This window comes from Chelonia mydas, chromosome 14 (assembly GCF_015237465.2).
Source record: "Chelonia mydas isolate rCheMyd1 chromosome 14, rCheMyd1.pri.v2, whole genome shotgun sequence".
Lineage (NCBI taxonomy): Eukaryota > Metazoa > Chordata > Testudines > Cheloniidae > Chelonia > Chelonia mydas.
The window spans coordinates 43,539,714-43,674,016 of record NC_051254.2 but is presented as its reverse complement, the minus strand read 5'-3'; the positions used below and the strand labels follow the sequence as shown (position 1 = coordinate 43,674,016).

At 63.4% G+C, this 134,303-nt stretch overlaps 7 protein-coding genes and 1 long non-coding RNA gene across 21 annotated transcripts; 3 read left to right on the top strand and 5 right to left on the bottom strand.

Moving 5' to 3' along the window:
- Positions 1–17,579: 17,579 nt before the first annotated feature.
- On the top strand, positions 17,580–26,017 carry LOC122462846. Its single transcript, XR_006285685.1, has 3 exons — positions 17,580–17,623; positions 18,639–18,644; positions 25,978–26,017. It is a non-coding gene; the product is annotated as an uncharacterized LOC122462846 (long non-coding RNA).
- Positions 26,018–31,214: 5,197 nt separating this feature from the next.
- On the top strand, positions 31,215–67,289 carry LOC102930327 (H-2 class I histocompatibility antigen, Q9 alpha chain). Of its 6 annotated transcripts, none has more exons than XM_043527910.1 (10): positions 31,232–31,383; positions 37,818–37,823; positions 43,479–43,742; positions 61,903–62,178; positions 62,718–62,996; positions 63,336–63,425; positions 64,685–64,717; positions 65,068–65,091; positions 65,916–65,948; positions 66,403–67,289. In XM_043527910.1, exons 1-10 carry the CDS (start codon positions 31,320–31,322, stop codon positions 66,405–66,407), a joined length of 1,074 nt encoding a protein of 357 aa, XP_043383845.1. In that variant the 5' UTR covers positions 31,232–31,319; the 3' UTR covers positions 66,408–67,289. The 6 variants fall into 6 exon arrangements, with proteins under 6 accessions (XP_043383847.1, XP_043383849.1, XP_043383845.1 ...); XM_043527909.1 differs by lacking the exon at positions 37,818–37,823 and adding an exon at positions 31,852–31,861 and having other exon boundaries at positions 31,250–31,382; positions 43,476–43,742; XM_043527912.1 differs by lacking the exon at positions 37,818–37,823 and having other exon boundaries at positions 31,215–31,383.
- Positions 67,290–70,548: 3,259 nt separating this feature from the next.
- TAP2 (transporter 2, ATP binding cassette subfamily B member) lies at positions 70,549–78,563 on the bottom strand. Of its 5 annotated transcripts, XM_043527884.1 has the most exons (13): positions 78,339–78,436; positions 77,966–77,975; positions 77,414–77,926; positions 76,617–76,731; positions 76,005–76,135; positions 75,318–75,523; positions 73,883–74,080; positions 73,301–73,429; positions 72,797–72,985; positions 72,339–72,512; positions 72,084–72,243; positions 71,651–71,787; positions 70,549–71,541 (listed from the first exon to the last, which is right to left on the bottom strand). In XM_043527884.1, exons 3-13 carry the CDS (start codon positions 77,922–77,924, stop codon positions 71,350–71,352), a joined length of 2,142 nt encoding a protein of 713 aa, XP_043383819.1. In that variant the 5' UTR covers positions 77,925–77,926; positions 77,966–77,975; positions 78,339–78,436; the 3' UTR covers positions 70,549–71,349. The 5 variants fall into 5 exon arrangements, with proteins under 5 accessions (XP_043383819.1, XP_037769665.2, XP_037769666.1 ...); XM_037913737.2 differs by lacking the exon at positions 77,966–77,975 and having other exon boundaries at positions 77,414–77,937; positions 78,340–78,563; XM_037913738.2 differs by lacking the exon at positions 77,966–77,975 and having other exon boundaries at positions 77,414–77,943; positions 78,352–78,465.
- A 645-nt stretch (positions 78,564–79,208) lies between these two features.
- On the bottom strand, positions 79,209–84,439 carry PSMB8 (proteasome 20S subunit beta 8). Its single transcript, XM_037913757.2, has 6 exons — positions 83,766–84,439; positions 83,327–83,474; positions 82,869–82,980; positions 82,524–82,653; positions 81,999–82,203; positions 79,209–79,415 (listed from the first exon to the last, which is right to left on the bottom strand). Exons 1-6 carry the CDS (start codon positions 84,222–84,224, stop codon positions 79,327–79,329), a joined length of 1,143 nt encoding a protein of 380 aa, XP_037769685.2. The 5' UTR covers positions 84,225–84,439; the 3' UTR covers positions 79,209–79,326.
- A 651-nt stretch (positions 84,440–85,090) lies between these two features.
- On the bottom strand, positions 85,091–96,962 carry TAP1 (transporter 1, ATP binding cassette subfamily B member). Its single transcript, XM_037913735.2, is given in 12 exon segments — positions 85,091–85,458; positions 86,041–86,177; positions 87,398–87,480; positions 87,482–87,558; positions 89,731–89,904; positions 90,161–90,349; positions 90,535–90,663; positions 91,939–92,136; positions 93,310–93,515; positions 94,819–94,949; positions 95,359–95,473; positions 96,015–96,962. Coding segments are annotated over 12 exon segments (2,193 nt in total). The 5' UTR covers positions 96,526–96,962; the 3' UTR covers positions 85,091–85,215.
- Positions 96,963–97,997: 1,035 nt separating this feature from the next.
- Positions 97,998–107,439, top strand: PSMB9 (proteasome 20S subunit beta 9). Its single transcript, XM_037913777.2, has 6 exons — positions 97,998–98,154; positions 102,972–103,039; positions 103,750–103,881; positions 103,985–104,114; positions 104,772–104,913; positions 107,261–107,439. The coding sequence occupies exons 1-6, from the start codon at positions 98,104–98,106 to the stop codon at positions 107,386–107,388; spliced, it is 651 nt and encodes a 216-aa protein (XP_037769705.1). The 5' UTR covers positions 97,998–98,103; the 3' UTR covers positions 107,389–107,439.
- Positions 107,440–111,667: 4,228 nt separating this feature from the next.
- On the bottom strand, positions 111,668–121,119 carry LOC119563577 (class I histocompatibility antigen, F10 alpha chain). 4 transcript variants are annotated; one of them, XM_037913746.2, is made up of 9 exons: positions 120,949–121,115; positions 119,132–119,392; positions 118,249–118,524; positions 117,625–117,663; positions 114,571–114,807; positions 114,309–114,413; positions 113,999–114,031; positions 113,004–113,036; positions 111,668–112,721 (listed from the first exon to the last, which is right to left on the bottom strand). In XM_037913746.2, the coding sequence occupies exons 1-9, from the start codon at positions 121,007–121,009 to the stop codon at positions 112,711–112,713; spliced, it is 1,056 nt and encodes a 351-aa protein (XP_037769674.1). In that variant the 5' UTR covers positions 121,010–121,115; the 3' UTR covers positions 111,668–112,710. The 4 variants fall into 4 exon arrangements, with proteins under 4 accessions (XP_037769674.1, XP_043383852.1, XP_037769675.1 ...); XM_043527917.1 differs by lacking the exon at positions 120,949–121,115 and adding an exon at positions 120,712–120,730; XM_037913747.2 differs by lacking the exon at positions 120,949–121,115 and adding an exon at positions 120,302–120,446.
- Positions 121,120–123,395: 2,276 nt separating this feature from the next.
- On the bottom strand, positions 123,396–132,165 carry LOC102941992 (class I histocompatibility antigen, F10 alpha chain). 2 transcript variants are annotated; one of them, XM_037913739.2, is made up of 10 exons: positions 131,894–132,160; positions 130,352–130,612; positions 128,040–128,306; positions 127,410–127,685; positions 126,691–126,798; positions 126,313–126,345; positions 125,895–125,927; positions 125,402–125,437; positions 124,831–124,863; positions 123,396–124,282 (listed from the first exon to the last, which is right to left on the bottom strand). In XM_037913739.2, exons 1-10 carry the CDS (start codon positions 131,958–131,960, stop codon positions 123,972–123,974), a joined length of 1,425 nt encoding a protein of 474 aa, XP_037769667.1. In that variant the 5' UTR covers positions 131,961–132,160; the 3' UTR covers positions 123,396–123,971. The 2 variants fall into 2 exon arrangements, with proteins under 2 accessions (XP_037769667.1, XP_037769668.1); XM_037913740.2 differs by lacking the exon at positions 126,313–126,345 and having other exon boundaries at positions 131,894–132,165.
- Between the last annotated feature and the right edge of the window lie 2,138 nt (positions 132,166–134,303).

Below are 134,303 nucleotides of genomic sequence, written 5' to 3'. Positions count from 1 at the left end.
GGAGAGGGAGCGTCAGGAGAAGGAGAGGGAGCGTCAGGAGAAGGAGAAACAACGTCAACGTGAGCAGGAGGAGAAGGAGAAACAACGTCAACATGAGCAGGAGGAGAAGGAGAGGGAGCGTCAGGAGAAGGAGAGGGAACGTCAACATGAGCAGCAGGAGAAGGAGAAACAAAGACAGCATGAACTGGAGCTGGCCAGGCTGAGGAGCAGTGGGGCCCCGGCTGCGGTGAGTGAGGGGGGACCCCAGACTGCAAGGAGCTTTGATAAGTGCTTCCTGGCCCAGCGGAAGGAGGGGGAGGACATAGACAGCTTCCTGACGGCCTTTGAGAATGCCTGCGAGCTGCACAGGGTTGACCCTGCAGACAGGCTCCAGTTCCTCACCCCCTTACTGGACCCCAAAGCCGTAGAGGTGTACAGCCGGATGACAGGGGCAGAGGCAGGGGACTATGAACTGTTCAAACAGGCCCTGCTCCGTGAGTTTGGGCTGACCCCCGAGATGTACCGGAGAAGGTTCCGGGGTCAGCGTAAAACGCCTGAGGTCACCTACCTACAACTGGTCAACAGGATGCAGGGATATGCCCGCAAGTGGACTGCGGGGGCCCAAACTAAAGAGGACCTGCTTGACCTGTTCGTACTGGAGCACCTGTATGAACAGTGCCCTTCCGACCTGAGGCTGTGGCTGGTGGACAAAAAGCTCGCGAACCCCCAGCACGCAGGGCAGCTGGCCGACGAGTTTGTGAACAGTCGGTCAGGGGGTAGCCGGGAGGAGTCCCAAAAGAACAGGCCCCCCCCCGGTGCAGAGAGAGAGTCACCATGGGGCCTCCCAGCGGGGAAATAGGGAGAACCCCCTCCAAAGGGGAACGCCTGGTGTTGGGCCCCTCCGACCCGCTCGAGGGGACCAACGTGACCTGAGCTGCTATCACTGTGGCCAGAGAGGCCACGTACGGGCCCAGTGCCCCGGGCTCAGGGACAAACTGAGCAGACCCAACCTACCCAGGGTTAACTGGGTAGGGACTCAGCTGGACGAGGGGCAGGCGACCCAGGAAAGGGGGGCTACCAGTTTGCCACCTGCTCAGGAGGGAAGAGTACCCCCAGCCAGCCCCGCCAGAGGGCCGGATGCTCCGGACTCAGGATGCTCAGTTTACAGGGTGGGCGCGGGGCTGTCCCTCCGGAGAGAGTGCCTTGTTCCCCTGGAGGTGGATGGGAGGAAGGTCAATGGATACTGGGATACGGGCGCGGAGGTGACGCTGGCCCGGCCCGAGGTGGTGGCCCCAGATCGGGTGGTGCCCAACACCTACCTGACCCTGACGGGGGTGGGCGGGACCCCATTTAAGGTGCCCGTGGCAAGGGTACACCTGAAATGGGGGGCCAAGGAGGGCCCCAAGGATGTGGGGGTACACCACCATTTGCCCACTGAAGTTTTGATGGGGGGAGACCTAGAGGACTGGCCAAGCGACCCCCAGACCGCCCTGGTTGTGACCCGTAGCCAGAGCCGGCGAGGGGCACTGCGACCTGACCCTGGGGAGGGTACCACACTGGAGGCGCGAGACCCTACCCGGGTGGGGAGGGAGCGCCGAGGGGCACAGCTCAGAGAGGCTGCGGCCTCAGACCTGGCCACGGAGGGGGAACCGGGCCCCATCCCTTCCCCAGCCGCTGAGTTCCAGGCCGAGTTGAGGAAAGATCCCTCCTTGCGGAAGCTCAGGGACCTGGCCGACCTCAGTGTGGGACGGACCATGAGGAGAGGCTGCCAGGAGAGGTTCCTGTGGGAGAAGGGGTTCCTGTACCGAGAATGGGCTCCCCCAGGGGAAGGGGAGTCCTGTGGGATCAGGAGGCAGCTGGTGGTCCCCCAGAAGTATCGCTGCAAGCTCCTGTCCCTGGCCCATGACATCCCCCTCGCAGGGCACCAGGGAATCCGGCGCACCCGGCAGAGGTTGCTACAGAACTTTTACTGGCCCGGGGTCTTTACCACGGTCCGGCAGTATTGCCGATCCTGCGACCCCTGTCAGAGGGTGGGGAAGGCCCGGGACAAGGGGAAAGCGGCTTTGAGACCTTTGCCCATCATAGAGGAGCCTTTCCAGAAGGTGGCCATGGACATCGTGGGGCCTCTCAGCAAGACGACCCGGTCGGGGAAGAAATACATTCTGGTGGTGGTAGATTTTGCCACCCGCTACCCCGAGGCAGTGCCCTTAGCTTCCATTGAAGCCGACACCGTGGCAGATGCGCTCCTGACCATTTTCAGCCGAGTGGGGTTCCCCAGGGAAGTCTTGACAGACCAAGGCTCCAACTTCATGTCGGCCCTGCTCCGGTGCTTGTGGGAGAAATGTGGGGTCCGGCACGACTGGGCCTCAGCGTATCACCCCCAGTCCAATGGGCTGGTGGAGAGGTTTAACGGGACGCTAAAGATGATGCTGAAAACCTTTATGAACCAGCACCCGCAGGACTGGGACAAGTACTTACCTCACCTGCTGTTCGCGTACAGGGAGGTGCCCCAGGAGTCTACCGGATTTTCGCCTTTCGAACTGTTATATGGAAGGAGGGTGAGGGGCCCCCTGGACCTGATGAGAGACGAGTGGGAGGGGAAGGCCACTCCCGATGGAGAGTCAGTGGTGGAGTATGTCCTGATCTTCCGAGAGAGACTGGCTGAACTCATGGGCCTGGCCAGGGAGAATCTGGCCAGAGCCCAGAGGAAGCAGAAGGTCTGGTATGACCGCACGGCGCGGGCCCGTGCCTACGCCACCGGGGATCAGGTGATGGTTCTCATCCCCGTGAGAAAGAACAAACTACAGGCCGCCTGGGAGGGCCCGTTCAAGGTCGTCAAGCAGCTCAATGAGGTAAACTATGTGGTGGAGCTGTCGAACCGGGCCCACCACCGCCGGGTGTACCATGTGAATATGATGAAGCCATATTATGCCAGGGGGAATGTGGTGTTAGCTGTGTGTGGTCAGTGGGAGGAGCAGGGAGATGACCCTTTAGTAGATCTGTTCCCTGGGACCAGAGCTGGTTCCCCCCTGGAAACAATTCCCCTCTCGGATCAGCTCACCCCTGCCCAGCAAGCTGAGGTCAGGGGGGTGCTGTATCCGTACCGACAGCTGTTTTCCAACCAGCCTGGACACATTAATCTGACTGTCCACCGGGTGCAGACAGGGTCGCACCTGCCGATAAGATGCTCCCCCTTCCGAGTCACAGGGAAAACTGCTCAGGACCTGGAAAGAGAGGTCCGGGACATGCTGGCTTTGGGGGTGATCCAGCCATCGGCCAGCCCTTGGGCCTCGCCGGTGGTGCTGGTCCCCAAAAAGGATGGGTCCGTCCGGTTCTGTGTGGACTATCGGAAGCTCAATGCCATCACTGTATCGGATGCCTACCCCATGCCCAGGCCGGACGAGCTCCTAGACAAGCTGGGAGGAGCTCGGTACCTTACCACCATGGACCTTACAAAGGGCTACTGGCAAGTGCCGCTGGATGCAGATGCCCGGCTGAAATCGGCCTTTATCACCCCTCTGGGGCTCTATGAGTTCCTGACCCTGCCTTTCGGCCTCAAGGGAGCGCCGGCCACCTTCCAGCGCCTGGTGGACCAGCTCCTGAGGGGGATGGAGAGTTTTGCCGTGGCGTATATTGACGACATCTGTGTCTTTAGCCAGACCTGGGAGGACCACGTGTCCCAGGTTAGACAAGTGCTGGACCGACTCCAGGGGGCTGGGCTGACTGTCAAAGCGGAGAAGTGCAAGGTGGGGATGGCTGAAGTATCTTACCTGGGCCATCGGGTGGGGAGCGGCCGCCTAAAGCCGGAACCGGCCAAGGTGGAGGTGATCAGAGACTGGCCCGCTCCCCACACCAAAAAGCAGGTCCAAGCCTTTATTGGGATGGCAGGATACTACCGAAGATTTGTGCCCCACTTTAGCGCCATCGCCACCCCCATCACTGAGCTATGCAAGAAGGGGAAGCCAGACAAGGTGGTCTGGAGCGAGCAGTGCCAGGAGGCTTTCCGGGCGCTGAAGGAGGCTCTGGTCAGTGGCCCAGTTCTGGCAAACCCAGACTTTGACAAGCCCTTTGTGTTGTTCACCGACGCCTCCGACACGGGACTGGGGGCGTGTCACGGAGTCCCCGGGCGATGCTCTGGAACTGCTCCCCATGAAGCCAGTCAGGACTCTGGGGCAGTCGCCTTTCTGTGAGCAGCCTGTCTTCAGGACACACAGCTCCCCCGGCTCCACCTTCCTGGGTCTGACCTCGGAGCATTCAGCATCCTCTGCCCCTCCGTGCGCTTCCCCCAGCGAGTCCGCTCAGGCAGGGCTCCTGGGGAAGCCAGAGGGTCCTGCACCCCAACTTCGCAGTCAGACTTGACTCTCAGCCAGCCAGTAACACAGAAGGTTTATTAGATGACAGGAACATGGTCTAAAACAGAGCTTGCAGGTGCAGAGAACAGGACCCCTCAGCTGGGTCCATTTTGGGGGGCAGTGAGCCAGACAACCACGTCTGCCCTTCACTCCATGTCCCCGCCAGCCCCAAACTGAAAGTCCCTCCAGCCCCTCCTCCTCTGGGCTTTGTCCCTTTCCCGGGCCAGGAGGTCACCTGATTCCTTTGTTCTCCAACCCTTTAGCTCTCACCTTGCAGGGGGGAAGGGCCCAGGCCATCAGTGGCCAGGAAACAGGGTGTTGGCCATTCTGTGTGTCCAGACCCCTGCACACACCTGCCCTCTAGGGCTCTGCAATGATCATACACCCTTACCCCACCCCCTAGATACTTAAGAACTTCATAGGGGAACTGAGTCACCCCCACACTATTCAGAGGAAACATTAAGAACAGTCCCACTTCGTCACATCTCTCCCCCCTTCGAGATCGAACTGAGCGGGGTCACTTTAGCCAGTGACCTGGGGAAGTTCGAAGCCACCAACGTTCCCATGGATGCCCCAGCATCTCTCCCATTCCTTGGTAGGAGTTACACCAGGCCCTTCCAGTTTCACGCCCTCCCTTAGGTCGGGGGTGGTCGATAGCACCCACAGGCCGCATGTGGGAAGGTTTATGCGGCCCGTGCCCTTTGGCCACCCCAAAACCCCAGGGGGTCAAACTGGGATTGGGTCTTCTCCCCGACAAGCTGGCCATCACCTTCCGCTCCCACTGGGGGTCCGAGGGGCCTGGCCCCAGGAAACTCCACACAGACATATAGGTTGGGGTCGGGAGTGGGAGCCTGTCCACCTCCCCACCCATCTGGCTGACGGAGTCTACGGCCTTGGGACCCAGCAAGGGAGCTAGACACCAGGGCTTTTCCGCAGGATCCCCCTGGTTCAAATCTCCAGCCTGCTCAAAGGCAGTGAGGTGGCATCCACATCCCTCCCTCCTTAACCAGGGGCAGCAATTTAGTCTCGAGGTTCCCTGCGGAGCTGGGCCCCCGGGGTCTATCCCCACTCACCCCGGGGAGGTCCCCTAGGCCTCTCCGCTCCCCCACCGCCAGTTCATGCTGCTGCTGCTTCTGCAGCTCTTTCTCGGGCTCTCGCTGTCTCTCACAGTCCTCTTGCTCTCTCGGACTCAGCTCCAATCCCGTCCGTCTCCGATCCCCTGATGGGGAACCCGATCGTGAAGACCCTCGTCTAGTCAGGGACAGGAGTCTTGGCGATGCCTGGCTCCCACTCCAGCTGCTCCCAGATCCTGCTATAGCCCCATTTGGGTCAGGAATCTGTCCCTTAGAGCAGTCATCCTCCTCCAGCTGCACGGTTAACTCTGCTTTGGTGAACTATCCAATGCGCGACCCTCTCTTTCTGCACAGGGTTACAATGTCCTTCTCAAGGAGACGGTGAGAGGCCATCACTCCGCTCTTCCCAAGTTGCTGTGGACTCACAGGCCTGTGTGCTCTCAGCTCCCCACGGTTTCCAGGGAGAACCCCTAGTGTGCCAGCCCTTCTCGAGGTCACCACCTCTTTGCCAGGGTCGAGCTGCAGACTCCTCCGCCCCTGGGACCACTCGCTGCAATCCCCCGGGGGACCCTGTTACTGCAAAAGTCCTTCTCTCTGGTCACACACTTCCAGGAGTTAACCACCCCCTGAATCTTCAGCACGCCTGGTCCCCGTCAATCCCCGTTCGTTTTACTGCTCCCCAGTCACTTACTGCAGGAAGCGCCGTCCACAGGGTGCAGTACATCCCACCCCTGCCACCAGTTGTCACGGAGTCCCCGGGCGATGCTCTGGAACTGCTCCCCATGAAGCCAGTCAGGACTCTGGGGAAGTCTCCTCTCTGGGAGCAGCCTGTCTTCAGGACACACAGCTCACCCAGCTTCCACCTTCCTGGGTCTGACCTCGGAGCATTCAGCATCCTCTGCCACTCCGTGAGCTTCCCCCAGCGAGTCCGCTCAGACAGGGCTCCTGGGGAAGCCAGAGGGTCCTGCACCCCAACTTCGCAGTCAGTCTTGACTCTCAGCCAGCCAGTAAAACAGAGGTTTATTAGATGACAGGAACATGGTCTAAAACAGAGCTTGCAGGTGCAGAGAACAGGACCCCTCAGCTGGGTCCATTTTGGGGGGCAGTGAGCCAGACAACCACGTCTGCCCTTCACTCCATGTCCCCGCCAGCCCCAAACTGAAAGTCCCTCCAGCCCCTCCTCCTCTGGGCTTTGTCCCTTTCCCGGGCCAGGAGGTCACCTGATTCCTTTGTTCTCCAACCCTTTAGCTCTCACCTCGCAGGGGGGAAGGGCCCAGGCCATCAGTGGCCAGGAAACAGGGTGTCGGCCATTCTCTGTGTCCAGACCCCTGCACACACCTGCCCTCTAGGGCTCTGCAATGATCATACACCCTTACCCCACCCCCTAGATACTTAAGAACTTCATAGGGGAACTGAGTCACCCCCACACTATTCAGAGGAAACATTAAGAACAGTCCCACTTCGTCACAGGGCGGTGTTAATGCAGGAGGATGAAAAGGGGGAGAGACACCCCATCGTGTATCTGAGCAAGAAGTTGCTACCCCGGGAGCAACACTACGCGGCCATCGAGAAGGAGTGCCTGGCCATGGTGTGGGCCCTCAAGAAACTAGAGCCCTATCTCTTCGGGCGACACTTCACCGTGTACACCGACCACTCTCCCCTGACCTGGCTGCACCAGATGAAAGGAGCCAACGCCAAACTCCTGAGGTGGAGCCTGCTCCTGCAGGATTACGACATGGACGTGGTCCATGTGAAGGGAAGTGCCAACCTGATAGCGGATGCGCTGTCCCGGAGAGGGGGCCCCGAACTTCCCCAGGTCACTGGTCACAGTGACCCCGCTCAGTTCAGTCTCGAAGGGGGGAGAGATGTGACGGTGTGACGCAGCAGGGAGGGGGGAGTGTTGACCTGGGAATGTGCCCTGGGGACGGGAGACCTGAGAGCCTGTCACCTGAGCCAGGAGGGGGAGGGGAGGTAACACCTCTGCCCAGGAATGTGGACGGAGGCTGCAGCAGGGAACCTGCTGGGGGGGTTTAGTTTCAGGTTGGGGCTGGGAGGAGGAACACAGGGAACCCCAGGGCTGGGGTCTAAGCTCCCTGCTCCCCCAGAAGGACTTGACTGAGGGGTCCTGGGTGTACCCACAAGCTCTGTTTTGGACTGTGTTCCTGTTGTCCAATAAACCTTCTGTTTTACTGGCTGGCTGAGAGTCTCAGTGAATCCCAGGAAGAGGGGTGCAGGGCCTGGACTCCCCCACACTCCGTGACAGAGGTGTACAGCCGAATGACAGGGGCGGAGGCAGGGGACTACGAACTGTTCAAACAGGCCCTGCTCCGTGAGTTCGGGCTGCAGCGTAAAATGCCTGAGGTCACCTACCTACAACTGGTCAACAGGATGCAGGGATATGCCCGCAAGTGGACAGCGGGGGCCCAAGCTAAAGAGGACCTGCTTGACCTGTTCGTACTGGAGCACCTGTATGAGCAGTGCCCGTCCGACCTGAGGCTGTGGCTGGTGGACAAAAAGCTCGCGAACCCCCAGCACGCAGGGCAGCTGGCCGACGAGTTTGTGAACAGTCGGTCAGGGGGTAGCAGGGAGGAGTCCCAAAAGAACAGGCCCCCCCCGATGCAGAGAGAGAGTCACCATGGGGCCTCCCAGCGGGGAAATAGGGAGAACCCCCTCCCAAGGGGAACGCCTGGCGTCGGGCCCCTCCGACCCGCTCGAGGGGACCAACGTGACCTGAGCTGCTATCACTGTGGCCAGAGAGGCCACGTACGGACCCAGTGCCCCGGGCTCAGGGACAAACTGAGCAGACCCAACCTACCCAGGGTTAACTGGGTAGGGACTCAGCTGGACGAGGGGCAGACGACACAGGCAAGGGGGGCTGCCAGTTTACCACCTGCTCCAGAGGGAAGAGTACCCCCGGGCAGCTCTGCCAGAGGGCTGGAGGCTCTGGACTCAGGGTGCTCAGTTTACAGGGTGGGCGCGGGGCTGTCCCTCCGGAGAGAGTGCCTTGTTCCCCTGGAGGTGGATGGGAGGAAGGTCAATGGATACTGGGATACGGGCGCGGAGGAGACGCTGGCCCGGCCCGAGGTGGTGGCCCCAGATCGGGTGGTGCCCAACACCTACCTGACCCTGACGGGGGTGGGCGGGACCCCATTTAAGGTGCCCGTGGCAAGGGTACACCTGAAATGGGGGGCCAAGGAGGGCCCCAAGGATGTGGGGGTACACCACCATTTGCCCACTGAAGTTTTGATGGGGGGAGACCTAGAGGACTGGCCAAGCGACCCCCAGACCGCCCTGGTTGTGACCCGTAGCCAGAGCCGGCGAGGGGCACTGCGACCTGACCCTGGGGAGGGTACCACACTGGAGGCGCGAGACCCTACTCGGGTAGGGAGGGAGCACCGAGGGGCACGGCTCAGAGAGGCTGAGGCCTCAGACCTGGCCACGGAGGGGGAACCGGGCCCCATCCCTTCCCCAGCCGCTGAGTTCCAGGCCGAGTTGAGGAAAGATCCCTCCTTGCAGAAGCTCAGGGACCTGGCCGACCTCAGTGAGGGACGGACCATGAGGAGAGGCTGCCAGGAGAGGTTCCTGTGGGAGAAGGGGTTCCTGTACCGAGAATGGGCTCCCCCAGGGGAAGGGGAGTCCTGTGGGGTCAGGAGGCAGCTGGTGGTCCCCCAGGAGTATCGCCGCAAGCTCCTGTCCCTGGCCCATGACATCCCCCTCGCAGGGCACCAGGGAATCCGGCGCACCCGGCAGAGGTTGCTACAGAACTTTTACTGGCCCGGGGTCTTTACCACGGTCCGGCAGTATTGCCGATCCTGTGACCCCTGTCAGAGAGTGGGGAAGGCCCGGGACAAGGGGAAAGCGGCGTTGAGACCTTTGCCCATCATAGAGGAGCCTTTCCAGAAGGTGGCCATGGACATCGTGGGGCCTCTCAGCAAGACGACCCGGTCGGGGAAGAAATACATTCTGGTGGTGGTAGATTTTGCCACCCGCTACCCCGAGGCAGTGCCCTTAGCTTCCATTGAAGCAGACACCGTGGCAGATGCGCTCCTGACCATTTTCAGCCGAGTGGCGTTCCCCAGGGAAGTCTTGACAGACCAAGGCTCCAACTTCATGTCGGCCCTGCTCCGGTGCTTGTGGGAGAAATGTGGGGTCCGGCACGACTGGGCCTCAGCGTATCACCCCCAGTCCAATGGGCTGGTGGAGAGGTTTAACGGGACGCTAAAGATGATGCTGAAAACCTTTATGAACCAGCACCCGCAGGATTGGGACAAGTACTTACCTCACCTGCTGTTCGCGTCCAGGGAGGTGCCCCAGGAGTCTACCGGATTTTCGCCTTTCGAACTGTTATATGGAAGGAGGGTGAGGGGCCCCCTGGACCTGATGAGAGACGAGTGGGAGGGGAAGGCCACTCCCGATGGAGAGTCAGTGGTGGAGTATGTCCTGATCTTCCGAGAGAGACTGGCTGAACTCATGGGCCTGGCCAGGGAGAATCTGGCCAGAGCCCAGAGGAAGCAGAAGGTCTGGTATGACCGCACGGCGCGGGCCCGTGCCTACGCCACCGGGGATCAGGTGATGGTTCTCATCCCCGTGAGAAAGAACAAACTACAGGCCGCCTGGGAGGGCCCGTTCAAGGTCGTCAAGCAGCTCAATGAGGTAAACTATGTGGTGGAGCTGTCGAACCGGGCCCACCACCGCCGGGTGTACCATGTGAATATGATGAAGCCATATTATGCCAGGGGGAATGTGGTGTTAGCTGTGTGTGGACATTGGGAGGAGCAGGGAGATGACCCTTTAGTAGATCTGTTCCCTGGGACCAGAGCTGGTTCCCCCCTGGAAACAATCCCCCTCTCGGATCAGCTCACCCCTGCCCAGCAAGCTGAGGTCAGGGGGGTGCTGCATCCGTACCGACAGCTGTTTTCCAACCAGCCTGGACGCACTAATCTGACTGTCCACCGGGTGCAGACAGGGTCGCACCCGCCGATAAGATGCTCCCCCTTCCGAGTCACAGGGAAAACTGCTCAGGACCTGGAAAGAGAGGTCCGGGACATGCTGGCTTTGGGGGTGATCCAGCCATCGGCCAGCCCTTGGGCCTCGCCGGTGGTGCTGGTCCCCAAAAAAGATGGGTCAGTCCGGTTCTGTGTGGACTATCGGAAGCTCAATGCCATCACTGTATCGGATGCCTACCCCATGCCCAGGCCGGACGAGCTCCTAGACAAGCTGGGAGGAGCTCGGTACCTTACCACCATGGACCTTACAAAGGGCTACTGGCAAGTGCCGCTGGATGCAGATGCCCGGCTGAAATCGGCCTTTATCACCCCTCTGGGGCTCTATGAGTTTCTGACCCTGCCTTTCGGCCTCAAGGGAGCGCCGGCCACCTTCCAGCGCCTGGTGGACCAGCTCCTGAGGGGGATGGAGAGTTTTGCCGTGGCGTATATTGACAACATCTGTGTCTTTAGCCAGACCTGGGAGGACCACGTGTCCCAGGTTAGACAAGTGCTGGACCGACTCCAGGGGGCTGGGCTGACTGTCAAAGCGGAGAAGTGCAAGGTGGGGATGGCTGAAGTATCTTACCTGGGCCATCGGGTGGGGAGCGGCCGCCTAAAGCCGGAACCGGCCAAGGTGGAGGTGATCAGAGACTGGCCCGCTCCCCACACCAAAAAGCAGGTCCAAGCCTTTATTGGGATGGCAGGATACTACCGAAGATTTGTGCCCCACTTTAGCGCCATAGCCACCCCCATCACTGAGCTATGCAAGAAGGGGAAGCCAGACAAGGTGGTCTGGACCGAGCAGTGCCAGGAGGCTTTCCGGGCGCTGAAGGAGGCTCTGGTCAGTGGCCCAGTCCTAGCAAACCCAGACTTTGACAAGCCCTTTGTGGTGTTCACCGACGCCTCCGACACGGGACTGGGGGCGGTGTTAATGCAGGAGGATGAAAAGGGGGAGAGACACCCCATCGTGTACCTGAGCAAGAAGTTGCTACCCCGGGAGCAACACTACGCGGCCATCGAGAAGGAGTGCCTGGCCATGGTGTGGGCCCTCAAGAAACTAGAGCCCTATCTCTTCGGGCGACACTTCACCGTCTACACCGACCACTCTCCCCTGACCTGGCTGCACCAGATGAAAGGAGCCAACGCCAAGCTCCTGAGGTGGAGCCTGCTCCTGCAGGATTACGACATGGACGTGGTCCACGTGAAGGGAAGTGCCAACCTGATAGCAGATGCGCTGTCCCGGAGAGGGGGCCCCGAACTTCCCCAGGTCACTGATCACAGTGACCCCGCTCAGTTCAGTCTCGAAGGGGGGAGAGATGTGACGATGTGACGCAGCAGGGAGGGGGGAGTGTTGACCTGGGAATGTGCCCTGGGGACGGGAGACCTGAGAGCCTGTTACCTGAGCCAGGACGGGGAGGGGGAGGTAACACCTCTGCCCAGGAATGTGGACGGAGGCTGCAGCAGGGAACCTGCTGGGTGGGTTTAGTTTCAGGTTGGGGCTGGGTGGAGGAACACAGGGAACCCCAGGGCTGGGGTCTAAGCTCCCTGCTCCCCCAGAAGGACTTGACTGAGGGGTCCTGGGTGTACCCACAAGCTCTGTTTTGGACTGTGTTCCTGTTGTCCAATAAACCTTCTGTTTTACTGGCTGGCTGAGAGTCTCAGTGAATCCCAGGAAGAGGGGTGCAGGGCCTGGACTCCCCCACACTCCGTGACAGTGGTGTACCCCCACATCCTTGGGGCCCTCCTTGGCCCCCCATTTCAGGTGTACCCTTGCCACAGGCACCTTAAATGGGGTCCCGCCCACCCCATCAGGGTCAGGTAGGTGTTGGGCACCACCCGATCTGGGGCCACCACCTCAGGCCGGGCCAGGCCAGCGTCACCTCCGCACCCGTATCCCAGTATCCATTGACCTTCCTCCCATCCACCTCCAAGGGAACAAGGCACTCTCTCCGGAGGGACAGCCCCGCGCCCACCCTGTAAACTGAGCACCCTGAGTCCAGAGCCTCTAGCCCTCTGGCGGGGCTGTCCGGGGGTACTCTTCCCTCCTGAGCAGGTGGTAAACTGGCAGCCCCCCTTGCCTGTGTCGTCTGCCCCTCGTCCAGCTGAGTCCCTACCCAGTTAACCCTGGGTAGGTTGGGTCTGCTCAGTTTGTCCCTGAGCCCGGGGCACTGGGTCCGTACGTGGCCTCTCTGGCCACAGTGATAGCAGCTCAGGTCACGTTGGTCCCCTCGAGCGGGTCGGAGGGGCCCGACGCCAGGCGTTCCCCTTGGGAGGGGGTTCTCCCTAGTTCCCCGCTGGAAGGCCCGATGGTGACTCTCTCTCTGCATCGGGGGGGGCCTGTTCTTTTGGGACTCCTCCCTGCTACCCCCTGACCGACTGTTCACAAACTCGTCGGCCAGCTGCCCTGCGTGCTGGGGGTTCGCGAGCTTTTTGTCCACCAGCCACAGCCTCAGGTCGGAAGGGCACTGCTCATACAGGTGCTCCAGTACGATGAGGTCAAGCAGGTCCTCTTTAGCTTGGGCCCCCGCTGTCCACTTGCGGGCATATCCCTGCATCCGGTTGACCAGTTGTAGGTAGGTGACCTCAGGCATTTTACGCTGACTCCGGAACCTTCTCCGGTACATCTCGGGGGTCAGCCCAAACTCCCGGAGCAGGGCCTGTTTGAACAGTTCGTAGTCCCCTGCCTCCGCCCCTGTCATTCGGCTGTACACCTCCACGGCTTTGGGGTCCAGTAAGGGGGTGAGGAACTGGAGCCTGTCTGCAGGGTCAACCCTGTGCATCTCGCAGGCATTCTCAAAGGCCGTCAGGAAGCTGTCTATGTCCTCCCCCTCCTTCCGCTGGGCCAGGAGGCACTTATCAAAGCTCCTTGCAGTCTTGGGTCCCCCCGCACTCACCGCAGCCGGGGCCCCACTGCTCCTCAGCCTGGCCAGCTGCAGTTCATGCTGTCTTTGTTTCTCCTTCTCCTGACGCTCCCTCTCCTTCTCCTGCTCATGTTGACGTTTTTCATGGTCCTCCAGCTCCCTCATTTTCCTCTCCCTCTCCCATTCCAGCCGCCTCCGCTCCAGGGATGGGGAGCTCCGCCGGGAGGATCCCCTGCTGGCTGCCGGGGTCAGGGGTCCCTCGGTATTTGCCGGGCTTCCCCCAACCCCTCCCCCAGGCCTAGGTAGGAAGGGTCTCGGGATGTCCTCGGCGGCAGTCTGATCCCTCTCAGCCCGGTCAGGCCCCAGGGCCCACGCTGCGTCCCCCGGGCGGCTTCCCTCAGGGGCAGGGATTGGGTCATCCAAGCGATCCCTGCCCAGCTGGAGGAGAATCAGCTGTTCCTTGGTGGACCTCCCGATGCGCAGCCCCCTCTGCCTGCACAGCTCCACCAGGTCGCTCTTCAGGCGTTTAGCGTACATCTCCCGGCTGGCCACTCGCAGGCCGGGCAGCTTTCCACGGTTTCCAGGAAAAACTCTTCATGTGCCAGTCCTTCTCGAGGTCACCACCTCTTTGCCAGGGTCGAGCTGCAGACTCCTCCGCCCCTGGGACCGCTCGCTGCAGTCCCCCGGGGGACCCTGTTACTGCAAAAGTCCTTCTCTCTGGTCACACACTCCCAGGGGTTAACTGCCCCCTGGAACCGTCTCTCTCTGAATCTTCAGCACGCCTGGTCCCCGTCAATCCCTCTTCGTTTTACTGTTCCCCAGTCACTTACTGCAGGAAGCGCCGTTCACGGGGTGCAGTAGATCCCACCGCTCCCACCAGTTGTCACGGAGTGTGGGGAAGTCCAGGCCCTGCACCCCTCTTCCTGGGATTCACTGAGACTCTCAGCCAGCCAGTAAAACAGAAGGTTTATTGGACAACAGGAACACAGTCCAAAACAGAGCTTGTGGGTACACCCAGGACCCCTCAGTCAAGTCCTCCTGGGGGAGCAGGGAGCTTAGACCCCAGCCCTGGGGTTCCCTGTGTTCCTCCCCCCAGCCCCAACCTGAAACTAAACCCACGGAGCAGGTTTCCTGCTGCAGCCTCCATCCACATTCCTGGGCAGAGGTGTTACCTCCCCCTCCCCCTCCTGGCTCAGGTGACAGGCTCTCAGGTCTCCCGTCCCCAGGGCACATTCCCAGGTCAACACTCCCCCCCCCCCACCCCCACCCCCGGCTGCAGTCACATCCTCACATCATCACAGCGGGTAACGGACTGGGGGTCAGGCTGGGGTCTGTGCCATGGGGCTGAGGGCCTGAGATTGATGCATGGCCTGCGCCGGGCAGTGGGGGGCGCTCCGTCTCTCCGGCCCGGCTGCTCCTGGAGGAACACCCCACAGCGGGTTGTGTGGGTCGTTGGCCGGCAGGGGGCAGGGTGACCAGACAGCAAGTGTGAAAACTCAGGCTGGGGGGCGGACGGGGGTGATAGGGTCAGACAAAGCCCCGAATCGCGGGTCTGTCCCTATAAACTTGGGCTATTTGGTTCCCCACAGCGGGGGTCACGGGGTCACGCTCCTTCCGCCCTCGTGGCCGGCTCCAACCGCCCCTCCCGTGCCCAGGTGATTTCTCGGAAACCAGCTGAGATCCTGGCAGGGGGCGGCGTGCGGCCGGCAGGGGGCGGTGGAGCCTCGGGCAGCGAGCCGGGGCGCGGTGCCAGCTCCAGCCCGGGCACCGAGGGACTTTCCAGTGACTCAGCCCAGCCGGCGGAGCGCGGCCGTGTGACCGGGCACAGGGCCGCACGGTGTGTGCGGGGCAAAGGCCGCCCCGGGGCTCCGGGCACCGCCCACGGAGCTGGGTAGCTGGAGCCCTGCCAGCCTTCCTCGAGAGCCGGGGGCTGGGAGTCAGGACGCCTGGGTTCTCGCCCAGCTCTGGGAGGGAAGTGGGGGCTGGGAGCCAGGACGCCTGGGTTCTCTCCCAGCTCTGTACTTCCTTGATCTCCCCCGCCGTCCAGCCTGGGAATCTGTCTGTGTCCCTGCCCCGTTGTTCTCAGAGGTGCTATCAGGTTTTTGTTGTAATGTGGGGCACAGCTAATGTGTGGGGTGCCCCACACTCTGTAAGGAGGTGGCCTGGTCTGAGCTGAGCCCTGACGCTGCCGTGAGATGGGACTTTCCAGCCGGCTCCACCCAGCCTCACTCACGCCTGGATCTCACCCCACACACACCGGGGCACGTTCCCGGCTCTCCCCTGCGTATCAGCCCGTGGCTCGCTCAGACCTGCCAATGGGAGCTGCAGCATCTGCCCAGGGCCTTAAACTGCCAGGGGTGGGGGGGCTATGAATGCAGGCAAAGCCCCTCACCCCCACGGCCGTTCCCAGGGGACAGGCCTCCCTGGTTTGTGCCCCAGCCCAGGGCTGCTGTGCCCACGCCCCACAGGGAGCGGCTGAGCTGCGTTACCATGGGGCACACAGCCCGGGCTGGCGGGTGTATGGTTATGGCTCAGGAGACCTGGGTTCGGTTCCCGCCGGGGCCAATCATTGAATCTGTCTGGCTGAGAGAAACTCAGTGGGAAGGAGGTGCCTAAGTCCCTTGGGCTCCTCTGAAAATTCCAGCCTGTGGGCCTCAGGCCCCCCTCTGTAAAATGGGATAATAATCCTTTCTTCGCCTGGCTACCCCAGTTACACTCAGGGCAACTCCCCGCCCCTCCCCAGCATTGGATTCAGGCTCTCTGCAGACCCAGGCAGCTTCACTGCCTGAATCACACACAGGGCAGCTGCCCCTTCTCATAGCGCTTGGCTCCGGCTCTCTGCACACTCAGGCATCACTGCGCACACTCAGGGCAGCTTCTCCCTCTTGGAGCGATGGGTTCAGGCTCTCTGCAGACTCAGGCAGCGTCACTGAGTCCGTCACGCTCAGGGCAGCTCCTCCCCCCCCCCCCCCAGCGATGGGGTCAGGCTCTCTGCAGACTCAAGCAGTGTCACTGAGTCTGTCACGCTCAGGGCAGCTCCCCCCCCCCAGCGATGGGGTCAGGCTCTCAGCAGACTCAGGCAGCGTCACTGCGTCAGTTACACACGAGTCGTGTTCTCAGTGCGTCTGTGCCGCCGGCAAGGCTGGACGCTGCCGGCTTTACTCACTGCCAGGGCCCGAGGCACAGACCTTCGGCGCCGGCACCGCGATCCGGCCCTGGCAGGGTCACCGCTCGGCTGGAGCAGGGCCAGGGGCAGAGACAGGAATCTGCTCATGCCCTGGTAAACACAGGGCAGGGTTAGCGCAGCCAAGGTCCCGGGGCACACGCGATGGCTGGGATGGAAACGCCGACGGGGCTGGATGGGTGCTATGGGGGGCGGGTTCCCTGGCACTCCTCCCCCCACGCCCCCAATGCTGTGACACTGACGGCCGAATGATTCACAGCCCAGGGCGGGGATCTCCAGCCAACGGGCAATGCCAGCTGGGGGGTGTCAATGCCCGGGCTGGAGAGGTACCACGGGCAGTACAAGGTGCCAGGCGGGGGGAACCAGGCCTATGGGGATAGGGAGCAATTGGCCTGGGTCACCCTGGAACCCCTTGTCCGCAGCACCGGCCCCAGGGTGGGGCAACACGGGGGGAGGGGGGAACTGCCCCAGCGGCTCCTCAGTGCGAAGCAGGAACCTTCTCCCTTGGGCCCTCAGACTCAGCTGCTGGATGGGACCTGCCGTCGGGCTCGGACCCCAGCTCCCCTCAGCCCAGCCCAGCCACGCACGGCGCCCTGGAGGCTTCCAGTTCTACGGCGCCTCCCCCGCAAGGCGGCAGGAGCCTTTCTGGGAATGTGGCCCAGGAACAGGATGGTCTGTGGCGAAGCTACAGGCCTGGGTCTCAGGACTCCTGGGTTCACTGCCTGGCTCTGCCACAGACTCTGTGTGCAACCTTGGGCAGATCACTGAACCTCTCAGTGCCTCCGTTTCCCCATCTGTGCATATAGCACACAGCTCAACGGGGGGTTGGCGCAGCGCCCGGCACCACGGGGCCCTGATCTCAGTCGGGGTCTGTGCAGGCTGCCCAGACTACAGGGCCACAGTCTGGGGTTCCAGATAACATAACATAAGAACGGCCATAATGGGTCAGACCAAAGGTCCAGCCAGCCCAGTGTCCTGCCTTCCGACAGTGGCCAATGCCAGGTGCCCAGAGGGAATGGGCAGAACAGGGAATCACCAAGTGATCCGTCCCCTGTCGTCATTCCCAGCTTCTGGCAAACACAGGCCAGGGCCACCATCCCTGCCCAACCTGGTGAATAGCCACTGATGGAAGGATCCTCCATGAACGTGTGTGACGAAGTGGGACTGTTCTTAATGTTCCCTCTGAATAGTGTAGGGCTGCCTCAGTTTCCCCTAGGCAGTTCTTAAGTATCTAGGGGGTGGGGTAAGGGTGTATGATCATTGCAGAGCCCTAGAAGGCAGGTGTGTGCAGGGGTCTGGACGCAGAGAATGGCCACACCCTGTTTCCTGGCCACTGATGGCCTGGGCTCTTTTCCTTCTTGCTACAGGTTTCCACACCCTCAGTAGGTAACACAATCACATCACCTTCGTGCTCTCCTTGTGCCCTGGCTAGGATCTCACCCTGATTAGACAGAGTTGCTCCACCCTTTCCCAACAACACACTAGCACCAGGCAAAATACAAGCACCAGAATTGTCTGGGCTCTGGGATTTTACATAGACGCTAACTGGATGTGACGTAGTTACAGGACCATTCTCCTGAGCAGATACAAACTTAGGACCCTTCCCTTCCTGGGCGTTAGCTGAATCCAGAACCAGCTCTGAGACAATTGCACGACCCTCAACCGTCACAGGCTGAAAGGCCCCTTCTGTCTGCTCCACAGACAAAGAAGAGCCGGACACACTTTCTCCTTTCCCAGACACCCAGCTTGGGATCTCATTCCCCTGGTCCCAGCACACAAGGCTGGTCACAGACAACTGCTTGGAGACCAGGGTAGCTCCCTCCACAGGCAAGTCAATACCCCTGACAGACACAGGCACATTTCCTTCCCTGTCCCAATTCTCCACCCAGCTAACAGGTAAGGTCCAGGGACTCTCATCTTCCACTCTCCTCGCCTTCCCACCCTGCTGACGAGACACAGCCATCAGCTCACAAGGCTGCCTAGGCTCATCCAGACTTTCCTTACCAAGCACCTTGCCACTCCCCACAGATCCCCTGCCCTGCCTGTGTCTCCCGCTGCCAGCCAGGTCTTCTGCATTTTCACTGACCATTTCCCTCTCTGCCGATTGGTTCCCTGGATTCAAATTCAAACCTTCGGCCATTACCGGAGCCGGGCCTGGATCCTGTCCCAAAGAGACACAGTCGCCCCACAACAGGGTCTCACAGCTGTGGGTCTATCCCCACTCACCCCTGGGGGGTCCCCTAGGCCTCTCCGCTCCCCCACCGCCAGTTCATGCTGCTGCTGCTTCTGCAGCTCTTTCTCGGGCTCTCGCTGTCTCTCACAGTCCTCTGGCTCTCTTGGACTCAGCTCCAATCCCGTCCGTCTCCGATCCCCGGATGGGGAACCCGATCGTGAAGACCCTCGTCTGGTCGGGGATAGGAGTCTTGGGGATGCCTGGCTCCTACTCCAGCTGCTCACAGATCCTGCTATAGCCCCATTTGGGGTCAGGAATCTGCTCTTTAGAGTGGTCATCCTCCTCCAGCTGCACGATTAACTCTGCTTTGGTGAACTTTCCAATGCTCAACGCTTTCTTTCTGCACAGGGTTACAATGTCCTTCTTAAGGAGACGGTGACAGGCCGTCACTCCGCTCCTCCCAAGTTGTTGTGGACTCACAGGCCTGTGTGCTCTCAGCTCCCCACGGTTTCCAGGGAGAACCCCTCGTGTGCCAGCCCTTCTCGAGGTCACCACCTCTTTGCCAGGGTCGAGCTGCAGACTCCTCCCCCCCCGGGACCACTCGCTGCAATCCCCCGGGGACCCTGTTACTGCAAAAGTCCTTCTCTCTCCCAGGGCCAAGCCGCAGGCTCCTCCGCCCCTGAGACTGCTCCCCGCAGTCCCCAGGGGGACCCCATTACTGCACCGTCCTTCTCGCTGGTCACACACTCCCAGGGGTTAACCGCCCCCCGAAACCGCTCCTCTCTGAGCCTTCAGCACGTCTGGTCCTCGTCAATCCCCCTTCGTTTTACTGCTCCCCAGTCACTTACTGCAGGAAGCGCCATCCACGGGGTGCAGTACATCCCACCTCTGCCACCAGTTGTCACGGCGTCCCCGGGCAATGCTCTGGAACTGCTCCCCATGAAGCCAGGCAGGACTCTGGGGAAGTCTCCTCTCGGTTCAGGACACAAAGCTCACACAGCTTCCACCTTCCTGGGTCTGACCTCGGAGCATTCAGCCTCCTCTGCCCCTCCGTGCGCTTCCCACCGCGAGTCCGCCCAGGCAGGGTCCTGGGGAAGCCAGGGGGTCCTGCCCCCCAACTCCACACTCAGAGATGACTCTCAGCCAGCCAGTAAAACAGAAGGTTTATTAGACGACAGGAACATGGTCTAACACAGAGCTTGTAGGTGCAGAGAACCGGACCCCTCAGCTGGGTCCATTTTGGGGGGCAGTGAGCCAGACAACCATGTCTGCCCTTCACTCCATGTCCCAGCCAGACCCCAAAACTGAAACTCTCTCCCGCCCCCCAACCCCCTCCTCTGGGCTTTGTCCCTTTCCCGGGCCAGGAGGTCACCGGATTCCTTTGTTCTCCAACCCTTTAGCTCTCACCTTGCAGGGGGGAAGGGCCCAGGCCATCAGTTGCCAGGAAACAGGGTGTCGGCCATTCTCTGTGTCCAGACCCCTGCACACACCTGCCCCCTAGGGCTCTGCAACGATCATACACCCTTACCCCACCCCCTAGATACTTAAGAATTGCCTAGGGGAAACTGAGGCACCCCCACACTATTCAGAGGAAACATTAAGAACAGTCCCACTTTGTCACAGCTTTGTGTCCTGCAGACAGTCTGCTCACAGAGAGGAGACTTCCCCAGAGTCTGCCTGACTTCGTAGGGAGCAGTTCCAGAGCATCGCCCAGGGACTCCGTGACAACTTGTCTAGTTCTTTTTTGAACCCTGTTATAGTCTTGGCCTTCACAACATCCTCTGGCAAGGAGTTCCACAGGTTGACTGTGTGTTGTGTGAAAAAAATACTTCCTTTTGTTTGTTTTAAACCTGCTGCCGATTAATTTCATTGGGTGACCCCTAGTTCTTGTGTTATGAGAAGGAGTAAATAACACTTCCTTATCTACTTTCTCCACACCAGTCAGGATTTTATAGACCTTAGGTGTCTCTTTTCCAAGCTGAAAAGTCCCATTAATTAAAAAAGTCTTATTAACCGCTCCTCATACGGAAGCCGTTCCATCCCCCTAATCATTTTTGTTGCCCTTTTCTGCACCTTTTCCAATTCCAATAGATCTTTTGTGAGATGGGGTGACCAGATCTGAGCGCAGAGTTCAAGGATTTCTAGAGAGGCAACAGGATAGTTTCTGTTTTATTATCTGTCCCTTTCCCAGTGGTTCCCAACTTTCTGTTCGCCTCTTTTGCTTCCGCTGTGCATTGAGCAGATGTTTTCAGAGAACTCTCCACAGTGGCTCCAGGGTCTCTTTCCTGAGGGGTCACGGCCAGTTTAGACCCCACGGTTTGCTATGTATTGCTGGGCCGAGGTTTTCCAGCGTGCGTCACTTGGCACTTAGCAAAGTGCTGTTGTGGCAAGACCAATCATTACGCGACGGGCAGCGAGCAGCTCTGGGGAGACTGAAAAGGCACCTGGGGGCCCTGTGAAGCTCTGGGTTTGAGACCCAACATCCCAGCTCTCCCGTCCCTCGGGGCACGGGGATGCCCCATTCCAGGCCCTACGCGGGGCTCCTGTCGGGCGGGCTCAGGCGCTCCCAGCCTGCAGCGGTAGCTGGCGCTGCCCATGCCGGGGGCAGGAGGCCAGGGGGCCGCAGTGCCGGGTTGGGTATTTTCCGCACAGCAGCGGGACCAGCGGGGTGCTGTCCATAGCACGCGGACACCTCGGCCTAGGGAGGGAGACGGCTGGGGGCGTGGGGAAACAACGGCCTGTCCCAGCGGGAACCAGGTGAATCTTAAACATGGAACACGTCCCGTCAGTCGCCAACCGGCCCGTTGTCATTGCCGTGAAGGGGAAAGCTCTGCTCACCCCCGATGGGCGGCGTGTTACTGACGGCGACGGGGAAGGGATCTGACTCCGGTATCTGAGGGGAAAGGGGACAATTGACGGCTGCGGGGTTTGAACCGCCCCTGAGGTCCCCCCAGCTCAGGCAAAGACTCAGGGCAACAATTCTCCTTCCAAACCCAGGGAAAGGGGCTGGGGTTAAAACCTGCGGGAGGCCCCAGATCTGGGGGGATTGTCTGTCCGTAGTGGTGCATTGGAGGGAAAAGGGCAACACCGGAGGGGATTTTAGCTCAGAGCACGGCCAGCTCCAAGTCGTTCCCAGATCCCGGTCAGGCGCCTTTCGCGGGCTGGCTGCTCCGTTAAAGGGAGTCGGGCCTGGTCTATCTGTGATGGCTTCTCTGGGGGGAGCCAGCCCCACTTAGCCAGCTGTCAGTGACCCAGGCTCAGCTCCACAAAGGATTTCAGTGGAAGTGAGGAGCCTAAATCCCTTTGTGGAGCTGGGCCTGACTCTGGGTGGCTGGCTGGCAGGTAATTAGCTAACGAGCCCCTGGCCCTGAGAACAGGCTCCCAGAGGGGACTAGGAGCGAACAGGCCTAGGGAACAGCAGGAGAGCTGCTGGGGAAGGAGCTGAGGGTGTCTCCCAGCCGGCCGGGAGCTGTGTGCGGCTGGGAGGGGTGCTGAGGTTGGTAGCAAGGGCCTGGTTCCAGGGAGGGAGTGGAGAATGGCCAGGCCCTGGGGGCGAAGGGCCTGGCCGTGGGGCTGAGACACTCACATGGAGTCTGCCCTACACCAAGGGGCTGGGGGAAGGGGGACCTCGGGTCTGTTGCACTTTCCACTAACTATTCAAACCTTGGAAGTGGGGCTGCTCAATGCGTAAAAGCCTCGGTCACCGTACTGATGACCCAGCTGGGGCGGGGGCACTTGCAGAGCTGTGCCTGGCGGCCAGGGGCGTGTGCGGATGGCAGGTGCCCCTGACACCCTCCAAAAGCCAGAGCATTGGCTCAAAAATCATGAGACTTTGAATCACAGAAGTGGGGAGTTTATTTGCCTCCTGGGTTTGGAACCTCTGGCAGTCACATTTCCAAGCTGTTCCCCTCACCTGTGTGGGCCAGAAAGTTACATTGTTTTAAGCTGAAATTCTCACATCATCCCATGACTCCAGGAGCTGGGGCTCTTGGGAAAATGCCAAATACTGTGAGATTTGCAATAAAATGGCCAGCACTGGACCCATATTTGAGAATCAGAGCTGGTCTGAACCCAGTTTTTGCATCAGTTTAACTAGCCGGGTTTTTTTAACCTGATCTGGTTAAATCAATGCACTTCCCCTTAATGTGGACCCAGGGATGTCAGTGTGAAAGGGTTTCTGTTGGGTTAGCTTGTTCTGGCAAAGGTACCAACTCAGCTGTGTTAATATAACTGTGTCCACACTAGGGGAGACACCAATTTAACTTTACAGTTCAGAAAGCCGTAGCATTACATTGGTGCAAAATCTGTGCGTAGCGCAGCCCTGGGAGGGGGAAAGGACGGACTCTGGGGGGGTTAGATCACTGTTGGAGGAGGGCCGGAGGGGAGAGGAAGAGGGAGACAACCTGAGCGGATTTCCTACCCCTACTCACTAATCAGAGCGAGGCAGTGCGCTGGCCGGCCGGGCGAGGGGACGCAGGCTTCACAGTTCGGGTCAATGGCTCTCAGCACCCCCCTAGACACATGGGTCCAGCGCCCCTGCACACACGTGTGCCTCCTCTTGAACACACACACGCACACATGCACACGCACGCGCACACACACGCACACTCGCACACGCACGCACACACACACGGCCCCTCCATTATCGGCTGGGCCGTGCTCCAGCAGCCGCTGACTTCATAATAGGCATCCGCTCGCGCCCCAGAGCCTGCTCGTAGGGCCCTGGGGGTCTCAGGTAACAGCCATCGGGTGGATTTAATGGAGTCGTCATGCTGGGGGGGGCGGCAAATCCCTTTGTTTCCCAGTAGTCCGAGGTTCAGTAACATTGATGATAACAAAAAGAACAGGAGGACTTGTGGCACCTTCGAGACTAACCAATGTATTTGAGCATCAGCTTTCGTGGGCTACAGCTCACTGCATCGGATGCATCCCTTGTATCCTACACAGTCAACCAGCTGAATCCAGACCAGAGTAATAGAGACACGCTCGGCGATACACAGCAGAGCAGGATATGCTCAAACCCAGCCGGCCTGCCTCTGTGCAGGGCAAAGAGATCCCACCCCGGCTAACCCTACTCAGCTTGCACGCTGGGTGGCCAGTCCCAGGTCGACTCGGGACGCGGGACCCCGTTCTGGTTGCTGCGGCCCGACCATGCCATTCTCTGTGGCTAACCCCGGCTCTCACAGGGGCAGTAACCCCAGCAGGGAGACGGATGCTGCATGTCTCGGGTGCAGTGTGGAACCGATTAGGGCAGGGCTGGGTCACTTTGCAAATTCCCCTTGGGACCGGCCTGGCCGGCCGTTCAGCCCCAGCCCTGCGGCCTGCCTGTGCCCCGCTCCGGCCCGGTTGCCAGGTGAGCTCTTTGGCAGGCTGCAGGGAACGCCCCGCGCTGGCAGCCAACAAGGAAACGCTGCACCGTTTAATTCCAGCCCCAGTGAGTCGGACGCTGCCGCTTCTGGGAAACCATGTGAGGAGGCAGAACTGTCCCCGCCCTGGGCTGCGGGGGCCCCGCAAGCTCAGCACAACCTCAGCTGCCGCTGGGGGGTGCTGGGATCCGGGGGCGGCAGGGAGAGGAAATCCCCGGGCTGGGAACACGAGTGTGTGACCCAGCCTGGGAAGCTCTGTCCCCTGGGCGCGCGGGGACCTGGCCGTGGGACGGGGGCGGGATCGCTGATGTGTGCAGCGTTGCAGCCGTGCTGGTCCCGGGACATTTAACAGCACCCAGGGGAGAACCCCACCTGGCTGGGCATGGGGAGGCCAGGAGCAAAGAGAGCAGCTGAGCGGGGGCTGGGGGGGTTCAGTTTGGTGCCCAGGCTAAAGTTCCCCATAAACACAAAGTGATCCCCTGGAGAATGGGGGACGTGTTCTCCCCACTGCATTAAATGGGAAGGGGGACCTGAACCCAGACCGGCGGAGAAAAGGCCCGGCAGGGTGAGCCAGAGAGAGGACATAGAATGAAATCCCCCCAGCTCAGCCTGTATCTTTACTGCTGGACTCCCAGTATCAGCCCCGCAGAGACGGGGAGAGGCAGCCGGGCTGAAGAAAGGGCCATCTGTTTAAATGGGTGCTGGGCCTCTGCTGGGGTCAGGCAGTGCCGTGTATTCGCAGCAGCCAGGGGGACGATTTGGGGCTGTGAGTGTCAGGGTGACACACTGGAACTGCAGGGGAGAATCCCTGCTCCCTCCCCCTTGGACTGAGCTCCTGGCAGGTCATCACGTGCGGGTGGGGGGCTTGAGGGAGCCCTTAAACCCCAAGGCCTGTCCAATGGGTGTAGAATAAAGGCCTCATGGGGCACTTTCCATTAGAACAGGGGTTTGCCCCACAGACCTTGGCTGACATTTCCCCTGTGTGTCTGGCCGATGCGCTCTTCCCCAGAGCTGGCTGCATCTCCATGGGGCTGCAGGTGCTGTGCATTGTCTGTGAGGCCCTTGGGGGTGATGGGAACTACATAAATGGCAGGAAAGCAATGAACCCCACAATGGGGGGAGCTCACTCTGTGGACAGGGGGCCGGGAATACAGGACACCCCCTCCCTGGAGGGCTCTGGTGCTGTCTGCATTGCTCTGAGGGTCTCTCTGATCACAGCCCCACCCCAGCATGGCTCAGAGGCCGGCAGGAGCCCGCTTTCCCAGCTTGGTAACCGTAAATTACTGGCCTGGCTGGGGGAACCTGGGACTGTCCTGGATCCACCGCCCCCTCTAGCCTACGTCTCGGCCTCAGGGAGGGTTTTTTTTACTCCAGCTTCCCAAAGAAACCCACCCGGACACGTCCCGTCCCCTGAGCTCTGAGCCTCTGGAGCAGGGGGAGGGCGACGAGATGATAGAATCATAGACGATCCGGGTGGGAAGGGACCCCAGGAGGTCATCGAGTCCAACCCCCTGCTCAGAGCAGGACCCACCCCAAATAAAATCATCCCAGCCAGGGCTTTGTCAAGCCGGGCCTTAAAAACCTCATAGGAAGGAGATTCCCCCACCTCCCTAGGGAACCCATTCCAGTGCTTCAACCCCCTCTTAGGCCCCCAATGGCGGGGGGTGCACCCTGGAGAGCGGGGTGGGGGGCGCTGAGCCCCTTTCTGTGCCGGGAGGCCCCTGGGCTGAGGGGTTTAAGGCCACACTCTCAAAAGTGGCCCCTAATTCTGGGTGCCTCCTATTCTGGGTGCCCAATTTGAGGCTGATGTTGCGGGGTGCTGGGCACCCGCAATGCTGGGGGAAATCCCAGGGAGCCAGGGGTGCGCCGCACCTCGAGAGTCAGGGCCCGGGTGTCTCCAGCTGGGCACCTAAAAACGTAAACGTCCAGCTGTGGAGGCCATTGTGAAAAGGTGGGCCTGTGACGGAGCCGGACTGTTCTTAATGTCTCCTCTGAATACTGTAGGGGTGCCTCAGTTTCCCCTAGGCAGTTCTTACGTCTCTAGAGCAGGGGTCGGAAAGCTATGGCAGGTGGGCCAAACACGGCACGCGAGCCAATTCTGAATGGCACCCTGCTGCCCGTGGGACCCGGGCAGCCAGCACCGTGCCACTAAAAATCCTGCCCGGCCCGGCCCGCTCTTCTCCGCCCCCCGCCCCTCGCGCGCTCCTTGCAGGGCAGGCGAGCTCCCCCCTCCCCCGCCTCTTCCCCCAGCGTGCGGGGTTCCTGCCCCTCCGCCTCTCCCTCCCTGCGGCCCATCAGCTGGCGGCCCTTGCTACGGAGGGGGAGCTCTCTGCTCCGGGGCCCTTGGGGAAGGGGGTGGAAACAGGGCATATCCCCTCCAGCCCCCTGCCGTGAGCTGCTCTGAGCAGGGGGCTGGGAGCACCCCCATGACCCCAGCCCACACCCCCAGCCCTCTGCCCTGAGCCCTGCACCCCCTCACACACCCCCAGCCCTCTGCCCTGACACCTGAACCCCCCCAGCCCTCTGCCCTGACCCTTAACCTCCCACCCCCCCAGCCCTCTGCCCTGACCCTTACATCCCCCCACACGCCCCAGCCCTGTGCCCTGCAACCCCCCCACAACCCCAGCCCTGACTCCGGCACCCCCCCCACATCCCCAGCCCCCTGCCCTGACCCCTGCACCCTCCTCACACACCCCCAGCCCCCTGCCCTGACTCCTACACCTCCCACACACCCCAGCCCTGTGCCCTGACCCCTGCAACCCCCCCACAACCCCAGCCCTGACTCTGGCACCCCCCACATCCCCACCCCCACCCCGAGCACCAAACAGGAGCTCCTGCACCCCCCCACACACATTCCCACCTGCACCCCTCGCACCAAATGGGAGCTGCCCAGGTAAGCGCTCCACCCCCAAACCTCCTGCCCCAACCCTGAGCCCCCTCCCTCATTCAAGCGCCTGGCCAGACCCTGCACCCCAACCCCCAGCCTGCTCCTTCACCCCCAGCGCTGTGCTCAGCGCACCCCCACCCTCAGCTCAGTGCAGAGAGAGGAAGAGAATGGCTAGAACCAGGGAGAAGGTGGGTACCCGCTCTGTGTGGGCAGGGCTGGGACCCCAGACCGGCAGCGGGCTGAATGGCAGTGGGCTGAGCCGCTCATCCCACTGCTGGTCTGGGGTCCCGGTCGCTGGCCCCGCTCAGCCCACTGCCGGTCTGGGGTCCCGGCCGCCGGCCCCGCTCATCCCACTGCCGGTCTGGGGTCCTGGCCGCCGGCCCTGCTCATCCCACTGCCGATCTGGGGTCCCAGCCACTGGCCCCGCTCAGCCCACTGCCGGTCTGGGGTCCCGGCCACCGGCCCCGCTCAGCCCACTGCCGGTCTGGGGTCCCAGCCACCGGCCCCGCTCAGCCCACTGCCGGTCTGGGGTCCCGGCCGCCGGCCCCGCTCAGCCCGCTGCCGGCCTAGGTGAACGGAAGCCCAGGCTGGCAGCGGGCTGAGTGGGCCGGCGGCGTAAGATCAGCATTTTAATTTAATTTTAAATGAAGCTTAAACATTTTGAAAACCTTGTTTACATGCGACAATAGTTTAGTTCTATAATATATCGACTTATCGAGAGAGACCTTCTAAAAAACGTTAAAATGTACGACCGGCATGCGACACCTTCAATTACAGCGAATAAACGAAGACTTGGGTCACCGCTTCTGGACGGCTGCCGACCCCTGGTCTAGGGGGTGCGCTAAGGGGGTGGGATGGTGGCAGAGCCCTAGAGGGCCAGTAGGATGGTGTCCGCACAGAGACTGGGCGACACCCCGGCTCCTGGCCACTGATGGCCGGGCCCCTCCCCGGCAAGGTGCCAGCTAGAGGGGTTGGGGAACAGAAAGAACAGGTGCCCTCCTGGCCCGGGAAAGGGACAAAGCCCAGAGCAGGGCGGGGCTGGAGAGAGTTTCAGTTGGGGGCTGGCTGGGGACGTGGAGTGAAGGGCAGACGGGGTTGTCTGGCTCACTGCCCCCCAAAATGGACCCGGCTGAGGGGTCCTGTTCTCCGTACCTACAAGCTCCTACAAGACCATGTTTCTGTCGTCTAATAAACCTTCTGTTTTACTGGCTGGCTGAGAGTCACGTCTGACTGCGGAGTTGGGGGGCAGGACCCTCTGGCTTTCCCAGGACCCCGCCTGGGTGACTGGCTGTGGGAAGCGCACGAAGGGGCAGAGGAGGCTGAATGCTCCGAGGTCAGACCCGGGAAGGGGGAAGCTGGGGCAGCATCTTGCCCTGGGGACAGTCGGCGCCGAGAGCGGAGGCTCCCCCAGAGTCCTGCCCGGCTTTGTGGGGAGCAGTTCCCGAGCATCGCCCGGGGACCCCGTGACAGGGCCGTAGGGCAAGTCTCTGTAATGGCACTGGGGCGGCTGCCCCACAGCCCTGGGCCACTAATCCACAGCCCGGGACAGACGGATTGGCGCGATCGTCAGACGAAAGGGGGAGTCCCATCGGGGCAGCCATCTTGTGGTCACTCACGCACGTCGGATACATGAAATGGCTGCATGGCCCAGGAGGGGGCCAGAAATGTCCTGGGTGTAAAGTCAACACCAGCAACTCAGAGCCACCCCCGGGAGACAGATAGCGTGGGAGTCACTGGGCTTGTGAGAGACCATCACCCCAGCCAGTGTGGGGGAGGCTCTGAGCGGGACCGTGGGGAGCGACAGGCATGCATGGTGGGGGGGCGAGAGGCATGCATGGCAGGGGGGGGCGAGAGGCATGCATGGCGGGGGGGGGGGGGGGCAATGCTGGTCTCTATCCAAACTGTGATACAGCAGAAACTGAAAGCAAGTGGGGGATCCACCGACAGCACTGGGAGCCGGGAAACAGGAAGCTGCACTGGGGCTCGGTCTCTGTGAACGCCCCCCCCGACCCGCCCGAGTGGGGTGAGGTCCCAGCTGGGGGCGGCTCCCCTTAGCCTGGCTCCCCAGCCCAGGAGAGACCGGCCCAGGGCCAGATCCAATCCCCACCGCTCCCAATGCCCACAGTGACGATGCTGCAGCCCGGGGCAAACTTCACACGCCCAGAGCGCCCCCCCTCCTGCAAGGGGAGGAGACTGGCCCAGAATAGTTCCCAGAAATGATGTAAACAGCCCAGTGCTTGTAAAGACAAAGAAAACCCAGGGGTTAGGTCATTGTTATCCGCCCGTGCTGAGAGCGGGGGGGGGGGGGGGGGGGGGGGGGGGGGCTGGGAGCCAGGACTCCTGGGTTCTATTCCTGGCTCTGGGAAGGGCAGTGGGGTGGGCTCTGGTGGTTAGAGCAGGGGGGGCTAGAAGCCAGGACTCCTGGGTTCTCTCCCCGGCTCTGGGAAGGGCAGTGGGGTGGGGTCTGGTTGTTAGAGCAGGGGGGGCTAGAAGCCAGGACTCCTGGGTTCTCTCCCCGGCTCTGGGAAGGGCAGTGGGGTGGGCTCTGGTGGTTAGAGCAGGGGGGGCTAGAAGCCAGGACACCTGGGTTCTCTCCCCGGCTCTGAGAGGGGAGTGGGAGCTGATGGGTTAGAGCAGGGGAGGCTGGGAGCCAGGACACCTGGGTTCTCTCCCCGGCTCTGGGAAGGGCAATGGGGTGGAGTCTGGTGGTTAGAGCAGGGGGGGCTGGAAGCCAGGACTCCTGGGTTCTCTCCCCGGCTCTGGGAAGGGCAGTGGGGTGGGGTCGGGTGGTTAGAGCAGGGGGAGCTAGAAGCCAGGACTCCTGGGTTCTCTCCCCGGCTCTGGGAAGGGCAGTGGGGTGGGATCTGGTGGTTAGAGCAGGGGGGGCTGGAAGCCAGGACTCCTGGGTTCTCTCCCAGGCTCTGGGAAGGGCAGTGGGGTGGGGTCGGGTGGTTAGAGCAGGGGGGGCTAGAAGCCAGGACTCCTGGATTTTGTTCCCATCTTTGCTGTTGTCACACAGCAAATCCGTCACTTTCCTCTCTGTGCCTCTCCCGACCTATGAAGTGGGGCAGTAATGCTGTAGACGCGCTAGGGATTGTTGTGTTGTCACTCAGCGCAACGGGGCGGGGGGGGGGGCTGTGGTGTTTAATTCGTCCAGGTAATAAAGTGCCTGAAGTTCCCAGTGTGACAGGCACGTTCTCGGGCTCCCGACCGAGGTACCTGGAAGTTCTCCAGCCCGGGTGCTGAGGAGGTCGGATGAGATGAGCCAATGGTGCCGTCTGGCCGTAGAATAAACTGAAAGGAGAAATAAATCCCTAGAGGTGGCACTGGGCAGAGAATTAACTCCTTGTTAGTTAATTGCTGTTCTGGTAACTAAAGCCCGGGGGCCACGTTCTCAGCTGGGCCACACTCCCGCCCGGCGACCATAGCAAGGCTGAGGCCGGGCCCTGGCTGCTCCCAGGCGGGTGCCGGCGTCCCACTGCCAGAGCTGCCCCCTCTCGTGACTCTGGTGTGAGTGTTACCGAGTGTCTCCCCGGACCCTCAATAACAGATTGAAACGCAGCCATCCTTCCTTCCACGGAAAAACTTCAAAACCAGACTTCAAAGAGAAACTGCAGGGCTGCAATTCATCTGTAAACGTAACGCCATCAGTTGGGGCTGGAACAGGGCCTGGGCGTGGCTGGCTCACTGCAAAAGCAATTTCCCCTCTCTTGGTATTGACCCCTCCTCATCAGTTACTGGGAGTGGACCACGTCCACCCTGACCGAATTGGCCCTGTCAACACTGGTTCTCCACTCGCAGGGTAACTCCCCTCCCTTCATGTCCCAGTAGATATTTATGCCTGTATCTGTCATGTTCACTCCACGCATCTGAAGAAGTGGGGTTTTTACCCACGAAAGCTTCTGCCCAAATAAATCGGTTAGTCTTTAAGGTGCCACCAGACTCCTCGTTGTTTTTGTGGAGACAGACTGACACGGCTACCCCCTGATTTTGTGAGTCTCGCTATTTTGGTGTTTTCTTCAAGCCCCAGCTCCTGGAGTCACGTGAGCGGGGGAGACTCTCAGCCTTTGTTACTCAAAGGGACGTTTCCAGCCCTTGCCCTTGTGGAGAAAAGTTTGAAGTCGTGACCCAAGAGCGCCCTGATGGCTGGGAAAGGCAAAGAGGGGGTGGCCCCCAGTGGGCGGGGCCTCGGGGCGGGGGCGGGGCGCTGCCCGGGGTTCCCCGCTGCGCTCATCGCGGCTCAGACTTTCGCTTTCCCGACTCCAACCTGCCCGGGCCGGTTCTGCCCAGCGACCGGTGACGCCGACGGGCCTGCGCGTCGCTATTGGCGGGACGGTCCCCGCTCGGCCAATCCGGGCGGGCGGGCGGTGCGCGGTATAAGCCCGGGCTGCGGGCGGCGGGGCTCAGCTGGCGGCGGGACTCGGTGCGGGACGCGGTGCGGAGCTCGGTGCGGGACACGATGGCGACGGCGCTGCGCCTGCTGGCGCTGCTGGGGGCTGCGGCCATCCAGGGGGGCTACTCCAGTGAGTACGGGGGGGTCCGGCCGGACACGGGGGTGCCAGCCGTGCGGGGCTCTGCGTGCGGACCGGAGCGGACCGGAGCGGGGGGGTCCGGTCGGTGCCGGGCCGGGATACCCCCCGGCGGGGGCTGGCTCTTGGCATGTCGCGTGTTAGCGCCCAGCCAGGCTGGTGGCCCCGTTGTGCTCGGCGCTGCGCACCCCGATCAGCCCGGGGGCTCACGGGAGGGGGGGGGTCAGTTCTGTTTGGTCAAGGTCCGGACTCCAGAGCCCATCCCGGCCCGATGGTAACGCTCACGCCGATCAGTAACTAACAGGACTTCGGGGTGTGTTGAAAGGTGTCTGGGGTCTGGCAGGTCCCCGCTGCCCGCCCTGCCCCGGGGTGTGGGGGGTCCCCCGTGCCCGGCGCTGCCCAGGCTGCGTGTTCCCGGCAGCTCGGGAGAGGACGGGGCTTTCCCACGATCCCCGTCTGCAGAGCCCAGGCCCCTAGTCACAGGGAGTAACTTCACCCCCCCAACAAGAGTTACGGGGGGGCGGGGGAGAGAGGCTCCTTGGACTCCCCGACCTTTAATGGCGTTAATCGGGGCTCAGTTTGGGGGCGAGCCCCCGTTGCAAAGCACCGAACATTGGTGCTGTTGGGATCTCCCGGGACTGCTGGGTAGGAGCTTCGGGATCCCCATGGGGTGTGTGGGGAGAGGGGCAGGGGCAGGTCCTGCTTTTCCTGGCGTGGACGTGACTCTCCCGTGGCCCGAGCCTGGCCCCAGAGTTCCCCGGGCGGCAGCAGCTCAGACCCCGGGGAGCTCGGGAGCCCGTAGCCAGCTGGGTGAGGCTGCGGGGTGGGTTTGGGGGTTTGTTTGAAGTGGTTTCAGGCACATGGTTGCCCTCGCATCACTTCAGTGACAGGCTTGGTTTGAGGTAAACAGGGTTCGGCCCCAGTGCAGCCTGGCCCCACGGGGCTGAGTCACAGTAGGGTCCAGGAATGGAAGTGGGGGGTCTTTGCATTCGGTGCCCCTGGAGCCAAGAGACAGGAGGTCCCCTGGGTCGCCCCCAGGACTGGTGTAACTCCAGTTGCTCAGAGCGTTGGCCTGGGGCCGGTAGGGCTGGGTGTGTGTGCGGAGAAGGATGTGAATGAAGATCAGAGTGTGTCTGCCTTTCTTTAGTGACGTTGAATCCAGCGCCAACCCCCCTCCGTGCCTGGCCAGGCCCTGCTCACTGAGGCCGTGTCTACACGGCACACCTCACAGCGGCTCAGCCATGCTGCTGTGGGGCACGCGGGGTAGCCGCTCTGTGTTGCCAGGAGAGAGCTCTCCTGAGGACACAAGAAAACTACCCCCGACGAGGGGCAGTAGCTTGGTGGGCGGGAGAGCGTTATTTGACTGCACTGGGTCCACAGAACGGGCCTTTCTAATGGGGTGGGGGAAGCCAATTTAAAAGTAAAGCTCCCTGCCCTGCTCTCATCGTCCTCATTATTTGTGATTGTCCTGTGCCGGGAACCTCAGTCATGGTCCAGGCCCCTGTTGCGCCGGGTGCGGTACAGACACAGAATACAGAGACTGTCCCAGCTGCGTATGAGATAGAGATGACTATAGACCAGTGGGGAGCTACTAGGGAACGAGGAGACAGCACTGGCCGGCTGTGGGCTCGAGGCACCAGTGGCCTCACCGTTGTCTGGTTTTTAGGCACCTTGGCAGAGGGGAGCGCTGAGGAGGGTTTGGAGGGTAACGAGGTAGCTTTGTGGATGTTTATGGGAAGCTCCGCGCAGGCGTGAGGGGCAGCATGGGACACAGGACGAAGGGGCTTGTTTGCAGATTTAAGGAGTGGCTGATGGAGGCTGGGATCGTGGGCCGATCGGAGGTGAGGGTTGACATTTCGGTAGCAAACGAGAGAGCGGGTGGGGACAGGCCGCGAAGGGCCTCCCAGCTGAAGACAGGCCGCTGATGTCTGTTTGATGTGATGGAGGAGGAGCAGCCAGTGGTGGGATGCACAGAGAGAGCTGACATCGATCAACGAGCTAGAAAAACGATCTTTTCAGCATGATCTGAATGGACCTCAGCGGGGTGAGACTGCGTTTGTCAAGGCCAGAGAAAAGGCTCCAGCAGCAGGCGAGGTGCTGAGAGCCTGGACGAGAGTTTTGGCTGTGGGGGTGGATAGGAAGGGCCGTGTCTTCCAGATGCTCTGCAGAAGGAGTGAGCAAGACATAACCTGGATGCGAGGACCTGGAGACAGGTGTGAGTCCAAGATGACGCCCAGGTTATGGGCCTAAGGGACAGGCAGGATGCTGGCGTTGTCCAGTGATTGAGAATAGAGGTAGCAGGGAGGACGTGGGGGGAAGATTGGGAACTGTGTTTTAACCAGACTGAGCTTTATCTGATGACAAGACATCCACAAGGAGACGTCAGAGACAGGCCAAGAGTGTCGTTTGGACAGAAGGCGAGAGGTCTGGAGTAGAAAGGCGGATCTGTGAGTTGTTAGCATGGAGATGGTAGCTGAATTTGTGTTCGTGGATGACTTTGCCCGGAGAGAAGGTGTAGAGGGAGAAGAGGACAGAGCCCCACAGACAGCTGGAGGGGAGCTGAGGAAGATGCTCTGGCGGACACGGCGAAGGAGTGGTTAGAAGGGTTGGAGGAGACTCAGGAGAGGCCAGCGCTAAGGAAGCCAAGGAGGACAAGATTTGTAGAAGAGCCTGATGACTGGTGTCAGAGGCGGCTGGCAGGCCAGGGTGGGTGAGGATGGAGCACTGAATGTGAGAGTTAGCTAGGAAGAGTCATTACAGACTTTGGCAGGAGCGATTTCCGTGGAGCGCAGGGGGTGGAAGCTGGAGTGGGGAGGATCTAGGATGGAAGTGGAGGACAGGAACTCCAGACAGCGACTGCAGGGGCACATTCAATGAGCTGAGAGATGAAAGGGAGAAGGGGCAGTCGCTGGAGAGGCAAATGGAGTCAAGGGTCTGTATGATGGAAGACACTAAGGTGTGTTTGTGAAGGGGAAGAGCTGGAGGGGAGTGCGGTGAGGAGATCAGGAGATGGGATGGGGTCAGTGGAGGGGTTAGGAGGAGAGCAGATGAGAAACGTCTACACCTCTGCGAAGAGGGAGAGGGAGGCAGGAATTGTAGGGTGGGAAGGGAAGATGAGCTGAGGGGAGGGTTTAATTGTGTAAATTTGTCTGGGAAGAGATCCATCCTGTGCAGAGTGCAGTGGGGACAGGAGGTGGGGAGGGTTGAGGGGGGAGACGAAGGTGGAGAAGAGGCAGCTGGGACTGTGGGCGGGGGATCCAGCGAGGCTGGAGAAGTCGAGGTGTGTAGGAAAGAAAATGGCAGAAGTGAGGGAGGGGAGAACGACTCTGTAGTGGAGGACGTCAGCCTGTCTGTGAGATTTCTGCCAGAGACGCTCCGCAGTGCGAGATAGGAATGGAGGAAGCAGATGTTGGGGGTGAGCCGGGGTGGGGGCTGGCAGGGCCAACCTTGCACTGGGACAGAGGGTCAAGAGAATTAAGGATAGGGGAGAACGAATCTCAACAGCCTCCTTCCAGATGCTGCCGTGGTGTCCTCTCGCACTGAGGACACCTCTCCGGGGCAGACAACTCCAGTTATTAGGAAGTGACAGGTGACAGTTATGGGGGATTCGATCATTAGACACATAGATGGCTGGGTTTGCGATGACCGGGAGAACTGCAGGGGGACTTGCCTGCCTGGTGCAAAGGTTGCAGATCTCTCGAGGCGTCTAGAGAGACTTGTGTGCTGTGCTGGGGAGGAGCTGGTGGTCGTGGTATATGTAGGTACCAGTGACCTAGGGAAGGGTAGGAGAGAGGTCCTGGAGGCCAAATTTAGGCTGCTAGGTAACCGATGGAAGTCCAGGACCCCCGTTCTCTAAGACGCTCCCAGGTCCATGCGCACGGCCAGTTAGACAGGCAGAGCTGCAGGGTCTCAATGGATGGATGATGATGGTGTAGGGAGGAGGGGTTTAGATTTATTAGGAACGGGAAACTTTTGGGAAAGGGGGAGCCTATACAGGAGGGATGGGCTCCACTGAAACCAAAACGGAACCAGATTGCTGGCTCTTGACATTAAAAAGGTCGTAGAGTTTTTAAACTAGGGGCTGGGGGAAAGCCGACAGGTGCCGAGGAGCATGTGGTTCGGACAGAGACATCCCTTAGGGGAGGGTCTATTAATGGAGATTCTCTGTGTCCTAGTAAGGAGGGGAGGATGGAAGATGACAAAATACGGGTAGGATCTGATGAGAAACTGAAATGAAAATAGAGTCCCATTCAGTTACATCCTGTAATGGCAGACCGCTAAAAAGTGACAAGTTTTTAAAGTGCTTATATACCAATGCTAGAAGTCTAAATACTAAGATGGGTGAACGAGAGTGCCTCGTATTAAACGAGGATATGGATAGAATAGGCATCACAGAAACTTGGTGGAATGAGGATAGTCAATGGGACACAGTAATACCAGGGTACAAAATATATCGGAAGGACAGAACGGGTCGTGCTGGTGGGGCAGTGGCACTATGGGAAAGAGGGTTGAGTCAAATGAAGTAAAAATCTTAAATGAACCAAACTGTACCACAGAATTTCTATGGATAGCAATTCCATACTTGAATAATAAGAATCTAGCATTAGGGATATAATACCAACAGGGTGGATTTGATTTAAATCGTATTTTAAATCTCTAGTCAGGAAGACTCAATTTAATCATGGAGTTCTGCATAAAAGTGCATTCTTGTTGGTTGTTCTAACTTTAATACATATTCTTCACCACTCAGAGAGAGACGTAGGTTTCATTTTTAGAAGGTACACACGATACATTTTTAAACAGTGATTTATTTTGAAAACTTTTCAGATGAGTTTTACAGCTATATCAGAAAATGAATGATTGTTTGTTTGGTTATTTCATTTACCAAAGATAATTGAAGCAGATAGTTCACCTCTCAGTGACTTCATAAATATCTCCAGTTCAACAGGTTAATCATTAATATTTGGAGGATTTTCTTGCCATGCTGTATTAGGAGGAGAACATCACCAGACAGACATTTAAATTGTTTTATTTAACTAAAACAACAACGTTATGTAGTCTGGATTTTTTTCTCCAATGGCAAACATAATATTTTAACAAAACAAGCATATGAATTTTTGAATTTAGTTAAACATTCAAGTTTTTTTTAAAATCAGGTTTGTTTTTGTTAAAATTTGTTTTTAACTAAAATAGTTCAATGAAATATTTTTTTAAAAAAAACCCAAAATTAAATTGACGATGTCGGCCAGGTCAACATGAGACATTTAAAATGTTGACTTCTGCAGCTAACATAGTCATCTGCACCTTCATTTTCTTCTTTGCTCATCATCTGGATAAGAAAACCCAGCTTTCCTGCTTTGTCAGGCCACAAACGATTTCTGTTTGGAATGATTTAGTCCAAAGGAAGAAAATATTTTTTCTACACCGGCAGAAGAAGCTACTGCTGGTAAAAGTGAGATGATCACTTCTACCGTCTCTGAATCCAGGTGCTTCAGTGACTTCCACCAGTTCACTGCTGTGACTGTCTTTAAAACATCATCAGCGAACATCTATTTCTTGAACGGTTTACCCTTCGTTCTGAAGTTTATTATAGTTGGCATTATGGAGGGATGATTGCTGGATGTCCATGTCATCGCCAACTCCTCCTCTTCAGCAGTTCAGGTTTGAGAATATTTGCAAGAAGATGAGCTGGAGATGGTGCCTGTCCCATTTGGTTTTTTTAATGCTTGTAATTTAACTCTGTCATTGCAGATTTCTCTTCCAAATTTCAACAGCATCAGCAATAAAACAGCGATTTCCCTGCATTTTGTTCAAGGCTACGGAAATAGGCTTCAGGTTACTCCGCAGGTGTTTGGCATTTCTCTTAATCCCAGCGTTGAGACCTTTGCCTGTGACGGTGCCATCTATTTTTTCACAATTTTGTTCACAAACGGTCATCAGATTAGGCCAGTTCTTGATCTAGTGCTCAAAACAGTCCACTGCTGAGTTCCATCGGGCACGTCTTGTGGGAGAGTTGGCTTGGTTCCTCCCACTCTTCTCAGAGCAGCTGCTGCAAAGTGATTGTTATGGAAGTATTTTGCAATTTCAACAACATTAGCCTTTATTTCTGGAACACCAAAGTCTTTGGCTAGGAGGTGCATCAGATGAGCACTGCAACCGTATGTTATTAGCTTGGGACTCTCTTCACTCTCTTCTAAATTTCTTCTCATCTTGGATACATTTGCAGCATTGTCTGTGACCAAGCGGCATACTGGACATTTTAATATTTTTCAGTTTGTTATAGCTTTTACTCCTGCTTCTTGCCAGTATTCTGCTGTGTGCGCATTTCCTGGTGTATCAGTTGTTTCTGTAAGGAAGACATTCCCTTCTTCTGTTGTCACACAAGCACACACAACAGGATCATTGTGGACATTGCTCCACCCATCAAGACGCAGGTTAACAATTTCACGCTCTAGACCTTTTGCACACTGCTCAATTTCTCTTTCATACACTTTATCCAGCAATTTGCCTGTGACATCTGCTCTGCTGCGTGGACTGTCTCCTGGTCTTAATGACTGAACCATGTTAATGAAGTGTGGGTTCTCAGTCATAGGGAAAGGAGAGTTGTTTGCATAAACAAAGTGGGCAGTTTTTTCATCAGTTACCTCTTTTTGTAATCTGCTGGTTCTTATCACAAACTTATCCATGGTTGTTTCTGGAAGGAGATTTTTTTTCTTTTTGCTACAGGGGATATACTGTGGCTATGTGACCTGCATGATGTGACTGAAACACTGTCATTGGCAGATGACTCTGAAACTCTAGAAAAATGATGGTGATCTTGAAGGTGGATAGTCTTCAGAATCCTGTATGTTGAGGATGGATTCTCCTAAACAAAATAAGTCAATGCGGTTATTTCATTATTATTACCATATTGCTCATTTCGTGTTACTCATTGCTCACTCACTGACACTCAGCACTACTTTAAAGGTGAAATTGTAAAAGGAGGATCTGCCTATTTCAGCTGTTTATTTTTTATCACAACTGCATCTAAAATGATAGGACCATAGAGTATATGTGTTCAGCCATGAGAATTCAAGAATAGGCCTGAAGGAAGACAGGCAGTCCTTAAGAAGAAGCGTGAAATAAAAAAGTTTACCAACCTGAAGATCCTGCATGTTCAGACATGTTCCTTCTCAGGAGGAAGCTGCGTTGAAGATGGTGAAAGGAACACTTCTCATGATGTTTCATTCAGGCAGCCAGGCCGTGCATTTCTTTGTTGCACTGTTTGCATTTTGAACGCATGCCTGTCTTACCCACAGATAGAGGAACTTCATTAAAATTCCCAAACTGGGTCTCTTTTACGGCCTGCTGCCATTCCAGGTTTTCCCTTCTAGTGAGAGGATGGTGTGGTAGATCTCAGATCAATGAAGGCTACACTCAGAAAGACCTCAAGACTTCTGAAATATGCTGCTCAAACAGTTTCACTTTTGTTTCTACTGCCTGTCCCTCCCTTCTCACATTTATCTCCAGACTTCTTCTCCTTGTCCCGATCTATTCGGCCCCCAACAATCTTCCATTCATTGAACTTTTGAAACTTTGCACTTTTAGAGACAGGCAAGGGATTGACTCTGTGTACACAAAGTTGCAGAGGGACAATATAGGGTTGAGGTCTGTTATTTCTCACCTCTCTCTATATTATTTATTTATTTAAAACATTTTTGCTGTTAACAAGCATGTTATCTCTGGAGACACAAATCCACAGTTTGAGAACTGCAAAACTAAGCAGCTCTGATGGTATCTTCTAGACTGAGCACTGAGTCCCATTGGGTAGATAGAAAGATTAACCTAAATAATCTCTACAGAAGCCCCTGGAACCCCAAAAGATTGGGGTCCCTAATCCATGAACTATTGGAACTCATTTACAAAACTTTTCTTAAACATGACATGGATATATTGTCTCGTACTATAGAATTAGAATGGATAATCCCTATTCCGTGATGAGATATCTTTGAGGTATAATGTATATTTAGGTAGGTGTTTTCCTCAAAGCATTTTATCAAAAAAAATTGATTTAAATAAAAAAATCTGATTTTTTTTAAAATTATTTTTTAAAATCACGGATTTTTATCCACCCTGATTACCGACCACCTGACCAGGATGGTGATAGTGACTGTGAAATGTGCAGGGAGATTAGAGAAGCTATAAAAAATTTTAAAAACTCAATAATGGGGATTTCAGCTATCCACATACTGACCGGGTGCATGTCACCTCAGGACGGGATGCAGAGATAAAGTTTCTTGACACCTTAAATGACTGCTTCTTGGAGCAGCTAGTCCTGGAACCCACCAGAGGAGGGGCAGTTCTTGATTTAGTCCTAAGTGGAGCGCAGGATCTGGTCCGAGAGGTGAATATAGCTGGACGGCTTGGTAATGGTGACCATAATGTCATTAAACATCCCTGTGGCGGGAAAAACACCACAGTGGCATTCAATTTCAGAAAGGGGGACTACACAAAAATGAGGAATCTCATTAAACAGAAATTAAAAGGTATCGTCCCAAAAGTGAAATCCCTGCAAACTGCATGGAAACTTTTGAAAGATGCCGTAATAGAGGCTTAAATGTATACCCCAAATTAAAAACCATAGTAAGAGAACCGAAAAAGTGCCACCCTGGCTAAACAACAAAGTAAAAAGCCGTGAGAGACAAAAAGGCATCCTTTTAGAAAGTAGAATTTAAATCCTATTGAAGAAAATGGAAAGGAGCATAAACTCTGGTAAGTGAAGTGTGAAAATAGAATTAGGAAGGCCAAAAAAGAATTTGAAGAACAGCTAGCCAAAGAATCAAAAAGTAATAGCAAAAAACATTGAAGTTCATCGGAAGCAGGAAGGCTGCTAAACAACCAATGGGGCCCCTGGCCGATGGAGGTGCTAAAGGAGCACTCAAGGACGATAAGGCCGCTGAGGAGAAGTAAATGAATTTTTTGCATCGGTCTTCATGGCTGAGGATGGGAAGGACCTTCCCAAACCTGAGCCATACTTTTTAGGTGACACATCTGAGGAACTGTCCCAGATTGAGGTGTCATTAGAGGAGGTTTTGGAACAAATTGATTAAACAGTAATAAGTCACTGGGACCGGATGGTATCACCCCAGAGTTCTGTAGGAACTCCAATATTAAATTGCAGAACGACGAACTGTGCTATACGTAGCCTGTCATTTAAATCCGCTTTTGTACCAGATGGCTGGAGGATAGCTAATGTGATGCCAATTTTTAAAAAAGGCTCCAGAGATGATCCTGGCAATTACAGGCCTGTAAACCTGACTTCAGTACCAGGCAAATTGGTTGAAACGCTAGTAAAGAACAGAATTCTCAGACACAGAGATGAACACAGTTTGTTGGGGCAAGAGTCACCATGGTTTTTGTAAAACGAAATCATGCCTCACCAATCATCTAGAATTCTTTGAGGGGGTCAACAACCATGTGGACAAGGGGCAACCCCATGGATATATAGTACTTAGCCTTTCAGAAAGCCCTTGACAAGGTCCCTCCCCAAAGGCTCTTAAGCAAAGTAAGCTGTCATGGGATAAGGGGGAAGGTCCTCTCATGGATCGGTAACTGGTTGAAAGAGGAAACAAAGGGTAGGAATAAAGGGTCCGTTCTCAGAATGGAGAGAGGTAAATAGTGGTGTCCCCCAGGGGTCTGTAGTGGGATCAGTCCTATTCATCATATTCATAAATGATCTTGGAAAAAGGAGTAAACAGTGAGGTGGCAAAATTTGCAGATGATACAAAACTACCTAATATAGTTAAGTCCAAAGCAGACTGCGAAGAGTTACAAAGGGGTCTCACAAAACTGGTGGACTGGGCAACAAAATGGCAGATGAAATTCAGTGTTGATAAATGCAGAGTAATGCATGTTGGAAAACATAATCCCAACTATATATATAAAATGACGAGGTCTAAATTAGCTGTTACCACTCAAGAAAGAGATCTCGGAGTCATTGTGGAGAGTTCTCTGAAAACATCCACTCAATGTGCAGCGGCAGCCAAAAAGCGAACAATGTTGGGAATCCTTGAGAAAGGGATAGATAATAAAACAGAAAATACCATGTTGCCTCTCTATAAATCCATGGTACGCCCACATCTTGAATCCTGCGTGCAGATGTGGTTGCCCCATCTCAAAAAAGATGTATTGGAAGTTGAAAAAGTTCCACAAAAGGGCAACAAAAATGATATGGGGTATGCTGCCGTATGAGGAGAGGTTAATAAGACTGGCTCTTTTCAGCTTGGTGAAGAGACGACGAAGGGGGAATATGATAGAGGTCTATAAAATCATGATGATGGGTGTGGAGAAAACAAATCAAGTGTTATTTACTCCTTCTCATAACACAAGAACTAGGGGTCACCAAATGAAATGAATAGGCAGCAGGTTTAAAACAAATAAAAAAGTATTTCTTCACACAACGCACAGTCAGCCTGTGGAACTCCTTGCCAGAGGATATTGTGAAGGCCAAGACTATAAGAGGATTCAAAAAAGAACTAGATAAATTCATGGAGGACAGGTCCAACAATGGCTGTTAGCCAGGATGGGCAGGGATGGTGTCCTTAGCCTCTCTTTGCCAGAAGCTGGGAATGGGCGACAGGGGATGGATCACTCGATGATTCCTGTTCTGTTCATTCCCTCTGGGGCACCTGGCCCTGGCCACTGTCGGCAGACGGGATACTGGGCTAGATGGACCCTTGGTCTGACCCCGTGTGGCCGTTCTTACGGGGTTGGAGCCCTCACCGAGACGGTGGGTCCAGTCCCCCTGCTCCACTGATTCGATAACTAGTTGGCCAGAGAGGAGCAGCACCAGCAGCCCTGCTCGCCGGATCGGGCCCCTAGGCTCTGAACAAAGGGGAGCGAGAGGGCAAGTGGCTGGCGCTGAGGTGGGGACCCAGGGCGCTCAGCAGCCGGAGGAGCGGAGGGGAAGAAAAGGGGGAGCTCTGTCTCCGCTTAGCGCCGTCTGGTCTCTCCCAGCTCAGACACAGGGCAGGGCTGTCCCTGGCGTGTGTCCAGCGCCCAGCGCAGGGGGGCTCTGGTCTGTAACTGGTGACTAGAGAACAGGGCTCTGATCCTGCAGACACCGTGTGTATCGTTACTCGGGTGAGGGGGGCTCTGGTGGGGCTTAGGGAGGGAGGGTCCACATGGCAACTCTGCAGGGTCTGAGCCCCCAACACGCTGAGGACCTAGTGGGACCAAACAAGCCTGCATCAGCGTGACCCCCAGGCCCCGACCCCCAGCCGTGTAACTCCCCTGAGCAGTGTCTGATGTCGGGGGTGGGGGGACACGACACTGATAGGGGTGAAGGGACGTGGGGGTTCAGTCTCTGCAGCAGACCCTTTGTCTGGGAGTTGCAGCCCTTCCCCCCCCCCCCCCCCGACCCTGCCTGTGGGGTGAACCCGACGGCAGGGAGGGGACATCAGCCTGTGAGCTCCATGGGGCAGAGCTCGTGCAGTGCCTGGCACAACAGGGGCCCCAATCCCTATGGGGGACCTGGGGGGCAGCCGCAGTGTGAATCAGTGATCAATTGTGTGCACAGCTGGGGCCCTGCCCTGCCCCCCCCCCCCCCGCAGCTTGGGCACGTTCTCCCCCCCATAGCCCCCCCAAGCTTCAGCTCCTGCATCTCCTACCCCCCCCTTCTCCTCCTGCTCCACCCTCCCCTGGGGGCTCCTCCTGGCACAATGTGCTGAGCTCCCCCATAACCTCCTCATCCCGCCAGCCCTGTGCCCCATAACCACATCCTCCTCCTCACACCCCCTCCAGCCTGGTGCCCCCTGCCCCTCCCCCCTCTGCAGTCCTACCCCCCCCCACACCCCCTCCTCTCTCTGCTCCCCTCCTGCCCTGCCCTCGTGCAGGACCCCTTTCCTTCTTCCCGCTCCCCTGCTGCCCCCCCTCCTCCCCCCAGGGGAGTGTCCAGCCCTCCCCGCCCCTCTCCCACCCTCCTCCTCCTCCTCCTGCTGCTCCCGCAGCCCTGGGCCCCGCCTCCCTGGCCGCTCCCGAGCCCCGGCGCCCCCCCCCGCCGCGGTGCCCGGTGCCGGCGGCTCTGACCCCCCCCGTCTCCCCCCCCGCAGGCCCGCACTCCTACCGCTATTTCTACACGGGGGTGTCGCAGCCCGGCCCGGGGGTGCCCGCGTTCAGCATCGTCGGCTACGTGGACGGGGAGCTCATCAACCACTACGACAGCGAGACGGGGAGAATGGAGCCGCGCACGGAGTGGGTGAAGGGCGCCGTGGACGCGCAGTTCTGGGAGCGGAACACGCAGCTCGCACGGGGCGAGCAGCCCACGTTCCGAGCGGACCTGGACACCCTGCGCGGCCGCTACAACCAGAGCGCGGGTGAGTGCGGGGCCCGGCCCGCCCCAGGCCGGACACGGGGCTCAGCCGGCGGGGGGCTGGGGGGGAGCGGAGGAGGGGGACCCGTGGGGGGGGGGGGCAGAGGGACCCGGCAGGGCGGGGGCTGGGGGGTCGGGGTGGGGGGAGCGGAGGAGGGGGACCCGTGGGGGGGGACAGAGGGACCCGGCAGGGCAGGGGCTGGGGGGGTCGGGGTGAGGGGAGCGGAGGCCAGGCCCCCGGATCACGCTGCCGGGGTCCGTGAGGGGTCAGTGCCGGGCGCTGCTGACCCGTCCCGAGCCGGGGGGGGGGCGGGGGTGTCTCTGCTGTGCCCCCCCCCCCCCCGGTGCCCGCCCTGCCCTGAGCTGGGGTTGCCCCTGCCCGGCCCCCCGGCTCCCCAGGTCCGCGCCCCGGAGCGTCCCCAGCCCCCCCGGTACCCCCCCAACCCTGAGACCGCAGCCATGAGAGCTAATTCCCTGCCTGTCCCTGCCCCGGGGTGCCTTGGGGCCCTGCCCTCTGCCCCGCATCTGCCCCCTTAGCGCTCCCCCTCTGGTTCAACCCCCTCCTGACCCGTCTGGCCCCTTGGTCCCTGCTGTGAGGCCTGACCTGCCCCTAAGGACGCCACCCCCCCGCCCCCCCCCGTGCTGAGAGGGGGGCTCCGCTCGCCTGCCCCGAACCCTGCACTGGGGGGCTGCTCCCCTGCCCCTGCCGCCCCCCCCCCAGCCACTGCCCCCTCCCCCCCTATTGACCCCCTCCCGCCTCCCCGCTCATGGGGCACCGGCCTGAGTCCTGCCCCCGTTCCTGGTGGCTCAGGGCTGGAGCGGCCGCTGCTCGGGCTCTCCCCCCAGCAGGGGGTGCTGCTCTGCCCCGCGCCGCGCTGCCCCGGGGGGATTCTGCACCAAAACCGTCCCTGTTCTGCGCCCCGTGTTTTAAAATTCTGCACTTCATTTTGCCAAAATGACCCAATATAATTCCTCTAGTTTCAATTATTTGTTGTAATGTAGTTCAGAATACTTGTCACAAGCATGTCGGTGACAGAACAGACGACAAAGATTCAGGAAATTGGTCTTTTGACACCTAGATTCCTTACTAGGCCTGTCGATACAGACCCTGGAGTAATTCGTTTAAACTACAGTACGGAACCGGTTTCCCTGCCCCCCTCAGAAGCAGCAATGGCTGGGGGGAGTCGGGGTAACGGAGGAGTTGAGGGAGAGGGAGGTCATTGCTGGGCGTGAACCGGGAGGGTTGTTGGGGGTGCCTGGGAGAAGTATGGAACAGGATTTTTGGGGGCGTGGGGGATTGGTAGGGAGCTGGGGAGCCTCCCCCTTGCAGACCCCAGCTGACCCCCTAGCCTCTCCCATTCAGCGAGGCACATCTGCCCCTGTCCCCATGTGGCCCTGCACCCCCCCAACCCCCCACCTGTTCCCGTGTGGCCCTGCACCTCCATTCCCATTCAGCCTGTCCCCCCTCTAGCCCTGCTGAGCCCAGTCCGTGACCCCCGTGCGTCGCGCTCTGTCTGTCCCGCCCCCATATCCCGAGCCCCCAACCCGGCCCCGGGGGCGGGGTGCTGTGGGGGGCGCCGCTGTCTGGGCTGGCGCCATAGCAGCCCCTGGTGGGCCGAGGGTGTAACTGCAGCGCCTCGCCAGCTGAATGTGTCTTCTGCGTGTGTGTGGGGGGGACGTGAATTCTGCGTGTGCAGGGGCAGAGGATGCCCCCAGCAGCGGTGTCTGCAGAGGGGGCTGCGGCTGGTGGGACAGTGGTGGGGGGGGGGGCACCGGAGGCAGTTCCTGCCTGACCCTTGACCCCACTTACTGCCAGCCGGAGAGAGGGAGGGGACCCAAAGTGAGTGGTGGGGGGGAAGGGATCCCATGAGTGAGCCCCACCCCCCACCTGCCCCTCTGCTGCCGGCTCCGACAGGGGCTTGGCTGGGGCAGCGTCGGGGTGGGAGGTGCCTGGCGAGGGAGCTGGCGTAGGTCCCTAGGCAGGGACCGGGGCAGGTGTTGGGGCAGGGTCCCCCCCTCGGTCAGCAGTACCTGGCAGGGGCCCGTTAGTCTGTGCGTGGGTTTCGGTGGGTTTCAGCCTTTCCTGCAGTGCCCCCCCCCCGGCCGCTCTCCCTCCCCCGCCCCCCCCCCGGGCGCCCAGCTCAGAGCCGAGGGGAGCAGGAGTTGGGCCTGACACACAAACACTCCCGTGGGGTGCGGGTCTGTCCGGCCGTTTCGCCCTCGGGGATGGTGACGCTGCAGCCTCCTTACCTCTGTCCCCCCCCACAGCCCCCTTCTCCCCCCGCAAGTTCCCTCCTCCCCCCCCTTCAGGCCCCTCTTTCCCCCCCCCACAGCCTCCTCCTCCCCCCCCGGTTCCCACCTACCCCTCCCACAGCCTCCTGCTCCCCCCACAGCCCCCTGGTCCCCCCTCCCAAATTCTCTCCTACCCCTTCCCAAAGCCCCCCTGTTCCCCCCATTCCCTCCTATCCCCTCCAACAGCCCCCCCCACAGCCCCCTGCTCCCCCCACAAGTTCCCTCTTACCCCCCCACAGCCTCCTATTTCCCCCCCCCGGTTCCCTCCTACCCCCCCACAGCCCCCTGCTCCCCCCCCCAAGTTCCCTCCTACCCCCCCCCCACAGCCCCTGCTCACCCCCTGGTTCCCTCCTACCCCCCCCCACAGCCCCCTGATCCCCCCCCAGATTCTCTCCTACCCCCTCCCAAAGCCCCCCTGCTCCCCCCATTCCCTCCTACCCCCCCCACAGCCCCCTCCTACCCCCACAGCCCCCTGCTCCCCCCCACACATTCCCTCCTACCCCCCCCCACATCCCCCTGCTCCCCCCCCACACGTTCCCTCCTACCCCCCCCCACAGCCCCCTGCTCCCCCCACAAGTTCCCTCCTACCCTATCCCACAGCCCCCTCCTACCCCCCCACAGCCCCCTGGTCCCCCCCCAAATTCTCTGCTACCCCCTCCCAAAGCCCCCCTGCTCGCCCCCCGGTTCCCTCCTACCCCCTCCCACAGCCCCTGCTCGCCCCCCGGTTCCCTTCTACCCCCTCCCACAGCCCCTGCTCCCACACCAGTTCCCTCCTACCCCCCCACAGCTCCCTGCTCCCCCTCTCACAGCCTCCTGCTCCCACCCCAGGTTTCTTTCTACCCCCCCCCCACAGCCCCTGGTTCCCCCCCCACAACCCCCTGGTCCCCCCCTCAAGTTCCCTCCTAACCCCCCACAGCCCTGGGCTCCCCCACAGCCCCCTGCTTCCCCCCCCAGGTTCCCTCCTAACCCCCCCCACAGCCCCCTCCTATCCTCGCCCACAGCCCCCTGCTCCCCCCCCAAGTTCCCTCCTACCCCCTCCCACAGCCCCTTGCTCCCCCCCAGGTTCCCTCCTACCCTCTCCCACAGCCCCCTGCTCCCCCCCAGGTTCCCTCCTACCCCCCCATAGCTCCTTGCTCCCCCTCCCACAGCCCCCTGCTCCCCCCCAGGTTCCCTCCTACCCCCCCCCACAGCCCCCTAGTCCCCCCCCTCAAGTTCCCTCCTAACCCCCCACAGCCCTGGGCTCCCCCACAGCCCCCTGCTTCACCCCCCAGGTTCCCTCCTACCCTCTCCCACACCCCCTCCTTCCCCCCCAGGTTCCCTCCTACCCCCCCACAGCCCTGTGCTCCCCCCACAGCCCCCTGCCTCCCCCCTCTGGTTCCCTTCTACCCCCTCCCATAGTCCCCTGCTCCCCCCCTGGTTCCCTTCTACCCCCTCCCACAGCCCCCTGCACCCCCTCCCACAGCCCCCTGCTCCCCCCCCAGGTTCCCTCCTCCCCTCCCACCACAGCCCCGTTTCCCCCCCACACAGTCCCTGCTCCCCCCCAAGTTCCCTCCTACCCTCTCCCACAGCCCCCTGCTCCCTCTCCCACAGCCCCCTGCTCCCTCTCCCACAGCCCCCTGCTCCCCCCCAGGTTCCCTCCTACCCTCCCACAGCCCCCTGCTCCCCCCCAGGTTCCCTCCTACCCCCCCCACAGCCCCCTAGTCCCCCCCCTCAAGTTCCCTCCTAACCCCCCACAGCCCTGGGCTCCCCCACAGCCCCCTGCTTCACCCCCCAGGTTCCCTCCTACCCTCTCCCACAGCCCTCTGCTCCCCCCCCAAGTTCCCTCCTACCCTCTCCCACACCCCCTCCTTCCCCCCCAGGTTCCCTCCTACCCCCCCACAGCCCCCTGCCTCCCCCCTCTGGTTCCCTCCTACCCCCTCCCATAGTCCCCTGCTCCCCCCCGGTTCCCTTCTACCCCCTCCCACAGCCCCCTGCTCCCCCCCCAGGTTCCCTCCTCCCCTCCCCCCACAGCCCCCTGTTTCCCCCCCCCACAGTCCCTGCTCCCCCTCTGGTTCCCTCCTACCCCCCCCAGTTCCCTCCTACCCCCCGCAGGTTCCCTCCTACCCCCCACAGCTCCCTGCTCCCCCTGCCACAGTCCCCTTCTCCCCACCCCAGGTTGCTTCCTACCCCCTCCGACAGCCCCTGCTCACCCCACGCTTCCCTCCTACCCCCCCCACAGCCCCTGGTCCCCCCCCACAACCCCCTGATCTCCCCCCAAGTTCCCTCCTACCCCCTCCCACAGCCCCCTTCTCCCCCCGCAAGTTCCCTCCTACCCCCCCTTCAGCCCCCTCTTCCCCCCCCCCCACAGCCCCTGCTCTCCCTCTGGTTCCCTACTCCCCCCTCCCACAGCCCCTACTCCTACCCCCCCCCAGGTTCCCTCCTTCCCTCCCACATTCCCCTACGCCCCCCCACAAGTTCCTTCCTACCCCCTCCCACAGCCCCTGCTCCCCCTCTGGTTCCCTCCTACCCCCCCACATCCCCCTGCTCCCCCCCCAGGTTCCCTCCTACCCCCCCACAGCCCCCTGCACCCCCCCACAACCCCCTCCTACCGCCCCCTGCTCCACCCCCCGGTTCCCTCCTACCCCCTCCCACAGCCCCCTGCTCCACCCCCCCCCGGTTCTCTCCTACCCCTGGCAGCCCCCTGCTCCCCCCCCAGGTTCCCTCCTACCCCCTCCCACAGTCCCCTGCTCCCCCCCCCGTTCCCTCCTACCCCCTCCCACAGTCCCCTGCTCCCCCCCACAAGTTCCCTCCTACCCCCCACAGCCCCCTGCTCCCCCCCCAGTTCTCTCCTAACCCCTCCTTCAGCCCCCTGTTCCCCCCCACAGCCCCCTGCTCCCCCTCTCACATCCCCCTGCTTCCCCCCACAAGTTCCCTCCTACCCCCTCCCACAGCCCCCTGCTCCCCCCCCAGGTTCCCTCCTACCCCCTCCCACAGGCCCCTGCTCCCTCCCCCAGGTTCCCTCCTACCCCCTCCCACATTCCCCTGCTCCCCCCCCAGGTTCCTTCCTAGCCCCCCCCACAGCCCCTAGTCCCCCCCCCCCCCCGCAAGATCCCTCCTAACCCCCCCACAGCCCTGGGCTCCCCCACAGCCCCCTGCTTCCCCCCACAGGTTCCCTCCTAACCCCCACAACCCCCTGCTCCCCCCCCCGGTTCCCTCCTACCCCCCCCCTTCAGCCCCCTGTTCCCCCCCACAGCCCCCTGCTCCCCCTCTCACATCCCCCTGCTTCCCCCCACACGTTCCCTCCTACCCCCTCCCACAGCCCCCTGCTCCCCCCCCAGGTTCCCTCCTACCCCCTCCCACAGGCCCCTGCTCCCTCCCCCAGGTTCCCTCCTACCCCCTCCCACAGCCCCCTGCTCCCCCCCCAGGTTCCCTCCTACCCCCTCCCACAGGCCCCTGCTCCCTCCCCCAGGTTCCCTCCTACCCCCTCTCACAGCCTCCTGCTCCCCCCCCCAGGTTCCTTCCTAGCCCCCCCACAGCCCCTAGTCCCCCCCCCGCAAGATCCCTCCTAACCCCCCCACAGCCCTGGGCTCCCCCACAGCCCCCTGCTTCCCCCCACAGGTTCCCTCCTAACCCCCTCCCACAGCCCCCTCCTACCTCCTCCCACAGCCCCCTGCTCCCCCCCGGTTCCCTCCTACCCCCCGCCCACAGCCCCCTGCTCCCCCCACACCCCTCTGGTCCCCCCCCAAGTTCCCTCCTAACCTCTCCCACACCCTCTCCTTCCCCCCCCAGGTTCCCTCCTTCCCCCCCCAGGTTCCCTCCTACCCCCCCACAGCCCCCTGCCTCCCCCCTCTGGTTCCCTCCCTCCCCCTCCCACAGCCCTTGCTCCCCCCCCCAGGTTCCCTCCTACCCCTCCCACAGCCCCCTGCTTCTCCTCCGGCTCCTGGGTGGGGGGGCTCCCTCTGAGTCTCCCAAACTCCCACCCCTCGCCCTGGGGTGAGGGTCCCCCCAGCACTGGGGTGGCAGGTTCCCCGTTGGTGTCGCCCACACACAGATCTCCCCCACCGCGGTTAGCAGAGGGGCGGCCCCCCGGGGCCAGTGGGCGAGACTGAGCGTGAGGAGGAGGCGACAATCCCCGGTGCTGAACGGGGGGGCTGCAGCCCCAGCCGTGACGCACGGTGCAGGCGGCCCCCCCAGGCAGGCTCCGCTCGCGTGCACCCAGGCGGCCCCGGAGCTGGGGCTCTGGCCTGCTGTGCCCCTGCAGCACCTGCCCCACAGTGCCTGCCCGGGGGGGGGCAGGATGCAGCGGGGCGTCCCTGCCAGCTCGCTAGGCAGACAGGGCTCTGCAGGGGGAGAGGCCCCAGCGTGTGTCTGCCCACCCCCCTAGCAATGGGGGCTTGGGGGGAAGAGGGCAGCTCTCCTGTCTGCCCACCCCCCTAGCAATCGGGGCTGCAGGGGTAGGGGTGGCCTACACAGCCTGCTGCTGACATATGGGGGGGCTCTGTGCTCCCTCCTACCCCCCCATGCATCCCCCAGGCTCCCTCCGGCCCCCCATTCTCCAGTCCCATGCCTCTCGCTAAGGGGGTGCTGGGGGACACTGTCTCCCCACTCACAGCCCCCCATCCTGGGAACAGCTCCCAGCGCTGAGCTTTAAGATCCCCACCCCTGGGGGTCCTGGCCCTGCTGCCCCCCCCCGTCCCCGCACTGCCTCCTCTCCCCCACCCAGGGCAGAGCCCCGTGGGGCCTTGGGAGGGGCCTGGGCTAGACCTGGGGGGAAGGAGCGGGGCCGGTGGGGGGCAGAGGTGGGTATGTAATTGGGGCTGGGGCCCTGCAGGGAGGCGGTTCCCGAGGAGGGGTCTCCTGGGGGCTGGGAGGGGGGGCTGGAGATCAGCGTCCCGAGCGCTCAGACGTCCCGCGTCAGGCCCAGCACCCTCATGAGATCGGCTTCGGCAGCGCGGGATTTTACACCACGATTTCCTTCCGCCTGCGCGTTCCCCGGCTCCGTCCCAGGGGCTGCGCCGGCTGCAGCTCCCAGGCAGAGCCGGACCTGCCAGTTGCTGCCCGGAGGGGCCGCCAGGCTCCCGCTCTGCCCCCGGCGCTGCAGGAAGGTCCCCAGGGTGCTGTCGGTGCAGAGCAGGACGGTGTCTGCGCCCCACCTGCACGGGGGAGCCACAGGCTGGTCCCTCCGAGACCCCATCGGTGCCCTCACCCCCGTGGAGAGCAGTGTGGAGGAGGAGAGGGATGGGGGGCTGCCTGACCCATCCCCCCCGGGCACCTGGCTGGGGGTCTCTGGGATTCAGACCAGGAGCCACAGGAGAGGGGGAGCAGGGAAGACCCTCCAGCCGGGATTCTGGGAAGCCCGGGTAAGCGGGCGGTGTCCAGTTCAGAGCGACCGCCCGAGAGACGTCTCAGACAGACGAGGAGGAGCCAGGTCAGAGCAGCCGCGACACCGCTCGGCAGCGTTACCCCTGAGGCTGCCAAACCAGCCTCGTCTTCCTCTCGGCACGGCCTCGATAGACGGGATCCAGGGGGAACGGGTGCGCCCCTGAGAGACGGAGCAAGGGGGCTGAGAACCAGCCTGAGCCAGAGTTCGTTTCCTCTCCGGAGGTCGATGGAGCGCGGCCGCCCCTAGCTCAGGACGCGGGGGGGGGAGACTGAAATCCTCCGGCCCCTAACCAGGAGGAAGGACAGGGCGCTCTGGAGACACCGCGAGGCAGCCCCCGCGTCCCTCAGAGCTCCCGCTGCATCCCGCGCTCTGCCCCGCGGGACCGGCCGGCCTGTGTGAATCCGGCCCCCTCGCATACAGCGAAGGCTTTGGTCTGGGGGCCTCAGAACGACGCCCCTGGCAGCCGCCGTCCGTTCTGACCCCCCCCTGGACACCCTGCGGGCTCAGCAGCAGCCGGGGCTGCAGTGCAGTGACCTGTCGGCGTGTGCAGCGGGGTGCCGAAGGCAGCTGGCCAGGCCCTAGCGACCCCAGCTCCCCTCCCCACACTTGGACGAGGCCAGCTGGGGAATCGGTGGGAAGGCAACGGGCGACTCCTCAGACAAAGTGAAGATGCCCCTGGCTCCTGCCGAGGCCCGCAGAGGGGCTGTAAATCCTGCTCCAAATCCAGACCGTCTTTCCCAGCGTCCAGAGCAGCCGTTCAGCAGGTGAGACAATCCCGGCCGCTGCAGGGGAAGTGTCTGCACCCGGAGGTGGCTGATCCGGGGGGACACCCCCAAGGCAGCCTCTCGTCCCAGACACCGTGGGACTCGCAGCCAGAGCAGACAGGTCGGAGCAGTGCCCAGGGGATCGTTTCTCCAGTGTGCGGATCCTTGTTCTCTAATCCCCGCACCGGGTGAGTTTCTGCGCTTTCCAGGGAGCGTGGGCGCTGGTTCTGCCCAGATTTGCCCCTTCTCCCTCTCCCCCGATCCCTCAGGAGAGGGGGGGTGCAGGCGGCTGTCCCTCATCTCCTGCAGACAGGGGCCGTAGGACCAGTCCAGCCCCAGAGAGGGGACAAGGCCTGTACTCCATCCGGTCCCTGCTCAAGGAGAAATCGGGGCAGTAGGACCGTGCTGGGTCTGAAACGTCGCTGGGAGAGGCCCAGGAAGCCCCGATTCAAGACAGACGTTTGAGTCCCACCCTGGCGGTGGTCAGCAAAGGGCCTGTCTGTGCTCCGTGGACCTGAGAGATGCAGCCCCCTGCCCACCCCCCTTCGTCAGCGTCACCGCAGAGCTCGGGGTCCCCTCTGCCTCCCAGCGCGTCCGGTTCAGCTCCTCGCCCATCGGCCTCGCCGCAGCCCCAGGGTACCTGCCAAGGGTTCGTTGTCAGGGTCGCTGCCCTCAGACAGCAAGGGGTCAGCTCTGGCCATCCTCAGCGACGCTCCAGCCAGAGGGTGAGCGGCACAAACCACTTCCCAGGTGCTCTGGGACCGTGGGTTCATTCTGAGCCGGGAAGAGAGACACCTGGGCCCCACCCCGCGGAGAGCTCGCCTGGGGGTGGGAATGACCCACAGTCTCTCAGGGGTTATTGCTCAGGAGAGATGGGACAATTCCCTGCTTTGCTCAGGACGGCCAGCAGCCTGCGGGAGGTCTCCGCCTGCCCCGATGTCACTGCTGGGGGGGGTGTTGTGTGGACACACTGCAGTGACGGCGCTCACGAGAGCGCCCCAGTGGCTCCTGCTGTCCTGCCTGCTCACGCCTCGGGGCGTCCGACCAGGAGAGTCCGGCTTCCCCGGAGCCTCAGCACTTCTCGGATGGGGCTCAGCGCCCGTCGTTTCCCATAGCTGGGCCGGACAGGAGAGTGCTACGGGCAGTGCCAGGCGGGGGGCACTCGTGTGGAGATGAGCTCAGTACGGAGCAGGGGAGGGAGCCTGGCATGAACTGGCTGCCGCGCAGGGGGATTGGCTGCGGATCCGTCCCCGTCCCCGGGGCGAGCAGCTCCCGACTCCGAACCGACGCCAGCGCAGTGCCCTGTGTCCGCAGACAGGGCGGGACGAGGTCGTCACCCCAGCAGGAGGAAGCCGACCCCCTGATGTCCTGTGGGGAGCGAAGCCCCCAGCGCGGCCGAGCGCGGCGTGGTCGAGGAATGAGACCTGGCGGGCGACGGGCGACGCAGGGAAGAGCTGGCTCAGGAGCCTGCACCCGGACGTGGTCCTGTTCCTAGCCAGGGAATTTCCAGTCTCCCCGAGAGACCCGTTTGCCTCTCCCCAAGCTGCAGGGGCCCCTCCTTTCGCGGCTGAAAGAGGGGCCCAAGGGCTATAGGCACAGAGGGTGTCTCCCGGGGTGGGCAGTTGGCCCCCTGTATATCGGCCCCCAGAGCTAACGGTGATCGGTCTATGAATGGGATCATGGCGGGGCTGCCTGTGACGGCAGGGACAGGACTCGATGACCCCGCAGGGCCCCTCGTCCCATGTCCTGTCTCTCCAGGGGCTGAGGAGAGAGAGGGCGCCGGTGATGTCAGCAGCTCCCTGTTGGCCAAGGGGGCCCTGGCTCCCCGATCTCAGCCTGGCTCAGTCTGACCCCCTTGTCCTCCTTTAGGACAGGATGTGCCGTCCCAGGGCCCGCTCTGTCCCCCAGAGCCAGCGCACCCCAGACGGACAGCCTGGCCTTAGAGCGGCCCCGTGTGATGCTCACGTGGCGTCATCTCCTCTCCGCTGGCATCCAGGGCCCACGGGGTCCGCCTGATCCAGAACCGGGGGCCGCCCAAGCCGTGCTGCAGGAGACGTAGCTTCCCTGCTTCTTCCCCGGCTCTGATGCAGCTCTTGGAATTCGGACCCAGGGCTTGGCAGTCTCAGTGTCACGTCAGGGGGCTGATCTCCCCAGCAGGCAGGGTCTCTGTACACTGGGATGTTCAGCGTTTCCTCACAGCTGCATCCCTGCTTCATCCTCTCAGGCTCGTTGGGCGCCGGCGTGGGACCCTCCCACCCTGACTCGGGGCCCCTTTGAGCCCCTCAGGACGACGTCCCAGTATTTCCTCTCCATCAAGGAGGCCTTCCTCATAACCCTCCCCTCCCCCCGGGGGGTGTAAGAGTTCGGGGCCTTATCCCTTAAGGATCCGTCCTGCACGTTCTTCGTGGAGGTGTGTTGCACACGTCCATTCCCATGTCGGTGTGTGTGCGCCCGAGCACCGCGGCTGGAATTTCCCCCCTAGTGGTACCCAGCGGGTCGGTTCTGGCACCCCCTGGTGCCGTGCGCTCACAGCGCGGGTATAAGGGGCCCTGCCGAGCCCGCGCCCCACAGTTCCTTCTTACCTCCTGTGGCGGCTGCTGGAACTTCCCTCCTTGCTTCGGCTAGTTTTTCTAGTGGTTTTCTCTGGTTTCATCGTGTATGTCATTAGTTAGTTGGAAGTCGTTTTTAGTAATGCGAGTGCTTGCACACCTCTCCCCTCGCTGGAGAGGCTGCCCACTCCCCGGGGCCGGGGTACGCCTTGTTCACTGGGCTTCAAGCCCTGCTCTTCCTGCGGCAAATCCATGCCAACGAGTGACCCACCCCTGAGCTGTCTCAGGGCTTGGGGGCAGCTCAGAGGAAGGGTCGCTGTCAGATCTGCAGGGAATTCAACCCCCCACCCGACAGATCGGGCCGCGGGACCGAAAGTTCTCCTGACAGAGGCAGCTTGAAGGCCGGCATTGGACCCGAGATCGGACTTGGCACTGAGCAGCTCCGCTTCGGAGCAGAGCGTGGCTCCCGCCAGTCGGGGCTCGCGGCACCGCCCCTCTTTGCCGGTGCCCAAGGACAGGAACTGCGGGTACTGAGACAAGAGCTGCTCCCCGGCACCGAAAGGGGCCAGGCAAGGAGACCGGGACAGTGCGAGAGCTGCGCCGGGCTGCTCTCCCTCGCCGGCACTGCGGGTATCGAGACAAGAGCCGCTCCCCGGTACCGAAAGGGGCCAGGCAAGGAGACCGGGACAGTGCGAGAGCCGCGCCGGGCTGCTCTCCCTCGCCGGCACCGCTGCAGCCGCCGCTAAAGACACCCACGCCGGCCCCGTGTACCCCGCCAAGGGACGTGCCGCCCTCCTCCAGGCAGTGTATCAGACACTTCATGGTACCAGCCACCCCGGGGGCGTATGCGGCAGCTAGAGACCTGCTTACGCTGCCGGTACCAGGGTCCCTGGATGTCCTGGACTTGGCATCGCCAGCACCATCGGGTGGCAAAGAGCCCTCACCCGGCCGTAGAACGGCACCGAGACCACTCTCCAGGGGAAACCCCCTCAGGTCACTTCGCCCAGGGTGTCTGCACGGCACTGGGAGGGTCGGCACCGCCATGGTCTCCTCGCTCCTCCTCTTCCTCGGAGTTGGATGTGGGGTCCTGTTATTCACACCGTCAGGACCATCCAAGCTCTTCTCCGTGGCCATCTTTCACAACAGGGACATCTAGTGCGATGGTGCCCCGAGCACTGGGATCAGGGGGGCCGACACCCATGCAGGGGGCCTTTCTGGAACCCGGGGGGGTTTCCCCCGGGCCAGGGCACCGGCTCGCAGCGCTCTTACTCGGTGGCCTCAGAGAGCAGCGCCCCTCCGGTACCGCACCGTGAGACACCAGACCCGAATCCCGGTGCCGAGCAACTGAAGCAGGTTCCCCACTCAGAGGAGAGAGCAGAGGCCTTACCAGCTTTACCCACCTCCTCCTCTTCGCCGGATGAGGCGCTGGTGGCCCCGGAGGTATCCCCACCCCAGGATGAGCACAAAGCCCACCAGGACTTAATGAAGCGAGTGGCTGAAATCTGGGTGTCCAGGCGGAGGTGGTGAAAGAGTCACTCAGGCCTTCCCGGATATCTGGGCGGCAGCAGGCCCCTCGTCGCTCTTCCCCTTCAATCGGCGATCACGGAGCACATGGAGGCTCTGGCAGAACCCAGCCTCCCTCCCTCCTAAGCGAACGGAGCGGGAATATTTTGTACCTGCCAAGCGCTGAGAATTTTATTCTCACACCCCTGCCCCAGGGCCCAAACCAAAGGCAAAAGATGCCCCAAAGTTGGCCTTGTTCAGGAGGAAAGCCTCCTCGCCGGGGGATTGCAGCTCCGCATAGTGACCCAGCCAGCCTGGCTGGGTCGCTGTGATTTTAACGGGCGGGAAGCGATGCAGAAATGGGAGGACATGCTCCCCCAGGGCACCCGGCTGGAGGTCTCTGCCCTTGTGCAGGAAGGGAGAGCGGTGGCCTGGGCCTCCCTGCAGGCAGCCCTGGATGTCGCGGGTTCTGCGGCCAGGTCAGTGGCCACGGCTGTCACCATGCGCAGGAGCTCGTGGTTACAATCTTCGGGATTTCCACGGGAAGTGCAGCAGACGACCCGGGACCTTCCATTCGAAGGTTCCTCGCTCTGTTCAGAGCAGACAGACGCCAGGCCGCAGGGCCTTACAGGCTCTAAGGCAGCGCTGAAATCCCTGGGCCTACGCTTGCCCGCACAAGCTGGAAGGCGCTATGGGCCCCAACAATACGGGCGATGCTATTCTCCACCGCCCAGACACGACCAGCGGAGGAGAAAGAACAAGGGGTTTGGGTGCAGGCCCCCTCTGCCCTCCTCCTCCACGGGGCCATCCCAGTCGGCTCCTCGTCATTTCAGCACCTCGAAGCTCTCGTCCACACCAGTCCCTCCACACCGGGATCCAGTCACCCCTGTATCTTCCAGCCGTGCTATTTCCTCAGGGCCTGGAAACACATTTATCTCGGAGAACTGGGTCCTAAACACAGTGGAATCTGGGTATAGCCTCCAATTTTTGTCTACCTCACCTTCCCACCCACCCTCCCGTCCCTCTTCAGGGACCCTTCTCACAAGCATCGGTTGGAGCAGGAGGTAAAATCCCTCCTTCGGATGGAAGCTGTGGCAAAGGTTCCCTACCCGCTAAGGGGAAAGGGGCTCTATTCACGTTGCGTCCTGATCTCCAAAGCCAGGGGAGGTCTCAGACCGATCCTAGACCTTCCTCGGCTCAACCACTGTCTCAGAAAGTGGAAGTTCTCCATGGTCTCCTTGGCCTCCATCATCCTGTGGCTGGCTCCAGGGGGTTGGTCTGCCGCCCTCGACTTAAAAGATTCATACTTCCACATATCAATTTTCCAAGGCCACAGAAGGTGTTTAAGATTTACGGTAAACTAGACCCATTACCAATTTGCGGCCCTGCCATTCGGTCTGTCGGCCGCCCCGGCAGTCTTCACCAAGTGTATGGCAGTAGCAGGGGCCTTTCTGAGAGAGAGAGTCCACGTTTTCCCATATCGCGCGTTCTCGGCCCACATCGCAAGCCGGACCATCTCGGTTCGCGTGGACAATACAACAGCCATGTGCTACGTCAACGGGCAGGGCGGCGCTCGCTCTTCCCCCCCATGCCGGGAGGCAGCTCGTCCGTGGGGTTTCTGCATCGCACGTTCCACCGACCTCGAAGCCTCTCATCTACCAGGGGTGCAGAACAGCCTGCGGATCGTCTCCACAGGTCCTTCTCCACTCACCACGAGTGGTCCCGTCACCCAGATATTGCCAAGGACCCTTCCACAGGCGGGGATTTCCCCCGTAGACCTGTTTGCACCCGCGCCAACAGGCCATGCCAGCAGCTCTGCTCCCTGAGGGGTCACAGCCCCTTACGGACGCCTTCCTGCGGACAGGGTCAACTGACCTGTTCTGCGCCTTTCCCCCATTCTGTCGATACGCAAGGGTCTGACGAAGAGCAAGCAGGACCGAGCCCGGGTCATCCCGATAGCCCCCGCGTGGCCCAGACGACACTGGTGTACCACGCTCGTACCACACTCGGTAGAGGCCCCGCTCCGGATCCCACTGCACCCGGACCTGATCGCTCAGGACCATGGCCAGCTGCTCCACCCGACCTTAGCTCGCAGCACCTGCAGGCCTGGAATCTTCCTGGCTAAACCCTGAGGATCCGGCTTGTTCAGAGCCTGTTTGTAGAGTTCTGCTTGGCAGTGGGAAACCCTCCATGAGGGCGACTGATGGGGCAAAGCGGAAATGATTCTCCATCTGCTCCACCCAGTGCGGCGTTACACCCGTGCAGTCCTCGCTGCAGCTCATTCTGGGTTACCTCCGATCCCTGAACCCGCAAAGCCTGGCCTTCCCTTCAGTCAAAGTCCAGCTGGCGGCCGTCTCAGCCGGCCAGCCAAAGGTTTGCTCACCGGGGAATTCGTTTCCTCAGAGGCCTGGAGGGGTATTTCCCTCAGATGAAGGAACCGCTCCCCCCGCCCGAGACCTGAACCTTGTGCTCTGAAAGCTGATGGGCCCAGCCTTCGAGCCGCTAGCACCATGCTGACTGCTTCACCTCTGTGGAAAGGTCGCCTTTCCGGGACCCATCACGTCGGCCAGAAGAGAGTCAGAGATCCGAGCCCTCGCTGCGGAGCCCCCGGACACGATCTCCTTTAGACACAAAGTCCAGCTACGCCCACCTCCAAAGTTCCTCCCAAACGTGGGGTCCCCAATTCCACTTGAACCAGCTGGTTTTTCTCCCAGTCCTTTGCCCTAAGCCGCACGCAGACCGGGAAGGACAACGCCTGTGCTCACTGGACGTCAGACGGGCACTGGCATTTGACATTCAGGGGACTAAACCCTTCCCGTAAATCCCCGCAGCTTTTCTTAGCGATAGCGGGAAGAACGAAGGGGCTCCCCGTCTCCGCCCAGAGGATTTCATCTTGGGTTACATCGCGCATCCAGGTGTGTCCTGACCTCACGGGGATTCCCCGTCTGCCGAACGTAACTGCTCATTTCACGGGGTCTCAGGCCTCTTCAGCGGCCCTTCTAGCGCAAGTCCCTGCTCGGGGTACCTGCAGCGCTGCGACCTGCTCCTTGGTGCGCACGTTCCCAGCGCACTGGGCCCTCACTCAGCAGGCCAGAGATGACGCACGCTCTGGCCCCGCTGAGCTGCAGCCGGCTTGTCCTTGAACTCCGGGCCCACCTCCGGTGCCGCGCCTTGTGAGTCACCGAAATCGGAATGGACCCGAGCAAGCGCTGGAAGAAGAAACGACGGTTACTGATCGATGAGAAGGAACTGAGGGGCGCGGTGGGGCCCCTTACACCAGCTCTAGGAGCGTACGGCACCAGGGGGCGCCCGAGCCCACCCGATGGGTAGCACTAGGGGGAAATATTCCGGCAGCGGTGATTGGGTGCAAACACCCCTACCTGGGAATGGACGTGTGCAGCACATCTCGAAGACCTGCAGTTACAGAAAGGTTAGTAGCGGTTATTTCCCCAGCAATCAGGGGGTTCTTCAAATGGAGACTTGGCTTTTTCCCCCAAAGATGATCCCTGTTTGTCCCCGGGCCCAAGGAATGGCGATTTCCCTCTTCTTGTCCAGCACCGTCTCACCGAGGGAGGAGCTCTGGCAAATGCTGGGTGTTCGTGGAGCCCTCGAGATCCACACCCACTGCACACGGGCTGTGTGTGTGTCCAGGGATCAGTTTGTTCTCTGCCATCCGACGTCTAAAGGAAAACCAGCATCAGAATCTGCCATGCCAGGATGGCTGAGATGGTGCGTCCCACAGCCTGCAAGTCAGAGCCGCCCCAGCATCCACCCCCTTGCTGAGAGCTGCAGCAGCCCCGGGGCTGCAGGTTTGTGCTGCCCCGTATGGTGAGACCTTCCCACCGTGTCATAGCTGGACACGCCGGCACCAGCCCATGCTGCTGTTGGTGGGAGGGGGCCCCGCGCCGTGTCTGCCGGTAGCAGAGAAGGAGCTGAGCACCCCGGTTGTCGTTCTGTCGGAACAGCCCTGACGGCTCCCTGCTGTGGGAATCCCCTGGGGTCCGGGTCTGCGTCCGTGTAGCTGGGAGAGAAACGGAAAACCTGTCCTGACAGATTGACCGTTTCCTTTCTCTGAGTCACGAGGTCCATGACCCGACCCCCTCACCCACCTGTTCGGAGCATTTCTCTGGCCAGCTGGATAAAAAGCCCTGGCGGGTCCATCCTAGCCCAGTTCCTCGGCAGCAGGAATTCACCGTTTTCTCTCTGTAATGCTAGAGGCTCGTTCCTGACGCTCAGCCCACAGCGGCCGGTGTCCTGTACGTGGGGAGCTGTCTCGGCAGGCAGGCTCTGGGGGCAGCTGGCCCGGTCCTTCCCAGGCAGCACCTGCCGGGTCTGTTCGTGCCCATGGAGCTGCAGCCGGCCTGGCGTGGGGGACAGAGCTGCGGCCCCGGTAAAACGGAGCAGAAACTGTCAGTCAGTCGGAATCACTTTTCTAACGTGGGAATAGTTTGTTTTGCCTTCTCGTGGCTGAGGCGCTTGGGGGACGCCCCCCATCCCAGGGCGTGTGAGAGCATCCAGGGGTCACACTGTAACCAGGAATGCACACGCGGCCCCAGGGCTCCCCTACCCCCTACTAGCCCAGAGTCGGGTGGTTCTGGCCCCACTGCAGGAGCTGCCAGATGGGAGCTGAACTTCCCCCTTCTCCCCAAACCCAGCGTCCTCATTCATTAATTCTGTGCCTCCCCCCCCCCCAAGCCCACATCCCCGGGCCTCTCCGTGTCCTGTCTGCGCTGAGCTTCCCGCGCCCCCAGCTGCCTGCGTGTCCCGGCCATGCTGAGCTCAGGCTGTTCCCTTGCAGGGCAGGAGGCTCCGCTCCCATCTTAGTGCAGAGCCAGGAGTGGGGGTGACCCAGGAGGGCAGCGTCTTGAGGGGAGCTGGGTGGGACTGAGGGGGCTGGTGCAGAAGGAGCTGGGGTGGGGGCACAGAAGGTGCAGAGGGGGCTGGTGCTGAGGCGGGGGGGACAGAGCAGGCAGCGGGTGGGGGATGGAGGGGACTGGGGCAGAGGAGGACAGACTGGCACGGAGCAGTTTCAGAAGCAGGCGGGTGGAAGGGGCTGTTGTAGGGCAGTAGCAGGTGCAGAGGGGGTACACAGGGTGCAGGGGCAGAAGGACATTGAGGGGGGCGGTAACAAAGCTTAACAAGTCGTGACACTTCTGGGTTTTCAGCACCCTCTGGGCTACTCCTCGCTCAGAGTTTGTCACCCGCTGTGACCGATAGGGGTGACCCAGGCCCAGCCAGCCGCTATTCCGGGTCCCGACTCAGGGGCCCGACAAGTAGCCGCTGCCTGTTGCTTTCCTTTAACCGTTTGCTACTGCATATCCCCGGGCCCCTTCCCCACAGCCCCAGGACTTGGCCTGCTCCTCTGGCTCCAGCCAGCACTGATCTGCCCAGCCCTGCAGCCAGCCAGGAGCCCCGTCCTGCTCCTCTGGCTCCAGCCAGGAACTGAACTCCTCTGCCCAGCGGCTCCTTTTTTAGGATCCTGCTGGTCCCTGATTGGCTGTTCCCCGCCGCCTCTCCAGGCAGCTTGGAGGACTCACCTCTACCGCTCTTTACCTGGGGCAGGGTGTGGTGAGCAGAGGGTCTCAGGGTCTGGTGCCCCCCTTGCAGGGCGGCTGGGGGTGTTCGAGAATCTCGAGCTGCTCCCAGTGGCTCAAATCATGACCCAGCCCTGGGCCCCGGCTCTGTGTGTTTCAGGGTTTCACACTCTCCAACGGATGTACGGCTGTGAGCTCCGGGATGACGGCTCCAAAGGGGGGTTTTACCAGTATGCGTACGATGGGCGAGACTTCCTCAGCCTGGATAAGGACCGGGAGACCTGGGTGGCAGCAGATGACGCGGCTCAGATCACCAAACAGAAATGGGATGCTGAGAGGAGCATCGCTCAGAGATACAGAGCCTACCTGGAGGGGACCTGCATCGAGTGGCTGGGGAAGTACCTGGAGTACGGGAAGGAGACGCTGCAGAGGAGAGGTGAGGGGGGCACGTCAGACCCGGGGGTCACTGAGCGGGGTGTATCCTCACTGCAGAGATCGCTCCCCCATGTCCATCGTGCTGAGCGTCGTCCCTGGCAGGACGTTTCTGTCCCCACATGAGGCGAGGCCCCAGCATCGCTGCAGGAGCCGCCGTTCGTCTCCCTGCCCCGTTCAGCCCCCCGCCCCCCCACCCCAGCTGAGCGGAGCCCCTCGGGGTGTCTGCGCCCTGGCCATGGGCCACGTGTATCCGAATCTGACGTGAGAGCGCGGCTGCCCCAGGCCCCGTCCCTCTGGCCAGGCCGGGGCCGTGCTGTCCCCTGCGGTGCATTGCCCGAGCGCGGCCTGCTCCGGCCGGAAGGGGGAGCCGTCTGGGGTCACTGGGCTGAGAGAGGCGCGGGGGGCTCAGGTGCCGGGTCTCCCTGTGCAGGGGGCTGAGCCGGTGCCTCTCACGGGGGGTTCCAGCCCCCTCGGCTGCTGCCACCCCAGGGAATCCAGCACGGGGAGTTTCTCTCTAGCTCCGTGTCTCCTTCCCCCCAGAGCCACCGCGGGTGCAGGTGAGCGACCGGCCAAGCCAGGATGCGGGTCTCACCACGCTCTCCTGCCGGGTCCACAGCTTCTACCCGCGGAACGTGGCCGTCGTGTGGCTGAAGAAGGGGGTGGCCATGCAGCAGGAGACGAACCGTGGGGACGTGGTTCCCAGCGGGGACGGGACCTACCAGACCCGGGCCACCATCGACATCGACCCCAGCAGTGAGACTGATTATACCTGCTGCGTGGAGCACCCCAGCCTGGCAGAGGATCTGAGAGTGCCCTGGAGTAAGGGGGGACTGGCCCTGGGATGGGAGGAAGGGGGCAGGGGGAAAACACAGGATACTAATGGGGGGGTGAAGTGACTGACCCCTGGGATGTGGGGGAGGGGATTTCAGTGGGGTTGTGGGGCTCTAGTGGGGGGTTAGGGTGACTGATCTCTGTGATGGGGGTGGGGGGAGATACAGGACACTAGTAGGGGAGCCAGGAGATTGACCCCCATAATGGGGGGAGGGGATTTTGGGGGGTTATGGGGCACCAATGTGGGGTGAGGTGACCGACCCGTGTAACAGAGCATGCGGGTTTGGGGTTCCCCTGCTCATTGTCCCATTCCCGTTTCCTTTTCAGAGCCCAAGTCCAACGTGATGCTGATCGTGGGTGCTGTTATCGGGGTTCTCGTGCTGGTCGCTGCCGTCGCTGGAGCCGTTGTCTTCCTCAGTAAGTTCCGGGTGTCTGTGCCAGGCCGTGGTGACGTGCCCATCACCCTAGTGCCTGGGCTGGGAGATTGCTGGGCTGCTCTGGACTGGCTGGGCCCCTGCACCCCCCCCACAGCCCCCGGCGTCAGTGCTGTGTGGCTGCCCCGCTCTGCTGCTGGGCCCAGGGCTGCCCGGTGGGGAGCAAAGGGGCAGTTTGCTCTGAGCCCCCAGCCGCAGAAGCTGAGCAGTGCCGAGCTGGCACGTGGGGTCGCAGCGTCACACCTGAGTCTGTGCTGTGACCCCGTGCATCAGGGCTCAGAGTGGGGAGCCAGGCCCAGCCCCCCAGGACAGGCGCCCCCGAGGCAGGCTGAGTGTGGGGCGGGGTCGCTCTCTGCCCCTCACCATCTGGGTCTCCCCCTGCGTGTTGACACCCTTGCAGTGGTGGGGGGCCTCAGACTCTGCCCCAGGCCCCCTGTGACAGTCTGTGCACCCCCCCCGGTCAGACAAACGGGGGTAGAGGGCAGAAGAGCACCGCCTACGAGTCCCCTCCGCAGCTTTCCAGACGGCCGGGTCAGGGTCTAAGGTCCAAAACACAGGTGATGTGGAAGCAGGGCAGCGTGGCCTGGTGGCCAGAGTTCAGTGGGGGGGCACCCACCAAGGGATGTGGCAGCCCCAGTACGGGGGCCCCGACCCAGTCTGCCACTGACTCAGCCGGGGGGGTCCTACCGAGACAAGCCGAGCTCTCCCGGGTGGGAGGTACCACTCCATCCCCCTCCCTGGGTCACTCCCGACCAGAGCCTGCGCTGGGGTCTCTCATGAGCCTTCGGATTCTCCCTGGTGAGTTGGGCCTGTGGCTCCTCCTGTCGCCGGGGTTCACGTGGGCCCAGGGAGACTCTGATTCCCAGCACAGTCAGGGGCTGTGGGCTGGCCCTCCGCCGGCCCTTCCCAGGCAGGTCCTTCCCCTGCGGCCACCGGCCCAGAAGGAGCTGGGCTCCCTCCCGTTATACTGCGAGAGCCTCGGGAGCATGCCAGCACCGCTGGGGAGATGGGACTTCTGCTGTCAATAATACGGGCTTAACCCTGTCTGGGCTAGTTCAGGGTAAGCAAACCCCGTCACACCCCCCAAAACTCTGTGTGGCTCCGGAAAATGGTTCGTACAGAGCCTGTCATCCTGCCCCTGCGATGGGCCGGGCCCCTTGGTTCTGGGCCATGGGCACAGATGGGAGCCAGTTCCTGCCCCGGGAGCAGCCGTGCTCATTGCAATCTGCCTTGTCTCTGCAGGGAAGAAGAAAGGCGACTACAAAGCGGCGCCAGGTAAGTGCTGAGCCCTCTCTGCGCCCCTGTTCCTGTCGCTGGGTGACCTGGTACATGGCAGCCTGGGGCCAGCACCCAGAGACCTCCCCTAGCGCCCACGGCCTCGGAGGCTGGGGAGCTGCAGCAGCGGGACTGGCCAGCGACAGTCCTGGCCAGTGACGCTGGCACCCTGGCTGGGCCTGGGTGCTCTGTACAGGTCGCCCATCACCATGGTATCTGGGCACAGTGTAAAACACCAACACCTGGCTCAGAGTCACGGGGCTGTGTACGTGTATAACGAGCGTGGGGCAGGGAGAACAGGGACCCTGCGTTCCACGAGACACTGACCCCAGCTTCCTTCTCCCTCACAGCTCACGAAGGCTCTTCCAGCTCCGGTAGGTGACGGGCGGGTGACGCTAGCCCAGGGGACGTGCTGGGGCCGGAGGCCTTGGGGGGAGGCACAGGACGTGTTAATGGACCTCAGGGTCCCTCTGTGGGGTGGGGGGGTCCCTGGTGTTTCGGTGACACTGGGGGTTTGGCTGCATGGGGAGATTGACCGGCAGAGCTGAATTATTCAGTCACAGCTGTGCTGGTCGATTTCCCCTGATTAGGCTGAGTTTAAAAGAACCTAGGGGAGTCGGGGGAGTGTCAGCACCCAACTCCGCTCGGCTGCTTTGAAATTCCCAGCCCGCGGTCCGCAGCCGCCCGTGAAGTCGGTAGCGGCGCGCACACCTCGTGCCAGACCGGCCGTGTGTGTTCCCCGTGGGGTTGGGGGCGTCTGACCCCTCGGAGCAGCATTTCGCCCTGGCGGGGTCTGGCCTGGGTCTAACCCCGCCCCCTCTTGCTGCGGCTGGGAGCTGGGTTTGGCGCCGATGGGACGTGTTGTACACCAAGGCGGGGGATGTAGGAGCCTCAGCCCCACTGATTTCAATGGGGTTTGGGCTCCTGAGTCACTCCCGAGTGCTTCTGAGAGTCCCACCCCCGTATGTCCAAGTCCCCAGTGGGGGGGGGGTGCTGGGATCTTAGCCCCGGGGAGCAGTGACCAGCCCTGTCTCCCGCTGGCTCCCCCCTCGTCGTCCCTTGCACCAGGGCAATGTGCAGCCGCTCGGCTGGGGCAGCGTCACCCCCGCCCTGCAGCAGGGTAAACGCCGACACGAGGGGCCAGGCGGGGGTCGGGGCCGGAGACGCTAACACCCCCCTTCTCCTTCTCCCCTCCCAGGAAGCAACCAGGGATCTAACATCTGTGTCAAGGGTAAGTGAGGGGGAGACCAGCCAGAGGGGTTCATTGGGGGGAGACCCCTGCCCAGAGTCCCCCAGCCCTGCCCCTCTGACCAGCCAGGCGTGGGGAGCCCTGCCCCGATCTCCCTGCAGTCAGGGGGTGCTGCGTGTGGGGGCGGGTCTGCATCTCCCCTCTGCAGGGGGGGTTCCGGGCAGCAGGGACTCGGGGAGGGGGTGTGGGGTGTGTCCGGCTCCAGGGGAAGGGGCCGGGATGCGTCACGGATGCTGCGCTGGCCGCCGGGAGCAGTGATCACTGTAGCTCAGTGGGTGCGGTGAACGGCTTTACGGTCTCCCCCCCTTGGCGTGGGGTGTGGCGCCCCGTCAGAGCTTTACCCCGAGTGCCAGGTGAGCGCCCGGTATCGTGGCTGGCACTGCTGACTCTGCTCACCTGGACCCCGGCGCTGACTCTCCCCGTCTCGTTTCTGCAGCGTGACGGAGCCCGTCGGCCCCTGCACGGCCTGCTGGGGGGGCCCAGACGCGAGGAGAGACCGGAGCAGATCAGGCTCCTGGGCATGCAACAGCTCATCAGCACCTTCCACAGCCTGCTTAAAGCCCTTTGCCTTGATTGTACCCGAGCTAATCGCCCAGCAAATACAGCTTTCATTTAACACTTGCACTCTCCGTGGCTGCAGACTGCCAGGGATGGTCGGGGTCGCTTATTGTTTGATTTCTACAGAACTCTCTTTTTTCTTGTTTTTTTTTTTTTTGATAAAATGAAAACTTGTTTTGCTGAGGATCTTGTTTGTATAGAAGAGTAACCAGGGTGGGCTGGAATGAATCATTACCCAGCACACACTGTTCTGTCTGCTTCCATTGTAACAGACCCAGATTCTGTTTCTGCGGTGATTAAGGTATTAAGATATTATTCTTTTTGCTGCGGCAGCTTCCTCTGTAACGGGATAAATCCTGCTGTCAGGGCACTGGTCACGCCAGTGTAAGGCCTTGTCTACATTGCGATTTGCACTGGTGTAACTACAGAGTTGTGAACTTAAAGTGGGCTAGTTAAATCCCTGTGTGGACACGCTTAATCTGGTGTAAGACGGGGCTTGTTTTGATTTAAACTGACAAGTGAAACCAGAAAAAGCCACACCTCTTCTACCAGAATCAATCCGTGTCCGCTCACTGATCTGGTGCACGTTTGTGTGTAGACAAAGCCTAAGCGGGCGCCAATTCTGCTCCCAAATGGGTTGATTTTGTGTGTGACGGATGTAATTTTTTTCTTTTGTTAAGGTTTTAACAACTGTTTTAAACAGTAACGTTGTAAATCTCCTGGTGATTTTCATGGGGACACAATAAATGTGTGGTTTTTACTCTCCTCAGCCCGTTTGGAGGATTCTGTCCGTGGCGGGCCAGGGAATGGGGGGGGGTGTCGCAGGGCTGAGGCGCACAGGGGCCTGGCAGGAAGGGGCTGGTGCGCGTGTACGTTGGGTTTGGGGTGGTTGGAAGTGTTTGGGGGGGGTGAATAATGGGCGTTGGGCAGGGGCAGGGCTGGGCAGCAGCAACACGGATGAGACGCAGCTACCCAGAGCCGCCCTGCCCTGCGTGACAGGCTGACTGATGGGCTGAGACAGGCCAGGCTGCCCCTGCTGTCCGCTCATCGGATACAGGGCAGAGATGATGGGTTAGGAACATTACAGGGACTCAGGAGGAGAGTTTCCAGAGTGCCTAAGGGATTTAGGAGCATGTCTACCAGGAATAGGCAATGAACCTGATGCTCCTAAATCCCTTAGTGCTTTGGAAAGCCTCCTCACAGATCCCTTTAAACGCAGGTTCAAATGAGCAGCCAGCCCCTTAACCCCTCCTCCAGCTGCAGCAGGGAGCAGGGGTGGGGAGTGGGGCAGCTAAGCTGGGTCCGGGGCTGACAGGCCCTTTGAACGGGGGAGCTAAGCCGGGCTGAGATGCAGGAGGCTGTTTGCAGCCACCATTGCTCTAGGGTCCGAGTGCCAGTCTGCCCTGTGTGGGGCCACGCAGCCTGGGCCCTGCACAGAGTAACCCCCGGGCTAGGACAGGGTTCAGATCCTGGAATGGGGCTGGGGTGGGGAATGAGGGGGGGCTGGCCTGGGGGCTCTGACAGCCGACTGGGGCCAGCTGGGGAGAATGAATTCTTCAGAGGGCAGCACCTCAGCTGTGGCCCTTCCCCCCTGTCGCTAACGGGGTCCGAGGCGAGGGCAGCTCACACAGGGCGCTGGTTTGGGTGGGTTTCTTCGCCTTTACCAGTCATATCCCCCCCCCCCCAATAAATACGGTGTGTGACGTGCGCTGTGCTCTGGGCTGCTTGGGGGTTTCCTACGGACGCTCGCCCGTGGGGTGAGGAAACCTTCGCCCGCTACGGCCTGAGCCACGCGGGGTTTGCACCAGCGTCACTACTTGGGTTTGGGCGGGGGGGCGACAGGGCAGTCGATACCACCCCTAGCCGGGACAGGTGCTCGTACCAGGCAGGGCATCCCCAGCCGTACAGGCTGAGCCGTGTGTCGCTGCAGCCCCACGAGGAGCCTTGGACCGGTCACACCGGCCTGGCTGCAGCGAACTCTCCGTACACGGGTGTCACGGACGCACAGATCGTGCCCACTCTTGGCCCCGTGGGGGGTGCCCCTTTCACTGAGACAGCTCTTCTCCCGGGGGTCCACTCTCTCTCGGGGGTCCAGCCCCTCCACCTCCTGGAGTCGCACCTCTCTGAGCCTCAGCACCCCTGTCTCTGCTGTGGGCCCCTTCAGGGAGTCCCCTCGCTCTGGACCCCCTGGGTCTCCACTCCCAGAGGGAATAATGCCCCCCTGTTCTCTAGGCTGGAGTGACTCTCAGCCAGCATAAAACAGGAGGGTTTATTGAGCGTCTGAACCCAGCACAGGAAACTTTCCGGGCCTCAGGCCTGGCCTCCCTCAGCCCAGCGCACCCCAGTCTCCCCTGCATCCAGGGGGCCTCTGCCTGCTCCCTCCTCCAGCCCAGAGACCCTGCGCTTTGGGCATCTGATATCAGGGGCCCCAACAGCTCCTCCCCTGTCCTTTGTCCTCCATCCCAGGTAAACAGGACGCTGGGGCCCTCTCTCTTCTGTTCCCCGCTGGCTGGAACCAGCTGGTCAGGTCACCCCGCAGCCCACTGTCCTCCCACTGGCCAGAACCGGCTGACGGCCAAGCTGGGGTGGGCCTCTTGGACTGCAGGTCACCAGTTGTTAGGGTTTCCCATCTCTAGGCCATTGTCTGGGGGTCCCGGCTGCTAGGCGAGGTGACACCTGGTCCTCGGCAACAACCACCCCTCTCCCACCACCTTGTTAAACATGCAGCACACAGGGAAACTGAGGCACGCACACGCTATTCATGTAAAACACGACAAAAATCCCCAACTTCGTCACAACAGGGCCTGTGCAGGGGAAAAGGAGGGGGCTAATCTCCCCTTGGGAGTCTCACTCAGAGGCTCAGACACAGGGGGTCTAGGGGGACAGGGTCAGGCCCAGTTCAGCACCTGAGAACCACCCACCCGCCCTGGCTGGGGCCCAGTTTAATGGGTGGCAGGTGAGTGGGGGTGGGGAACAAGAGCAGGAGCCACATTTACCAGCCCCCCGGCTCGTGACCCTGACCGAGGCAAGGGGCTGGTGCAGCTGGGAGGCAGCCCTGAAAGCAGGGGTTGGGCATCTGCTTCATTCTCCCATCAATGCTACTGTGGCGGGTCCCCACCGTCAGGGCGGCCCGGTGCAGCGGCTCTGCTGGGGTGCTTCGCGAAACCGCCTCCTATGCCGACAGGAGAGCGTCCCCCCCCGGAGCCGGTGCTCCACCGCCCTGAGAGGCGGGAGCTGTGTGGACAGGAGCAGCCCTCCCAGTGCCACAGCGCCGGCTACCCTGGGGTGAGGTCGGTCAGGGATCTCCCCGAGCGCTGGACAGCCGTGGGGGCCTGTTCCTCCCGCTGCGGCCCCTGGCCCGGGCAGCCGATACAGCGAGGGAGTTTGTACCTTTACCCTGGGTAAGCAGAACCACCCCTTCCCGGCTGCACCCTCCCCTGGGTGTGCGTCCCTGGGGGCTGCCCCGACCCCCTTCCCCACCCCGCTCAGTGGAACAGATTCGGTTCCATTCACCCCCGACTGAGAAGCCCGGAGCCGCAGCTTTGGGGGTGGAAGACGACGCAGAGCTGGTGTAGGACCCGCACAAAAACAACACCCGCCCCTGCACTGCTGTACAGAGCAACAAGCCCATCCTCCAGAGCAGGACTGGGAGGAGAGACAGTTCTACAAACAGGGCACCCCTCGACCCAAATCTACCCCTCCCGCTCCCCCCTCCTTCAGCGCCTTACCCAGCACAGGGGGAGCCAGTGCTGGGTTTTGCGGGCTTAGTCCACAGAGGCTCAGGAAAGAATTGTTATTGGTTCGAGCTGGGGGGGGCTGGGAGCCAGGACTCCTGGGTTCTATCCCTGGCTCTGGGAGGGTGTGTGGGGCTAGAGGGTTACAGTGGGGGAAGGGCTGGGAGCCAGGACTCCACTGACTTGCTGACTAATCCTGAAGGACAAATCACGCCCCTGATACTTGTGCCTCAGTTTCCCCCTCTGGAGATAGTGATGTTGACCAAACCCAGCGGAGCGGAGAGATTCCATTAGCCTTGTTACGTTTTATTTAGCTCGGAGACCGTGAATGATCCCACAGCCCGGCCATGGTTAACAGCCTGTCTCACACCCCCTGCTCCCCCCAGGCGCGAAGGCCTGTCTGACATGCCAGCAGCGTCCGTGTGACCTGCGGCCCCCTCCCCGGGATCAGCTCTGCTCTGCCAGCCGGGAATGAACCAGGCGTGACACCGGCCCCGGCGCTGAGAGGCAGCAGCTGCTGTTACTGTGAGACAGACAGACCCCCCTGCACCCCAGCTCAGAGCCTGGAGCGCCTCCTGCTGGCTCTCCGCAGCCGCGAGCTGGCTCTGCCGGGGGCCGAGCCCCAGCCACACCCTGACCCGGCAACTCACAGCTCACCGTGGGGGTCGGCGAGCGCCAGCTGACCGGGAGGCCACGCTCTTCGTGACACACGACTGACTCCGTGGGGCGTTACAGCCACGGACTGGTTCAACCGAGAGCGACCTGCAGCCCTGGGCTGGGCCACGAGACCAGCGACGGCGTTTCCAGCCAAAGGCCACCCCAGACTCCGGTCGGACGTTTCACCCCTTTAATGTATTTTACAAAACACTCGTCTCGCGCTCAGCCAGTCGAACACGCCTGCCCCCCCCCGACCTCCACCCCCCGGGACACCCCTCTGCACAGAACCCAAAGCCTAACACAGACGATAAAGCCAGAGACCCAACATAATACACCGATCAGACGCTGTCAATATTTTCCGTGTAACACTGGGCCGGCGGGAGGAGGGGGCAGGCCCGTGAGGCTGGTGTTGGGCTATTCCCCGGGGCGGTGGGCTACTCGGCCAGGTCTCTCTGCACCAGTCTGTAGTAGGGCCCCTCGCGCCCCATCAGCTCGGCGTGCGTCCCCTCCTCGGCCACGGCCCCGCCCTCCAGCACCACGATCCTGTCGGCGTTCTCCACCGTCTGCATGCGGTGGGCGATCACCAGCACCGTCCGGGGCCCCCGGCTCAGCACCGACTGCCGGATCTAGGGGGAGGAGCAGAGCCGCGTTAGGATCCATCTGCACCCGACGCAGACCAGAGACACTCAGGCCGGCCAGGCTCGGAGTTCGGATCCCACCGCCCCCACCACTCACCGCGCATTCGCTCTCCGTGTCCAGCGCGCTGGTGGCCTCGTCCAGGATCAGCACGGCCGGCTGGCGGATCAGCGCCCGGGCGATGGCAATCCGCTGCTTCTGCCCTGCTGAGAGCTGCCCACCCTTCTCCCCCACGTCTGCAGGGGGTCAGAGAGAGAGAGGGAGGGGTCAGGACTCCGGGGTTCTCTCCCCGGCTCTGGGAGGGGAGTGGGGGCTGGTGGGTTAGAGCAGGGGGGGGCTGGGAGCCAGGACTCCTGGGTTCTCTCCCGGGCTCTGGGAGGGGAGTGGGGGCTGGTGGGTTAGAGCAGGGGGGGCTGGGAGCCAGGACTCCTGGGTTCTATCCCAGCTCTGGGAGGGGAGTGGGGGCTAGTTGGTTACGGGGGGGAGGGTACATTTCCCAGAAGCCCTTGCAGCATGGATGATGGTGACTCACCTGTCTCAAAGCCGCTGTCGAGCTCTGCGATGAACCCGGAGGCGTGGGCCGTTCTGGCCGCCCTGGTGACCTGCTCCTCCCCGCAGCCCCCCAGCCCGTAGATGATGTTCTCCCGGATGGAGCCGGAGAAGAGGACGGGCTCCTGGCCCACCAGGGCCACCTGCCGGGGAGAGGGGATGGCGTTATGGGCTGAGACCTGCCCAACTCGTCACACCCAGTGAGCAGCAGCCCAGACCCTGCCCCTGCTGCCCTCACCTGGCGGTGCAGGTACCGGTGCTCGTACTCCCGGAGGGGCGCCCCGTCCAGCAGGATCTCCCCGGCCTGGGGCTCGTAGAACCGCTCCAGCAGCCCCACGCACGTGCTCTTCCCGCTGCCGTTCAGCCCCACCAGCGCCGTCACCTCCCCGGGGCGCAGCTCCAAGGACACGGCCTGGAACAGCCGGGAGAGTTTCAGAGTGCCAGTCGCACGGGGAGCATGGAGGGCTGGAGACTGGGGGGTCTGTGAGCAAGGGGGGATCCCTCCTGGGAGCAAGGGCCAGGAGCTCTGGGGCAGGGGGCAGGCTCTGAGCTGGGGGATCCCCTCCCCGGGGGACAGGCCAGGAGCCATGGGGCTGTGGGTGTCTGGGAGCCAGGGGGATCCCCTCCCTGGAGGAAGGCTCAGGAGCCCTGGGGCCACGAGCTGGGGGTCGGGTGTAGCCGCCTCGCTGTAGGTACCTTTAGGACCTGGCAGTCCGGGCGGGAGGGGTAGGAGAAGGAGACGTTGTGGAAGGAGACGTGTCCCTGCAGCGACTCCGGCGCCCGCGTCCCGTCGGTGCGCACGGCCGGCTCCCGGTCCAGGTACTCGAACACCTTCTCCGCCGCCCCCACATTGCTCAGCAGGTCCCCGTACATGTACACCAGGGTCTGGGGCAAGAGCAAAGAGTCAAAGAAAGCGGAACAGACAGAATAGGGATGGATGGAGACATGGATGGGTGGAGGGGTGAGTGTGGGGGCAGATGGATGGTGCAAGCAGGGATGTGGACGGAGGGATGGAGGGGCGATGAGATGGCTGGATGAAAGGGTTGGTGTAGGGACAGATGGACGTTGTCGGCGGGAGGTTGATGGAGGGAAGGATGGGTGGATGTGGGGATGGAGAGATGGATGGATGCACAGACAGAGAATGACAGACTGGTCGAGGTGGCCCCGTTATGGCCCCGTCCCTGGCGCTGGGCCCCTCACCTGCACATAGCTGCCCACGTCCCCCTGGTAGAGGATGAAGGAGACCAGGCTGCCCTTGGTCAGGAGCCCGGCGCGGATCTGCTGGTGCCCGCAGTACAGCATCAGCACCTGCACGGCCAGCTGCAGCAGCTGGGGGGGGAGGGGAGACAAGTCATGTGGGGAGCAGGGAGGGAGGCATTGGGCACCCCAAACCTAAAATTAACACACCTCAGTCCCAGATGCCTGGGTCCCCCTGTCCCCAGCTCACCCACTGTCTCACTATCAGCCCTCCCCGGACACCTGGGTCCCTTGTTCTTCTCCAGCTAAGCCACTGCATCAGGAACTGCCATGCCCGGATGCCTGGGTCCCCTCTCACGGGCTCCCCCTTCAGAGAGCAAACCCCCTTCCTTGGATGGCTGGGTCCCCTGCCCCCAGCTCACCAGTCAGATGGTGAGCTGCCATCCCCAGATGTCTGGAACCCCTCTTGCTGGCTCCCTCGTTGGTTCATGAACCACTTCACCCGGACACTTGGGTTCTCACTGACTCCCCCATCAGCTCCCCAACTGCCTCCCCCGGACACCTGGGTCCCCCACCCCGGCTCACCCGGCGGAAGAGCAGGTAGAGCGCCCTCTCCAGGTCGCGGCGGCTCTTCAGCCGGTGGGTCTCGGCCAGCGCCGCCTCGTAGCGCCCCGACTCCTCCTCCTCGGTGGCGAAGCTGCGCACGGTCTCGATGGAGGAGACGGACTCGCGCACGACCTCGCCGGAGCGCGCCAGGGAGTCCTGGATCGCCCTCAGCACGGCCTGGGGAGAGAGGGGTCACAACCCGCCCACCGCGTCTGGGCTCCTGCATCGCCCCGGGCAGCGAGTCGCACCCGGGCCCCCGGATTCTAGCCCCGTAACCTGCCTGGTGGGGGACTCTTCGGAGATACTCAAATCTCGATCCTCCCAGTGCTGGGGAATCCACCCCGCCCCTGGGTCAGCTGGCCCAGTGGCTAATCCCCTCCCTAGTAGACGTCTGCCCCTCATTTCCAGCCTGAATTCGTCTTGCTTCAGACCCCACCATTGGCTCCGTTCTGCTTCGCCTGTGAGATGAAACAGCCCCCTGCTCGCAGAAACCTCCCCCCAGGGGGGACTTACAGACCATGGTCCAGCCCCCCCGACCCGTCTCTCGGATAAACAGCGCAGACCGAGCTCCGCCAGCCTCTCATGGCAAGGCAGCTTTATACAGCCCAGGGTCGCGTTCGCCCTCTTAGCTACAGCGTCACACGGGGAGCTCATGGCCAGCTGCTCGTCCACGGTCACCCCTAAACCCTCCCCAGGATCACTGCTTTCCGGATAGCGCTCCCCAGCCTGTAAGGGTGACCCACACCTCCGGAGCCTAGGTGTCTGCCTTGGGCCTGTCTACATGGCAGAGTTACACCCCCCTCCCCCCAAGGGAAGAACTAGGCCAGCAAAACCCCCAGTGTAGAGGAGCTGGGTCAAGTGCTGCACAGACACTGAACAAAGGGGCAGTCCCTGCCCCACGAAGCTCACAGACATCTTTGAATGTCAAACCGCACCTCACAGAGAGCATTGATGGCTGGAGATCAGAGGGGCTGTGAGAGGGGGGATCCCCGCCCCAAAGGCAGAGCTGGGAGCCCCAGGGTTGGTGAGTCTGTGAGTTGGGGGGATCCCCTCCCTGGGGAAAGGGCGGGGAGTCCCAGGGCTGGGGGGTCTGTGAGCCAAGCAATCCAGCTCGCTGTGTGTAATTGGCCAGTCCCCATCAGTATCCACCACCCACCAGGCTCAGTGTCTCCTGCAGACTTGACCAGCAATGGGTTTAACTTTCCACCCAGATCATCAGTAACAATATTGAACAGCACCGGGCCAAGAAAAGCCCATTGGGACCCTCCAGAAACACCCCACTGGAAGGCAACCCCCTCTGGGATCAGAGAGGGGAGCTCCATAAAGGGACTGCCCTGGGGGGCTCTGGGTCACAGGATCTCAGGGGCGTCTCCCCAGGATCAGGAGGGTAAGGGGGGTCTCCCCTGCCCTGTACCTGGTGGCGGGCGTTGTAGAGGTTCTGGGCGGCCATGGTGAGGGGGGTCTCGACCAGCGTGAGCAGCGTCAGGCGCCAGGACAGCCCCAGCATGAAGCCGTACAGCCCCAGCGCCTTCACCAGGCTGCGCAGGAAGATGTTGGCATTGGCCGGCACCGAGCGGCTCATCATGGCCGCATCCGTGGAGAGGCGCGAGGTCAGGTCCCCTGAGGTGGGGAGAGGGGACACAGTGAGACAGGGATCTGCCCCGGGAGGCCTGGAGCTGGGGGCTGGGGGCTGGGGTGGCGGGGGGGGGGACAGGGGGCTGTGGGGCCGCAGCAACAAGGGCCTTGTTACTATCCAGAGCCTGGGGGAGAGGAGGCTGCCCCATTGATACAGGGAGACTGGGCAGGGGGAATGGTGGGGGGAAGAGTGTTTGGGGGAGAATGGGAGGGCAATGCTGGGGCAGAACGGATGCCACAGGGGTGCTGGGAGGGTGCCGGGGCAGGGCTGGGGGAAGGTGCTGAGGGGAAGACTATGCCAATACAGGGGATGTGGAGAGCTGGGCTGTAGTGGGGTGCAGCAGAGGCTGGGGGTTGGTGTGAGCAGACGCTGGAGGTGGGGATTGGGGAGGGGCACTAATAGGGTAGATGCTGGGGTTACTTGGGGGAGGGGAGGCAGGAGGGCGTCACTGAGGGAGGGACCCACCTGTTTTGACCTGCTGGAAGAAGGCCAGGTCCTGGTGCACCAGGGAGGAGAAGAGCTGGCACCGGGTGCGGATGTTGAGTCGGGAGAACGTGAACATGAAGAGTCCCCCGCGGCAGCCGGCGGCCAGGGAGCTGGGGGAGGGGACGGACAGACATGGGGGAGACTGATCCCACCGCTGGAACCAGCACCTCATACGGAGCCTATTCCAGATACACCATCCTCCCACCTTGCCCAGCACAGCCCCCACCCCATTGGCCTGGGGAACCCCAGGGCAGGGCTGGGATCCCATGGGGGGGAGCAGCATGTGAGGTGGGGGAGACCTGTGTTAGGATTGGAGTTTGGGAGTAGTGGGGTTCTCCCCAGGGCTGGGGTGTCACAGGGGACAGTGGGTGGGGGTCAGAGGGTCTCCATGGGGCTGGGGAGCAGCAGGGAGTTGAGAGGGGGTCTCCCCAGGGCTGTGGGACAGCAAAGGGTGATGGGTATCTCCAAGGGCTGGGTCCTGGGTGGCAGTGGGAAGGTGAAGGGGGTTTCCTGGGGGTTTCCCTGGGGCTGGGGGTCCCATGAGGGACACTGGGGGGCTCGCCCTGGGGCTGAGGGGCCAGGGGGTCTCACCTGCCGAAGGAGGCCAGGCACATGAGGCCGATGGCGGTGGTGAAGGTGTCAGGGTCGTAGGCACTGCCCAAGATGTCGATGACACGTCCCGTGTAGTAGGGGATGAACGTCTCGCCTGCAGAGACACGGGGGTGAGAGAGGGGCTGTCCTGGGCAAGGGAGTCTCCTTGGATCCCCAGGGAGAGGAATCCTCCCGCAAGAGACTTTCCCATGCAACATCCCGCCCCCTCGGAAACTGGGACTCAACACGCTAGGCCCTTTGCAAACTCTGCTCGCCTCCCTCCATCCATCCCCAGACACAACCCTCCATCCCGTGCAGAGCTCCCTGGAGCACTTGCCTTGGTTCTGGGACTCAGGGAACCACACAAGGGGGCACGCTCCCGTCTGCACGGACCCCACAGGGCCCACAGCCAGCTTGGTACCATTTCCCAAATCGCCCGATGAGCCAGGTGCTGGAGTCCCACTTCCAAGAGTGGCCAGATTTCCCAAGGGGTTTAGGCACCTAACACTGCAGACAGGGTGCTTTTGTAAATCTTGCCAGTGCCTAACTGCGTGTAAACCCCTGGCTCAGCAGGAGCAGGTGACAGGGCCAGGGTCACCCAGGGACACTGTGGCAGAACCAGGAATTGCACCCAGGGCTCCTGGTTTACAGGCCAGCACCTGAGCTGCTGGGCCACTCTTGCGTGGCTCTGGCTGGAAGGTTTTGCCTGGCTCTGTTAGTAACACAGCCCCCCGCTCACACCCCAAGTCCCCTCCCCCTAGTCCCATGAATCCCCCCCCGCCCCCCGGCCCACTCACCAATCACAGCTATAGCAAGGAAGACGAAGGCCCCGGACAGGAAGGGCACATCAGGCCGGGACAGCCCCACCAGCCGGCGCAGGGTGGCCCTGGACTCCCGCTCCGTGTCCTCAGAGCCGGGCCCCCCAGCCCTGTCCCTCTGTCCCAGGGCCCCCCAGGTGAGCTGGGCCAGCCCCACTGCCCCATAGCTCAGCAGCAGCCAGGCCCAGGGGGCGCCGGCCAGCAGGGCGGGGGGCACGTTGGGCAGGGGCAGGCAGCTCCGCAGGGTGAGGTACAAGGGGGGCAGCAGGCACAGGGCAGCCAGGGCCCTGGTGGGAGACAGGCCGGGCCGATCCGGGGCCAGCAGCCCCCAGGCCCCCCAGAGCCCCAGAAAACGGACCGCAGCCTCCAGCCAGGTGGCCGGCAGCCCCAGGGGGGCCAGCGAGGGGGCGCCCGAGCCCAGCAGGGCCAGCAGGGCCAGGTCGCAGAGCAGCAGGGGGCAGCCCAGACGCAGGGTGAGGGGCAGCGCCATGGTGGAGGACAGTCTGCAGAAAGAATGGGGGAGGGGTTATACAGGGCAGGGAGGCTGGGGACCCACAGCACTGGGTGACCCCCTATGCCTTACTCCAATCTGTCCCCCAACCCTGCCCCGTACCCCAGTCCCCACACACCCCTTCCCCACACCCCATTACAATCTACCCCATAGCTCCATCTCCACCCTATGGCCCTGAGCTGCCCCCTACCCAGCACCCCGCGTACCCCCCCATTACCCCGATCCAGTCCTGGTGCCTTCCAGTCCCCATCGCCCCCCAGCAAAGCCAGCCCTTCCCAGTCAGACACTGGAGCTCTGGGGGGAGGGAACAAACCGCCCCCCGATCCCCGGCAATGCCCCGTGCTCCTGCCCCCCCGCGCTCCTGCCCCCGCTGCCTGCTCCCCCGGCCCGGTACCTGCAGCTCCGGCTCCGGCTCCGGCTCCTTCTCCCGGGGCGGCAGCGCCCGGACCCCGCGCGAGCCCGCCCGGTTTCGCTTTCGGGGGATTCCCGGGCCCCGCCCGCTGCTGCTGCCGGCTGCGGCCACCAGGGGGAGCCCGGGCTGCACCGGCCGCCGCCTCTGGGCTGCTCCGGGTCCCGGCTCCCTGCACCGGCGGCTCGCAGCATCCTCCGACGGGGGGGCCCGGGGCCGACCTGCGCCCCCCTCCCCACGAGCTCCGGCTGGCCCGTGCAGCCCCCCGGTGGTTCTTGGGACAGAGCCGCCGAGGGAGTCTGGGGTCCGACGCGGTCAGATCCCCGCGGGTTAAAGACACCCCTGGGTGCGAGTCTGAGATTCTGCTTCAGACCTTGGCTCCCGGTGGGATCCGGCCTGGGGAATGGGGCTGGGCTCCTTTCGCTGCCCTTTGAGTGCAGAGCCTGGGTCAGTCGGGGGCGGGGCTGAGTGTCAGGGTTGAGGGGCACTGGCGGAGCTGGGGGCGGCGAGACCCCAGTGCTAGGTGAGTTTGGGCAGAGCTGGATGGGGGGACCCCCAGGCTGGAATAGCGGGGGAGGGTCACTCTGAGGGGTGCTGGCAGATGGGTGCTGGAAGGGAGCCCAGGGCTGGCAAAGCAGGGTTGGGGGGCACCAGCGGAGCTGGGCGAATGGTTCCTGGGTTCCTGGTTTTCCTGGTGCTGCACTAACCAGTGTGAATTTCTGCGCCTGCCTCCCATTGCCTCTGCTTCATGGTAAAACGCAGCTCCCCTCCTCAACCGCCCAGGTCCCCCTTCCGCCCTTAGCCCCCGTTCCTGGCCCAGCAGCTGGGAGACACTTTCCAATCTGTGGTGTGGATTTAGTTTTCACTGTTTCTCTTTATTGCATCACACACAGAAACCCGTTAACCGCATCCCCTGCTGGCCCTGAGTCTCCTGCATCCCTGAATCCGGAGCCTTCTGGTCGCTGTCCTGTCTCACTTCCTGGCCTCCAGGTACTTGTGGATCAATTGGCTGACGTCTGTCTTTTCCACCTTGATCCATCCATCCTCCTTCATGTGATACACTGGGGGAGAAGGACATGGGAGGGTCAAGGGCAGCCAGCAGGGGGCCCCACAGCGCTTCCAGCCCCCACGGAGTAAGGACATGGGACCCAGGAGTCTGGAAGGGCATCCCTAGGGCGAGCCCAGCAGTGCTTCCAACCCCCCCAGAGTGAGGGGATGGGACCCAGGCATCCAAGATGGCAGTGCAGGATGCTCACCCCTGACAAGTAAGCCATTAGCAATTATCTTTGAAAAGTCATGGAAGACGGGAGAGACTCCAGAAGACAAAAAGGGAAAATATAGTGCCCATCTATAAAAAAAAGGGAAATAAGGACAACCCAGGGAATTACAGACCAGTCAGCTTAACTTTTGTACCTGGAAAGATAATGGAGCAAATAATTAAGCAATCAATTTACAAACACCTAAAAGACATTGAATCATAGAATCATAGAATATCAGGGTTGGAAGGGACCGCAGGAGGTTCTAGTCCAGCCCCCTGCTCAAAGCAGGACCAATCCCCAATTAAATCATCCCAGCCAGGGCTTTGTCAAGCCTGACCTTAAAAACTTCTAAGGAAGGAGATTCCACCACCTCCCTAGGTAACGCATTCCAGTGCTTCACCACCCTCCTCGTGAAATAGTGTTTCCTAATATCTAACCTAAACCTCCCCCACTGCAACTTGAGACCATTACTCCTTGTTCTGTCATCTGCTATCACCGAGAACAGTCTAGAGCCATCCTCTTTGGAACCCCCTTTCGGGTAGTTGAAAGCAGCTATCAAATCCCCCCTCATTCTTCTCTTCCGTAGGCTAAACAATCCCAGTTCCCTCAGCCTCTCCTCGTAAGTCATGTGCTCCAGCCCCCAAATAATTTTTGTTGCCCTCCACTGGACTCTTTCCAATTTTTCCACCTCCTTCTTGTAGTGTGGGGCCCAAAACTGGACACGGTACTCCAGATGAGGCCTCACCAATGTCTAATAGAGGGGAACAATCACGTCCCTCGATCTGCTGGCAATGCCCCTACGTATACAGCCCAAAATGCCGTTAGCCTTCTTGGGCACACTGTTGACTCATATCCAGCTTCTCATCCACTGTAACCCCTCGGTCCTTTTCTGCAGAACTGCTGCCGAGCCATTCGGTCCCTAGTCTGTAGCAATGCATGGGATTCTTCCTTCCTAAATGCAGGACTGCACTTGAGGTGATAAGCAACAGTCAGCATGGATTTGTCAAGAACAAATCCTGTCAAACCAACCTAATAGCTTTCTTTGATGGGTAAGAAGCCTTGTGGATGGGGGGGAAGCGGTAGATGTGGTATATCTTGACTTTAGTAAGGCTTTTGATACTGTCCCGCATGACCTTCTCATAAACAAATTAGGGAACTACAACCTAGATGGAGCTAGTATAGGGTGGGTGCATAACTGGTTGGAAAACTGTTCCCAGAGAGTTATCAGGGGTTCACAGTCAAGCTGGAAGGGCATAACGAGTGGGATCCCGCAGGGATCAGTTCTGGGTCCGGTTCTGTTCAATATCTTCATCAATGATTTAGATAATGGCATAGAGAGTACCCTTATAAAGTTTGCAGATGATACCAAGGTGGGACAGGTTGCAAGTGCTTTGGAGGACAGGATTAAAATTCAAAATGATCTGGACAAACTGGAGAAATGATCTGAAGTAAATAGGATGAAATTCAATAAGGACAAATGCAAAGTACTCCACCTAGAAAGGAACAATCAGTTGCACACACACAATGGGAAATGACGGCCTAGGAAGGAGTACTGCAGAAAGGGATCTGGGGGTGATAGTGGAGCACAAGCTAAATATGAGTCAACAGTGTAACGCTGCTGCAAAAAAAGCGAACGTCATTCTGGGATGTATTAGCAGGAGTGTTGTAAGCAAGATACGAGAAGTAATTCTTCCGCTCTGCTCTGCGCTGATTAGGTCTCGACTGGAGTATTGTGTCCAGTTCTGGGCACCACATTTCAGGAAGGATGTGGACAAATTGGAGAGAGGCCAGAGAAGAGCAACAAAAATGATGAAAGGTCTAGAAAACACGACCTACGAGGGAAGACTGAAAAAATTGGGTTTGTTTAGTCTGGAGAAGAGAAGGCTGAGAGGGGACATGAGAACCATTTTCAAGTACATAAAAGGTTGTTATGAGGAGGAGGGAGAAAAATTGTTCTCGTTAACCTCTGACAATAGGACAAGAAGCAATGGGCTTAAATTGCAGCAAGGGAGGTTTCAGTTGGACATTAGGAAAAACTGTCAGGGTGGTTAAGCCCTGGAGTAAATTGCCTAGGGAGGTTGTGGAGTCTTCATCATTGGGGATTTTTAAGAGCAGGTTGGACAAACACCCGTCAGGGATGGTCTAGATAATACAGTCCTGCCTTGAGTGCTGGGGACTGGACTAGATGATCTCTCGAGGTCCCTTCCAGTTCTGTGATTCTTTGGGATCCAGACATCTGGGACGGCAGTGCAGGAGGCTCAGCCCTGATGAGTGAGAGGATGGGACCCAGCAGAGCAGTGCAGGAGGCTCATCCCTGAGGAGGGATGGGACCCAGGTATGCTGGTGCTCACCCCCAGGGGCCCCACCCCAGCCCTGATGCCTTACTGTTGACGACACCCCCGGAGTAGGCGTCACGGTGGGTGGCCTGGGCAATGGCACGGCGCCCCAGGTCGTAGGCCTCCTCCACGCTCAGGTCGGGCCGGTACCCGCTGTCCATCACCCCGTAGGCGTAGGTGTTCCCGCAGCCCGTGGAGAACATGGAGCCGGAGAGACGGGTGCCATTATCATTCACGTAGTACAGGCCGGGGCCCTGCAGGGATGGGGCAGCTGGTGAGACGTGGCTGGGACCAGAGTGGGGGTTGAGGGTGGGTCGAGGGACTGGAGCTGCCGGGGTCAGATCAGAGGTGGGGGGAAGGTCTGTGGGGCCTGAACCTCAAAGGGAAGGGGGGACCCAATGTGGAGACTGTGGATTCTGGTGTCAGGGGGTCTTTGAGCCAGGGGGATCCCCTGTAGAGGTGAAGGTGGATGGGGATGCGGGAGGGCTTAGCTATGGGACACTGAGGCAGCCTATGGGGTTCCCCCCCAGAGTCCCCTCCCATTGTGGCTTGGGGCAGGGGGCCCAGTCTCTACCTTCTTGTCCCAGCCGCAGATCATGCTGCCCATAGACAGCCCCATGCCCCGGTACTCGCACATCATGTTCGACAGCAGCTTGGAGGCAGCCGAGACGCTGATCCGCTCCTTGTTCCGCAGTTGGTACAGCCTGGAGTCGGGGGGAGGCAGATCCCACCATGGGGTGAGTCTCAGATCCCAGCCCCCCTGAGCTTCCCACCTCAAACCCCTCCCCACCATGGGGTCCCCTCCTTGAGTACCCACCCCCCCCACACACACACCCACACACCAGACCCTCCCTGAGCACCCAGCTCCTAAGTCCCCTGCCCTGGACACCCATTTCCTGCCCCCTCCCCGGATGGGCACCTGCAGTGCTTGGCGAGGAGGCGCTCCCAGTACTGGCAGTCGGCCGCGCTGCCCGACATGGTGCCCAGCAAGTAGGGGTTGATCTCGATCACCTTGTTGGCCTCCAGGGAGGCTGTGGGGAAGGAGAGACGGACCCTGCGTGACGTGGGCAGATGGCTGGGGGGAGGGGTGTCATGGTGGAGAGGGGGGGCCTGGTCTGATCCTCCAGGTGCATTGGGCCACATTTGGGGTCACAAGCTGGGTCAGGTCTAGGCCAAGGGGTGGGGTGGAGGTGCTGGGCCGAGGGATCGGGGTGGGGTGGGGAGCTGGAGCTCTGGGTACCTGCTCCCACCTGCCAGGCTCCTGGACACAACCCCGCATGAGGGAGGGGTGGACGGAGCCAGCCAGTCCCAAGGGGCTGGGGAGGGGGGACTGGGGAAAGTGGCCCAGGAGGGGAGAGCTGGGGGGCTTGGTCTCACCAATGTAGCTGCCGGCCGATGCCCGGGAGTCAACAGCCACGACGACCCCGTGCTGGAATTTGAAGGCCAGGGTGGTGGTGCCGTGGGCCAGCTGGATCCGCACCCGGTCCCGGCCCTCCTCGGAGTACGTCTGCAGGAACTGGGCCGGCTGGGGGGGGAGATGGTGAGGGAGGCTCTCCAGCCCTGCCCCCCAGGCCCAGAGCAGTACCCCCTCCCGCCCCCCACACCTCTAGGGCACTTCCTCCTCTGCTCCACCCCCAGGGCATTGGCCCCATCCTGCCCCCCATGCCCAGGGCATTGCCCCCACTCCCTACCTCCACACCCTACTGCACTGACCCCCCAGGCCTCCCCCAGGGCACTGCCCCCCCCGGATGGCGCTGCCCTCTCCCTCCCCGGCACGGCACTTCCCTCTCCCTCTCCCCCCCCCCACCGCACTGACCTGCTCCCCCCTGGGCAGGGCCAGCTCGGGCGCCCGCAGGCCGAAGCTGTAGTGATCGGGTCCCCGGGGCGCAGCGGCGGCTCCGGGGGGCGCACAGTCCCAGCCCCCCCGGGGGGCCCCGCAGACTTCAAACAGCGCCATCCGCCTCGCTGCGCCTCCCGCCCGGCTCTGAGCGGCGGGGGAAGAGAAACTGAAAGCGGCAGCTGGGGAGGGACCGTCCGCGCCCTGCCCGGCCAAGGGCGCGCTGGAGAGGGGCGCACGGGGAGCCCTGGGGAGGGGGGCGCACGGGGAGGGGATGAGAGCGCAGGGGCGGGTGTCCCGGGGGACGGGACGCAGGGGGGAGCGCTGGGGAGGGGGGCTGGCGGGTTCAGGGGATGCGGGGGGGCTCTCAGGGAAGGGGAACATCTGGGCATTGGAGGGCGCAGCGGGGCCAGCACGGTCCAGAGTCCAGGGGCGCATGGGGGGGTCCTGGGGGAGGGGGAGCCTGGGGGGGCACAGTCCAGAGGCTGCTCAGGGGCATGCCTTGGGTCGGGGCTCTGGGCAGCCAGCGGGGAAATGTGGCACTGAAGGGCGCAGGGATCCCCCCCCGGGGGGCGGAGGGGGAAGGGGGTTCCCAGCAGCCACGGACCGGTCCGCGCGACACCCTACAGCGGTGGGGGGGTGGGGGGCGTGTGACCCTCCCTGCGCTGCCCTCATCCGCCCCCAGGGGCGCTGCTCCGGCGCTGGGCGCACGCGAGGGGGCGGGGGATGGGGTGGGGCAGCTCTAACCTGTTGCAGCCCGATCTGCCTGGTAACTGGTGACGCGGGTCCCCCCACAAGGGCATTTCTCGGCTAATAGCACCTTCCCCCCCCCTCCGGCACTGCCCGGGGGCGTTCGCAGCTCCCCGCCCCCAGCCCTGCCCCTCCCTGCTCCCAGCCTGGGGCGTTGCCCAGCTCAGACCCAGCAGAGTTTGCAGCGGCTGCTTGGCACCCTGGGGTCCCCCCAACCCAGGCAGGACCCCCCAGGGGCACAGAGGGAGGGAGGGAGGGAGGGAGGGGGCAGGGCCACAGCGGCACGTTCCAAGGGGCATCCAGGGGGTTCCAGGCACCCGGATGTGAGTCCGGGCCCTGGGGTGTGCTGGGGGGCAGACACCAAGGATCACGCAGGAAAATGGAAAAACAGACACTTTATTACACACAAGCCAGACAAACACCAGCCGCCCCGGCTCGCCCCCCCCGCGCCCCCAGCTGGCGAGGGGCCCCGGTCTCTCTGCATCAGGACAGGTCTCGGAGGTGGGGTTCGTCCAGAATCGGAGCCCCCTGCGCACCCTCAGGTCCTGTGCCGGCTCCCCGGGGCAAGGGAGCCACGTATGGGGGGGCTCTGAGAACTCCCCCCTACCCTGGGGAGGAGCCACGCGGGCAGGAGGGGCTGAGAACCCCCCTCCCCGGAGGGTGCCCCGTGGTGCCAGCCTCACGGCCCCCCGGCCCCCAGCCCACCCCCGGAGCCGCCCCCCTGCTCCCCGTTGAGCTGTGTCTGCGCCAGGCGCCAGTAGCTGCCCCGACGAGCCAGCAGCTCCCGGTGGGTGCCCTGCTCCCGGATCGCCCCGTCCTCCAGCACCAGGATGCGGTCGGCCCGCTCCACGGCGCTCAGGCGATGGGCGATGAGCAGCACCGAGCGCCCGGCCCGGGCCCCCTGGTAAATCTCCTTCTCCACCTGCAGCGACAGACGCCCGGGGAAATAAACAGCCTGGGGGGGGGGGGCTGCGTGGGGATCCCGCTCCCCCAACCCCTGCCCCAGCCAATGGAGACTCTGGCAATGCCCCCACTCCCGACCCACAACCCCCTGCTAGCCCAGGGCTCCCCCAAGCTCTGCCGGGGCCCCTCACTCCCGACCCACAACCCCCTGCTAGCCCAGGGCTCCCCCAAGCTCTGCCGGGGCCCCTCACTCCCGACCCGCAGCCCCTGCCAGCCCAGCCCTGGGCTTCCCCCCACCCCCAGCGCTGCTGGTACCCCTCACTCCCGACCTGTGCCCCCCCATATTACTCACCCACAACCCTCTGCTAGCCCAGCCCTGGGCTTCCCCCCACCCCCAGGCCTGCCAGTGCCCCTCATGCCCGACCTGTGCCCCCCCATATCACTCACCCACAACCCTCTGCTAGCCCAGGGCTCCCGCAAGCTCTGCCGGGGCCCCTCACCCCTGACCTGCAGCCCCTGCCAGCCCAGCCCTGGGCTTCCCCCACCCCCAGGCCTGCCAGTGCCCCTCATGCCCGACCTGTGGCCCCCCCATATCACTCACCAGCAGCTGACTCTCCGTATCCAGGGCGCTGGTGGCGTCGTCCAGGATCAGCACTCGGGGGTCTCGGAGCAGGGCTCGGGCGATGGCTACCCCCTGCCTCTGCCCCCCCGAGATCTGCCCCCCCATCTCCCCGACGTCTGTGGGGGGAGAGCTGAGGTCAGTGTCCTGTGCAGTATGTGGGTACCCCCCCGCTCCATCCTCCCCAACACACACCTGGGGCAGGGCTGGGTGCTGGGTCGTGGCCTGTGGGGAGGGGTTCTGGGGTTCCCAGGGGGTTTATTGGGGGAGTCACAGGGTGGGATCAGGGCTGGTGCCTGTGGCCAGGGGGGAAGAGGAGGGGGGAGTTGGGGTACCGGGGAGGGGCTGGGTTCAGTTCCTGTGTCGTAGCCATGGGGCTGCGGGAGTATCGGGGTCCCAGGCAGGTGGGGGTGTCAGGGGCCTGAGCAGGGAGGGACGAGATCTAGTGTCGGTCTCAGTCTCTGTGTGTATGGGGGAGGTACTGGGGGGGCCCCCAGAGGTCAGTACCCCCCAGATAGTAGCCACGGGGAGGATTTGGGGGTCCCAGAGGGTATTGGGGTGCTGTCCCCGTGTCTCAGCTGCAGTTCAGGCTGGCGATGAACCCGTGGGAGGTGAGGGAGTTTGGGTCCTGTGGAGGGTGGGGGCCCCGGGGGAGAGGTATAGGGGTTCCTGGCAGTTGGGTGTACTTGGAGGATATGGGGGTCCCAGGGGCAGGGGGGGCTCAGTACCTGTGTCGTAGCCGTGGCTCAGCGGGGCGATGAAGCCATGGGGGTTGGGGTGCTGGGGGAGGGGTATAGAGGTCCCAGAGGGGTTGGGGGTTCCCGGGGCTGGGGGGGCTCAGTACCTGTGTCGTAGCCGTGGCTCAGCCGGGCGATGAAGCCATGGGGGTCAGGGTGCTGGGGGAAGGGGTATAGGGGTCCCAGGGGGGTTGGGAGTCCCACGGAGGAACTGGGGGGAGGGGTATTGGGGTCCCAGGGGGGCACTGGGGCTCAGTATCTGTGTCGTAGCCGTGGCTCAGCGGGGCGATGGAGCCGTGGGGGTCAAGGTACTGGGGTACTGGGGGGAGGGGTATAGGGGTCCCAGGGGGGTTGGGAGTCTCCGGGGGTACTGGGGTGCGGGGTATAGGAGTCCCAGGGGGGTTGGGGGTTCCCAGGGCGGGGGGGGCTCAGTACCTGTGTCGTAGCCGTGGCTCAGCCGGGCGATGAAGCCGTGGGGGTTGGGGAGCTGGGGGAGGGGTATAGGGGTCCCAGGGAGGTTGGGAGTCTCCGGGGGTACTGGGGTGCAGGGTATAGGAGTCCCAGGGGGGTTGGGGGTTCCCGGGGCGGGGGGGGCTCAGTACCTGTGTCGTAGCTGTGGCTCAGCCGGGCGATGAAGCCGTGGGCGTTGGCGCGCTGGGCAGCCCCTGTCACCTCCTGCCGGCTGCGCCCCCCCCAGCCCGTAGGCGATGTTCTCGTGCAGCGAGCGGGCGAACAGCACCGGCTTCTGGCTCACCAGCGCCACCTGGGGGCGAGGGGAGATGGAGATCGAGGGGCTGAGAACGCACAGACTCACTGCACCTAACGGGGGGCTGACAGAGGCTGAGGGACCCCGGGGACCTCAGGTGGGGCTGGCTGGAGCAGGCCCCCCAAGAGGGTCCTGCTGCCGGGTACTTCCCCTCCGCAAGTCTGGGATCCCTGCCCCACGTAGGGGGAGGGAGGGTGGCGGGGCGATGCCCCAGACATTGACATGCCAGGGGGCATGGAGACACCTGAGCGGGTTGGGGTGGGAGGGTACAGGGGTTACCTGTACTGGTGAGGGGAAGGGGATGCCTGGGGGGCTGCTGGGGGCCACAGCAAGGGGGGTAGCTTGCGGTGCAGGTAGCGATGGGGGGAGCAGTGGGGGGGCGGCAGGGGGGTACCTTGGGGGGCAGGTAGCGATGGGGGGCAGTGGGGGGGGTGGCAGGGGGGTACCTTGCGGTGCAGGTAGCGATGGGGGGGGCAGTGGAGGGGCGGCAGGGGGGTATCTTGTGGTGCAGGTAGCGATGGGGGGCAGTGGGGGGGCGGCAGGGGGGTACCTTGGGGTGCAGGTAGCGATGGGGGGCAGTGGGGGGGCGGCAGGGGGGTACCTTGGGGTGCAGGTAGCGATGGGGGAGCAGTGAGGGGGCGGCAGGGGGGTACCTTGGGGTGCAGGTAGCGATGGGGGGGCAGAGGGTGGGCGGCAGGGGGGTACCTTGCGGTGCAGGTAGCAATGGGGGGGAGCAGTGGGGGGGCGGCAGGGGGGTACCTTGGGGTGCAGGTAGTGATGGGGGGGCAGTGGGGGGGCGGCAGGGGGGTACCTTGCGGTGCAGGTAGCGATGGGGGGGCAGTGGGGGGGGCGGCAGGGGGGTACCTTGGGGTGCAGGTAGCGATGGGGGAGCAGTGGGGGGGCGGCAGGGGGGTACCTTGGGGTGCAGGTAGCGATGGGGGAGCAGTGGGGGGGGCGGCAGGGGGGTACTTTGCCGTGCAGGTAGCGGTGGGGGGGCGGCAGGGGGGTACCTTGCCGAGCAGGTAGCGATGGGGGGGCAGTGGGGGGGCGGCAGGGGGGTACCTTGGGGTGCAGGTATTGATGGGAGGAGCAGTGGGGGGGCGGCAGGGGGGTACCTTGGGGTGCAGGTAGCGATGGGGGGAGCAGTGGGGGGGCAGCAGGGGGGTACCTTGCTGTGCAGGTAGCGATGGGGGGGGCAGGGGGGGGCGGCAGGGGGGTACCTTGCGGTGCAGGTAGTGATGGGAGGAGCAGTGGGGGGCGGCAGGGGGGTACCTTGCGGTGCAGGTAGTGATGGGAGGAGCAGTGGGGGGCGGCAGGGGGGTACCTTGGGGTGCAGGTAGCGATGGGGGGGCAGTGGGGGGGCGGCAGGGGGGTACCTTGCGGTGCAGGTAGTGATGGGAGGAGCAGTGGGGGGGTGGCAGGGGGGTACCTTGCGGTGCAGGTAGCGATGGGAGGAGCAGTGGGGGGGCGGCAGGGGGGTACCTTGCGGTGCAGGTAGCGATGGGGGGCAGTGGGGGGGCGGCAGGGGGGTACCTTGGGGTGCAGGTAGCGATGGGAGGAGCAGCGGGGGGCAGCAGGGGGGTACCTTGTGGTGCAGGTAGCGATGGGGGGGCAGTGGGGGGGCGGCAGGGGGGTACCTTGGGGTGCAGGTATTGATGGGGGGAGCAGTGGGGGGGCGGCAGGGGGGTACCTTGCGGTGCAGGTAGTGATGGGAGGAGCAGTGGGGGGGCAGCAGGGGGGTACCTTGGGGTGCAGGTAGTGATGGGAGGAGCAGTGGGGGGGCGGCAGGGGGGTACCTTGGGGTGTAGGTAGCAATGGGGGGGAGCAGTGGGGGGCGGCAGGGGGGTACCTTGGGGTGCAGGTAGCAATGGGGGGGAGCAGTGGTGGGCGGCAGGGGGGTACCTTGCGGTGCAGGTAGGGATGGGAGGAGCAGTGGGGGGGCGGCAGGGGGGTACCTTGCGGTGCAGGTAGCGATGGGAGGAGCAGTGGGGGGGCGGCAGGGGGGTACCTTGCGGTGCAGGTAGTGATGGGAGGAGCAGTGGGGGGGGTGGCAGGGGGGTACCTTGCGGTGCAGGTAGCGATGGGGGGGAGCAGTGGGGGGGCGGCAGGGGGGTACCTTGGGGTGCAGGTAGTGATGGGAGGAGCAGTGGGGGGGCGGCAGGGGGGTACCTTGCGGTGCAGGTAGTGATGCTCGTACTCCCGCAGGTCCCGCCCGTCCAGCAGCAGGCGCCCGCGCTGGGGCTCGTAGAAACGCTCCAGCAGGGCCACCAGCGCCGTCTTCCCCGCACCCGACGGTCCCACCAGCGCCGTCACCTCCCCAGGGCGCAGCTCCAGAGACACCCCCTGCGGGGGAGGGGGTTAGACACAGGGGACCCTCCCCCAGCCCTGGGCCCTCCGGCACCCCTCCCAAATACCCCCCATCCTCCCCTCCCCCTGTGGTTCTGCCCCCACAACCCCCAGTCCGACCCCCTGATCCTCCTCCCCTGCAGCCCCCCATAACACCTCCAGCTACTGCCCCCCGAATTCTTGGTTCAGCTCTGGATCGCCCCCGAATTCCCACCCCTGACCCAGACTCTGCGCCGGGTCCCCCCACGGGTACCTTGAGCACGGGGGTGTCGTCCCGCCCGGGGTAGGAGAACCAGACATCCTGCACCTGGAGGTGTCCACGCAGGATCGGGGGGGCCAGTGTCCCGGGGGGGCTGATCTGGGGCGTCCGCTCCATGTACTCAAAGATCTTCTCCGAGGAGCCCACGGCCTTCTGCACGCTGGGGTAGACAGAGAGCAGCACCTGGGGGGGTAAGGGGGGTACAGGCTGGGTGAGCTCACCCCACAGCCCCCCCCATTACTGGGGCAGACAAGGAGCAGCATCTGGGGGGCACAGAAGGTCAGGGCTGGGTGTGCCCCCCCCATAGCCCCCATCCCCAGGCAGGTGACCAGCAGCGCCTGGGAATAGGGGAGCCCCCCCCCACTCACCTCCACGGCTGTGGTGAACTGCATCTCGTAGAGGACAAAGGTGACCAGGTCCCCAGTGCTGACGGCTCCGGCGGTGACCAGCCGCCCCCCGTAGTACAGGATCCCCACCTTCAGCGCCAGCCCCGACAGCTGGGGGGGGGACAGAGCGTTAAACGGGGGGGTCTGCCCTCCACCCCAGGGAGCTCTAGGGGAGTGATGGGGGCTCAGAGCTTTGGTCAAGGCTGGGGGACCCCACCCTGACGGGGAGAAGGGGCCCAGCATGACTCCCCCGGGGGGCCCCTTTGCCCTCCCCTGGGCCCCTCCCCCAGAGATACCCCTCCTGTCTGACCCTGAGCATATGCCCCCCCTGCCCCGGCCATGGGACACCAGGCCCTGGACCCCACGCCACCCCCTGCCCCAGGGATAGTGTCCCCTGCCCCGTGCCCCCAGGGTTACCATGCTCCCCTGCCCCCTTGTTACAGTCTCCCAGCACCTTCCCCCTGGCTACACCCTGCCTCTGCACCCCCTTTGCCTTGGTAGCCCTACTACCCCCGTTGCCGCGGCGCCCCTGTGACGAAGTGGGACTGTTCTTAATGTTTCCTCTGAATCGTGTGGGGGTGCCTCAGTTTCCCCTAGGCAGTTCTTAAGTCTCTAGGGGGTGGGATAAGGGTGTATGATCGTTGCAGAGCCCTAGAGGGCAGGTGTGTCCAGGGGTCTGGACACAGAGAATGGCCGACACCCTGTTTCCTGACAACTGATGGCCTGGGCCCTTCCCCCCTGCAAGGTGAGAGCTAAAGGGTTGGAGAACAAAGGAATCCGGTGACCTCCTGGCCGGGGAAAGGGACAAAGCCCAGGGGAGGAGGGGCTGGAGGGAGTTTCAGTTTGGGGCTGGCTGGGACATGGAGTGAAGGGCAGACGGGGTTGTCTGGCTCACTGCCCCCCAAAATGGACCCAGCTGAGGGGTCCTGTTCTCTGCACCTACAAGCTCTGTGTTAGACCATGTTCCTGTCGTCTAATAAACCTTCTGTTTTACTGGCTGGCTGAGAGTCCCGTCTGACTGCGGAGTTGGGGGGCAGGACCCTCTGGCTTCCCCAGGACCCCGGCTGGGCGGACTGGCTGTGGGAAGCACACGGAGGGGCAGAGGATGCTGAATGCTCCGAGGTCAGACCCAGGAAGGTGGAAGCTGTGTGAGCTGTGTGTCCTGCAGACAGGCTGCTCACAGAAAGGCGACTGCCCCAGAGTCCTGACTGGCTTCATGGGGAGCAGTTCCCGAGCATCGCCCAGGGACTCCGTGACACCCCATCCCCTGTTGCCGTGGCGCCCCCTCCCCCCGTTGCCGCGGCGCCCCCTCCCCCCGTTGCCGCGGCGCCCCCTCCCCCCGTTGCCGCGGCGCCCCCTCCCCCCGTTGCCGCGGCGCCCCCTCACGCTGTTGGTCCACATGGAGGCGGCGTAGGCGGCTGCCTCCTGCTTGTTGAGCCCGTAGGTCTCCTGCAGCCGCTGCCCGTAGCGCTGGGCGGCCCCCTCCTCGTTGGCGAAGCTGCGCACCGTGGCCATGGCCTGGAAGGTCTCCACCGCCACCTCGCTGGCCTTGGCCAGGGACTCCTGCACCCGCTGCGCCAGGCTCTGGGGGGGAGCGGGGGGCGTCAGAGCGGGGGGGCTCTGGGCACCCCTCCGCCTCCAGCCCCAGATCCGTCTCCGAGTCGCTGCCCCCAGGGTAGAGCCCCAGCCCGTGAGTCCGGCCTGCACTCCTCGCTCCCAGCTGTACGTCCCCGGAGCCGGACCAAGCACAGACCGCTTGCCTGCACCCGGCTCCCCTGCCCCGCGTCCCCGGCCCCCCACTTCCTTCTTCACCCCTCCCCAGCCCGCGTGTCACCTGCAGACTCTCTCAGCGAGGACGGGGGGTTTCCTCCAGATCATGGCTAAAGGTGCTAAATAGCGCAGGGCCCAGCACCGATCCCTGGGGGGCCCCACTAGAACCCCCCGAATGACGATTCCCCATTTACAGTTCCATGTGGAGACCGATCCGTTAGCCAGTTCTAACCCATTTCGTTGGCTCCTGGGCACCCACAGGCTGCCGTGGGGGGTGGGAAGGAGGGGCAGTGGGGGGCAGTGCAGAGGGGGTAGAGGGTAGGGGTGGGGGGAGAGGGGGGATAGTAGGGAGGGGCGGTACCTGGTGGACTCTCCCGGAGAGCTTGGGCACCAGCAGGACGAGGGGCAGCGCAGCGTGTGGGGCAGGGGGCTGAGCAGCGTGGGGGGCAGCTTGTGGGGTGGGAGGCTGGGGGCAGGGGCCTAGGGGCAGGTTGCGGGGCGAGAGCGCGGTACCTGGTGGACTCTCCCGGAGAGCTTGGGCACCAGCAGGACGAGGGGCAGCGCAGCGTGTGGGGCAGGGGGCTGAGCAGCGTGGGGGGCAGCTTGTGGGGTGGGAGGCTGGGGGCAGGGGCCTAGGGGCAGGTTGCGGGGCGAGAGCGCGGTACCTGGTGGACTCTCCCGGAGAGCTTGGGCACCAGCAGGATAAGGGGCAGCGCAGCGTGTGGGGCAGGGGGCTGAGCAGCGGGGGGGGGGGGGGCAGATTGTGGGGTGGGAGGCTGGGGGCAGGGGCCTAGGGGCAGGTTGCGGGGCGAGAGCGCGGTACCTGGTGGAATTTCCCGGAGAGCTTGGGCACCAGCAGGACGAGGGGCAGCGCAGGGTGTGGGGCAGGGGGCTGAGCAGCGTGGGGGGCAGATTGTGGGGTGGAGAGCTGAGCAGGGCGGGGGGCCTGGGGGCAGATTGCAGGGCAGGGGGGCGGGGGTGCAGTACCTGGTGGACTCTCCCGGAGAGCTTGGGCACCAGCAGGACGAGGGGCAGCCCCACGGCGGTGAAGAGCGCCAGGCGCAGCGACACCCGCGCCATGAGGCCGAAGAGGAAGACTCCCCGCATCCCGCACCACATCAGCAGGTTCAGCTTCTCGCTCAGCGCCTCGCTCATGGCGTCCGTGTCGGCCGTCACCCGCGACGTGATGTCCCCTGGGGGGGGGCAGCGGGGGAGGGTCAGTGGGGGGAAGGGGGGCGCTTCCACAGTGACCCGTCCAGCCTGGGCCGTCCAGCCAGACATCACCCTTGTTCCCAGTCCCTCCCTCCCTCATTCACGGCGTATCCAGCCAGCCAGCCCTGCTCATGTATTTAGGGGCCAGTTGGGGGGTGGGGAGCCCTAGCGAGGAAGTAGGGAGCTTGTGACAATGGGGCAGGGTCTGGCTGTGGGTTGTCAGTGTGGGGTCAGTGGAGTCAGTGTGGGGCAGGGACAGGGGGGTCTGTGGGGTCGGGGTGGGCCCAGTGCGGTTGGCGTGGAAGAAGGCGATCTCCTGGCGCAGGACGGGGGGGTGGGGGAGCCCTGGGGGGGTGTCTGTGGGGTCAGTGTGGGGCAGGGGTGGGGGGGGGTCTGGGGGGGTCCCATACCAGTGCGGTTGGCGTGGAAGAAGGAGATCTCCTGGCGCAGGACGGGGGGGTGGGGGAGCCCTGGGGGGTGTCTGTGAGGTCAGTGTGGGGCAGGGACGGTGGGGGGGTCTGGGGGGGTCCCATACCAGTGCGGTTGGCGTGGAAGAAGGCGATCTCCTGGCGCAGGACGGGGGGGTGGGGGAGCCCTGGGGGGTGTCTGTGAGGTCAGTGTGGGGCAGGGACGGTGGGGGGGTCTGGGGGGGTCCCATACCAGTGCGGTTGGCGTGGAAGAAGGCGATCTCCTGGCGCAGGACGGGGGCGTGGGGGAGCCCTGGGGGGTGTCTGTGGGGTCAGTATGGGGCAGGGGCGGTGGGGGGGTCTGTGGGGGTCCCATACCAGTGCGGTTGGTGTGGAAGAAGCCGATCTCCTGGCGCAGGACGGGGGGGTGGGGGAGCCCTGGGGGGTGTCTGTGGGGTCAGTATGGGGCAGGGGCGGTGGGGGGGTCTGTGGGGGTCCCGTACCAGTGCGGTTGGCGTGGAAGAAGGCGATCTCCTGGCGCAGGATGGGGGCGTGGGGGAGCCCTGGGGGTGTCTGTGGGGTCAGTGTGGGGCAGGGGCGGTGGGGGGGTCTGGGGAGGTCCCATACCAGTGCGGTTGGCGTGGAAGAAGGCGATCTCCTGGTGCAGGACGGGGGCGTGGGGGAGCCCTGGGGGGTGTCTGTGGGGTCAGTGTGGGGCAGGGGCAGTGGGGGGGTCTGGGGGGGTCCCGTACCAGTGCGGTTGGCGTGGAAGAAGCCGATCTCCTGGCGCAGGACGGGGGGGTGGGGGAGCTCTGGGGGGTGTCTGTGAGGTCAGTGTGGGGCAGGGACGGTGGGGGGGTCTGGGGGGGTCCCGTACCAGTGCGGTTGGCGTGGAAGAAGCCGATCTCCTGGCGCAGGACGGAGCTGAAGACCCGGCTCTGGATGCGCGTGTGGATCCGGTTCATGGTGCCGTTATAGAGACAGTCGGACACGAACTCCGTCACTGCGCTGTGGGGGTGGGGGGGGGGTGCTCAGTGCTGGGGCTCCTGCCTGCCCCCCAACTCCCCGCTCCCCCAAACCCAGCCACCATCCCCCCAGACCTGCCCCCAACTCCCCACCTCCCAAACCCAGCCACCATCCCCCCAGACCTGCCCCCAACTCCCCGCCTCCCAAACCCCCCCAAACCCAGCCACAATCCCTCCAGACCTGCCCCCCAACGGCCCGCCTGCCCCAACCCCCCCCCCAAACCCAGCCACGATCCCCCCAGACCTGCCCCTGAATTCCTGCAGGGATCTTGTTATAAAGATCCCCCACCCCATGACCCCAGCTTCCCTCCACCCCCCATGACCCCCCCTCTTCTCCCCATGCTCCGTACCCATTGATCCCACCCCCGTGACCCCAACTCCCCCAGCCCTACCTGCCGACGGTGAAGAGGGACATGGCCCAGATGGCCCGGACGAAGGCCGAGGGGTCGTCCTCGCTCCCGATCCAGTCGGTCATGCGCCCCGTGTAGTAGGGGATCGCCATCTCCCCTGCAGCCCAACAGCACTCGGGGTCAGGACTCCTGGGTTCTCCAGGAGAGGAATGGGGTCTGGTGGGTTAGAGCAGGGGGGGCTGGGAGCCAGGACTCCTGGGTTCTATCCCCAGCTCTGGGAGGGGCGTGGGGGCTGGTGGTTAGAGTCCGGAGAGGACACCTCTCACCCATTCAGGGTCATTTCCTATATTTGTGCAGCTTTCATTCTGTGAATGTGCAGGGACGCTAATCACACGGGGGCCCTGTGACCCCCCCCCCCCCCCCGTCACACACACACCCCCTGTCTGCCCAGACCCCAGCCGAGATCAGGGCCCCGTCGCGCCGGGCGCTGCCCAGACCCCAGCCAAGATCAGGGCCCCGTCGCGCCAGGCGCTGCACAGACAGGAAGACAGTCTCTGCCCAGAGACGTGAGAGAGGCGATTAAATCGACCGCGGGGTTTCTGTCCCATCGGGCCCCCGGGCAGGGCACCGGCTGGCTCAGGGAGGCAGGGAACAGGACCCGGGGCCTTCCCCCCTCGCAGCCGCGGCCCGCGACTCACCGAGCGAGGACAGCACCAGGAGCCCCGCGATGGCCGCGAAGCGCAGCAGGTCCGGCCTCATGCAGGCCAGCAGGCGGCCCAGCGAGGCCGAGGGCCCCGGCTCCCCCTTGCCGGCGGGGAACAGCTGGTGCCAGAGCGCGGCCGCCAGCCCCGCCGCGCCGTAGGTCAGGCCGAAGACGTCCCCTCGCCCCCAGCCGTGCAGCAGCTCGGAGGGGGGCGCCCGGGGCTGGGCCAGCGCCTGCAGGGTCACGTAGCCGGGCAGCAGCAGGCTGAGCAGGGCGGCCAGGGGCAGCAGGGCCTCCTGCAGCCCCCCGGGCAGGCCCGGCCCCCGGCCCCGGGCAGCCTGGGCGCTCAGGCTCAGCAGCGCCCACCGCGCCAGCCCCACCCCCCAGGCCAGCGCCAGGGGGTCCCAGGGCTGCAGCTGGGGGTGGAGCAGCAGGGCCAGGCGCAGGGTGAGGAAGTCCAGCAGCAGGGCCAGGGGCAGGGAGACCCAGGCCATGGCCCGCTTCATCCCCGGGCCGGGCCCTGCCGGCTGCCAGCAGCCGAGTGTCTAAATCTCCTAGTCCCAGCGGCGGCCGGTCCCCGCCGGGGGCGCCCCCTGGCGGCCGCTCGGGTCACTGCGCCCCAGCGCCCACGCCGGAGTGACCGCAGAAACGGTCCTGCCGATCCGGTCCCACGCCTCTTGGGGTCTTCCCCCCTTTCCCCGTCTGGCTGCGGCTCCTCCGGGGCTGGCGGATCCCGGGCGTCAGGGGCAATTCCTGGCCCCCTCCGCAGCCGCCCCGTGGAAACCCGCCGCCCGCAACTCCCCGGCCCGGGCGAGGAGCGAGGGGCCGCGAACCGGCGGAGGCGGAGAGAGGCGGGACCGGCCCCGGGTTCGCCGCCCGCCCTGGGAAGCCCCCGGCTGCACCGATCCGCTTCTGGGAAAGGAGGCGACTTCCCAAAAGTGAAAGTGAAACCGGATTAGCTCAGAGCCCGCCCCGGGGGGGGCCATAGCGCGTTACATGATGAGCTCGTACCCGGCTGAGCCGGAGGGGGGGGAAATATAATGGAACCGGTTGACCTATGAATAATGGGGGGGGGAGCTGCTCCCCCTTGCCCCATAGCAAGTGACGCCCCCTGCCTCGGCACAATTACAGCCGGGGGCTCTGCGCCCCCCCCCCCCACTTCGCAGAGACCCCCCTGGGAGGGGGGCATCTCCCCAGCTGACTGGGTGGGGCGGGGGCGGGGAATTCCCACGCCGGGGTCGCGGTGTAACCCTGGGGCAGAGGCGGGGTGTGAATTACTGTTGCATGAAATAATAAATCCCCCCCTGGCGCAGATCCAGCGCCCCTCCCCCTCCCTGCACCCCCTGGCTTGCGATTCAAGGGCAGACACTGCAGCTGGGGGGCGGCGGGGGGGGGGGGGCTATTGAAAATCAGGTGTGTCCGGGCGGATTCTGCTCCCAGCCAGCCCAGGGCAGCGAGGGGTCAGACTGGCCCCAGGCCATGGGATCTAGGCAGGTCTGTCTAGCTATGGGACGCACATCGCGCCCGTCACCGTGGTCTCTGGGCACCTCACAGTCAGCTGTGGAATTATTGTCACACCCCCTGCTGCCCCCCATGCCCCCCCAGGGCTATTGGCCCAGGTTACAGCTGGGGCCACACAGCGACCTGCAGAACCAGGAGCTGGACCCAGGTCTCCCCGGACCCAGGCTAGTGCAGAGCCCCCAGCAGTCCTGGGATTTGCTGGCTCAGGGAGGCAGGGAACAGCCCCCCACCAATGCAGCCACCCAGCGGCTCCTGTATGGCCCGGGGCAGGCAGGGCCGTACCCGCCCCTCACCCGGTGTCCGGGCCCAGCCCTGCCCCTCTCCCAGCGGATGATCGATGGGGAAGCGGCTTGGGACGCCGGGAGGGAGGAGTCCCAGCCCCTCCCCCCCGGCCCGGGCATCACCTGTTGCCAGGCGGAGCGGGGCTGGAGAGGTTCCCAGCGGCGCTGGGTGTCCGCCGCCCCCTGGCGGCTCTGGGCGGCGCTGCAGGGAGGGCGGGGCGGGCGCGGCTGGTCCCGGAGCTGTCCCGGGCGCTGGTGCTTCGCTCCCGGGGTCGCTGCACCATGGCGGGCTGCTGGGGGCCCAGCTGGGCGGACGGGGAGGTCCGCACGGGGGTAAGTGGGGCCGGGGGGGATCCGCTGGAGGGGGGACAGGGAGGAATCCCGGGGGGGTAAAGTGGGGGCGCCCCATTAATTGTCCTAGGGGCTGCCCGGCTCGGATCGGGCCCCGCAGGGGCATTGCCCGGTTCGGGGGCCCCGGGGGCTGCGGGATCCGGGCGGCTCAGCCTCCTCCCTGCCCTCCCGGCCAGGCTCCGAGCCGCTTTCGCTTTCCATGTGCCGCGGGCTGCGCGAACTTTTCCCATTGACACCCTAAAAGGGGCTCGGGGGGGTCGGCTGGGACCCGCCTGCTGCTCCCCATGTGCCCCTCCACCCCCATCTCCCGCTGTCCCGTCTCTGCTGGCTAACCCCATCTCCCCCGCTGCCCCCCATGTGTCCCCCCCACCCCCTCCGTCCTGTCTCTGCCGGCCCCATCTCCCCCGCTGCCCCCCATGTGTCCCCCCCACCCCCCCCGTCCTGTCTCTGCCGGCCCCATCTCCCCCTGCTGCCCCCATGTGCGCCCTCCATCCCCCCGCCGCCCCATGTGCCCCCCTGCTGCCCCCTTCACCCCCATTCCATCTCTGCCGCCTAACCCCATCACCCCCTGCTGCGCCCCATCACCCCCTCCCTGCTGCTCCCCCTCCAGGTCCCTCCCTCCAGGGTCCCACTTCCCCTCCTTCCACCCCATATGCCCCTACTGCAGACCCTCCTCCCTCCCCAGAGATCAGGAATAGAACCCAGGAGTCCTGGCTCCCATGTGCCCCTGCAACCCACCATGTCTCCCTGCTGCGCCCCCATATGCCCCTGCTGTACCCCCAGACGTGCCTCCTTGAAACCCCCAAATGTCCCCACCCCAGTGTACAGAGCTGCCCACCCGGAAGGTTCTCAGCCCTGGGATCTGTTACACGCTAAGGGACAGAGAGTCCGTGTGTCCTCTGGGCCCCGGCTCCCGCTCGCACTTTCCACCTGTTCGCCAGCCACGAGGGCGAGAAACTTCCTTGGTCTTTCAATGAAAGCCAAGAGCCGCCGGCAGCCTGGTGGTGCCAGCTCGGGGAGGGGAGGGGGGGCTGGTGGGTTAGAGCAGGGGGCTGGGAGCCAGGACTCCTGGGTTCTCTCCCCAGCTCGGGGAGGGGAGGGGGGGCTGGTGGGTTAGAGCAGGGGGCTGGGAGCCAGGACTCCTGGGTTCTCTCCCCAGCTCTGGGAGGGGAGGGGGGGCTGGTGGGTTAGAGCAGGGGGGCTGGGAGCCCGGACTCCTGGGTTCTCTCCCCAGCTCGGGGAGGGGAGGGGGGGCTGGTGGGTTAGAGCAGGGGGCTGGGAGCCAGGACTCCTGGGTTCTCTCCCCAGCTCTGGGAGGGGAGGGGGGGCTGGTGGGTTAGAGCAGGGGGGGCTGGGAGCCAGGACTCCTGGGTTCTCTCCCCAGCTCTGGGAGGGGAGGGGGGCTGGTGGGTTAGAGCAGGGGGCTGGGAGCCAGGACTCCTGGGTTCTCTCCCCAGCTCTGGGAGGGGAGTGGGGGCTGGTGGGTTAGAGCAGGGGGGCTGGGAGCCCGGACTCCTGGGTTCTCTCCCCAGCTCGGGGAGGGGGGCTGGTGGGTTAGAGCAGGGGGCTGGGAGGCAGGACTCCTGGGTTCTCTCCCCAGCTCTGGGAGGGGAGGGGGGGCTGGTGGGTTAGAGCAGGGGGGGTTGGGAGCCAGGACTCCTGGGTTCTCTCCCCAGCTCTGGGAGGGGAGTGGGGGCTGGTGGGTTAGAGCAGGGGGGCTGTGAGGCAGGACTTCTGGGTTCTCTCCCCAGCTCGGGGAGGGGAGGGGGGGCTGGTGGGTTAGAGCAGCGGGGGTTGGGAGCCAGGACTCCTGGGTTCTTTCCCCAGCTCGGGGAGGGGAGGGGGGGCTGGTGGGTTAGAGCAGGGGGGGTTGGGAGCCAGGACTCCTGGGTTCTCTCCCTGGCTCTGGGAAGGGAGTGAGGGCTGGAGGGTTAGAGCAGGCGGGTTGGGAGCCAGGACTCCTGGGTTCTCTCCCTGGCTGTGTTTCAGTTCCCTGTGTAAAATACCCTCACACAGAGAGGTGGGTCGGTTGAGGATTAACAGATGAAGGTGTTTGAGCCATGGGGCCGTGGTGGTGGATAACGAGCTGACCAGCAGCTCCCAGCGCCGCGCTGTGGACAGAGGGGCCAGTGGGACAGATCACGAGGGGAATCTTGAGCTGGCGCGGGGGGGGATTTTCCCCCCAGGATTTGGCCCTGGTGCGACCACGGCTGGGATCCTGGGTCTGGGGCCCACAGGCTGGGGATAAATTGCAGGAGGGCTCAGAGAAGAGCCACGAGATGGATTAAAGGGCTAGAAAATCTACTAGGGAGTGAGACTCCCGGGGGGATCCGGGAAAGCACTTGGCTGCCCAACCCTCCGACCTGGGCACCCAGCTCCTCTGCGATCCACCCACCTCCCGCCTCGCCCTGTCGGCGCCTAAACTCCCTGGGCGCCCGCGTTCCTCAGAGCAACAGTCCCCGCGGCACGGGCGTCCCTGCCTCTGGGCCTGCGCCCTGCACCCTCCCCACCCCCAGACACCCGGTTCCCACCTAACCACGAACCCGGGAGGGGCGGCACTCAGCTGCCTAACTGAGGTGTGGGGCCCGAGCCAGGGGGCCTTCACCAAGGCTGCTTGTTGGATCGGGTCCCTTTCCAAATCCAGCCAGAGCAGGGGCATGGGGCGCCCCCCCATAGCTTCTAGCCCAGCAGTTCGTGCACACCCGGAGATGTGGGGGGAACAGGTTCTGGGGGGGAGAAGGGATTTGAACAGGGGTCTCCCCCATGGAGAGCTGTAACCCAGTTCTGTATGGGTGACCCCTTTCACACAGCAAACCTCTGGATGCGACCCCCTGTCACGGAGTCCCTGGGCGATGCTCTGGAACTGCTCCCCATGAAGCCAGGCAGGACTCTGGGGCAGTCGCCTTTCTGTGAGCAGCCTGTCTGCAGGACACACAGCTCACACAGCTTCCACCTTCCTGGATCTGACCTCGGAGCATTCAGCATCCTCTGCCCCTCTGTGCGCTTCCCACAGCCAGTCCGCCCAGGCGGGGTCCTGGGGAAGCCAGAGGGTCCTGCACCCCAACTTCGCAGTCAGACTTGACTCTCAGCCAGCCAGTAAAACAGAGGTTTATTAGATGACAGGAACATGGTCTAAAACAGAGCTTGCAGGTGCAGAGAACAGGACCCCTCAGCTGGGTCCATTTTGCGGGGGGGGGGGGGGGGGGCAGTGAGCCAGACAACCACGTCTGCCCTTCACTCCATGTCCCAGCCAGCCCCAAACTGAAACTCCCTCCAGCCCCTCCTCCTCTGGGCTTTGTTCCTTTCCCGGGCCAGGAGGTCACCGGATTCCTTTGTTCTCCAACCCTTTAGCTCTCACCTTGCAGGGGGGAAGGGCCCAGGCCATCAGTGGCCAGGAGACAGGGTGTCGGCCATTCTCTGTGTCCAGACCCCTGCACACACCTGCCCTCTAGGGCTCTGCAATGATCATACACCCTTATCCCACCCCCTAGATACTTAAGAACTGCATAGGGGAAACTGAGGCACCCCCACAATATTCGGAGGAAACATTAAGAACAGTCCCACTTCGGATGCGACCCCCCCCCTTATAAATTAAAAACACATTTAAAAATATTTAACACCGTTATAAATGCTGGAGGCAAAGCGGGGTTTGGGGTGGAGGCTGACAGCTCGCGACCCCCCATGTAATAACCTCACGGCCCCCTGAGAGGTCCCGACCCCCAGTTTGAGAACCCCTGGTCTAACCACTGGGCTACGGGCTGTTCTGGGGTGGGGGGCTCCCTCCCTCTCTCCTTTGCAGCTGTTGCCCTCTAAATAAATAGCGAACGGGGAACTGGCCCCAGGGTCTCCCCCTCCCAGGTGGGGGCCCTGACCACTGGGCCACACAGTCATAGTGTCTCCACCCCCACCCTCCAAAATGACTATTTTCGTATTGCTCCCCAGTGGAGGAGATGGCCTCGGTCAGACCAGTGGCCTGGGAATGGGGGACTCTGGCTGGGAAGTGCCGTGTGCCCCCCCCCACCATCGCCCCGATCCTGGCGCCCGAGCTGGGCGCTCCCTGGTGTAAACCCTGGATTGGTAACGCAGCCGCCGCCCTCTGCACCTGCCCATTGCAGGCAGCAGGTGCGGGAGCCACCCCCACCCCCGGCGCTGCCAGCCCCAGGACTCTGTACCCGGCTGCCAGGCCAGGCCGTTGTCACACGTCGCAACCGGCCCTTTGCCATGTGTGATCAAATCCCAGAGCCACCCCCGTCTGATCCCACTGAGCCGTGGGCTGGACGGAACCGGCTGGGCCAGAGAACACGATAAGGGGCTTTCGCGTCTAGGGCCCCGGTTTCACTCCCACACAGAGCTGCGAGAGAACCCAGGAGTCCTGGCTCCCAGCCCCCCCTGCTCTAACCCATTAAACCCCACTCCCCTCCCAGAGCTGGGAGAGAACCCAGGAGTCCTGGCTCCCAGCCCCCCTGCTCTAACCCATTAAACCCCACTCCCCTCCCAGAGCTGGGAGAGAACCCAGGAGTCCTGGCTCGCAGTCCCCTGATCTAACCACTAGACTTCACTCCCCTCCCAGAGCTGGGATAGAACCCAGGAGTCCTGGCTCCCCTTTCCCCCCTGGTAGAGTCGCAGTGTAAGGGCCAGTTACGCTCTCTGCCTGCAGCCCCACCAGCCCCTGGTTAGGGAGGAGCCCCGGACCCCCCAGGAGCCCTGTGCCGGCTCCCTGCAGGGCGTGGGGTGACCCTCAGTCTCCCCCGGGCTCTGAGGGTCCCTGCACTGAACCCCTGTCTCCTCCCTTTCCCCAGACGACCATCATGGCGGTGGAGTTTGACGGCGGGGTCGTGGTGGGCTCTGACTCCAGGGTCTCTGCGGGGTAAGTGCCGGGCCTCACCCAGCTGACAGGCCCCCGGTGCAGATGGGCGTTCCGGTCCCCGGTGAATAGAGGGAATCTCTCTCGCTCCCCCGCGTAGGGACACTGGCTGGACTGTGCCCCATTGTGAGGGGCTGTCTGAGCTTCTCCCCGTCCCCTGGCTGCCCAGTCGCTGCTCCCTGGGGGTCCTGGTTCCCACCTGGAGTTTGTGCTTCAGACCCTGCCTTAGCTGGGCGCACGTCCCAGGCCCACCCCGCTCCACCGGGCTCCTGTCCTCAGTCCCTCGGCCTCCCCTGGGGCCCAGCAGAGATCTCCAGCCGGACTAGAGCCCCCGTCCCCGGGAACCGTCTCCCTGCACAGACCCCACTCCCAGGCTCTCGGCAGCAGCCCGGAGCAGCCTCCCAGGGCGTCCATACACCCCCCGGCTTCCAGCCCCGGTTCTCCAGTGAAGACCCCACCGCCAGGCCTGCCCCTGCTCAGAGCCCAGGTGCAGCCTCTCTCTGCGGGGCAGGGGGAGCAGGACTGGGGTTTGCAGGTCGTTAACCCTTTCCCCGCCTTACACTAGAGCAGGGGGTGGGCGCGTGTCCCACCCCAGCACAGGGGGTCTGGGACCGGGGCAGGTCCTGGATTCTGAGTCTGGGCGCCCGGGTCGGACTCCGGTTCTGCGCTCGGGGCTCCGGATTTCACGCTGGGCTCCGGACTCTCGCCCCCAGGGAGGCCGTGGTGAACCGGGTCTTCGATAAGCTGGCCCCGCTGCACGAGCGGATTTACTGCGCTCTGTCCGGCTCCGCCGCCGACGCCCAAGCCGTCGCGGACATGGTGCACTACCAGCTGGAGCTGCACAGGTAGGGGGGGAGGCCGGGGGGGGGGTGCCGGCTGGAGCTCGCATGGCCCCTTGTGCGGGGCGGCTCCTCCTGTGGTCACTGACCCCCCCGTTCCTCTCCCCAGCCTGGACATGGACGAGGCCCCGCTGGTCCTGGCGGCCGCCAGCCTGGTGAAGGGCGTCAGCTACAAGTACAAGGAGGAGCTGTCGGCGCATCTCATGGTGGCGGGATGGGACCGGAAGAAAGGGGGGCAGGTGAGGGGGGGGCTGACAGCTGGGGGGGGGATCTCTGGACCGTGACCATCTCCCCTCCCCTTGGCCCATCCCCGTCTCCCTGCAGCGTCCCAGCCGAACCGGTTAATGCCCCAGAACAAGCTACGCCCAGGGTGCAAAGGGGCCCTGACCCCCAGGGCGATGGAAAGGGGGCGAAGCATTAACCGCCCCCAGGGGGCTGAGCTCCTGCATCTCACCCGCCAGCCGGGCAAGGAGACCTGCCCCCGGGTACATCCCGGTCGCTTCCCCGCAGGGCTCCGTGGCCCCTCGCCCCGGCCAGGCTTGGGAAAAACACCCCATTAACGTGTCCTCGTTCCTTCCCTTGGCCACGGCTGGGCAGGTCACCCGCCGCCGGGAGCCAGGCCAGCACCCCGGGGGGACCTGAACCCAGAACCTCCTGCCCCATCGATGCTCATGTGGCCCCGGGAGGCTCCCAAGGCCTGGCTGTGGGTCCGTGCCATGCCGGGTGGTGAGGAGAGACGCCCACCCTGAGACCCGGCAGGGGGTCGAGGGAACGGCCGGTCTTTACCGCGGTCGGTGCTTTGAATGGCAGCGTCAGTCGCCCCCCGTCCGCGACGCCCCAACCCCCCGGCCCGCGCCGGGCCTGGGCTCTCACCCGGCGTGCGTTCGCTCCCGCAGGTGTATGGGACGCTGGGGGGGATGCTCACCCGCCACCCCTTTGCCATCGGCGGGTCTGGCAGCACCTACATTTATGGTTACGTGGATGCAGCCTACAAGCCGGGGATGACTCCAGAGGAGTGTCGCCAGTTCACCAAGAACGGTACCTGCTCCTGGGTGGGGTGAGGCAGGTCCAGGGCGCGGTGGCCCCAGGGCAGGGCCGGCTGGCTCAGGGGGCCGGGAATGGGACACGGGGCCTCTGCCCTTTGGGGGCCGCTGTCTGTGATCCGGCCCCAGGGCAGGGACCGGCTGGCTCAGGGGGCCGGGAACGGGACACGGGACCTCTCCCCTCTAGGAGCCGGTGTCTGTGATCCAGCCCCAGGGCAGGGACCGGCTGGCTCGGGGGGCAGGGAACGGGACACGGGACCTCTCCCCTCTAGGAGCCGGTGTCTGTGATCCGGCCCCAGGGCAGGGACCGGCTGGCTCAGGGGGCCGGGAACGGGACACGGGGCCTCTGCCCTTTGGGGGCCGCTGTCTGTGATCCAGCCCCAGGGCAGGGACCGGCTGGCTCAGGGGGCAGGGGACGGGACATGGGGCCTCTGCCCTTTGGGGGCCGCTGTCTGTGATCCGGCCCTGGGGCAGGGACCGGCTGGCTCGGGGGGCAGGGGACGGGACATGGGGCCTCTCCCCTCTAGGAGCCGCTGTCTGTGATCCGGCCCTGGGGCAGGGACCAGCTGGCTCAGGGGGCAGGGGACGGGACACGGGGCCTCTCCCCTCTAGGAGCCGGTGTCTGTGATCCAGCCCCAGGGCAGGGACCGGCTGGCTCGGGGGCAGGGAACGGGACACGGGGCCTCTCCCCTCTTGGAGCCGGTGTCTGTGATCCGGCCCCAGGGCAGGGACCGGCTGGCTCAGGGGGCAGGGGACGGGACATGGGGCCTCTCCCCTCTAGGAGCCGGTGTCTGTGATCCGGCCCCGGGGCAGGGACCGGCTGGCTCAGGGGGCAGGGAACGGGACACGGGGCCTCTCCCCTCTAGGAGCCGGTGTCTGTGATCCAGCCCCAGGGCAGGGACCGGCTGGCTCGGGGGCAGGGAACGGGACACGGGGCCTCTCCCCTCTAGGAGCCGGTGTCTGTGATCCGGCCCCAGGGCAGGGACCGGCTGGCTCAGGGGGCAGGGAACGGGACACGGGACCTCTCCCCTCTAGGAGCCGGTGTCTGTGATCCGGCCCCAGGGCAGGGCTGGCTGGCTCAGGGGGCAGGGAACGGGACACGGGACCTCTCCCCTCTAGGAGCCGGTGTCTGTGATCCAGCCCCAGGGCAGGGACCGGCTGGCTCGGGGGGCAGGGAACGGGACACGGGACCTCTCCCCTCTAGGAGCCGGTGTCTGTGATCCGGCCCCAGGGCAGGGACCGGCTGGCTCAGGGGGCCGGGAACGGGACACGGGGCCTCTGCCCTTTGGGGGCCGCTGTCTGTGATCCAGCCCCAGGGCAGGGACCGGCTGGCTCAGGGGGCAGGGGACGGGACATGGGGCCTCTGCCCTTTGGGGGCCGCTGTCTGTGATCCGGCCCTGGGGCAGGGACCGGCTGGCTCGGGGGGCAGGGGACGGGACATGGGGCCTCTCCCCTCTAGGAGCCGCTGTCTGTGATCCGGCCCTGGGGCAGGGACCAGCTGGCTCAGGGGGCAGGGGACGGGACACGGGGCCTCTCCCCTCTAGGAGCCGGTGTCTGTGATCCAGCCCCAGGGCAGGGACCGGCTGGCTCGGGGGCAGGGAACGGGACACGGGGCCTCTCCCCTCTAGGAGCCGGTGTCTGTGATCCGGCCCCAGGGCAGGGACCGGCTGGCTCAGGGGGCAGGGGACGGGACATGGGGCCTCTCCCCTCTAGGAGCCGGTGTCTGTGATCCGGCCCCGGGGCAGGGACCGGCTGGCTCAGGGGGCAGGGAACGGGACACGGGGCCTCTCCCCTCTAGGAGCCGGTGTCTGTGATCCAGCCCCAGGGCAGGGACCGCCTGGCTCGGGGGCAGGGAACGGGACACGGGACCTCTCCCCTCTAGGAGCCGGTGTCTGTGATCCGGCCCCAGGGCAGGGACCGGCTGGCTCAGGGGGCAGGGAACGGGACACGGGACCTCTCCCCTCTAGGAGCCGGTGTCTGTGATCCGGCCCCAGGGCAGGGCTGGCTGGCTCAGGGGGCAGGGAACGGGACACGGGACCTCTCCCCTCTAGGAGCCGGTGTCTGTGATCCGGCCCCGGGGCAGGGACCGGCTGGCTCAGGGGGCAGGGAACGGGACACGGGGCCTCTCCCCTCTGGGAGCCGGTGTCTGTGATCCGGCCCCAGGGCAGGGACCGGCTGGCTCGGGGGCAGGGAACGGGACACGGGGCCTCTCCCCTTTGGGGGCCGCTGTCTGTGATCCGGCCCTGGGGCAGGGACCGCCTGGCTCGGGGGCAGGGAACGGGACATGGGGCCTCTCCCCCCTACTGGCATGGATTCACTAACCCCTCCTTTCTCTCCCCCAGCCATTGCCCTGGCGATGAGCCGGGACGGCTCCAGCGGGGGGGTTATTTATCTCGTCACCATCACCAAGTCGGGCGCCGTGGAGCAGGTGTTCCTGGGGGACGAGATCCCCAAGTTCTACGACGAATGAGTTCTGGGCCGGCCCCTCTTTTATACCCAATAAAGCTCTCCGAGCGCCGGCGGCCTGCGAGACTCCTTGGGCGGATACACGGGGCCGGAGCCCGGAGGGTGTAGATCAGCGCGGAGCCATGAAGAGCTATCCTGATTTACACCCACCTTAGAGATTTGTACCCCAGCTCCCCCCGTGGCCCACTCCCCACAACTCCCCGGGGGCCTTTTACAAACCAGCCTCTTATCACCCCGCTCCCGACACCTGCCAACCCCCGGGCTGCGATAGACGGGGCCCAGCTCTGTTCCCGCAGCCAGGCGCGGGGAGCGCCCGGGGTCGTGTTTGTGCAGGTCCCACACCAGCGCTGGGTCATTTTGCCCCTGGGATACAGGGGGGCCAGGGAGCAGTGGGAGAGTGCGAGAGGGGAAATATATCAGCTCAAGGCTAATTGAGGCGTGGTTCCCTGTAGACGAGGGAAGGTGGCTGCAGGTTAATTGGAGCACCTGCGGTCAATTAAGGCCCTGTTAGGAACCTAATAAACCCCCTGCTTCAGGCAGACAGAGAGAGAGGAGGAAGGAGAGAGGACTGGAGCTTAGAGGGGTGCTGTGAGACCTGGAAAATCACAGAACTGAAGTAAGGGGGGGGACCCTGCCCAGGAGGGGAGGGAGCTGCTCTATTCCAACGTCTAAGGACTGCAGGTACCCCACCCAAGGGGGACGAGGGTAAGAACCCGCAGGGGCTGAGAGGGGCTGGGGCTCAAGCAAACCCAGACTGCTTCCCTTCTTTACCACCTTCCTGGGCCACTAGCGGGGCCATCAATGCCCCAAGAACAGGGGCAAAGGGTGGCATCTTAGCTCCCCCCCAAGAAAAGCGCCGGACCCACCAGACGAACATCGGCCATCTTATCACAACCCCAAAGCCGCAGCTCTGGGATCCCTCTTGCTATCTAACGGGGAGGAAAAGGGAACCAAAATCTGTTTCCTGGAGCGAGTGTGGAAGGGGGAGGGGAGTTAGGGCAGCCCCACAGGGGAACACATGGGGCAGGGGACAGGAACAAAGGGGATTATTATTGAGGAACACAGGGATTGTGACTGGATCAGACCCCACATCCACTTGGCCCAGGCTCCCGTCTGCCCCGGTGACCAGCGCCAGCCAGGGCAGAGCGAGTAGCAGAGCCCGCAGGAGCAGCTGTGGGACAAAATCTGCCCTGTGATTGTCAGAGATCGGCTCAGGCCCTGTGGTGGGAGGTTTGAGATCCCTGCCCATTGTCAGCAGGAACTAGTCCAGCCCTGGAGAGTCTGTGAGCCACAGAAATGGCCAATCCCTTTGTGAGTTTTACTTAGTTCTTGGGCTCAGTGACGTCCTGTGGCAGTGAGTTCCACAAGCTAATTACACAGTGTGTTGGGGAATATTGTATTTTATCAACGCTTCCCAAACAAGTCTGCCAACCTTCTCCGTCAGGTCCCTCTTGATAAGTCACCTCTTCATATGCACTATAACCAGCCCCACGTGTTAAAACATCATGAATTACGCCCCCTAAAAATCATGAGATTGGCTAAAGAATCCTGAGATTTACAAAAATGGAAGGGGGGGGGGGCCTTATTTGGTTCCCAAGTCTTTCGGGTTTGTGGTTTTAAGCTTTTCTTTGCAATCAGCAGGGTGACACGTGCTTTACAAAAAATAACCAAGCTGAAATTCTCCCCTACTCCCAGGACTCCAGCAGCTGGGATTTTACACCAAACCCCCAAATATCACGAGACTTGTGACAAAATTGTGAGAGCTGGCAACACTGTGACCCACTGCTGCAGCCCCTCAGCCCCTCCTCGTGGGGTCCCGCCTTTTAGCCTGTCAGCTCGTCCAGGCAGGGGCTGGCAGTCCGATGTGGTTGTCCCGCACAACAGGGCCTGGGCTGGGCTCTGGCCTTTTGGAGTGACCGCAGCGGAAAATCCGACTCCCTTGGAGCAGCAGAAGTAGCTCAGGGTCGCAGCCCTCCCGCCGTTGCTAGCGCGCCTTGCGTCCCAAAGGGCCTCACTGACCACACGCAGCCCTGTGGAAATGCAGCCACCTCTGGGGGAGAGCGCGTCGGCCAGACGCTCGGTGGAAATGTTGGCCAAGGACAGTGGGGGGCAAACCCCTGCTCCTATGGAAAGCACCTTGGGGGATCTGTAATATCCACGCAGGTGGCTGGGGAGGTCGGGTCTCCCCCAGGGACCCCCACGCACTGACCGGTCTGGTGGTCCAGTCTTGGGAGCTCCCTTACAGCACTGGGGGGACAGTGTGTCTCTGGGCCAGGGGAACATCAGCCCCCCACACGCTGGGGGTCATGCTGCATCCACAGGGGACCTTATCCCAGGCACCAGCATGACCCGACCCCCACCCCCCAGCTCAGCCTGCGTTTTTGCCTCCAGATGTCCCATGCCCAGCTACTGCGGGTGCTGGGTCTCCCATCCCAGCGCTGCCCCAGGGTCAACGTGGCAGGGCAGGCGGGTAGGAGCAGGGGATTTCTCGGGATTTCACTGTGCAGGGGATTTCTCTGCCCCAGCTGCCCTGAGCCCAGCTCCCCTCCCAGCCGGAGGAAGGCCCAGGCTGGGCTAGGGCGAGGCAGCAGCCCCCTCTGGAGCCCAGCGAGGGAAGGTTTCTCCTCTCCCGGGTGATTTCTCGGAAAGGGCCTGGCTCACGGGCACACAATAAAGCGGCTGCGGGCTCCTTCTAGTGGCTAATCAGGGCAGGTTGTTTGCTGGGTCTGTAGCCAGGAAATCCCCAGGCAGCCAGGCCCAGAGCTGGCATGGACCCATCCTGTGTTTCCTCGTCGGGGCTCTCTGCTGCCGGCCTGGGCATAGCTGGCGAGGAAATGCAGGGGGGGGGCGATGCCACGTGGAGTGGCAAACTGGCCCCGGCTGGCTGAACCTGGGGGTATTTAACCCCAATCTGCCCTGCCCCGGAGACTGGCAGGAGCGGCCCACGGGCTGGGGCGGGTTACGGCTGCGGCACAAGCTGGAATGAGCCACCCCGGCCCAGGGCAACGTGTCAGCGAATATGAGCTGCATGAAGTAGGTGCGAACACAGCGCTGAGCTGATCTGGATTAGCCGCTCCCAGAGTGCCGTCTGATTAGGAGTAGCCGGGTCTGTGCCTCTCGGCCCTGCTCCCCCAGCCGGCTCCAGAGTAAGTGAGGTGCGGTAATTGGCAGCTCAGATCCAGGTGTATGGCATCCCTGCCCTGCGGGGCACAAGGGGATTTGCACCCCGTCCCCAGGCAGGCTGCATGCTCTTCTCTAGGGGGCCCTGTACAGCCCCCCATAACTGTGAGCTGAGACGCCCAGCCGCATAGGGGCCCAGCCAATGGGGCGTGTGTGGATGCTGAGTGGGAAGCAGGCTGGCGCTGGAAACCCACCCGCAAGGCAAGGCAGGGTCCAGTTCTGCGGGTGCAGCTTTGCCAGCCCCGGGCATTTGAACCCCAGGGGTCGGGTCCCCCAAAACCATGAGTTTGTAAAAAGTTCCAAAAGGTGCGTTTGTGTTCGCCTGCAGGCTGTGAGCCGGGGACGGGGGGTGTTGTGGTGGGGGGGTTTCATCCACGCCGCACAGCGGGAGACGGAGCATGGCCAGGACCGATGGGCCAGCCCTCCCCGTGGGGTAACTCAGCTCCATCGCCCCCGGCCTGGCCATGCTGATCTCCACCCGCTGAGGAGCCCGCCCCGAGAGTCCCGCGGGGGGGTCGCCGAGGAGGCAGGCTGGATCCGTAACTCCGAGGGGTCAGAAATCACCAGCCAGGCCCCCCGACACTTTGAGATCAGCTTAAAAAACCCAGGGAGGTTTTCCAAAATCCTGGTTCTGTTTAAATACCCTTCGGGTTCGAGCCCTTCGGGGTGTCGTGGGTGCCAGGTGCCAGCAGGGCTAGAAACCACCCAACAAAAATTCGGTGCGTTCAGAAATGCGGCCGATCAAATGCTGGGAACGGGGCGACTTCGCTGAACTGCGTGGGGGGCGGGGGGAATGGCCAAACAAACCGCTCCGTCGTTACCGCCTGACATGGCCGAACGTTTCACTTCCACGAGGTAAAAAAGGGTCGTTCGGTTCATTTCGTGGCGACTTTTATAGCGAATGAAGAGGTGATTGTAACAGCAGGCGTAACAGTCTCCAGCTGGTCTGTCTCACGCCGACGAGAACCCTGACAGCAGCTGCAGGCCCCTGGCCGCGGACACGGGACAGAGCCCGCAGCTGCCAGCCCAGGGGCCGCCCAGAGCCCCCCGCACGCACCCAGGGCAGGACACGGAAAGGGCCGTGTCTGTATCCCTGTGACAACGCACACGGCTGAGCGAGGAGTTTGTGCCCGGTTCTGGGGCAGTGACGGCAGCGGGTCAGAGCCAGGGCAACGTCTGAGCCCGGTTCTGCGGGTCCCCCCGGTGCGGCCAGCGTCAGGACCCTCCCCCCTCCCCGGCTGGGTGCTGGGACAAACAGGCTTCAAAGTGCTTTAAACAGAGACTAACTGTGAGGAAGCAGGGAGCGGTGACCTGGGAATGTGGCAGGGGAGTTTCACTTGCATCCAATGAAGTGAGCTGTAGCTCACGAAAGCTTATGCTCAAATAAATTAGTTAGTCTCTAAGGTGCCACAAGTCCTCCTTTTCTTTTTGCGAATACAGACTAACACGGCTGTTACTCTGGGCCCTGTAACAGGCACCCTCACAACCCCCCCAGGGCAGGAACGAAAGTATTTTCCCTATTTTCAAGACGGGGAAACTGAGGCACAGAACAGTGATGGGAATCACGCAGCGAGCCAGCAGCAGAGCTGGGAATAGGACCCAGGAGTCCTGGCCCCCAGACCACGCTGATCCTACCAGCAGGGATTCCCATGCTGCACCGAGGGAGCACAGGGCACCCGAACTCCAGCTCCCACGAGGCACTGCGGCAGCTTCGCCGCATGGAATTCTGTGGTTTTCAACCAAAAGTTCAGTTTTTGGCCCCAAATTGAGATTTTTTCCATGTGAAGAACCCTTCCCCAGTGGCTGCTGGGAGGGGGCTCCTTGCATCCCAGAGATACGGAGGCCACGGTCCCTGCCCCAAGGGGCTTACACACTAAATAAACCATGCAGTGAATGGGGCTGGCCGTGCCCATCAGGGCTGGCCAGTTTGCGTCCCGTGGCCGACACGCAGAGCAGAGGGCAGGCAGCCCCCCGGCAGTGGGTCCCAGGGAGGCTGGAGGTTCAGGAGACGTGGGGCTGTTCACCAAAGCACCAGGCACAGCTCCGAGGCCCTGCGCAAGGAGTAACAGGGAAATAACGCTGAGGAGAGGTGGGGATCAGTCAGTCCGTGTCTTCACAGTCTGGATTCTTCTCCGGCTCCGACCGGCTACGTTAGAGCTGCAGGAGGGAGACACGGGAGAGTCAGGGTCTACCCCGAACTGCGTCTGAACGGGTCAGAGAGGGGCTGGCACCGGGGGGCTCCCCTTGGGGCCACTGCCCAGAGAGACCACCCCAAACTCTCCCCCTCCCAGAGACACCCTCCCTGCAGAGGGGAGATGGACCCGGCCCTGCACTCAGCACCCTGGCATGAAGCTCAGGGCTGGTTTGTAGGAGGTGCCAGGCCTGGGGTCTCCACCGAGCCCCCGGTGACTCCCCTGGGACAGAGTCCCCCCCACGTACCGGTGATGGAGCTGTCCGATCCATGCTCGCTGGCTGTGGGGGGAGAAGGGAAGGGAGTCAGTGTCTGGCGGGGTTTGATGCGGTCCCCTGGGCTCAGCCCCCCACCTCCCAGCCCCACGGAGAACAAACGGGGGCTGATCAGATTGCAACACAGAGGCAAAGAAATGGCCCAGCCCCGACAGGGAAGGTGGGCAGGGGCCGACAGGAAAGGGGGGCAGGGGCTGGCCGGGCAGGGAAGGCGGGCTGGGGCCAGCAGGCCAGCCATAGGGGCCAACCACGGGCAGGACCAGGCAGACCCAGCTGTGGGGTAATAATCCCCACAATGCACCGGGGCTGGGCGTGCGGAGCACCCCAGGCTGGTCCAGCCCTGAGGATCTCACGGTGCGATGCCAGACCGAAGTACCCAGCTCCACCCACCCACCCAGCCCTTCTGCAGTGCCAGTCACGGCAGAGACCCGGGACCTCAGCGTGTACTAATGGGGGGCAGTTAAAGTCTCGGGGGCTGCTAACATCAGCCCCCTTCACCGAGTCCAAGGCCAGAAGGCACCATCTCATCCCCGTCCTGTATAGCCCAGGCCAGCGACCGGCCCCACAATGATCCCCAGAGCAGATCCGGGAGCAAACACCCCCCTGGTGAGCTACGCGCTGCCAGCGACGGAGAATTCCCCAGGCCTGCGGCCAGCTGTTCCAGGGGTTAATCCTCCCCGCCCCCAGGCAGGCCCTGACACCTGATTTCCAGGCTGCATTTGGGGAAGGTGCATGGGAGCGAACCTCCCGCCAGGGGCCCCGGGGATTGGGTGTGGGGTTCGGGTTTCAGGGAGACCCATAGGACAGCGACCATCCCGGCAGGCGCAGCACCCTCGGGCCGTTCGTGGTGCCCGTAACCCTGCTCCCCAGCTCGCCCCACACCGCACAGCTCGGCACCGAGGACAGGCCGGTCTCCGTGGGGGGGACACGGACAGTGCCCGGCCCGGCGCGGGGGTCGTCTCACTCACCCGGCGCCGGCGAGTACAGATCCGCCTTGGGCCCTGCGGGGAGAAGGCAGGTTTCAGCGAGGGCAGGAGCCGGCTCTGGTCGCTCTCCGGGGCCCGGCCCAGCACGGACACTTGGACTCGGGGTCCCCGGATAAACCCAGCACGCGGGGAGGGGACCAAAGACACCCCAGGGTGAACGGCCGGCTCCCTCCTTGAGTCCCCCATCAGTGTCCCTGCCAGCCCCCCTGTGGGGCAGGCCCACGGCACCAGTGCTGGGGCTGCACCACAGGGCGTGGGGCAGCCCTGGGGTCCCCCCACCCCGGCTCCGTACCTGACTGCCTCCTCCTCCAGGCCAGGCCGACCAGCACGGCGACCGCCCCCAGGGCCAGGATCGCGCCCGCCACCACCGGGACCAGCCACGAGTCGGACGGTGGCTCTGTGTCGGGGACAGGACAGTGGCTGAAGGGAACCCGGCGAGACCCCACAGACCCCACTTCCCTGCTCCCCCGTCAGCGCCCCATAGCCCCCCTCCTCCATCACAGGGTCAGTCCCCGGTGCCCACACAGGGGCTCACCCGCCTCCCCCGGCCTCACCCCACACGACGACGAGCGGGTCGGCCAGGCTCTCGTGCTCCACACGGCAGTGGTACAGGCCTCTCTCCCGGGGGTCGATCTCCACCGTGGCCCAGGCGTGGTAGGTCCCGTCCCCGTTGGGCAGGACCCCCCCTCGCCGCGTCTCCTGCTCTCTGCTCCCGCCGTGTCTCAGCCAGCTCACGGCGATGTCCCGGGGGTAGAAGCCGTGGGCCCGGCAGGAGAGGGTGGTGGGGCCGCTGTGACGAAGTGGGACTGTTCTTAATGTTTCCTCCGAATATTGTGGGGGTGCCTCAGTTTCCCCTATGCAGTTCTTAAGTATCTAGGGGGTGGGAGAAGGGTGTATGATCATTGCAGAGCCCTAGAGGGCAGGTGTGTGCAGGGGTCTGGACACAGAGAATGGCCGACACCCTGTTTCCTGGCAACTGATGGCCTGAGCCCTTCCCCCCTGCAAGGTGAGAGCTAAAGGGTTGGAGAACAAAGGAATCAGGTGACCTCCTGGCTCGGGAAAGGAACAAAGCCCAGAGGAGGAGGGGCTGGTGGGAGTTTCAGTTTGGGGCTGGCTGGGACATGGAGTGAAGTGCAGACGTGGTTGTCTGGCTCACTGCCCCCCCCCAAAATGGACCCAGCTGAGGGGTCCTGTTCTCTGCACCAGCAAGCTCTGTTTTAGACCATGTTCCTGTCATCTAATAAACCTCTGTTTTACTGGCTGGCTGAGAGTCAAGTCTGACTGCGAAGTTGGGGTGCAGGACCCTCTGGCTTCCCCAGGAGCCCTGCCTGAGCGGACTCGCTGGGGGAAGCGCACGGAGGGGCAGAGGATGCTGAATGCTCCGAGGTCAGACCCAGGAAGGTGGAAGCTGTGTGAGCTGTGTGTCCTGAAGACAGGCTGCTCACAGGAAGGCGACTGCCCCAGAGTCCTGACTGGCTTCATGGGGAGCAGTTCCAGAGTATCGCCCAGGGACTCCGTGACAACTGGTGGCAGCGGTGGGATATACTGCACCCCGTGGACGGCGCTTCCGGCAGTAAGTGACTGGGGAACAGTAAAACGAAGGGGGATTGACGGGGACCAGGCGTGCTGAAGATTCAGAGAGAGACGGTTTCAGGGGGTGGTTAACTCCTGGAAGTGTGTGACCAGAGAGGAGGACTTTTGCAGTAACAGGGTCCCCCGGGGGATTGCAGCGAGCGGTCCCAGGGGCGGAGGAGTCTGCAGCTCGACCCTGGCAAAGAGGTGGTGACCTCGAGAAGGGCTGGCACACTAGGGGTTCTCCCTGGAAACCGTGGGGAGCTGAGAGCGCACAGGCCTGTGAGTCCACAACAACTTGGGAAGAGTGGAGTGATGGCCTGTCCCCGTCTCCTTAAGAAGGACGTTGTAACCCTGTGCAGAAAGAGAGGGTTGAGCATTGGAAAGTTCAACAAAGCAGAGTTAATCGTGCAGCTGGAGGAGGATGACCGCTCTAAGGGACAGATTCCTGACCCCAAATGGGGCGATAGCAGGATCTGGGAGCAGCTGGAGTGGGAGCCAGGCATCCCCAAGACTCCTATCCCCGACCAGACGAGGGTCTTCACGATCGGGTTCCCCATCCGGGGATCGGAGACGGACGGGATTGGAGCTGAGTCCGAGAGAGCCAGAGGACTATGAGAGACAGCGAGAGCCCGAGAAAGAGCTGCAGAAGCAGCAGCAGCATGAACTGGCGGTGGGGGAGCGGAGAGGCCTAGGGGACCTCCCAGGTGTGCGTGGGGATAGACCCCGGGGGGCCAGCTCCGCAGGGAACCTCGAGACTAAATTGCTGCCCCTGGTTAAGGAGGGGGGGGATGTGGATGCCCACCTCACTGCCTTTGAGCAGGCTGGAGATTTGAACCAGGGGGATCCTGCGGAAAAGCCCCGGTGTCTAGCTCCCTTGCTGGGTCCCAAGGCCGTAGACTCCGTCAGCCAGATGGGTGGGGAGGTGGACAGGCTCCCACTCCCGACCCCAACCTATATGTCTGTGTGGAGTTTCCTGGGGCCAGGCCCCTCGGACCCCCAGTGGCAGCGGAAGGTGATGGCCAGCTTGTCGGGGAGAAGACCCAATCCCAGTTTGACCCCCTGGGGTTTTGGGGTGGCCAAAGGGCACGGGTCGCAGAAACCTTCCCACATGCGGCCTGCGAGTGCTAACGACCACCCCCGACCTAAGGGAGGGCGTGAAACTGGAAGGGCCTGGTGTAACTCCTACCAAGGAATCGGAGAGATGCTGGGGCATCCATGGGAACGTTGGTGGCTTCGAACTTCCCCAGGTCACCGGGTAAAGTGACCCCGCTCAGTTCGATCTCGAAGGGGGGAGAGATGTGACGAAGTGGGACTGTTCTTAATGTTTCCTCCGAATATTGTGGGGGTGCCTCAGTTTCCCCTATGCAGTTCTTAAGTATCTAGGGGGTGGGAGAAGGGTGTATGATCATTGCAGAGCCCTAGAGGGCAGGTGTGTGCAGGGGTCTGGACACAGAGAATGGCCGACACCCTGTTTCCTGGCAACTGATGGCCTGAGCCCTTCCCCCCTGCAAGGTGAGAGCTAAAGGGTTGGAGAACAAAGGAATCAGGTGACCTCCTGGCTCGGGAAAGGAACAAAGCCCAGAGGAGGAGGGGCTGGTGGGAGTTTCAGTTTGGGGCTGGCTGGGACATGGAGTGAAGTGCAGACGTGGTTGTCTGGCTCACTGCCCCCCCCCAAAATGGACCCAGCTGAGGGGTCCTGTTCTCTGCACCAGCAAGCTCTGTTTTAGACCATGTTCCTGTCATCTAATAAACCTCTGTTTTACTGGCTGGCTGAGAGTCAAGTCTGACTGCGAAGTTGGGGTGCAGGACCCTCTGGCTTCCCCAGGAGCCCTGCCTGAGCGGACTCGCTGGGGGAAGCGCACGGAGGGGCAGAGGATGCTGAATGCTCCGAGGTCAGACCCAGGAAGGTGGAAGCTGTGTGAGCTGTGTGTCCTGAAGACAGGCTGCTCACAGGAAGGCGACTGCCCCAGAGTCCTGACTGGCTTCATGGGGAGCAGTTCCAGAGCATCGCCCAGGGACTCCGTGACAGCCGCCGGGGGCGTCTCTGCCGGTGACTCGCACAACTGGGCGCTCTGGGGAGACGAGGGGGCAGAGGGGGAGCTGCAGGGTCATGGCCAGTGAGCAGCACCCGGGTCCCCCCAGCCATTACCAGCACCTGCCCCAGCGTCCCTCCCTCGGCCCGGATGGGGACACAGACCCGGAGTGAGGGGCCCCGGGGATCCCTGGGGCAGGGGTGTCCCCAAATGGGAAGTCAGGGAGTATCAGGGACGTCCCTGCACCCAGCCTCACGGCCCCGAGGGCGGCCCTCCCCCTCCCACCCAGCAACCCTGCCCTTCCCCTGCCTCGCCAGAACCCCCTATTATCCACCCAGTCCCCCTGCCCTCCCCCTTCCCCCCAGCCCGCCTCCATTCTCCCCTCAGCGTCCACTTCCCCCCTGCCCCCCCAGTACCCCCTGCCCGCCTCCATCCTCCCCTCAGCGTCCACTTCCCCCCCTGCCCCCCCCAGTACCCCTGTCCTCCCCTCCCCATCCCACCCCACCCCCACGCTCCCTTCCCTCACTTCGTCTGGCCCGCGCCCCCTGCCCTCCACCTAGCCACCCTGCCCTCTCCCCATCCCCCAGCGCCCCCCGCCCTCACCCCACCCCCCAGCACCCTCACCCTGCCTGGCCAGCGCCCCCCGCCCGAGCTGCAGGTAGCGGTGCAGGGCCTCGCCGCACTCCCGCTCCAGGAAGTGCCGATAATACTGCAGGGCGACCGGGTCCCCGTTCCACCGGCGCTGGGTGGCCTCGGCCTCCCGGGCGGGAGCTTCCCAGCGGTGCCGGGCGGCGTCGTAGATCAGGAAGTCGCCCCCGTCGTAGCCAAAGCGCCGGAAGCCCCCGGTGCTGCCGTCGGCCCGGATCTCGCAGCCGTAGGCGTACTGGAAGATGTGGAAGCCTGGGCGGGGCAGAGCCGGGGGGGTTGGGACGGGGACCCCATGGAGCCAGGACCACGGCTGGGTCTGTGACCGACCCCTCCCTGGATCCCCCCCAGAGCCTGCTGGGCAGGGAGCCTGGCCCTCTCCAGGGGCCTTGCCCTGCGTCCCCCTCAGTGCCAGCCCTCCCCTGCCCCCCCGGGGTCCTTGCCGGGCAGGGCTGCATGGACCTTGGTTCTGATCCGGCCATTCCCGGGAACAGAGAGGGGTGTAGGGAGCCCCGGCCCACTGGGGGTGCGGCACAGACCCAGTGAGAGACGGTCCCTGCCCCCAAACAGCTCACAGGGCAAAGAGACAAGAAACCAGAGGGGAAACTGAGGCACAGAGAGGTGAACTGACTTGGCCAAGGTCACTCAGCAGGTCAGGGGAAAAGAGCTGGGGCTAGAACCCAGGAGTCCTGGCTCCCAGCCCCCACCCCCTCTCCAACCCGCTAGACCCCACTCCCTTCCCAGAGCTGGGGGACAGAACCCAGGAGTCCTGGGTCCCAGAGCAGCGCTCCAGGTCCCCTCCCTCCCCCTCCTCGACCCCAGTGCCCCCGGCCCCTCTGCCCGCGGGCGGGCGCCGACTCACCCCTGCTCTGATTGTAGAGGTGAAGGTGGCTCCGCACCTTGCCCCGGAAGCAGGCCTGTCGCACCTTGTGGACGCGGTTCTCCTGCTCCCAGACCTCGGGCTGGGCCGCCTGCATCCAGGGCGCCCGGGGCCGCATCTGCTGGGCCTCGCCGTCGTACTCCACGAACCGCTGCCCGTCCACGTAGCCGGCCACGGTGAACTCGGGCACCCCCGGGCCGGGCTCCGAGACGGCCGTCAGGAAGTACTGCAAGGAGTGCGACCCTGCGGGGGAGGGGGAGCGGAGGTGTTGGCGGGATCTGTCTGCACCCCCCTCCCCAAACGCCGGGAGAGCAGTCCCCACAGCTCCACCGAGACCCCCCCCAAAGTAATTGTAAGGGGGATTGACGCACAGCGCACTCATCTCCTCAAGCACAGAGCAAACAGGGAATCACCAGCATCTGGGGGCACTGCAGGGCACCTGACACACAGTAGGGAGTGAACAGCCGTGCTGAGAATGGGGCAGAGGGGGTGTGTGTGGGCACGGACGCTGCACGCACACACACACGCATGCCCAGCAGGGAGGGAGGGACAGACACACACAGCCAGTGGACAGACGGACAGACACACGGAGATCCCTTCCCCAGCACCGCAGGGCAGCCCTGCCACCGCACGGCCCATGAGCCCCGATTCCCTAGGCCAGGCACAGAGCTGCAGGGAGAGTGGAGGGGGGATGGGGCAGATGTGGGGCGACAACAGTGGGGAGGGGGTCGCTGTCACAGCTGAGCATGGCCACGTCCGGCCCCAGCCCAATGACATCACCCTCAGGGGTGGGTCTGGCCCCAACTCCCCAGTGAGCTCCCAGCCCCCTACAACTCACCAACTATCCACTGGCACCCCAGACTGCTGCCGGGCGCTCCCCCACCTGGGCAGTACCTCCCATCCCTCCCCCAATACCATGGGAAATATACCACTGCGCCCTCCCTGTGGCAAAGAAATATCCCCCAGAGCCAGCGAGAGAACCCAGGAGTCCTGGCTCCCAGCCCTCCCCTGCTCTAACGCACCAGCCCCCACTCCTGTCCCAGACCTGGGGAGAGAACCCAGGAGTCCTGGCTCCCAGCCCCCCCCGCTCTAACCCACCAGCCCCCACTTCCCTCCCAAAGCTGGGGAGAGAACCCAGGAGTCCTGGCTCACATGACTGAGCTCCCCCCAGCAGGAGGGGGAGGAGGAGGAGGAGGCTGCCTGGGCCCCCCATGCCGTGTGGGGCGCGATCCCGCTGTGCTGTGTGGGGCGGGGGGGGGCTGATGTCGACCCCGGGAGCCGCCCCCCCGCGGGGATTGGGCACCACGGGCGTGTCCTGCCCATTGCGACAGACCCACGCGGCCGGGCCAGGGAGGAAGTGAGATTCCGGCACAGCTGGGGGGCAGCCCCAGGACCCCCCGCCCCCATCCCAGCCCCACCAAGACACGGGGTCCCGGGGCCTCCCCCCACCCCGCACTTCAGTTACAGAGTCACAGAGATGGGGGGAGAGAACTGAACCCTCTGTGCTCAGACAGGACACACACCAGCCCCCCCCCCCGCCCCCCCAATGAGCCGCCCCCCACCTGCTCACATGACCCAGCTGCCCCTCAGCCTGCCCCCTGCGCTGCCAGGGGCCGTTTTCCAAAGTGATTTAGGAGCCTTAGTCCTGGAGAGAACCCAGGAGTCCTGGCTCCCAGCCCCCCCTGCTCTAACCCACTAGCCCCGCCTCCCCTCCCAGAGCTGGGGAGAGAACCCAGGAGTCCTGGCTCCCAGCCCCCGCTCCTGGGGGAGGGCTTAACCCCCCGTTTGCCCCTACTCACGTGACTCAGCGCCCCCCAGCAGGAGGGGGAGGAGGAGGAGGAGGCTGCCTGGGCCCCCCATGCCGTGTGGGGCGCGATCCCGCTGTGCTGTGTGGGGCGGGGGGGGCTGATGTCGGCCCTGGGAGCCGCCCCCCCGCGGGGATTGGGCACCACGGGCGTGTCCTGCCCATTGCGACAGACCCACGCGGCCGGGCCAGGGAGGAAGTGAGATTCCGGCACAGCTGGGGGGCAGCCCCGGGACCCCCAGCCCCCATCCCAGCCCCACCCAGACACGGCGTCCCGGGGCCTCCCCCCACCCCGCACTTCAGTTACAGAGTCACAGAGATGGGGGGAGAGAACTGAACCCTCTGTGCTCAGACAGGACACACACCAGCCCCCCCCGCCCCCCCAATGAGCCGCCCCCCACCTGCTCACATGACCCAGCTGCCCCTCAGCCTGCCCCCTGCGCTGCCAGGGGGGTTTTCCAAAGTGATTTAGGAGCCTTAGTCCTGGAGAGAACCCAGGAGTCCTGGCTCCCAGCCCCCCCTGCTCTAACCCACTGGACCCCACTCCCCTCCCAGAGCCCAGGACAGAACCCAGGAGTCCTGGCTCCCAGCCCCCCCTGCTCTAACCCTCTGGACCCCACTCCCCTCCCAGAGCTGGGGAGAGAACCCAGGAGTCCTGGCTCCCAGCCCCCCTGCTCTAACCCACTGGACCCCACTCCCATCCCAGAGCGGGGGAGAGAACCCAGGAGTCCTGGCTTTCAGCCGTCCCCGCTCTAACCCACTGGACCCCACTACCCTCCCAGAGCTGGGGAGAGAACCCAGGAGTCCTGGCTCCCAGCCCCCCCGTGTTAACCTTTTAGAGCCCCCCGGGGGGGTTAGCGCCCTAGTGTCGGATCTCCATAGCTAGTAACTCCTTTGAAATCGACGGGAGTCAGGCCCCGAACCTGCTTCAACCCCTTCGAACCCCACCCCCCTTTGTAAATCTGACCCTAAAACCCCTTGGAAATGGGGCTCCTCCTCCAACACCACTTGGCCTCTTAACTCCCCTGCCCCCCCCCCCCGCCTTTAATCCTCACCCTGCCCGTGTCCTCCTTCCCCACTGACCCATCCTATCGCTCCTCCGGGCCTCTCTCAGGGTTTTATCCTGCTGCCCGTCACCCTGGCATCCGGGCACCTTCCACACAAACTCAACAGCAAGTAACAAAGCTCCTGGTGGATTGTGGGGAGACTCTGCTCCACGTTAGACCCCCCAGCCGGTCCTGCTGCGGCTCTGCCTGCCTGAGCCCTACCTCCCTGCCCCATCTCACCCCACCCCCATGCCCCATCTCACCCCACCCCCGTGCCCACCCCGGTCTGCCCCTCCCTTCCCATGGGCAGTAGAAGGCAGCTGGATCGAACCCAGCGAACAGGCCCAGCTCCCCGGGGGGTCGGGGTGTGTCTGTCCCCTCCGTGGCCGGCACTTTGTGCGGTGGCCAGTGCGGTGACAGGGGCGCCCAGCCCAGGGCAGGGGACCGGCACAGCGGCTGCGTTTAACTCTCCCCCGGTCACCGCAGGCCCACAAGTTCCCCATGCCGGGGGCCGGGGTGGGGGACAGGATGGCGAAGTCGCAGTGTGCTCGCAGCAGCCCGCAGGGTCACGCTTCCTCTTCCCCGGCCACTTCCTCAGCCGCCGGGGCGCGAGGCCGTCACGTGGGGACCCGCGCTCTGGGGGAGCGTCGGAGCTGCTGCTATCCAGCGTCTGGCGCCCGCCAGGCCCAGCGCGGGTCACACGCAGGCGGCAGGGAGCCGGGGCTGAAATGCCGGTCGTGCCAGTCCCCCGGGAGCTGCACCCTGCCCTAGGCCGGCCACGTTAACCAGTCTGAGCGTCTCTCCCCAGAGCTGTCCGCTCCCTGGGGCAGGGACTGGCTGTGCAGCGCCTGGCGCCGGGGGGTCTCCACCTGGCCTGCACCCCGCAGACACGACTGCAATACGGGCAATGGACACACTCCCCCGGCTCTGGCTCGGCTGAGGAGGGGCAGGGTGGGGCTGGGGTGCCTCTGCCCTGCACAGACCCAGACCCGCTGGGACTGCGAGGCCGTGATCTGCGCGGCGTTAGCCGGGTCTGGCTGTATGCGGTTCTGGAGGGAGCAGCTCTGATTCAAACCGGATCCAGATTAAATTCAACGTGACGGAGCCACTGGGCTTTACCGGCTCTTCCCAGCGCCCGGCTGCAGCGGCGCCAGCAGGGGACGCCCCCGGCCTCGGTCTGAGAATCCCCCGCCATTGACTGGAGTTGTCAGTTCTCAGCAACAGGGCGGTTCGGCTCGCTGGGGCAGCAGAGCCCAGCTCTGGGAGGGGAGACGGGCTCAGACAGACACACGGCAAACGCCCAGCCACAGTGGGGCGCACACAAGAGACAGGGCCTTTATTCCAGGGGTTCAGTTACACGATCTAGTCCAGCAAAAAGAACAGGAGGAGTCGTGGCACCTTAGAGACTAACCAATTTATTTGGGCATAAGCTTTGGTGAGCTAAAACCCACGTCATTAGATGCATTCAGTGGAAAATACAGTGGGGAGATTTATATACACAGAGAACATGAAACAACTGGTGTTGCCAGACACACGGTAACAGGTTTCACCTGTTTCACAGGTTTCACCCCGAGTTTCACCTCACTTAAAAATACTTACTTAAAAATCAGACATAAAACTACAGCCGTGTCACTGCGAGCGTCGGGGTTATGGCTTGGCCCGGGGTCGGACCACTGGACAGGGGCTGACTTTCTTGTTTTTACCGTATAATTATAAGATAAGTCAACTGGACTATAAACATTGCACTTCCCTGTCAGCCTACATTACACAGAGCAGTGGAAACCTTTCATTAGGCAGAGCAACAGAAACAAGTCATGGTATGAAACTGTAGTTTGCAGTGAGTTCGCTGGAAATATCCAGCAGGGTTGAGGTACCGCCTGGCGGGTCTCTGCGCACCCCAGGGGCACGCGTCCCCTGGTTGAGAACCGCGGCTCTGCAGAAATCAAAGGGTCCTTGCCCCACACAGCAGCTTTCACTGTAAGCCTGACAGATCCCAGGTACTTAACGCACCGCGCCCCGCGAGGCCGCCGAGCGGCGCACCCAGGGCCTGGGCGCTGAGGCAGAGGGAAAGGGTGAGGGGTTCGGTCCAGGTCACACGGGCAGTCAGCGGCTGAGGCGGGGAAAGAGCCCAGGAGTGACTCCAGCTTAGACAATGCCTGCTGGGGGGGTCCCCGTCATGGAGCGGGGCAGAAACACCCCCAGGGAGGAGCTGCTGAGCTTCTGGAGGGTGGCTGGTCTCTCCCGCACCCGTGTCCCCCACCAGCTGCATCACGGCCTCCGACCCTGCAGGAACCAGATACAGGGAGTCAGGGTGGAGCCCGGAGCCCCAGAGGCTCCGCTATGGAGGGGCAACGACGGTCACGTCAGCGCGGCCCCCATGGGCCCCTGCCCTTTTTTCCCTGCAGGCCTCCCCACTTTTCTGGCGTTGCCCCCCCCAGGTGCCCCCCCTTTTTCTACTGGCGCCTCTGCAGGAGCCGTGTCTGTTCGTGGGGATCAGGGCTGACACCGGAGAGGGACCCCCTGCAGCCGGACAGGGGCTCCCCCCACCCTCGGGCCGTTCTCCAGGCCCTCCCGCAGCGGGGTCACATGGGGGTGAGACGCTCCATACCCAGCAGGGTCGCTCCCAGCTCTGTCTGGGGCAGGGTGGGGGGAAGAGGAGGGAGTTCCCAGGCTGGTTCATTGCTCCCCACTGCGGGGAGCAGGGCGCTCAGAGCTCCCCCGCTCTGCTCCCAGGCTGGTCTGCTAGAGGGGCAGGGCCTGGGGGGCTCTGGGCCTATGGCCGTGGGGAGCTGCCTGCCCAGAGAGCAGCCAGGGCTGGAGTCACCACTTACCTTGCGAGCCGGTGTCATACCCGGGGTCACTGCCTGTGGGAGGGAGAAGGGGGTTAGCACTGAGCAGGGAGCTGGTTCCTGGCCGATCCCCCCACCCCACCCCAATGGGATCAGACTGGGGGTGAGCAGAACATCTCGGAGGCCCAGAAACGGCCCAGCCCAGGCAGGGACCATGGCAAGGGATCAGAAAGGGGGCAGGGGCCGGGTCCAGGCAGACCCAGCTCTGGGGTAATAATCCCCATAACGCACCAGGGCTGGAGGCTGGGTGTGGGGTGTGCAGGGACCCCAGCTGGGGTTGGAATGGCCGGGGGGTTCAGGATCTGAGGGTCCTGGTATCTGGGTCCCAGCCCAGCTTTGCTGTGGGAGGGGGGTCACACTCAGCCCCAGTCCTGTCCCAGCCCCCCTGCCCCGCCCCGCCCCCCCCCCGAGTCCCTGCTGCCTGGAATGACCCCACTTGCAGAGGGGAGCCACCCCCGGCTGGGGGACTGCAGGGCGCCCCAGGGCAGGGCCTGGGGAAGGCATCTCCCCAGAGAGGAGCCGATCCCCAGGGCTGGAGCCCCCCGGCACTTACCCCTGGTAGATCCTTTGCTGGATTCTTTGTCGCTGGCTGGGGGGGGAGAAGGGGACAGGGTCAGCGTCTCCAAGCCCAGGGGGTTGGTGTGCTCCCGGGGTCACAGCCCCCCTCAGAGGGGTTCCAGCCCCATCCGCCCCGTTAGACCCACCCCTGACCAGGGGAGCTGCCAGCTCGGCCTGGGGGGCCCTGACCCTGAGGTTGGGCGAGGAAGGGCCCGTGTGGCAGGGCCCCGCGGTGGGATCTCAGGGACCATCCCTCCCAGCTCTGCTATGGGGAGCCTGGCCCCAGTGTGGGGAAAGGGGGGCCCCTGGTTACCTGCTCTGCTCACAGATGACCCTCCTGGGGAGTGCGGGGGTGACTCACCAAGTCCCATTCATACACCCCCCCTTCCCGCGAGATCCCACCCCCGCCTGGTCTCCCTGCTGGGGCCTCTGACCAGGAGCTGAAGGGCTAACGGGCCATCCCCCCTGCTCCATCATCACCCCCTTACCTTCCAGAGAGGAGCTGGAGTCCTGGTTGCCGGCTGTGGGGGGAGAAGGGGGGTTAGTGTCTCCTGAACCGGTGTCGGCAAGGCAGACGCTTCCCTAGGAATCGATTCCACCCCCCACCCCTCCGGCCCAGGGCTCACCACCCCCCGGCCTGCCCCGGACAGGGAACGGCATCACCCGGAGCTGCCCCGGGCAGAGCCAGCCAAGGGGGCCCCCCTGCCTGGCCCGGCTCAGCCCGGAGACCAGAGGGGCCTGCACCCCGCAGAGCCGGGGGCACGTCGCGTGACGCAGGGGATTGCGGGGGACTGGCTGAGCAGGTGGTGAGGGGGTGTTAGCGCCCGGTCCCGGGGGAGGGTCCCCGGGCTGGGCCGCGGCCCCCCACCCCACACCTGCCAGCAGCACGGACGGGTTCACACTCACCCTGAGCTGGAGTGTGGCCGGCTCCGGTTTTCCCTGCAGAGAGAAGGCAGGTCGCAGTGAGTGCGGCCGCTCCCGGGGCAGGAGCCGGCTCCGATCCGCGTCCACGGACCCCGGGGGCTCAGCGCGCGACTCAGTGTCCCAAGGGAAGCCGGGCGTAAGGAAGGGAAGAGAGAGACCCGGCACCATCGGCCCCGTCTCTGGCTCAGCAGCTCCCAGCGGGGGGGTCTCTGGCCCATTCTCCCCTCCCCCGTGGGGCAGTCACACAGCACCAAGGCAGGGGTCTGGATTGCTGCCATCCCCATGACCCAGTGCCCCAGCGCCCGCCCGCCCCACGCTGACGGGTGGCTCCCCGAGTCCTGGCACCGCCAGCCCCATTACCTGGGCGCCGCCTCCTCCAGAGAACAAACCCGACTGTCCCAGCGAGCAGGGCAGCGACCGCGACGGCCCCAATCAGCGCCGGGAGCAGGGCAGAGCGGGACGGGGGCTCTGCACGAGAGCAGGGAGTTAGAGACCCCCCCAAACACCACGTCCTTCCCCCCATTCGCACCCCCGCGGCTGCCTCTTCACCCTGCCCCGTGCTCCGTGCCCCTGCGGTGGGTCTGTTCCAGGAACGTCCCTTAGTCCTCAAACCGCAGCGGCCAGGGGAAGCGGGCGCCCTGCCCTGCTCCTTCCCGAGCGTCCCCTCTCCCCGGGGCCCAGGTCTCACCGTTCCCCTTCCAATCCTTTGTTAACAGGACTTTTAAACTCCCGCCAACGCACAGGGGCCTGGCACCAGGCTCTGCGTGTTCTCAAGCCCGCTTCACCTCCAGCCGCCGTTTCACTGCCCGGGACCCCAGCCCCAGCTGGGATCCAGGCCGGCTCCGCGGTCACACCCCGCTTCATTTATCAGCTCGCTCCGGCTTTCCGGGGTGCCCCCCGCCCCTGGTTCCTGTCTTAGCCTCCTCCCCGGCCAGCCACACGACCCGCCTGTCCTGCGGCTTCGCTCATTTTCTCCCCCTGGGGAGGTGAGCAAAGTGTGTTACCGGGGGGGCTGTAGGGCCAGTCACCCTGTGACCCCCCCCCCCATTTCATCCAGCGTCCACACACCCCAGCCTCACCCCACACGACGACAAGCGGCTCGCCCAGGCTCTCGTGCTCCACACGGCAGCGGTACAGGCCTCTCTCCCGGGGGTCGATCTCCACCGTGGCCCAGGTGTGGTAGGTCCCGTCCCCGTTGGGCAGGACCCCCCCTCGCCGCGTCTCCTGCTCGCTGCTCCCCTCGTTTCGCAGCCAGCTCACGGCGATGTCCCGGGGGTAGAAGCCGTGGGCCCGGCAGGAGAGGGTGGTGAGGCCGCCGGGGGCGTCTCTGCCGGTGACTCGCACAACCGGGCGCTCTGGGGAGACGAGGGGGCAGAGGGGGAGGCCGCTGGGTTAGGGGCAGTGAGCAGCACCCGGGCCCCTTAGCACCCCCATGGTCCAGTCGTTGGAAAGCAGGAGCGGTCAGAGCCTGGTAAACACACCACGGGGACCTGCCCCTCCCCGGAGCCCAGGGGCAGGGGGAGATGGGACCTGCCTGGGGAGCCATCTCTGCACCCTGCCGGCACGGCACAGAAGGGGACCCCCCAAAAGGCTCAGCTGCCCTCGAGGGGTCTTGCCCTGTAACCCAGCCCTGGGTCACTCTAATTAGTGTCTGAGACAGGCCAGGGAGTGGGGGAGTCTCTGCAGTGGGGGGCTCCCTGCCCCCTCACCTCTCCTCTGCAGCATCTCCTTCCCGTACTCCAGGTATTTCTGCAGCCACTCAACGCACTTCCGCTCCAGATAGTCCCGCTGCTGCTGGCTCAGGTGGCTGTCGGCCTCCATCTTCCCCTTGGTGATCTCGGCCTCCTTGCTGGAGGCCACCCAGGTGTGGGTGCGGGGGTCGTAGGAGAGGAAATCCCGCCCGTCGTAGCCGTACTGCCGGAAGCCCCCGTCCGCCGGCAGCTTGCAGCCGTAGGCGTACTGGAAGGTGTGCAGGCCTGGAGAGACACCCACGGAGCTGGGTGAGGCCACAGCCCTGGCCACGGCGCCTGACGTGGCTCGTTAGACCTGACTCGGGGCCATGGCCCCTCGCTGCCCCCCCGGCCCAGCCCCCGAGGCACCCTGGGGCGAGTCACTTGTGTTGCTACTGAACTCGACTCCGATGGGGGCACGAAAGCACAGGGGGGCTAGGCAGGGTGTCGGGCGAGCAGCAGCCCTCACCGCAAGATCCAGTGTCCCACAGGGAGGGGGCAAAGGGGGGGATGGGAGGGGAAACTGAGGATAGCCAGAGGTCGTGACAGGCCTAATGTCGTGGGGAAGGAAGGGGCTCAGTCAGACATGGCTCGGCCAGGGGTTGGGGTTACGGCTCGGCCAGGGGTCAGGGCTGGGGTTAGGGTTGCAGTTATTGCTCTGTCTGGCCTCAGGGCGAGGGTCGGGGTTAGGGCTTGGCCCGGGGTCGGATCACTGTTAGCCCAGGGGTCGGGCCCGGTCACAGCTCCGCTCAGCGCTGGGGCTGGGGTTCCCCGGGGGCCGGGGGGCTGGTTGGTTTCTCCTCTGCCCAGGTGACGGGCACTGCCCAGGGCAGGGCGAGGGCTGGGGGTACGGTCACTGCTCAGCCTAGAGCTACGGTCCCTGCCGGGGATGGGGACAAGGGACGGGGTCACCGCCAGGTCTGGGCACGGGGTCACCACAGGGATGGGGGTCCAGGCTAGGCCCAGAGATGGGGTCCCTGCCGGGGATGGGGACAAGGGACGGGGTCACCGCCAGGTCTGGGCACGGGGTCACCACAGGGATGGGGGTCCCGGCTAGGCCCGGAGATGGGGTCACTGCTGGGGATGGGGACAAGGGACGGGGTCACCGCCAGACCTGGGCACGGGGTCACCACAGGGATGGGGGTCCCGGCTAGGCCCGGAGATGGGGTCACTGCTGGGGCTGGGGACAAGGGACGGGGTCACCGCCAGGTCTGGGCACGGGGTCACCACAGGGATGGGGGTCCCGGCTAGGCCCAGAGATGGGGTCACTGCTGGGGATGGGGACAAGGGACGGGGTCACCGCCAGACCTGGGCACGGGGTCACCACAGGGATGGGGGTCCCGGCTAGGCCCGGAGATGGGGTCACTGCTGGGGCTGGGGACAAGGGACGGGGTCACCGCCAGGTCTGGGCACGGGGTCACCACAGGGATGGGGGTCCCGGCTAGGCCCAGAGATGGGGTCACTGCTGGGGATGGGGATAAGGGACGGGGTCACCGCCAGGTCTGGGCACGGGGTCACCACAGGGATGGGGGTCCAGGCTAGGCCCGGAGATGGGGTCACTGCTGGGGATGGGGACAAGGGACGGGGTCACCGCCAGGTCTGGGCACGGGGTCACCACAGGGATGGGGGTCCCGGCTAGGCCCAGAGATGGGGTCACTGCTGGGGATGGGGATAAGGGACGGGGTCACCGCCAGGTCTGGGCACGGGGTCACCACAGGGATGGGGGTCCAGGCTAGGCCCGGAGATGGGGTCACTGCTGGGGATGGGGACAAGGGATGGGGTCACCGCCAGGTCTGGGCACGGGGTCACCACAGAGATGGGGGTCCAGGCTAGGCCCAGAGATGGGGTCACTGCTGGGGATGGGGACAAGGGACGGGGTCACCGCCAGGTCTGGGCACGGGGTCACCACAGGGATGGGGGTCCAGACTAGGCCCGGAGATGGGGTCACTGCTGGGGATGGGGATAAGGGATGGGGTCACTGCTGGGGCTGGGGACAAGGGACGGGGTCACCGCCAGGTCTGGGCACGGGGTCACCACAGAGATGGGGGTCCAGGCTAGGCCCGGAGATGGGGTCACTGCTGGGGATGGGGATAAGGGACGGGGTCACCGCCAGACCTGGGGATGGGGGATGGAGTCACTGCTTAGGCCCAGGGATATGGGACAGGATCCATCCCCGGGCCTGGGGTCACCGCTGGGGCCAGGGATGGAGGATGGAGACAGACCAGAGTCCCTCCTCGGTCCCGGGCTCTGGGGGCACCGCCAGGTCCACGCTCCGGCCCCCGGCCCCTCACCCCGGCTCTGGTTGTAGCGCTCCATGGCGATGCGGACGTTGCCGTTGAAGGCCTCCCGCCAGCCCCGGGCGAGCCAGGTCTGCCGGTCCCAGTACTCGGGCCCCTCGGCCCGGATCCAGGGGGCGCGGGGCTGGGCCTGGTTCACCTCGCTGTCGAAATGGAAGAAGAGCTGGTCGTCCAGGTACCCGACCACGGTGAACTGGGGCAGCCCCGGGCCCGGCTCCGACACCGCCGTGTAGAAATAGCGCAGCGAGTGCGGGCCTGGGGGGAGAGAGAGAGAGACCCCCCATCAGCCAGCTGCCCCCAGCCCAGCCCAGCCCCCTGGGCGAGCCGGGACCCCACCCCACACTGCAGGGGAGAGAGACCCCCCTCCCGCCAGCCAGCAGCCCCCTACCCTATCCCAGGCCCTGAGGAGATCCAGGACCCCACCCCACACTGCAGGGGGGAGACACCCCCATCAGCCAGCCGCCCCCTTCCCCACCCAGCCCCCAGGGCAAGCTGGGACCCCACCCCACACTGCAGGGGGGAGAGACCACCCCCAGAGCCAGCAGCCCTTCACTCCCTGCACCATCCCAGCCCCCAGGGTGAGCCAGGACCCCACCCCACACTACAGAAGGGAGACACACACCCCCATCAGCCAGCCGCCCCCTTCCCCACCCAGCCCCCAGGGCGAGCCGAGACCCCGCCCCACACTGCAAGGGGGTAGATGGGGCCTCACTCTCTGTTGGACCAGGGGTCCACGCAGTGCCCAGCGTGACGGGGGGCCCAATCTCAGTTGAGCAGAGTCCGCGCAGCGCCTGGCATGACCAGGGCCCTCATTAACAGCAGCAATTAGTGTCTGGCAGCCTCACCCACCTCGCGCTGGGCGCTCGCCAGATGGGTCACAAACCCACAGGGGGGCTAGGCGGGCCATCACCGCAAAATCCAGTGTCCCACCGGGAGGGGGCAAAGTGGGGAGGATGGGAGGGGAAACTGAGGCATGGCCAGAGGTCGTGACATGCCTAATGTCGTGGGGAAGGAAGTGGGGCAGGGCTGACCCTGAACCGGGGGTTCCCACAAACACAGACGGCTAGGAAAGGGTTAAACCTTGGCAGTTTGACTCTGACCCCACTTCCTTCGGATCAGGAGCTGAGCCCAGCTGGGACGGCAGCCCTGCTCCCTGTGCCCCCCCCATAACAACCGGCAGGGATTCCCCACTCCCTGCAGCCGTACCCCTCCCCGGGACACCCCCTCTTTCCCCAGGACACCCGGCTATGGGGGTCGGGGGGTGCCCGTGCCCAGCTAGCCACCCGGGGCTCGGTTCTGGCCTCGCGCTCATTTTACACCCCCCGGTAGCATCGCTCCTGATTCACAGCTAGGAGGCCAAGAGCAGAATTGGGCCCTGGGAGGGGGTCTGGATTTGAGCCCCCAAAGCCCCTCCCCCCAATACAAGCCCCCCTGCCCCATCCCCCTCGACACCCCCTAGCTCAGGTGACCGCAGCCCCTAATGGGACAGGATCCTGCCCCTCCCCCCGTGCTGGGGGGTAGCACCCCAATACTCACGGGAACAGCCCCCTGGGATGGCGAAGACCCCCAGCAGGAGGAGGGGGAGGGGGAGAGGCACAGCCATGCCGAGCCCAGTCTCTCCCCCCCCTACATCGGCCGGGGCGCTCCTCACTGGGATCCCCAACAGAGCGACTCTCCGAGTGCACCTTGTCCCGGGCCTCGCCCCGGGGACTTTGCCCCAGAAAGGGCTGGGCCTGCCGAGAAAGCCCCACAAGCGAGCGGCTGCCCCATCACCTGGTACCGGCTGCCAGCTGGGGACTGAAAGTGAAAGTGTCACAGAGGGTGGCACCTCCCCCCATAGGATAAACACCTGGCTGGGCAGGCTGGTCTAATGGAGAGAGCGGGGGGGAGGGGCTGGGAGCCAGGACTCCTGGGTTCTCTCCCCAGCTCTGGGAGGGGAGTGGGGTCAGGTGGGTTAGAGCAGGGTGGGGCTGGGAGCCAGGACTCCTGGGTTCTCTCCCCAGCTCTGGGAGAGGAGTGGGGGCTAGTGGTCAGAGCAGGACTCACGCTCCCTGCCCCCATGTTATGCCCTGTTCCTGACCCACTGAGGAAACGGGCCCTGGTCACGTTCCATCCCGGGGGGGGGGGGGTCTCTACACTGGGGATCCCGCCCTGGGGGCTGCGAATGCATCAGTGTGTGAGGCTGCAGCTGCTCTGTAATGCACCTGAGAGCAGGGAGTATAAACCCCCTAGGCTACCCCCAGGACAGACACCCTGGGCTCTAGGATAAGCCAGGGGTGAGGGAGGGGAACTGGCCCCCAGTGTCTGGGTCTGGCCTGGCCGCAGCTGTCCCCGGGGGCTCTGGCTCAGCCAGTCGCACAGCGCAGGGGTCTGGATGCTGCTCCCCTGGGTGGCAGGGCCCAGCCGGTCCACGATCCCCCATCCCGGGCCCCCCCCCAAGCGCGTCTGTCTCCAGCTGGCGGCCCCGGCAGTGACAGCGACAGGCACCCAGTGCCCAGCCCCAGAGCGGCGCCCGGCTCCGGGTTCGCGTCTGAAACAGAACAGGGGGGTGAGGGGGATCCCGGAAGCCCCCTCCCCTATTACGGGTCGCCCATGGGCCGGGCTCACCCCTTCCCTCCAAACGCCCCCTCGTACCCCAGCCAGCAACCACCCCCCGGCCTCACCCCACACAGTGACACAGACCCAGAGTGAGGGGCCCAGAGGATCACAGGGGCAGGGGTGTCCCCAAAGGGGTGGGAGGAAGGGCAGGCTGCAGGCAGAGTGCGGGGCGTGGGGGGGTCTAAAATGAGATGAGTTTCCCCTGGGTTCCCGGCCCCCCTCACCTCTCCGCTGCAGCTTCTCCTCCCCGTCCTCCAGGTGTTTCCTGAGCCCCTCGCAGACCCGCTCCAGGCTCAGCCTCGCTCCATTGGCATGGGGGGGGTTCGCGACCCTCGCCCCCAGCCCAGCGGGGGAGTCGGGGCTGTAGCCTCCCCATCGTGTCTGTGCTGTGGGAACCCCCCCGTGCTGCCGGCCGCCCGGGTCTCATGCTGGAGGGCAAGACGGTCTGGAACCCACACCCGGGCCCCAGCCTGCCCCGACCCCCACATCCAACCCCCCAGACCTTGGGGGGAAGGCGTGTCTGGGCCCAGCCGGCCCCGGCCAGCTCCCGCCCCTGCCTCAGGGTGAAGCAGATCTGAGCTTGCCGGTACAAACCCCAGCCCGCCGTTGGATCTTCCTCTGACCCATTCACACTCACCCCCCGGCCGTTCTCCCCTGTTGCAGTCCACGGAGCTAGCTTAGTCTGTGATTTTACCCAGCCTGTGTCCTGGCATACTGGGGGGCCCTTAGCCTACAGGTCAACACGGTGGGAGGGGCCCCTGCCACCCAGCACCCCCATTTCAGGCAGCCTGCACCAGTGACGGGACCCCCCTTGTCCCAGACCCTGCAGCCCGGTGGAGAGACGCTGGGGTCTCTGCGCTGGGCTCACTCCCAGTCTCTCCGGGTGAGTGACTCCCCCGATGGTCCCATTCAGCAGCGCACTTTGCCCGTTCATCACCCCAATCTCCCATCCCTCCCCACAGCACCCGATCCACCGTCTGTGCCGTGGGATGAAGCTCCCCAGACCCTCACGGGGAGAAGACCCCCAAGAGCAGCTCCCTGAGCTCGGCCCTCTCTGTTTTCGTGTTCACTGGGGCGGTGAGAACCCCTCCTCCCCCAGCCCCAAAGAGACCTGAGAACCGACTAAGCTGTATGACTCCCCCGCCCCCCGTCAGGGACTGGCTGAGGGGAGACGTCGCTCCAGGAGGGACAGAGACAGCCCAGTCCGATCACCATGCGTGGAGGGCAGCCCAGCTGGGCCGGTCAGTGAAATTCGGGGGGCAGAGTTGCTGGGGGCTGGGCCATCCAGCTAGGGAAAGGGGATTAAAATTAAGTGGCCTTTGCACAGTTCTGAGAGAGGCTCACTGCA

Coding starts and splice junctions, on each gene's coding strand:
- LOC102930327 (XM_043527909.1), top strand. CDS start 31,320: ATGGCGACGGCGCTGCGCCTGCTGGCGCTGCTGGGGGCTGCGGCCATC. Junction 62,179..62,717: donor GGAGACGCTGCAGAGGAGAG/GTGAGGGGGGCA, acceptor CCTTCCCCCCAG/AGCCACCGCGGGTGCAGGTG. Junction 62,997..63,335: donor GGATCTGAGAGTGCCCTGGA/GTAAGGGGGGAC, acceptor TTTCCTTTTCAG/AGCCCAAGTCCAACGTGATG.
- PSMB8 (XM_037913757.2), bottom strand. CDS start 84,224: ATGCGCCCCTGGACTCTGGACCGTGCTGGCCCCGCTGCGCCCTCCAAT. Junction 83,475..83,765: donor CCCTGCCCAGGGGGGAGCAG/GTCAGTGCGGTG, acceptor CTCCCCCCCCAG/CCGGCCCAGTTCCTGCAGAC. Junction 82,981..83,326: donor ATCGGCCGGCAGCTACATTG/GTGAGACCAAGC, acceptor CCTTCCCCACAG/CCTCCCTGGAGGCCAACAAG.
- PSMB9 (XM_037913777.2), top strand. CDS start 98,104: ATGGCGGGCTGCTGGGGGCCCAGCTGGGCGGACGGGGAGGTCCGCACG. Junction 103,040..103,749: donor GACTCCAGGGTCTCTGCGGG/GTAAGTGCCGGG, acceptor TCTCGCCCCCAG/GGAGGCCGTGGTGAACCGGG. Junction 104,914..107,260: donor TCGCCAGTTCACCAAGAACG/GTACCTGCTCCT, acceptor TCTCTCCCCCAG/CCATTGCCCTGGCGATGAGC.
- LOC102941992 (XM_037913739.2), bottom strand. CDS start 131,960: ATGGCTGTGCCTCTCCCCCTCCCCCTCCTCCTGCTGGGGGTCTTCGCC. Junction 130,613..131,893: donor CATCCCAGGGGGCTGTTCCC/GTGAGTATTGGG, acceptor CTCTCCCCCCAG/GCCCGCACTCGCTGCGCTAT. Junction 124,864..125,401: donor CAGCAAAGGATCTACCAGGG/GTAAGTGCCGGG, acceptor TCCCTCCCACAG/GCAGTGACCCCGGGTATGAC.
- TAP2 (XM_037913737.2), bottom strand. CDS start 78,548: ATGCTGCGAGCCGCCGGTGCAGGGAGCCGGGACCCGGAGCAGCCCAGA. Junction 77,938..78,339: donor AGCCGGAGCCGGAGCTGCAG/GTACCGGGCCGG, acceptor TTCTTTCTGCAG/ACTGTCCTCCACCATGGCGC. Junction 71,788..72,083: donor CGACAGCGGCTTTGAGACAG/GTGAGTCACCAT, acceptor GACCCCCTGCAG/ACGTGGGGGAGAAGGGTGGG.
- LOC119563577 (XM_037913746.2), bottom strand. CDS start 121,009: ATGGGGGGCCCAGGCAGCCTCCTCCTCCTCCTCCCCCTCCTGCTGGGG. Junction 119,393..120,948: donor GCTGGGGGGCGCTGAGTCAC/GTGAGTAGGGGC, acceptor CCTCCCCCGCAG/GGTCGCACTCCTTGCAGTAC. Junction 118,525..119,131: donor CCTCTACAATCAGAGCAGGG/GTGAGTCGGCGC, acceptor TGCCCCGCCCAG/GCTTCCACATCTTCCAGTAC.